Source organism: Bufo gargarizans, unplaced genomic scaffold (assembly GCF_014858855.1).
Source record: "Bufo gargarizans isolate SCDJY-AF-19 unplaced genomic scaffold, ASM1485885v1 original_scaffold_882_pilon, whole genome shotgun sequence".
Taxonomy (NCBI): domain Eukaryota; kingdom Metazoa; phylum Chordata; class Amphibia; order Anura; family Bufonidae; genus Bufo; species Bufo gargarizans.
The window spans coordinates 1-124,389 of record NW_025334741.1 but is presented as its reverse complement, the minus strand read 5'-3'; the positions used below and the strand labels follow the sequence as shown (position 1 = coordinate 124,389).

Here is a 124,389-nt window from a genome sequence, read left to right as displayed (position 1 = left end):
CAGACTCAGTTTTATACTGACTTTAAAACCAGCCTCCAGGGGCAGATTAACTGGACAGGTGTGCTTGACTGCTTGGAGAACGCCACGCCTCCAATACGTACTACAAAGAGAAAATATGGAAAATTCAGCCCGCACAACCCCTAGCAGGTGCAGATTGCTGTGGCGAAATAGAGATATAAATGTAAAACACAAAATGCAATCGCACTCTACAACCAGCACTCTGCCCTGCCTTTATGCTGGATGTTGAATAAGGCATTGGTGTACATTTTGGCCAAAGCGTAATAAGCCACTCACCACGTCAAGTCGCCTTCATGAGTGGTCCCTAACACTAGTTCCTACCTTTTATGGGCCATGACAGCCACATAAAGTCCAGGGAGCGCAGGCACAGCATGCACGCCAAGCACACTCTGCTTTTAACCCCGTCCGGTGCCATTACAGGCTTTCAACGGATCCAGGGATGCAAGTACCCACATGCATGCTGAGCCCACTATATCTTCTCCTGGAGCCTTATGGCTACTGGTAGGTGCTGTATAAGCAGACTCAGTTTTATACTGACTTTAAAACCAGCCTCCAGGGGGCAGATTACTGACAGGTGTGCTTGACTGCTTGGAGAACGCCACGCCTCCAATACGTACTACAAAGAGAAAAATATTTTTCTCTTTGTAGTACGTATTGGAGGCGTGGCGTTCTCCAAGCAGTCAAGCACACCTGTCCAGTTAATCTGCCCCCTGGAGGCTGGTTTTAAAGTCAGTATAAAACTGAGTCTGCTTATACAGCACCTACCAGTAGCCATAAGGCTCCAGGAGAAGTATATAGTGGGCTCAGCATGCATGTGGGTACTTGCATCCCTGGATCCGTTGAAAGCTGTAATGGCACCGGACGGGGGGTTAAAAGCAGAGTGTGCTTGGCGTGCATGCTGTGCCTGCGCTCCCTGGACTTTATGTGGCTGTCATGGCCCATAAAAGGTAGGAACTAGTGTTAGGGACCACTCATGAAGGCGACCTTGACGTGGTGAGTGGCTTATTACGCTTTGGCCAAAATGTACACCAATGCCTTATTCAACATCCAGCATAAAGGCAGGGCAGAGTGCTGGTTGTAGAGGGCGATTGCATTTTGTGTTTTTACATTTATATCTCTATTTCGCACAGCAATCTGCACCTGCTAGGGGTTTTGCGGGCTGATTTCATATTTTTCTCTTTGTAGTACGTATTGGAGGCGTGGCGTTCTCCAAGCAGTCAAGCACACCTGTCCAGTTAATCTGCCCCCTGGAGGCTGGTTTTAAAGTCAGTATAAAACTGAGTCTGCTTATACAGCACCTACCAGTAGCCATAAGGCTCCAGGAGAAGTATATAGTGGGCTCAGCATGCATGTGGGTACTTGCATCCCTGGATCCGTTGAAAGCTGTAATGGCACCGGACGGGTTAAAAGCAGAGTGTGCTTGGCGTGCATGCTGTGCCTGCGCTCCCTGGACTTTATGTGGCTGTCATGGCCCATAAAAGGTAGGAACTAGTGTTAGGGACCACTCATGAAGGCGACCTTGACGTGGTGAGTGGCTTATTACGCTTTGGCCAAAATGTACACCAATGCCTTATTCAACATCCAGCATAAGGCAGGGCAGAGTGCTGGTTGTAGAGTGCGATTGCATTTTGTGTTTTTACATTTATATCTCTATTTCGCCACAGCAATCTGCACCTGCTAGGGGGTTGTGCGGGCTGAATTTTCCATATTTTTCTCTTTGTATACGTATTGGAGGCGTGGCGTTCTCCAAGCAGTCAAGCACACCTGTCCAGTTAATCTGCCCCCTGGAGGCTGGTTTAAAGTCGTATAAAACTGAGTCTGCTTATACAGCACCTACCAGTAGCCATAAGGCTCCAGGAGAAGTATATAGTGGGCTCAGCATGCATGTGGGTACTTGCATCCTGGATCCGTTGAAAGCTGTAATGGCACCGACGGGGTTAAAGCAGAGTGTGCTTGGCGTGGCATGCTGTGCCTGCGCTCCCTGGACTTTATGTGGCTGTCATGGCCATAAAAGGTAGGAACTAGTGTTTAGGGACCACTCATGAAGGCGACCTTGACGTGGTTGAGTGGCTTATTACGCTTTGGCCAAAATGTACAACCAATGCCTTATTCAACATCCAGCATAAAGGCAGGGCAGAGTGCTGGTTGTAGAGTGCGATTGCATTTTGTGTTTTTACATTTATATCTCTATTTCGCCACAGCAATCTGCACCTGCTAGGGGTTGTGCGGGCTGAATTTTCCATAAAATATTAAAAACATCTCAATTTATTCGGTATTGAGAATGAGCACCACGTGCAGAAAAACATGCAGGTACACACTTTTACCTGCTATTAATGAGGTTATTAATAGTTGTCAGAGGAATGTTCTGCCACGCTGAATGCTCTTGGGCTTGCAAATCATCAAGATCTGCTGCTGACAGCTCCCCTTGCAATTGTGGACTAATTACGTCCCAGATGTGCTCGACGTGAGACATGTCCACAGACGCTGCAGGCCATGGTAGCACGTTTAGGCCACGCAGATTACTTACAGTAGCACAAGAAACATGCAGCCTATTGTTGTCCTGTTAAAAAATGACTCCCTGGACACTTTGGAGAAATGGCTGTAACACTGGTTCCACAGCCAAATAAATGTAACGCTGAGATGTTAGTGTATCTGATAAAGAACTAGAGGCATCTGGCTACTGTACATTATGTCATGCCACCCCACACCATAATCCTAGGCAGGGGTGTCGGTAGGTCAAAACATTCGGGGCTGGAGCCCCGGATGTTTTGTCCAGTGCCTCGAATGTTTATGCTGGTGGGATTTTTTTTTTTTTTATTAGGCTATTCCTAGCCATCTGGGCAATCTCACAGATCATCCCCCAACCCCCTTGTACTTGTTCAGCTACTTGTAGGCTGCGCGGGCATGAGTTCAGAACCAATTCTGTTCTGCGGCACGTGATCCTGCGAGACCCACCACGGGAGGTCACGGGTCCTGCGGGATCACACGCTGCAGAACAGAATTGTGGACCGAAGTGACTGAAGTTCTGAACTCATGCCCGCACAGCCTGCAAGTAGTGTAACAAGTACAAGGGGGGTTGATAGGTTCCAACTTTTTGATTAGTTTAAACTGTAGTTTGGGGGTTTGCTTAATTTTAAATTAAGCTGACTATAGGTTAGGATGATCTGTGGGGTTGCCCAGATGGCTAGGCCCTTCACTGTAGTTATTAACCTCTTTCAGCAGTCCACCATTCACTGAAGGGGGGGGACTGCTGAAAGGGGTTAATAACTACTGTGAAGCCCCCCCCCCCCCCCTGGCGATGAGGGCATGGCTTCATGGGGTTGGGGCGTCGCTTCACGTGGGCTCGTGCCCCGGATGTCTTCAGACCCTAGCAACACCCCTGATCCTGGGAGAAGGACCAGTGTGACGTTCCCCTGTGAATGCCTCTTCATAGCATTGCCTATATGGTCTCCAGACCAAACTATGGCTATCATTGCATCCAAATCAAAAGCGGGACTCTTCTCTGAGGTTGAGAGACCATTCCCTACAAATTCCTATCCAATTTCATTTGCAGTACAGAATGGATCACTACATGACATTCTTCAAATCATACTAACCGTCCATGCAGAGGTTCACGTCTGTGCACCTCGCTGTCATTCCAGTTCCTCATTCTGCCAACCACCAGGACATGTAATGTTGAACAGTGATGACTACTCGGCCTAGGCACATCTGTTGCACAGATAAACCAAGGTCTCTCAGTTCAAGGATTCTGTCTCTCTCTGTTTTCAACAAGTGGAAATAACTTGCATGTTGACGAACAGGAGGCATCACACAATCATCCCACATGACTTAATCTAATTTTTTGGGTATCTTGTGGCTAAAAAATTGCTTTCAACCAGAATTTTATGCCTCACACATACTACAGATTGGAATTAGATGCTTTTAAATTTGACACCAGCTACTTCCTCAATTTGCATAACCTTATGGCTTGTCCTTCATGAGGTTGCAATTTCAATGTTGAGAAGTGTATAGGTGCGGGTGTGATATCTGGTATTCTAATCCTGTGATATCTGGCATTCTATTCACTGCAGAAAAGTGACATTTACAGACCAAGAAGTGTGCCTACTGTTAGCTTTTTAAATATAGTGACATGGAAAATTAAAAATAACATTTCTAAATATTGCTTAAAAATAAGTTTGACATAAAATCATGATTTATTAAACAATAGGTCATTTTCTGATTACACATTCCCTTTAGTGTAGTGCTAAGAAACAATGGGGACAGTGACACAGCTACATCCAATGCTATGAACATGGCCAAATATTAGGAGTTGTTACATGTGTATTAGAATAACAAACAATATGAAGTGCTAAAGTACAAGAAGTATCTCCTCTCACCAGGACAACTGGGCAAGTTTACTACCATGAGCAGAATTCTCCAATAACAATTGTACAGGAGAGTCCAGGAAAGGGTTCTCCTTCCTAATTCTTCGCTCTCTGAAATTCCAGCAGCCCAGTTCACTGTCTCTGATTTTTGAAAGTTATGGGAAGAAATAAAAGGAAGTCTTCTTTATGTAAAGTCATCTCCTCTGTCATCTCCTATGTAAAGTCATCTCCCCATCTCATCTGTGCATAATGTTCAGAATGATAGGCAGAGGCGCATAAAGGAGTTCAACACATGGCTTGGTAAATGGTGTCAAGAGCAAGGATTTGGCTTTGTTTCTCATAATAGCTCTACTTGGAATAGAAAGGAACTGTACAAAAAAGATGGTTTGCATCTTCTCTCAAAGGAACAAATGTCTTAGTGAACACTCCAAGAATTTGCGAAAGAGTATTTAAACTAGGAAGGGGGGGCAAAAGAGTGAAAATAAAAGAAGTCCAATTGTCCCCCGAAACAATGCAGAACAGGTCAGAAGCACAGAGGTAAGAAATAAGCTCTGAGTCCTCTCTACAAATGCTCGCAGTTTAGGTAAAAAAATCAATGAACTTGGGTCAATAATGGCATCTGAGAATGTAGATTTAGTGGCTGTTACGGAGACATGGTTTAATGAAAGAAATGACTGGGACATAACCATACCAGGGTACTCTTTATACAGAAGAGACAGAGAAGGCAAGAAAGGAGGAGGAGTGGCCCTGTATGTGAAAGATAGCATTAAATCTAACCTAATACAAGTTGGTGAGGCCAACATAGAGTCAGTTTGGGTTACGTTGCAGTTTGCTAATCATGCAGTAACTCGTGTAGGTGTGATATATAGACCACCTGATCAAGTTAAAGAACTAGATGATCTACTAGTTGAAGAAATAGCTAAAATGACAATGAAAGGAGAAGTTATCATTATGGGTGATTTCAATCTTCCAGATATAAACTGGAAAACCAAAATAGCAAGTTCTACCAGGAGTACAGATATTCTAAATTCCCTACTGGGGTTATCCCTACAACAAATGGTTGAGGAGCCAACCCGGAGGGAGGCCATTTGGATTTGATATTCACAAATGGGGATTCGGTATATGATGTCATTGTCGGCGTAACCTTGGGATCTAGTGATCACCAGTCAGTGTGGTTTAATATAAGAACTGTGAAAGAGTCCCACCACACAAAAACAAAAGTTTTAGATTTTAGAAAAAACAGACTTTTCAAAAATGAAATTAGTCATAAATGAGTCCTTATCAGACTGGAACGGATTACATGGAGTCCAGGAGAAATGGGACTACTTAAAAGGTGCATTATTGAAGGCAACAGAAAATTGCATTAGACTTGTCAGTAAAAGCAAAAAAAGGAAGAGACCACTGTGGTACTCAGCAGAAGTGGCCCAAATCATTAAAAATAAAAAGCTAGCATTTTGTAATTATAAAAAAACCCAGAGCAATGAAGATAAGGAAATCTACAAGATTAGGCAGAAAGAGGCCAAGCAAGTTATAAGAACTTCTAAAGCTCAGGCAGAAGAAAAACTAGCTCAGTCTATGAAAAAAGGGGATAAGACATTCTTCAGATATATAAATGAAAAAAGGAAATTAAAACAAGGAATAACTAAATTAAAAATAAAGGACGGAAGGTATGTAGAAGAGAATAAAGGGCTAGCCGACTGCCTTAATGAATACTTCTGTTCAGTTTTTACAAAAGAAAAAGAAGGAGAAGGACCTCCACTAGAAAGGATGACTATTAAATCGTTTGATGCATGTGTCTTTACAGAGGAAGATGTTCTAAGTTTGCTGTCTAAAGTGAAGACAAATAAGTCACAGGGGCCTGATGAGATACACCCAAAATTATTAAAAGAGCTTAGTGGTGAGCTGGCAAAACCGTTAACAGATTTATTTAACCAATCATTAGTAACAGGAGTCGTCCCGGAAGATTGGAAATTGGCAAATGTCGTGCCCATTCACAAGAAAAGTAGTAAGGAGGAATCGAGCAACTATAGACCAGTGAGTCTGACATCAATAGTAGGCAAATTAATGGAAACCCTATTAAAGGATAGGATTGTGGAACATCTAAAATCCCATGGATTGCAAGATGAAAAACAGCATGGGTTTACTTCAGGGAGATCATGTCAAACAAATCTTATAGATTTTTTGACTGGGTGACTAAAATAATAGACGGTGGAGGTGCAGTAGACATCGCATATCTAGATTTTAGTAAGGCTTTTGACACTGTCCCACATAGAAGACTTATCAATAAACTGCAGTCATTGAGCATGGACTCCCATATTGTTGAGTGGATTAGGCAGTGGCTGAGTGACAGACAACAGAGGGTTGTAGTCAATGGAGAACATTCAAAACAAGGTCATGTTACCAGTGGGATTCCACAGGGATCTGTACTGGGACCAATTTGTTTAATATCTTCATAGTGATATTGCAAAAGGCCTCGATGGTAAGGTTTGTCTTTTTGCTGATGACACAAAGATATGTAACAGGGTTGATGTTCCTGGAGGGAAACGCCAAATGGAAAAGGATTTAGGAAAACTAGAAGAATGGTCAGAACTCTGGCAACTGAAATTTAATGTGGATAAGTGCAAGATAATGCACCTGGGGCGTAAAAACCCAAGGGCAGAATATAGAATATTTGACACAGTCCTGACCTCAGTATCTGAGGAAAGGGATTTAGGAGTAATTATTTCAGAAGACTTAAAGGTGGGAAGACAATGTAATAAAGCAGCACGAAATGCCAGCAGAATGCTTGGATGTATAGGGAGAGGTATAAGCAGTAGAAAGAGTGAAGTGCTTATGCCGCTGTACAGATCACTGGTGAGACCTCACTTGGAGTATTGTGCGCAGTACTGGAGGCCATATCTCCAGAAGGATATAGATACTCTAGAGAGAGTTCAGAGAAGAGCTACTAAACTGGTCCATGGATTGCAGGATAAAACTTACCAGGAAAGGTTAAAAGACCTTAATATGTATAGCTTGGAAGAAAGAAGAGACCGAGGGGATATGATAGAAACTTTTAAATACATAAAGGGAATCAACTCGGTAAAGGAGGAGAGCATATTTAAAAGAAGAAAAACTACCACAAGAGGACACAGTTTTAAATTAGAGGGGCAAAGGTTTAAAAGTAATATAAGGAAGTATTACTTTACTGAGAGAGTAGTGGATGCATGGAATAGCCTTCCTGCAGAAGTGGTAGCTGCAAATACAGTGAAGGAGTTTAAGCATGCATGGGATAGGCATAAGGCCATCCTTCATATAAGATAGGGCCAGGGACTATTAATAGGATTCAGATATATTGGGCAGACTAGATGGGCCAAATGGTTCTTATCTGCCGACACATTCTATGTTTCTATGTTTCCCGTTTCAAAAGATACTCTGATCAAAAGGGCAAATGTACTCCTCAGTTTTTGCCTGGAAACAAAGTCTGTATCTTTTTGAAGAACAATTATCTAAAGACACCCTGCTACAAACTGGCCCACTATTTCTTGAGGCCATATCAGTTTTAAGGCTAATCCCATATTTTACAAGCTTTGCATAAATACAATCCTGTGGATACCAAATTCCATGTCTCCCGATTGAAGTCTCTCATACTTAATCATTATTCCAGAACCCATGCTGCAGACGCTGAGCTTTTAGGTCCTGATTCTGGATTCGAAGTTAAGGAATTTTTTTCTGTTATGTTAAAATATCAAGTAGAATTTTTTTTATTTGGTCCTTGGAACCTGTGCAGAATGCAATTTATTCACGCCTATAAGAAATGGGAGTGTAAGGGGGGACGGTATTGTCACACTCACTGTCATAATGCCATACTTCAAACTGAGCTTTGCTAGCTGGGCTGAATGGCTCTAATATATTACCTGACCACACCCAGTTCAGTAACTAAACAGTCCTTTCACACTTTCAGTACCAAACTCTGTGGCTATTTAAGGACCCTTTTCGCTCTGCTCCTTGCATGAGCACAGATTAGTTTCCGTATTGGTTGGATTGATTTGCATTGCTGCTTGCCTTTTGATCTTGTCTGCTTTGATTATTATGTTGCATGAACTATGCCAGCCCTGGCTTTCTGCTTGTAATATAATATAGTATGAACTTTGCTAACCCTGCCCTTCAGCTTTATCGGCTACGAATTGCTCAACCCAGTGGCGTACACACAATCCATGGGGCCCCGTTGCGAAACTGATCCATGGGGCCCCCTCCCCGTCGACGCCCCCCCAACCTGCCACTGCGTGCGTATATATACACTGTATATTACTATATACAAGAGGATGATATTCGGTATAACCCACATAAAACCAGCTCTGCTACATTATGTAGCAGAACTGGTTGTCATGCATTTCTTTTGCCCTCATATGGTAAAATACTTAATTGGCCTATCAATGGCTTTATAACTAACTCTGCTATATTTCTGTAGCCTACAACCTCTGACTGCCCAGTTGGGCTGAAACTACTACACCCAACATGTTCTGGCAGTAATAGTAAATGGATATTGGTGCAATTCTGAGCTACTAGTCTATATAATAAATATGTAGGCTACATATGTATTATATAGACTAGTAGCTCAGAATTGCACCAATATCCATTTACTATTACTGCCAGAACATGTTGGGTGTAGTAGTTTCAGCCCAACTGGGCAGTCAGAGGTTGTAGGCTACAGAAATATAGCAGAGTTAGTTATAAAGCCATTAGTTAGTTATAAAGGCAAAAGAAATGCATGACAAAACCAGCTCTGCTACATCCAAGCATATACTAGAAGCTCAATAGAAGTGCCTACACAAAAGAGCTGCACCCAACAGAAAAAAAAACATTACTTCATAGCACAAGTCACCAGTCATAACTTTACATACATTGCCCAACGCTCAGCCCCCATCAGACTTCACTCACTCTGAAAGCCGGACCGGCTTCTTTGCGCAGCGCTCTCCCTCTCCCTTTCTTTTCCGGCGCCTTCTCCCTGCATCTCAACGTTATGTCCGGCACGCCGCACCGCCGGCCGGGGAGGAGACTCAAGGGAGGGTAGGGCTGGCAGCAAGGAAACTCAACACTGGGGGGCGGTCCCCCTGGAGTGCCGGGCGCCCTCTGTCGTAAACTGCTATATGGGCACACTGCGGGGTGCAGAGGGAAAGGAGTGCCATATGGAATTTGGAGGACAGATGTCGCTGGGATAATTTTAAGTTGTCATGTCCTATTTGAAGACCCCCTTATGCACCCCTAGAGTAGAAACTCCCAAACAGTGACCCCAGTTTGTAAAGTACGGGATAAGGTGACAGTTTTATTGGTACTATTTTGGGGTACATATGATTTTTTATTGCGCGATATTAAGTTTTTGTGAGAAAAGGACAGTATACTGCTACAGATGGATCTGGATAGATGGGAGGCTTGGGCAGAGAAGAGACAAATGTAAGGTTAAAATAGAAAAAGTGGAAAATGCACTCCACTAAGGGGAGGTGCAGTGGTATACTGGTGTACACGCACTATAGTCAATTTGAATGAAACCAAGCACTCTCAAAATGATATGCAAAGGTAGGTTTAATGTAATGCTACTTTATACCAAACCAGGTATATATCTCAGAATAGAAAAAAAAGGGAAAAGCATTTTTTTAATCAAAAATAAAATCTCAGTTTGTAATTTAAATGAAGCACTCTATATTGCGATGGCTAGGGGAGACCTTTCGGTCCGTTAGACCTTTATCAAAGCATCGCTGTAAAAAAATAGTATAAAAATTAAAATATATTAGTAATAATATTTGGTAAATTATATAGTAAGGAGGAAGATAAAGGTAAACTAAATGATAAACTAAATCAAAGAAATCATATAAATTAGCTATAAACCCAGGAAAATAAGAAACAAGGTCCAATGGGCAATAAGGTTTAGGTAATATATAGCTGGAGGGCTGAAATAATGTCACAGGGCATGAGGTATAGGTGGATCAGGAGTAGAGGTATGAACAGTAAGGTCATAAAGAGCAAAGTTAGTAGTAAGATAGGATACAGGGGTTGTGTATGGTATACCAGGAGTATAAGGGAAAGATAATATGTATAGTAAATGAACTGGAATACTGTCACGAGGGGAGAGAGTTGTAATGAAGACGGAACATCTAGAAAGTAATCAAAGTGCGTATATGGTGCACAGCGTGGAGGGCTGATGGAGTCAGAGGGAGCCGCCTCCCTCTGCAAACCCCGCGGTCAGCGCTGACCGCGGCATTTAAAAGGGTTGATTCACCTGCATCACCTCCTACAGCGATGCCGGCGGATGCAGCAGGGTTATTAGTAACAGCTCCTGCACCCGCCCGATTACATGCACGTGAGGATGTGGCAAGAAGCCGCCTTCCTTCACGTACATGTACGTGAATATGCGTGAAGGGGTTAGTCTACTTCTTTGTTTTGTCTCTCTCCGAAGATCAGGAAAGTGGTCAATTGACTTCGCCCTCTGTGGAGATTGTATTTCCTATAACATCACAACCAGGGCTCCCATGATCCCCTCGGTCAGAATCCCTGCCCGAATGGTTGTGATGTCAGCCCATGTGATCTTGGAACTGGTTAATGCTCTCAATTCTTAAGCAGGATAGGTGGAGTCCTCTGCTTGTCATATCAAAGCTGTGTGGGAGGAAACATCAGGAGAGATAGTAAGTGGGGGATGGAGGGTGTTTTTGGCTCAGGGAGGGGTGTAGTAGTCATTTACATTTCTAGCTCATCTATGCCTACAACCTGGAAGTTCAGGTTATAAACAATGGACTGCAGCGGGAGCATAGAGATTGAGGTGAAGACTAAGGAAAAGTTGACAGGTACACTATTGTGCTCTGTAGGAGACTAGACATGGTTTAGACAATTCAATGACATTTTTTAGTATCCTGCACAACCCCTTTAAGGCCCTTTTCACACGGGCGAGTATTCTGCGCGGATGCGATGCGTGAGTTGAACGCATTGCACCCACACTGAATCCCGACCCATTCATTTCTATGGGGCTGTTCACATGAGCGGTGATTTTCACGCATCACTTGTGCGTTGCGTGAAAATCGCAGCATGCTCTATATTCAGCGTGTTTCACGTAACGCAGGCCCCATAGAAATGAAAGGGGTTGCGGAAAAGTCGCAAGCATCCACAAGCAAGTGCGGTTGCAGTGCGATTTTCACGCGCGGTTGCTAGGAGATGATCGGGATGGAGACCCGATCATTATTATTTTCTCTTAGAACATGGTTCTAAGGGAAAATAATAGCATTCTGAATACAGAATGCATAGTAAAATAGCGCTGGAGGGGTTCAATTTTTTTTTTAACTCACCTTAATCCACTTGCTCGCGCAGCCGACATCTCTTCTGTCTGTCTTCTGTGCTGTGTGGATGAACAGGACCTGTGGTGACATCACTCCGGTCATCACATGATCCATCACCATGGTAAAAGATCATGTGATGGATCATGTGATGACCGGAGTGACGTCACCACAGGTCCTGTTCAGCAAAGGAGACAGACGAGAAGCCGGGCTGCGCGATTAACTGGACTAAGGTGAGTTAAATTATTATTTATTTATTTTTAACCCCTCCAGCGCTATTTTACTATGCATTCTGTATTCAGCATGCTATTATTTTCCCTTATAACCATGTTATAAGGGAAAATAATAATGATCGGGTCTTCTAGCAACCGTGCGTGAAAATCGCACCGCATCTGCACTTGCTTGATTTTCACGCAACCCCATTCATTTCTATGGGGCCTGTGTTACGTGAAAAACGCACAAAGAGGAGCATGCTGCGATTTCCACGCAACGCACAAGTGATGCGTGAAAATAACCGCTCATGTGCACTGCCCCATAGAAATGAATGGGTCGGGATTCAGTGCGGGTGCAATGCGTTTAACTCACGCATCATATCCGCGCGGAATAATCGCCCGTGTGAAAGGGGCCTAAGGAGTAGCAGACAACACTTGAAGGCTAAACAACATGGGCCCAGGGATATGAAGTTGACCAAAACCAACACCCCATAGAAGAAGTGTCTGTAAAGATTTAGCAGGGTATAACACCTTATATTTTACACGCACTGCAGGGTTATAGACAGTAGCAGTCACCATTGGTGAGTATATAATAACCGACTAGCCAAATAATAACGATAGACATGAGGAAGTACAAGTCTCTCCACTTAACCAGCTTTATATTAGGTTATACTCCATTGGCAGAATTTAGTCTGCAATTCCTGTAACAACGCCCACCATCTGAGCAGTCCCTCTAGCAGTAACAGTCTGATGAAGGCCGGATTGTGGCCGAAACGTCACGTATATGATTTACCGCATTTCCGATTAAATGAAATTTGTCACATCACATAAACTGGAGTTTATATTCTTCTTGATACAACGGGGTGGGAACCAGACTTCCAGTAGCGTACCTACAACAGAGTGCCACAAAGTTCTTTCTTCAATACACTTATGAGACTACCAACATATGTTTGCGAAGAAACGAAATATCCAATGAGGAGAGTTATGAAAAAGATATAACTTTAGGTAACAGTTTAATTTTAAGCTTTACCAAAGTAAGAAGGAGTGACATCCATTTCTTAGCCAATTCCTTCACTAACTGTAACTGGGGGGAGTATATTTTCAATATAGATGATAAGTATCCTGACGCTTGCTATCTCCTTTGTATCCTTTAGCTGCAGTGCCGTAGCAGAATCGCACAAACTGCTACCAAATGCAAAAGCTTAAAATCAATATCAGTGACACCGCGCTTGCCTCAACCTTCTACAGTACACTACTACACGATAGGATTGTCACAGACTGATTTACTTAGCGCTGGAGCTGCCGTTACTTACTAAGAAGAAACTGCCGTTACCTGTCTCCTAGCGCTTGTTCCGTGACTGCTTTCTCCTGTGGGCTGTAGTTTGAAGTGGTACTGGCTATTTGGTTGGGGTTGTTTGTTTCACGGTGGCGCAACGCCGTTTCTATAAATTGTACTTAGCGTTCTCACGAGTGGATAGTGAAGTCACTGTTCCAGCTACAGATCGTAGCTAGTACCAAAATTCCTAAACGCGTTTTGGACAGTACGCTGTCCTTTATCAGGTAAAGAGGAATATGGTGAATCTCCAGAGTGCTCAGTACTTATACCCTCTAGCGAACCCACCTTAAAGGGATTCTGTCACCAGGTTTCACCCCTTTAAGATAAAAATATGCTTATGTTCAGGGTGCCTTCACGATTCCTAATGTGGTCTTATAAATGTAATCTGTAGGCTCATTTTGCTAAAAATACCTGTCAGTCATAAAAATAAAGTTCCCAAGGGAATGTAAATGGATCCAAGCTGCCGCCCGCACCCGCTGCCGTTTGTGCCCAGCGCCGCCTTTCCCGACCTCAGCACCGCCTCATAATCCTCTGTGACGCCTCCCGCTCTCCCTCCCTCCCCCCTCCTCCTGCTGTAACATCGCTGTGAAAGCCTCCCGCTCTCCATCCCTCCCCCCTCCTCCTGTTGTAACATTGCGATGTTACAGCAGGAGGAGGGGGGAGGGAGGGAGAGCAGGAGGCTTTCACAGCGATGTTACAGCAGTAGGAGGGGGGAGGGAGGAGGGAGGGAGAGCGGGAGGCTTTCACAGCGATGTTACAGCAGGAGGAGGGGGAGGGAGGCGTCACTGAATATTATGAGGCGGCGCTGGGCACGAACGGCAGCGGGTGTGGGTGGCAGCTTGGATCCATTTACATCCCCTTGGGCACCTTATTTTTATGACTGACAGGTTAGTAATAGCGTATTTTTAGCAAAATGAGCCTACAGATTACATTTATAAGACCACATTAGGAATGGTTAAAGCTCCCTGAACAGAACCATATTTTTATCTGGAGGGGGTGTAATGACCGGCAACACGCACAGGGAGGAAAACAGGGAAAGCCCTGCCCAAGGGAGAGGGAAAGGTGGTGACCCCTAACTCACCTTGCAGCTGGCACCTGCCTGCCCTGACGTCCCTAGACGGGTTCCTCACCCGTGCGGCGATCACGTGCCTAAACCCTGGCTTTCCCTGAAATGAGCCCTAGATAATGAACGGGCCGGTGGGATCGCTAGTCCTCACCACTGCACTAAGAGGGAAACACCAGGGAGAGGACAGACAAACACAGACAAACACAAACACCCAGGTGGACGGCAACAATTGTCTACAAAGGTCCAACAGGGATCCGGAGGGTAGCGTTCTAAGGCAACACTCAGAGAACGCAGCAACACAGCTCCAGTGGGTCAGAATAGATGTCCAGGCAGGAAGCTCTATATCTGGCAACCAGAGAAGTGTGAGAGGGGAACACAAGGAGGATTGGGAGTGCTGGACAAGGAACAGCTGAGAGAAGGAGCTACGGATCCCTGAGTGAGCCAAAAGGGTTTGTAAAGCAAACCCAGAAAGCTACAATAAGGAAACTTCCCTATCTGACATAGAGCGTGCAGCCAACCGCTGCGACCTCCTGACCCCGGGTACAACGGAGTCAGGCGTGGCTCTTGACACCCTCGTGACAGTACCCCCCTCTCTACGAGGGGCCTCCGGACACTCAGGTCTCTCAGGATGAGAGGCATGAAAAATTCGGACTAGCCTGTCGGCGTTTACCTCAGACGCAGGAACCCACATTCTTTCCTCGGGACCGTAACCTCTCCAGTGCACCAGATATTGGAGAGAGTGGCGGACCCGACGAGTATTAACAATTTTGGATATCTGAAATTCCAAACTACCATCCACGACAACAGGAGGGGGTGGCAGCGGTGACGGTTCTAGAGGTGGAACATATTTTTTGAGTAACGACTTATGAAAGACATTATGGATTTTAAAAGTCTGAGGTAACTCCAGGCGAAAAGCCACGGGGTTGATGATGGCTACAATCTTGTAAGGACCAATAAACCTAGGACCCAGTTTCCAAGAGGGAACCTTCAACTTGATATTCCTAGTAGACAACCACACATAGTCATTCACTCCTAGGTCCGGACCTGGCGACCGTCTCTTATCAGCCATGCATTTGTATTTACCTCCCATATTTTTCAAGTTAGCTTGCACCTTCTGCCATACTGATGAAAGAGATGACGAAAACCGTTCCTCTTCGGGAACCCCAGAAGACCCCCCCTCTTTGAAAGTACAGAATTGGGGATGAAAACCATATGCACCAAGAAAAGGTGACTTGCCAGTGGATTCCTGACGGCGATTATTTATGGCAAACTCAGCTAACGGTAAATATGACGACCACAACTCTTGGTTTTCAGACACAAAACATCTTAGATATGTCTCCAGGTTTTGGTTGGTACGCTCAGTCTGTCCATTCGACTGAGGATGGAAAGCTGAGGAAAAGGACAAGTGAACCCCCAAACGGGAACAAAAAGCTTTCCAAAATTTAGAAATAAACTGGGTTCCCCGATCCAAAACAACATCGGAGGGGACCCCGTGAAGCTTCACGATCTCACTGACGAATACCTGAGCAAGAGTTTTAGCATTAGGTAGTGCGGGTAACGCAATAAAGTGTGCCATTTTGCTAAACCTGTCCACTACTACCAAAATCACTGTTTTACCCGCAGACAAAGGTAAGTCAGTGATAAAATCCATAGACAGATGTGTCCATGGTCTATTGGGAATGACGAGTGGTAATAGAGAACCTGCAGGACGTGTATGTGAAACTTTTGCGCGCGCACAGGTAGAACAAGAAGACACAAAATCCAATACATCCTGACGCAACCTTGGCCACCAAAAACGACGAGACAATAGCTCTAAGGTTGCTTTACTACCCGGGTGCCCAGCAAGTGCCGAATTATGATGTTCCTTTAATAATTCGAGACGTAGGTTCAACGGTACAAACAATTTCTCTGAGGGGCAAGAGACCGGGGCGTCCCCCTGGGCCTCTAACACCTTCCCCTCCAAAGCAGAGTGTACCGCAGAGACAACTACTCCTCTTTGTAGAATGGGTACCGGATCACTCACATTACCCCCTCCAGGGAAACAACGAGATAGTGCATCAGCCTTGGTATTCTTTACCCCAGGACGATAGGTAATCACAAAGTTAAACCTGGTAAAAAATAGCGACCACCTAGCCTGTCTAGGGGTGAGACGCTTAGCTGATTCGAGGTACAGCAGATTTTTGTGGTCCGTAAACACAGTGACGGGGTGGACTGCCCCCTCTAAAAAGTGACGCCACTCCTCAAACGCAAGTTTAATAGCTAACAGTTCCCTATTGCCAATATCGTAGTTCTGTTCTGCTGCAGATAGTTTTTTAGAAAAGAAAGCACAAGGACGCCATTTGCCAGGAGACGGACCCTGAGACAGCACAGCCCCCACTCCCACCTCTGATGCATCGACTTCAACAATAAAAGGCTGAGAGACATCAGGTTGGACTAGTACAGGTGCTGAGGTAAACCTCTCTTTTAGAGAGGAAAAAGCAACTTTAGCGGCGTCAGACCATTTAGAAAAATCAGTCCCCTTCCTAGTCATGTCAGTAAGGGGTTTTACGATCACCAAATAATTTTTAATAAATTTCCTATAGAAATTCGCGAAGCCCAAGAACCGTTGTAGTGCTTTGAGGTTCTCAGGAAGATCCCAATCCAAAATTGCCTGGACCTTCCTAGGATCCATACGGAAACCTGACGCAGATAAATAATAACCTAGGAATTGTATCTCCTGAACGGCAAAAACACATTTTTCAATTTTAGCATATAATTCATTCGTCCGTAGGACCTGCAGTACTTGTCTGACATGCTCCTCATGTGTTTTCAGATCAGACGAATAAATTAAGATATCATCTAGGTATATTACCACAAACCTGCCGATTAGATGACTAAAAATGTCATTAACGAAATGTTGAAAGACGGCAGGAGCATTGGTCAGGCCGAAAGGCATGACTAGATTTTCATCATGCCCCTCAGGGGTGTTAAAAGCTGTTTTCCACTCATCCCCCTCTTTAATACGAATCAGATTGTAGGCCCCCCTAAGATCGAGTTTGGAGAACCACCTAGCACCCGCAATCTGGTTAAACAGGTCAGGAATGAGAGGAAGAAGGTATGGGTCTCGGATGGTTATCCGATTTAATTCACGAAAATCTAGGCAAGGACGCAGGCCCCCATCTTTCTTTTTAACAAAGAAAAACCCTGCAGCCACGGGTGAAGAAGAGGGTCTGATGTGTCCCTTAGCCAAACTCTCGGAGATATAATCCTTCATGGCTTGTCTCTCTGGACCCGAAAGATTATATAACCTGGTCTTGGGTAATTTTGCGCCGGGAATAAGGTTAACCGGGCAATCATAAGGACGATGAGGTGGTAACTTCTGACAACCCTTTTCAGAAAAAACGTCCTCAAAGTCCGAAACAAATGTAGGTATGGTAGTTATGGAGGCGACTAAGCAATTGCTATTTAAGCAATTTTCTCTGCACGGCTCACTCCACTCCAATATCTCCCTGGCCTGCCAATCCACCACTGGATTGTGCGCTAGCAACCAGGGAAGGCCCAGCACCACCGGAGTGGGAAGCCCCTCCAGAACATAACATGAGAGCATCTCGTTATGGTGGTCCCCTACCCGAAGGTGTAAATTATGAACGATGTGGGTGAGGTTTCTCTGAGACAGAGGAGCAGAATCTATAGCAAATATGGGAAACCCATAGTGCGGGCAAAATGGGCATCTATCAAATTTACCCCTGCTCCACTGTCTAGAAAGAAAGAAACAGTCTCTGTCTTATCACCAAAAACAATAACCGCTGGCAACACAAATTGCGATGTACGTATGGAGGAAACGTATACCCCCCGGCTGACATCCTCCACACAGCCTGGGGTTAGTAGTTTTCCAACGGTTTTTTTGTTTCTGAGGAAAGAAGGACAGACGTTAATGAAATGACCCCTCTCCCCACAAAAAAAACAACCCCCACGCCTACGGCGAACCTCAGGAGGACGGACCTGACGAGTAGTTCCTCCTAGCTGCATAGGCTCGTCTATGTCCGTACAGACTAACTGCTGCTTGGGAGGGGTTACCAATGGCTCCGGTTTTTTCAACCTGTCCCTAAGGCGTCTATCTATACGGATAGAAAGGGACATAACTGCATCAAGGGAAAAGGGGGTCTCATACAATGCAAGCGCATCCTTAACCCTTTCGGATAACCCAGAGCAGAACTGACTCCTGAGAGCCGGGTCGTTCCATTGGGTATCCGTAGCCCACCTACGGAAGTCAGAGCAATACTCCTCTACCGGCCGCTCTCCTTGTAGGAGTCTCCGTAATTTTGATTCAGCCAGTGCGACTCGGTCAAGGTCGTCATATATGAGACCCAAGGCCCCGAAAAACTCATCCACTGACCGAAGAGCCTGGGAATCAGTAGGTAAAGAGAACGCCCAGGACTGCGGGTCCCCCTGCAGCAGGGAAATAACAACACCCACCCGCTGTTCTTCATTACCAGAGGAGTAAGGACGCAGTTTAAAGTATAGTTTACAGGCCTCACGGAACGTCAAAAACTTGTCCCTTCCCCCAGAAAATCTGTCAGGGAGAGGGACCTTGGGTTCCGCAACAACCTGGTTACCAGTAGCAACCGCTGGGCTTGCGGTCTGTTGTAATTGCTGCTGTTGCTGGAGGACCGACGCCTTCAATCCTGCCACCTCCAAAGACAGGCCATGAAATTGTTCGGACAGAGCAGCAATTGGATCCATACTGGATTCTAAGTAGGTAAAATTTTTTTTTTTTTTTTTTTTACCTACACAAAAATAAGGGCCAGATATAATGTAATGACCGGCAACACGCACAGGGAGGAAAACAGGGAAAGCCCTGCCCAAGGGAGAGGGAAAGGTGGTGACCCCTAACTCACCTTGCAGCTGGCACCTGCCTGCCCTGACGTCCCTAGACGGGTTCCTCACCCGTGCGGCGATCACGTGCCTAAACCCTGGCTTTCCCTGAAATGAGCCCTAGATAATGAACGGGCCGGTGGGATCGCTAGTCCTCACCACTGCACTAAGAGGGAAACACCAGGGAGAGGACAGACAAACACAGACAAACACAAACACCCAGGTGGACGGCAACAATTGTCCACAAAGGTCCAACAGGGATCCGGAGGGTAGCGTTCTAAGGCAACACTCAGAGAACGCAGCAACACAGCTCCAGTGGGTCAGAATAGATGTCCAGGCAGGAAGCTCTATATCTGGCAACCAGAGAAGTGTGAGAGGGGAACACAAGGAGGATTGGGAGTGCTGGACAAGGAACAGCTGAGAGAAGGAGCTACGGATCCCTGAGTGAGCCAAAAGGGTTTGTAAAGCAAACCCAGAAAGCTACAATAAGGAAACTTCCCTATCTGACATAGAGCGTGCAGCCAACCGCTGCGACCTCCTGACCCCGGGTACAACGGAGTCAGGCGTGGCTCTTGACACCCTCGTGACAGGGGGTGAAACCTGGTGACAGAATCCCTTTAACTGTTTCTATCCTGTCTTATGTTCTGATTTGCCTGCAGTGAAATCTACTGCTTATGTGTATTTATCTGCCGCAACGGTGCTTTTCTCATTCAAATGCAAACAACTCTATCTCCGAGTTTAACCCTCCGGGTGCCAAGGTATCCATATTAAAAATCCATTTAGTTTCCACTCGAGACATACTTTTTATCAGATCTCCCCCTCTTTTTGGTAATCTCACTAATTCTATTCCGCAAAAGGTGGACCCATAAAATTTCCCTTCATGCTTTTCCTTGTAATGTCTAGACAGTGGATGTCCTTCAAACTTTCTATTGATGTTATATATATGTTCTCCCACCCATTTTCTTAATTGTCTTTTGGTATGGTCAATATACATCTTATTGCAGGGGCATGTGATGGCATATATTACCCCCCAACTATTGCATGTAATGAACACTTTGATGTCTTTTTCGTGGGTGCTATTTAGGTTTTTTATGTTCATCTGATTTTTATTGGTTTTATTTCTATTTGTATTTTTCAGTTTGGTAATGCAACTATTAGTGGCTGCTAACATATTGCTTAGGTTTTTAGCTTTCTGGTCTCCTTGGGTATCAATTCCCCCACTATTTTGTCTTCCCTCAGAACGTCCCAATGTTTGCTCACAATTTTTTTTAAAGAGGCTCACTTGGCCATTGTACGGTAAAATAAAAGGTGGGATTATTATGTCCTCTTCCTTCTTCGTTTTGGACTTCTCTCTTCTCTCCAGTAAAGCTTGTCTATCTAGCTGTCCCACTTTCTTTTGAGTTATCAGTTTGGCCACGTTGTATCCTTTTCTTTCTCTGTAAGTCTTCAGCTTCCCTTTCATATTCTGCTAGTTCGGTACAATTTCTTTTGATACGTAGAAACTGACTTCTTGGTATGTTATCTAACCACCAGGGCAGGTGGCAACTCTCCTTGGAGATAAAACTGTTGGTGTCAGTAGGTTTATTAAAGTGTTCTAAAGAAGGTCGGCACTGCTCAAGGGATGTAGCGGTGCGCGTGTCTGCGGGCAGGGATCCCAGTAGATAAAATCGTAAATAAAGACCGGCACTCGCTTGATGAATATTCTTGTGGGTTTATTCAGTCACATATTCCATCATAGTGACGCGTTTCAGCAAACGATATGCTTTTATCAGACAGATATGTGTAAATACCTTACCACTAGCTCTGATATATATACAAAGGAAATGACATCACATTGTTACTATTGACTCCTCCCACAATCAGGTGTCTGGGGAGTATATGAATCAACTCGATCTAACAGGTGAAATATATTATCAGAAACATCTAGTTTCATCTCGAAAAAGACAGAACAAAAATATCATACAAATTAAATAGAGTTAATATATGTAGTAAAGACCGCGAGGGACCAAACGTCGCGGCTCCATATGCAAAAAATTTATTTGATAAATCAACGCCAAAAGACACAATGTTGCTGATAAAGGTTTATTAAAGGTCTTTGTATGTATCTTGTTCCCCTTAAAAAAAAAAAAACTGTCAGGTCTAGAAAATTAATCTCTCTATTGCTAAAAGTCAGTGTAAATTCTAAAAGAGCCCTCATTTTTATTAATCTTATTAAAAAATTTCTGTAGTTTTTCTTCTCCTCCCTTCCATATAAAAATAACATCATCGATAAAATGCCGCCAGAGGACAAGGTTCACCCGGAGCCCGCCTTCAGGATGAATGGTCTGATGTTCCCACCATCCCACATATAGATTTGTGAACCCCGTTGCGAACCTCGTCCCCATCACGGTCCCCCACATCTGGAGATAAAAATGATCATAAAAAATAATTCCTCTTTTGCCCTTTACATCCTTTTTGGTTCTTAATTACCGTATACAGGGATTTTACATCTAGTGTTCCTATTATATAGCCCTCTTCCCACTTAATTTCATTCAGGACTTGTAATATATGTTTAGTGTCCTTTAGGTATGTGGGAAGAGATTGTGCATAGGGTTGTAACTGTTCATCCACATACCTAGAAAGGGCGGTGGCGAGACCCTCTATGCCCGATATAGGGATGGTCCTTCCTGGCATTTTTTTTGCATCCTTATGAATTTTGGGATTATGATAAAATGCGGCTATTCTGGGGTGTATTACATTAATAAATAAAGCCTCCTCCTTTTTCAGGAGACCCTGTTTTGTTTCCTTTTTGCACTAATTCTTTTAGCTCCTTTTTATATATATTTCAGTTGGATCTTTTTTTTTTAGCAATTTATATGTTCTGCTGTTCACTATTTCTTGCCTCTTTGTGGTAGTCTTTATTCATTATAACAATTCCCCCACCTTTACCCACGGGGCGGATGATAATATTATTTTCCTGCATAGATACAATTGCTTTTTTTTTTCTGTTCTAGTAATATTACTTAAATATTGGGGATTTTTTTGTTTTCTCACTTTCCTTATTTCCTTTGTTACCTGCGTCATAAAGGTGTTAAATGCCGCTGAATACTCTTGTAATGGATATTTTGATTATTTGCATTTGAGGTCTGTATGCTTGAATATTTGTGTTGTCTCCCCTCCTTCTGCTTTCTTTAAAAATAAAAATAAAAATTTAAATGCTAGTTTTCTCATGAATCTTCTCAAACCTATAAACGCTTCAAACTTATTAAAGAATGCTGTAGGAGCAAATTTGAGGCCTCTCTCTAATATATTCCGCTCCATGTCAGTGAGTTGGTATTTGCTCAAGTTATATATTTTTTGAGACAGGCCTTCCTTCATATATCTATGTGTTAATGATTTTTTCTTTTTGGCGAGTTCCCCCCCGTACATTCCCTTTTTTGTTTGCGCTCTTTCAGACTTGGAAAAAATCCTGTTTTACTGTCTTTTTAATTATAGGTTTTCTTTTTTTATCCTGAGTATTTTTCTGCCATTTTTGTTCTTTTCCTTTATCCTGCTGTGTTTTCTTTTCAGTATTCTCTCTCCTCTCAGTTGGTTCCTTTTTCTTCTCCTCTCTTTCCCCATATCTATCTTAGTTGAACCAGTCATTGAATCATCTGTTTGTTCTGGGGTCTCCTCCTCTATTTCTATTTGGTCATTCGTGACCTGTCTCAGGGGATTATACCAATTATACTCATCCTTATTTCTATTATTAATTACTACCACGGGAGTAAGCGGGACACGCGGATTAGAGTCTATCGTTTCCTCATCCTCACTATACATAGTATATATTAAGCTTCTATATTCTTGATCCTTAGTTACTTCAGGAGTACATTCGTCTATAGTTTCAAATGAGTTTGCAGTCTCCATTAATTCCTTCTCGCTATTTTATATCATATTCACTATTCTATTTCTCATATTCCCGATTGGGAGGGAGTCTCATGAATTTCCTCATTTTTTTCTCCTTTATTTCCTCTTCTTTTATTTGGATCCTTCTTTTTATGTTATTAACCAACGGTTTTATACTTATATTGTCTTTCCATGGTCTTAATATCTCAAATAATTCCTGAATATCTCTATTAATGTTCATTAATCTGGATCTCCTTTTGTTGATGATAAATGTTATCGCTCTCCTAGAAAAAGTATGGAACATTTGATTCCATTCTCTAATAACATCGTTGCTATCCATATCACCTGATATTGTTTCCACCTTTAATCCCTTGGGTATTACATCCCATTCTAGGTATTTCTCCAATGATGTTATTTCCCATAAATCTTTCATTTCAAGTATTAGCAAGTTTTCTAATTGTTGCGATATGTTTTTATTATATGTAAATCGTATGTTATTGTCATCCTGGTTTTCACCCATCTGCGGTATATTTCGTGGTCCAAATATTGTTTGTACTCGCTTAATTCGTTCTTTCCTATCCCATCATATATTTTCAATATAGTAGAGATTAATACTCCGCCTTAGTCGCACTCTAAGATAAACAGTCTGGTCGACCCACAATTTGGAGTAGGGATTGTGATATCCGCCACCTCCGCATCAATAGCTAGAAGATGAGTTTTGTCCGAATTGACCTTAACACCGGAAAATGACCCAAATGGGTTACAGAGAGAAAGTACCTCAGTTAGGGAAGAGAAGACTATCATCTGCATATAAATTTAAAACGTACAACGTTCTGAGTTTTCCAGATCTGTGTCACGGATGGTGTTGCAGAAAGCTGGAACTTATAAATCAACATCTGACTGGCTTGATCCCAAACTAAGGAGCATGTGGGAAAGCCCTATAAAACCCCTAGAGCTCTCCCTGACTGCTATGCCCATGCAAAGGTCTTTATGGTAGACGATTGCATGTCCACGTACCTCATACTATGTGACACCTAAAAACCCTATAATAGTGAGGGGACACGACCACCGGCTCCCTGCACTTAATACGGACGGAGTCAGGGTCACCTAGAATCAAGCCAGCAAGGAAACACAAATGAAGGAAACAGATTTATCTGAGGAATCAGCAGAAGCAGCATCCAGCAGTGAACACAATCCAAGAAGAAGTATAAACCGAAAGTGAGGCAGTATGGGAGGGAATATAAAGGGAGACAATTAGTGTAAATAGGTGACAGCTGGGAGAAGGAAAGGAGATGACAAAGTGAAACCAAAACAAAGAACTTCATGAACATCTAACAGACCTTCTCACAGAAGTGGCGGTGACAATCTGAATGGCTAGGGGTGCTATGGCTATATCAAGTAAAGTGGGGGATAGACTGCTTATGCCTAGAGAAAATTGGTTAAGAAATTTGAGCATTAGCTTTAACACTGGCAACCTATATAGGTTTTACACCTATTTAAGAAATGTTGGATTAAAACTAAAGTGAACCATTACAACCCATAAATATCTCCATTCTATTGAATCAAAAGCATGGCCTGCTCACTAAAAACTAGAAGTGAGTGCATTGTAATTGTCATGAGTGAGGGAGAGATTAGTGTAAAGTCTATGTAAACTAATATATGTACTCCTTCCAGGCGTAAAACCCGATTGATCAGCATGTATAATATCTGGGAGAACTCAAGACGGAAGAGTCACCAGGACCTTAGCGGACCAACCTTATTTCATAGATATGGTAACAGAACCAAGTTTATTGCATAGATAACAGAAACAATATTACTGCATAAAGAGAAAAACAAAATCCAAGTCTTTTGTATATATAAGATAACTGATTTAAGCTCATTACATAGATATGGTACCAAAACCTATGTAGCCACATGAATAGGATTACAGTCCCAGGTTTAAAGAGCTCCTGCTACAGTCAAATGATATGACATAATAGCATTGCATTATAAACAGAAGCCATGCACAAATTTTGGGCATAAAGTTTAATGTTGCCTGCCTTTCCCCGTGATTAGATACAGCATGAGTCAGATATCTAAGGCTAGTTTCACATTAGTGCTAGGGATCCGGCAGGGTGTTCCGCCGGTCCCCATTATAGTTAATTGGGCTGGATGGAGACTTTCAAGCTTCTGGTAATGCCAGAATGCAGAGAGATCCAGCAGGCTGTTTCCTGCCAGAAAAGCCTGCCTGATCCCTAGCGCTAATGTGAAACTAGCCTAAGGCCAATACTCCATGGTGATATTAAGCAAGACCATCATTGCACTTGGTAGTAGATTAGATTGCTATGGGTGTACATTATTACCACTTACTAACCAGTTCCCAACTGCCCATAGCCAGGCATGTCCAAACTGCGGCCCTCCAGCTGTTGCAAAGCTACAACTCCCAGCATGCCTGGATAGCTTACAGCTATTAGGGCATGCTGGGAGTTGTAGTTTTGCAACAGCTGGAGGGCCGCAGTTTGGACATGCCGGCCATAGACTATAAATGTCTGGGAGGTTAGGACATCTTTCTCCACTGCTGTTTTAAAACAAAAGTGCAGAGATGGCAGCTGCACGCTAATCATGCTGCTGGAGTGGGGAGTCCGCTGTCAGTGACAGAAGAGCTCCCCATAGAGAAGGTAGGGGCATTTTTTTGCCTTCCCTATTGCTGTATACACAGCTGTGAACGAGTGATGCGTATGCAGATCAGGATTCACTATGACGCTTCCTGGATCGGGTCATGTAACCGGAGCCAGGAGTCTGCAAGACCCAGATCGGCTCTGCATTGAGGCTGTACAACAACGTATAGAGCTGTACAACCTCTCTGGGGATTGTATCCCCCATGTAACTGGGAATACTATGTTGGTAAATACCCCCCAAAAGGTCTTGTATGACCTTATCAGGGGCATAAAGTGTAAATAAATTAAAAAAAAAATAGTTTCAAGTGTAAAAAAAAAAGCTGCCCTGCCCGCATCAAGCTATTATTGTAAGAAAAATTCGACATATTAGGTTTTGTCTGTAACAACCAGCTCTACAAAAATATCACATTACCTACTTCTTCAGGTGAATGCCATAAAATATAGGTCTCAAAAATGGCAAAAAAAACATGATTTTTTTAATAAAAAATGCTTGTATTGAGAAAAACTAACAAAAAAGACATGTTTGGTATCACCATGTCCTTAATGACCTGCTTTAAAAAAATATATATCACATGATCTACCCGATCAAGTGGAAAAAAAAAAAAAAACTACGCCAGAACAGCCATTTTTGGGATACCTCACGTCCATAAAAAACATAATACCAATAAAAACATCAACTCATCCCACAAAAAACGAGCCCTCACACAAGACCATCTCCAGAGTAATAAAAAAAATATTGCTCTCAGAAAATGGGGATGTAAAAACTATAAAAAAAATGCTTTTATTGTGTAAAAGTAACAAAACTACAAAAAAAAAAAAAAAGATATAAAATTGGTAGTTTTGTAATGGACTGGCAGAATAAAATTAACGTTAATTTTCTTGCGCTGTGCACGCAGCAATAACAAAATCCAAGAAGTAATGGCAAAATTGCTGCCTTCCCAAAAAGGGAAATAAAAAAAGTGATCAAAAAGTTGTATGTACACCAAAATAGAAGAACAGCAACAAAAGAAAAAACCCTCACACAGCTCCAAAAAAGAGAAAAATAAAAGACATATGGCTGTACTGGTCCCCCAGAGGCTGATCAAGAGCAACATGGCAGCCCCAAAAAACAATCTATCAAAATCTGCGCTTCAAAAGCCAGAAGGTGGTCTTTTCCTTCTAAACTTTTCAACATTGCCAAACAGCAGTTTATATTCATATTTATGGCATCAAGTACCATAAGATACAGGGCTCCAAATGAATGGACTCTCGCTACTAGAGCCGCTGCCTACATGCTTCAATAAGACACAGGACTCCTGAAGCACTCTTACTGCTGGAGCCGCTGCTTGCGCTACATTCAAACTTGGGACAGGTGACTTGCTGCCTCGGAAATACAAGTATGCGAGCCGATAGATGTTTCCTTCCTTGGCTGTTAATGCGGGCAACCTACTGCACTCCCGCCAGACTGATTCCTAGTTCCACTGCCTCAACTGTATGCAGGACACCTTATGTGCGTTCGCCAGTAATAATTAAGAGCTGGAGGTGCGACTATGTTTAAAAGCATCGGTCACGCCCGACTGTTTCTCTGCACTTGTCACATGATTATGACATCATCACAGATCCTTCAGACTTCTCCCCTGCACTGCTATGCTCCAGTTTCCTGCATTGGTCACATGATAATGACATAATCAAAGGTCCTTCTTCACATGCCGTCTTCTCATTTGCACTGGTGGCTATATAAGTGTAAGGGCTCGTTCACACAACCGTGTGAAGCCCGAGCACGTGCTCTGGACCGCAAATTGCGGTCCGCAATGCATGGGCAGTGGCTGTGGCCCAGCCACACAGGGATCGTGGACCCATTCACTTGAATGGTCCACGATCCCTCCCATCTGCAAAAAGATAGAGCATGTTCTATCTTTTTGCGGTGTGGAGGCACGGAACGGAACCCCAGAAAGCACTCCGTAGGGTGCCATATCTCTGGATTTACGGACCCATTGAAGTGAATGAGTCCGCATCCAAGATATGGAATGCACACGGAACGGTGCGCGTGTATTGCGGATCCGCAAATGCAACAACGGGCAGCACACGTTCGTGTGAACAAGCAATAAGGGGCGGGCCTTTCATTCAACGCCGGGCCCCCTTCCCCGACAGGCCCCATACCAGCTACATGATCTGCCTCCATCGGTGGTACGCCACTGCTCCATTGCCTTTACAGTTCTTAGCACAAGCTGCATAAATCACCACATTGGGCCTCAACATGTGCATGATGGTTTTACTACTGAGCCCTCTCATACGTTCAAGCAAAAGAATAGGGTAGGGCCACATGTAGGGTGTTTCTAAAAAAAAAACATGGCTTAATAGGAGGGCTTACTTTTCCCACTGGCACTTTGGGCACAACATATTGGGCACTGAAATAGCATATCTGTGGAAAAAGTGCAATTTTCACTTTGCACCATCTGCTGTCCATTAATTTTTGCAAAACACCTGTGTGGTAAAATTCTCACCATACCGCTTTATAAATTCTGTGATGGGAGTGGTTCCAAAAATGAGGTCACATCTTCAGGATTTCACTTTTTTCACTTCATCACATTTGTCAGCCAGTGCTGTATAAATCACCAAACTAGGCCTCAAAAATATACATGGTGCTCTCTCTCTTCTGAACCCTGCAGTGTGCTCAAATAGCAGTTCATGACGACATGTGGTGTAATCCCCATTTAGTATGTGTTGCACAATTGACAACGCAGTCCAGTGCACATCTTGCATGATGTATGCAGTCCTGGAACAGCCGTTCGAGGGTGTATATCTTTGTTCAAGAGGTGAGCAAATTACCCGTTTGGAATCGCAAATCGAGGCTCTAAACGGGCAAGTTGCAACACTGAGAGGCATTGTCAATTTGCTAAAGAGTTTGCTTCTCACCGAGCAAGCACTCTTTGTGGTAGATGAGGGGGAGGGTGACAGAGAGGAGGCTGAGGAAAGTGAGGTAGCTAGCTGGGTAACAGTTAGAAACCAGGGTAGAGGGAAGAGTGCCAGGGAGGCTAGCCCTGATCTAACACACCCCAACAAGTTTGCACGTTTGCCAGATGAGAGGGATGTCAGTTCAGGGAGAGCACTGCAGCAGCCAGACACTTCCTCTGTCAGTCAGGGGAATGTCGGCTCCGGTAAGCAGGGGACCAGAAGACCAAGGCAGGCCAGACAGGTGCTAGTATTGGGAGACTCCATTATTGGGGGAACAGATAGGGCAATCTGTCACAAAGACCGTGATCGCCGAACAGTGTGCTGTCTTCCTGGCGCTAGAGTTCGACACATCACGGATCGGGTTGACAGATTACTGGGAGGGGCTGGAGAAGATCCAGCAGTCATGGTCCATATCGGAACCAATGACAAAGTTAGGGGTAGGTGGAGATTCCTTAAAAAGGATTTCAGGGATTTAGGTCAAAAGCTTAGGGCAAGGACCTCAAAGGTAGTATTTTTCGAAATACTGCCTGTACCACGAGCCACACAAGAAAGGCAACGGGAGATTAACAAGTGGTTCAAAAACTGGTGTAGGAAGGAGGGGTTTGGGTTCCTGGAGAACTGGGATGACTTCTCTATCGGCTACAGGCTCTATCGTAGGGACGGGCTGCACCTCAATGGGGAAGGGGCAGCTGTGTTGGGGAGAAAGATGGCTAGAAGGTTGGAGGAGTGTTTAAACTAGGGACTGGGGGCAGGGTAATTACATTATAGGAGGGGAAGATAGTGCAGATAGAGACCAGGGGCAAGGTAGTGGGACTGGGGGAGGAATGGAAGGAGGGACTAGAACAGTTCAGAAGGAAAGGTGTAGGGTAAAAAATATACATAAACCTCTTAATTGTATGTATACTAATGCCAGAAGCCTGACTAATAAAACTGGTGAACTGGAATTAGTGATGTGTGAGGAGGACTATGACATAGTGGGAATAACTGAGACATGGCTGGATGATAGCTATGACTGGGCAGTTAATGTACAGGGCTACAGTCTGTTTAGAAAGGATCGTCAAAACCGGAGAGGGGGAGGGGTTTGCCTTTATGTAAAGTCCGGTCTAAAGCCCAGACTCCGTGAAGATATAAGTGAGGGACATGAACATGTGGAGTCACTGTGGGTAGAGATACATGGAGCTAAAAAACAATGATAAATTACAATTAGGAGTTTACTATAAACCACCTTATATACCAAAGTCCACAGAAAATCTACTACTAAATGAGATAGACAAGGCGGCAAATCATAATGAGGTGGTTATTATGGGGGACTTCAACTACCCAGATATAGACTGGGAAACTGTCACGGATGTTGTAGGGAAGAACACCAAAAGACAACAAGAAGGAAAGGAAAAGACACTAGGCCTCACCGCTATGGAAGGAAAAGGGTCACCACCTATAAAACCCTGCTCCTGGACCTAACTCCTATCCGTATGGGCACCTCTCGATGGTAGAGATGCCCATACACAGGAACCTAGAAAACCCTGGTGGCCCTCAGATGCCCTAAAAGTATTGACAGGGCAGACACAAAGGTGGGGGGGAATACAAAACACAACAAGAGGAACACCTAACTTCTGAGGCTGATGGATGACGGACAAACAGGACTTCACCACGAACCACACTCCAGCTCTTCCAAAAAAAACGAATGAAGCCATCCAGAGCAAGGAGTAATGGGTAAAGTCAGACTAAATAGGGGGAGGTGAAGGTCACATGATCCACACCTGAACAGGGGGTGTGAACATACCAGCAACACACAAAGTGAAACCAAAAGAGGCTGTCAGATAACTAATGTGCAGATAATCTTTCAGACCTTCTCAAACCTGTCACCGGCATGAGAGAAACTAAAACTTGTATATCTCATAAAGGAAACAGGTTCTTGGCAATAACCATAGACTATTACTTCTCCCAACTGGTTCAGGACCCGATTAGAGGGACGGCCATACTGGACTTAGTATTAGGCTACATGCACACGACCGTATGTGTTTTGCGGTCTGCAAAAAAAAGGATGACGTTCCGTATGGCATCCTTTTTTTTTGCGGATCCGCTAAAAAGTGTGTTTTATAGTCCAAAAAATAGAGCATATACATACATTTCACACACACATACAGTATATAAATACTGATTATATACATTCTAAATGCATATACACATCACACTCATATATGCATATAAGGCTATGTCTCCACTTGTGTCAGAAGCTCTATTTGGCCACGAATTCTGCTCTCGATCAGAAAATCCTTATTGTTCGCCTATAAGTTTGTGATATAAAGCTCAATTGCAACTGGGTTAGGCCTCATGCACACAAACGTATATTCTTTCCGTGTCCGTTCCGTTTTTTTTGCGGACGTATATGGAACCATGCATTTCAATGGGTCCACAAAAAAAAAGGAAGTTACTCCGTGTGCATTCTGTTTCCGTATGTCCGTATTTCCATCCGCATTACGGACAAGGATAGTACTGTTCTGTCAGGTCCAGCTGCTCCGTTCCGCAAAATACGAAATGCACACGGACGCGGACCGCAAAATGCATACGGTCGTGTGCAAGAGGCCTTATGTAGTAGGACAATGATCCAAAGAGTCTAAGCAACTCCAACTCTGAGTAGCTCCAACGAAAAAAGTTAAAGGTTTTGAAGTGGCTGAATCAAAGTCCTCACTTGAATCCCATTGAGATGCACTGGTAAGACCTTAAAGGGGTATTCCCATCTGAGACACAGGAGGCATATTGCTAGGATATGTCCCCATTGTCTCCTAGGGACCCGCACTTATATCGTACCTATATCGAGAGTGGAGCGGGGGAAAGTGGTGTCTGGAGGACAGCAGGTTTCTCCAGTTCCAGCCACCACCAGGCACTCTCCCCATAGAAAAGAATGGGAGCGAATTTGGGGTCCCCACCGATCAGCTGTTTTGAGGGCCGCTGCCTTCTCCATGCTCACCAAGCACAGTGCCGTGCATTGTATAGCGGCTGTGCTTGGTATCGCAACTCAGCCCCATTCAATTTAATGGAGTTGAACTGCTCCTAGGCCACGTGATCGATGAACATGTCGTCACTCAGCCTTGGAAAAGCTGAGAAAAGGCCGCAGCGCTACTGAGAGTGCCAGTACCTTTTCAAACAGCTGATCGGTGGGGGTCACAGGTGTTGGACCCCCACAGATCAGATACTGATGACCTATCCAAAGGCGAGATCATCAATATAAAAATCTCAGAAAACCCATTTAATTTCTCTACAATGGGGCCATCGATGGAAATAGGACCAACACCATTAGAATATATTGACAACTGCACATCTGGCATGTACCATATTATTCAGACTATTAGACACACTTTTTCCCCCCTAAAATTGGGATAAAATGGCAGTGCGTCTTTGGAAGCAGTCATCAGCATGCAGAAGGCATGGGGAGGCGAGGGCAGCACTGTGCTGGCTGTATTCACCCCCCTGGTCTTCTTCCGGGTACACTGTGTCCTGACCGCGCACAGTGTCAGGATGTAGTACAGGTAGGCATGCACTATGACCTGATGCTGTGCAATGTCAGGTCAATGTGCAGCGCGGGCCGGAAGAAGTGGAGAGGTGAGTCCTGGATCTGCAGCGTTGTCATTTATTTAACATCCGATCTGAGGCTGCTGGGGACTGGGGGGTCTGATGGTGAGCTAATGGAGGCTGGGGGTCTGATGTATGGCTGATGGAGGCTGGGGGGTCTGATCTGAGGCTAATGGGCGCTGGAGGGTCTGATCTGAAGCTGATGGATGCTGGGGTGTCTGATGGGAGACTGATCTGAGGCTGATCAAGTTTTTTTTTATTTTTTATCTGAGGCTGATGGACGTTGGGAGGGGTCAGATGTGAGGCTGATGGAACGTAAGAGTCTGATTTTGGGGTCTGCTCTGAGGTCTGATGGAAATTAATTTTTTCCTTATTTTCCTCCTCCAAATGTCACGGAAGGTGTACAGAAAACTAGAAGACACAAAATGAAGATCCGACTGACTGGATCCAAAACTAAGGAACCAAAGGAATAGCCCTGCAACAGACCTGGCTCTCTCCCTAACTGCTCAGCCTATGCAAAAATCTCAATGGTAGATGATCGCATATCCTCGTTCCTCGACTGTATAACACCTGAACACCCTATAATAGTGAGGGGACACGACCACCGGCTCCCTACACTTGATACAGAGGGAGTCAGGGTCACCTGGGATCCAGCAAACAGGAAAATACAAATGAATGAACAAAACTTATCTGTAGAAGACTCAGTAGTAGCATCCAGCATGCACACACTCCAGGAAGTTGTATAAACCGCAAAGTGATGCAGTATGGGAAGGGATTTAAAGGGATGCAATCAGTGCACCTACATGACAGCTGAGAGAGGCTAACGAGATGAGAAAACGAAAGCAAAACAAAAGGAACCTCAAGGAGGAGGTTCTGAGGAACGTCTGTCAGAGCTTCTCAGATGTCTGGTGGTGACAGTACCCCTCCTTCTACGAGTGGACTCCGGACACTCAGAGCCCACCTTCTCAGGATGGGACCTATGAAAAGCCCTGATGAGACGAGTGGCCTTAATGTCCGTCACTGGGACCCACATCCTCTCCTCAGGACCATAACCCTCCCAATGAACGAGGTACTGGAGAGAACCGTGGACAACACGTGAATCCACAATCCTAGAGACCTGAAATTCAAGATTACCATCAACCACAATCGGAGGAGGAGGCAAAGACGAGGGTACAATGGGTTGGACATAAGGTTTTAATAAGGACTTATGAAAAACATTATGGATCTTCCAAGTCTGAGGAAGATCAAGACGGTAGGCAACAGGATTGATGACGGACAAGATTTTGTAAAGCCCAATAAACTTAGGACCCAACTTCCAGGAGGGAACCTTCAATTTGATATTCTTAGTAGACAACCACACCAGATCACCAACATTCAGGTCCGGACCAGGCACACGTCTCTTATCCGCCACACGCTTATATCTCTCACTCATGCTCTTTAGATTATCCTGAATCTTTTGCCAAATAGATGACAAAGAAAAGGAGAATCTGTCCTCAAGGAGGAGGTTCTGAAGAACGTCTGTCAGAGCTTCTCAGATGTCTGGTGGTGACACCAAATCATATAGTCCAGGTCTTATAGTCCAAAAATTGTGGTGACAGATACCATTTCCTTTTCTGACAGCATTTTTTTTTATTTATTCTGTTTTCTGTGCATGATTATGATGGCTGGCATCTTATATAAGCTGTTACCAAAGTTGTAACCATCAGCTATTTTGAATGGAGGGTCCTGTTTTATCTATACACTGGTGATTTCTGTCACTGCAATTCTGCCTGTCATAATAAGGAGATGACAGCAGTAAAGTGATCTGTACAGACCAAGAAGTGATGCCTATTATTAGGCTTAGTGGCCAATGCGAAATCTTCAGGATTTGGGTATCTGTAAAGAATAAATCAAGGCAACTGGACTTACTGTAGATTTCTTAAAAAATGTTCCACTCGTTCTTCCAACGAGCTTTCTCAATTCTCAGAATTCTACAGTAAGTTCAGTTGCCTTGATTTATTCTTTACAGATATACCATGACCTAGATAAATGAGAACCTTCACAGACTTCAGGATTCGGGGATTCTCTTTAAAATATAGATAAAAAATTCTTTAAAAAATGTTTAACATAAAAACTTAAAGGGGTTCTACAGTTTGTTTTAACTGATGATCTATCCTCTGGATAGATCATCAGCATCTGATCGGCGGGGTTCCGACACCCGGGACCCCCGCCGATCAGCTGTTTGAGAAGGCAGCAGCGCTCCAGCAGCGCCGTGGGCTTCTCACTGTTTACCGCTGGCCCAGTGACGTCACGACATGCTGGAGCGCCGCTGCCTTCTCATACAGCTGATCGGCGGGGGTCCTGGGTGTCGGACCCCCGCCAATCAGATGCTGATGATCTATCCAGAGGACAGATCATTAGTTAAAACAAACTGCGGAACCCCTTTAATTTAAACTATAGGTCAATCAACAGTGATGTTAAAAAGTTGCAAACAATGTGTTTGCGACCTTTTAAAAAACTGTTGCATCTCTTGGTTTTAAGGGGAAGTGGGAAACAGCCACCCTGACAAATTTATTTTCACTTTCGCCAGTTTTCTGGCGCAAATGAAGCCAGAAATATATGGCAGCTCTGAGCTGTTGTAGATTTCTGTTTAGGTGCACGGACTGCTAGAGGATGCTCCTAATTTATGACGAGTCCTGCGCCTGGTCATAAATTAGGTATGTCCTCCGGTGGTGCAGGGGATATCAAGACCAATGCAAAAAGCCTTGCTAAATCTCCCTCTATGTGTTTACTTGTGTTGGCTTTATAAGACATCAAGTGTGGGGCACATACATTTTCAGCAATCAGAATTTCTAATAAACCATGCAACAGACCATTTCCCCAGTGTTGATCTCCCGGAAGGGACAAGGATCTGGTGGCAGGAGTGGAGAGAGCGATTGTTGGGGGCTCAAGACCCACCTGTCACGGATGAAGTTAGCAGATAGCTGGAACATATAAATAAACGAGCGACTGGCTTGATCCCAAACTAAGGAGCTTATAGGTGAGCCCTATAAAACCCTAAGAGCTCTCCCTGACTGCTATACACATGCAAGGGTATGTATGGTAGACGATTGCATGCCCACGTACCTATGACTGTGTGACACCTGAAAACCCTATAATAGTGAGGGGACACGACCACCGGCTCCCTGCACTTAATACGGACGGAGTCAGGGTCACCTAGAATCAAGCCAGCAAGGAAACACAATAAAGTAAAAGACTTATCTGAACAAACAGCAGAAACAGCCTCCAGCAGTGAGCACTTCATCCAGGAAGTAGTATAAACAACAAAGTGAGGCAGTATGGGAGGGAACATAAAGGAAGACGATTAGTCGAAATAAGTGACACCTGGCAGAAGGAAAGGAGATGAGGAAGTGAAACCAAAACAAAGAACATCATACAAGAGGTAGAGAAGAACGTCTGCCAGACCTTCTCACAGAACTGGCGGTGACACCACCACAAGCCAACTCTTTCACCATCAGATGGGTTCAATCAGGCACCAGGTGTCAATCCCTTAGGCCTCTTTCATACGAATGTGCGATGGCCGTGCCTGTGCTGCGGACTGCAAATTGCAGTCCACAATGCACGGGCCCTGACCGTGGGCCAGCCGCATGCGGATCGCGGACCCATTCTATCTTTTTGCGGAACGGAACCTCACGAAAGCTCTCCGTAGTGCTTCCGTTCCGTGGTTCCGTTCTGCACTACATCTCCGGATTTGCAGACCCATTCAAGTGAATGGGTCTGCATCCATGATGCGGAATGCACACAGCCTGTGCCCCGTGTATTGCGGACCCGCCATATGCGGGCCGAAATACGGCCACAGGGGACACACGGTCATGTGCAAGAGGCCTTCAAGTTGGGTGTGGAGCAGGCAGAAGGAGTTGTGTCTGAGAACTGAGTGGAGAAGTCTATGAAAAAGGCTGATTTAGTATACTAATTGAAGAAGAAAAAATAACGCACCCAGATAGAAATGTCAGATTTCTGCAAAACTTGTCATGCATATATGTCTCAGGCAGATAGGTAAATAATTACAGGTGTGGTCTGATAAAACACTGGCTCTTGCCACAAGAGGGCGTAAAAGTGCTTCTCCTGCTGCCCTATAAAAATGCTCTCAGGGGCTACTTTTGGGTAGTGTACTTGAATATGACTGAGCTCCACATAGGTCACATGACTGATGAACGTGACATCAATAGCCTAGGAAGAGGCTCATCTGAACACTAGAGCCTCTTCAAACAGCTGATGGGTGGGGATCCTGAGAGTCAGACCCCCATGGATCTGATATCCATGCCCTATTCTGACGAGACCTTTAATTGAGTATATGACCCCTCGTGACCTCCAGGTATAGCATAATTGACATAAATCGTCACACTGAATGTACACACGGACAGACTTGGGATCTGTATCCCACGGATGTATAAACATTAGGGATGAATGCAAGTGGACAAGGGGCCTTAAAATGTCCTAACTCTAGGGCAGGCAGAGTTAGCAGTCACACCCAGGCCCATCAGCCCTCTGCCACATGAGGGAACATCTGGTATCAGGGATTCTGCCATCAAATCTATAAGTATGTGTGGTATTATTATTATTCCATGGAGCTGTACATCTGAGGGGGTATACATGGTATAAAACAAGTACAATGAGTAGATATATATTTTTGTAAGGTAGGTTATTCCATTTCCTTAAGATTTTATAAAATGTAGAAATGTCTAAGCATGTGGCCAGCACACTGCCGGTAATGATGGAGGTTTCATGTCAGTGCGGCATGATGTGTGTAGTAGTTGTCAGGAGCAGTGCGCCTGCGCAGTCCGGGCGCAGCCTCCGCTCCTCTCCAGTGAGCGCCGTGCGGGCTGCTGGCGGCTGCGGTGGGACCAGGTGTTGGATTTAGCCGGAGCGCTGCTGTGAAGGGGCAGTTCTGCCTTCTGTACCTTAATGCCCCCGTCCCCAGCTGCCCTCCTTGCCAGCTCCCATCCTGCTACTAGCACCTAGCCCTATCCCCTCCCCGTCCTCCTGCCTTACCATGCCCCTCACTCCGCTCCACGCCGCTGTACGGCACTAGCTGTCCTCCCTCCACCCCTCCCCGACCGAGCTGCCCCCGTCATGTCCCTCCAGCAAAGGGAGGCGATCTACTCGAGGTCGGGGTAAAGGCCTAGTCTGCAGAGCTCCTTCCGTCCTCCTGCTTCACCCCTCCCCGCTGCCTCACACACTTACACACACCGAGCCCAGCATCAGCAATCATCATGGCAGAGGAGCAACAACAACAACAAGCGGCGAAGAAGCAGCGGCCCGAGCAGCCTCAGCTGCCCTCCTCTTCTCCACTGCCAACCCTGGTGACAGGACTGCAAGGGACAGAGGCCAATGCACTGCAACAGAAGATCAAGAACTCCATCTGGTGAGCACCATTCATTCATCTACCATTTTACTTCTCTGCTCCTCACATTTCTTCATCTGGTACATGCAACTGACTTGTGCAGCAATGTCATCAACAACATACATGTGTGGTGCAGTGATGTCATCGACAACATACCTGTGTGGTGCAGTGATGTCATCAGCTCCAGGTATATGTCATCAACAAAATACCTGTGCGGTGCAGTGATGTCATCAACAAAATACCTGTGCGGTGCAGTGATGTCATCAACAAAATACCTGTGCGGTGCTCTGATGTCATCAGCAACATATCTGTGCGGTGCTCTGATGTCATCAACAACATACCTGTGTGGTGCTCTGATGTCATCAACAACATACCTGTGCGGTGCAGTGATGTCATCAACAACATACATATGTGGTGCTCTGATGTCATCAACTCTCATGTCAATACATGTATAAAATGGTGATACATAGCATGTCATTATATATATGGGTGTGCTTGCTCATGTATGGTGCACCCCCACATGCGTACATATGCATATATGTTTGCTACACACATTTATATACATAATGATGTTCTGTATACATATGATACAAAAACATGATTACTGTATGTATGCCATCACAAATAAGCACCAATGCTCTGCGCATACTTTATCTCATACATGTATCTATAGCAGGTGTGCACAACCTGCGGCCCCGGGGGCCACATGCGGCCCTTGATACCATTCTATGCGGCCCCCAACCAGACATGTATGTCTATGTCTTGTGGCTACTCTCATATAATTTTCATGTTTCTCCCACTAGATGGGAATACTAGAAATGCAATCAGACAATTATAGTATATACTGTATATATGTACATAAATTACAGTATTTCAGTTGTTAATACCCTTTTAAATTTTATTTTCAGCCCTTGTCGTTGTTTCAGTTTGACAACGTGGCCCCCAAGCAGAAAATGTTGTGCAACCCTCATCTATAGTTTCTTACACATAGATATTTCATGTCACTTGTACATACATATGACATGTACTAATGTTCTCTATACATTGGGTCACAACCACCATTGTCCTCTCATACATGTGAACTTTAGGTGGGCCTGCATCAGTTTCCTCATCATACATGTATACATTAGGTAACCTGCACTAGTGCCCTCTCATACACGTGTACATTAGGTGGGCCTGCATCAGTTTCCTCATCATACATGTGAACTTTAGGTGGGCCTGCATCAGTTTCCTCCTGATACATTAGGTAACCTGCACTAGTGCCCTCTCATGCACGTGTAGATTAGGTGGGTCTGCATTCGTTTCCTCATCATACATGTATACATTAGGTAACCTGCACTAGTGCCCTCTCATACACGTGTACATTAGGTGGGTCTGCATCAGTTTCCTCATCATACATGTGAACTTTAGGTGGACCTGCATCAGTTTCCTCATCATACATTAGGTAACCTGCACTAGTGCCCTCTCATACACGTGTACATTAGGTGGGTCTGCATCAGTTTCCTCATCATACATGTATACATTAGGTGGGTCTGCATCAGTTTCCTCATCATACATGTATACATTAGGTGGGTCTGCATCAGTTTCCTCATCATACATGTATACATTAGGTGACTTGAACTGGTGTCCTCATTCATGCATGCATTAAGTGACATGCACCAATGTGCTCTCATACAGTATGTAAATATCATGTGACCTGCATTGGCATCCTTCATACATGCAAAGGACATATGACCTGCATTTATATCCTCTTATACATGTATAGATTAGTTGACCTACATGGTGTTCTCATACATGTGCACATTAGGTGACCTCTACTAGTATCCTCATACATGTATACATTGGGTGACATGCTACAGTGTCTTCTCATACATGTAAATACCATGTGACTTGCATTGCCACCCTCTCAAACATGCAAAGGCCATGTGATCTGTATTTGTATCCTCTCATACATGTACATATTAGGTGACATGCTCCAGTGTCCTCTCCTACATGTATACATTAGGTGACATGTTCCAGTGTCCTCTCATACATGTATACATTAGGTAACATGCTCCAGTGTCCTCTCATACATGTATACATTAGGTGACATGTTTCAGTGTCCTCTCATACATGTATAAATTAGGTAACATGCTCCAGTGTCCTCTCATACATGTATACATTAGGTGACATGTTTCAGTTTCCTCATCATACATGTATAAATTAGGTGACCTGAACTGGTGTCCTCATTCATGCATGCATTAAGTGACATGCACCAATGTGCTCTCATACAGTATGTAAATATCATGTGACCTGCATTGGCATCCTTCATACATGCAAAGGACATATGACTTGCATTTATGTCCTCTTATACCTGTATAGATTAGTTGACCTACATGGTGTTCTCATACATGTGCACATTAGGTGACCTCTACTAGTATCCTCATACATCTATACATTAGGTGACATGCTACAGTGTCTTCTCATACATGTAAATATCATGTGACTTGCATTGGCACCCTCTCAAACATGCAAAGGCCATGTGATCTGTATTTGTGTCCTCTCATACATGTACATACTAGGTGACATGCTCCAGTGTCCTCTCGTACATGTATATATTAGATGACCTGCTCCAGTGTCCTCTCATACATGTACACATTAGGTGACATGCTCCAGTGTCCTCTCATACATGTACACATTAGGTGACATGCTCCAGTGTCCTCTCATACATGTACACATTAGGTGACATGCTCCAGTGTCCTCTCATACATGTACACATTAGGTGACATGCTCCAGTGTCCTCTCATACATGTACACATTAGGTGACATGCTCCAGTGTCCTCTCATACATGTACACATTAGGTGACATGCTCCAGTGTCCTCTCATACATGTACACATTAGGTGACATGCTCCAGTGTCCTCTCATACATGTACACATTAGGTGACATGCTCCAGTGTCCTCTCATACATGTACACATTAGGTGACATGCTCCAGTGTCCTCTCATACATGTACACATTAGGTGACATGCTCCAGTGTCCTCTCATACATGTACACATTAGGTGACATGCTCCAGTGTCCTCTCATACATGTATACATTAGGTGACATGCTCCAGTGTCCTCTCAAACATGTACACATTAGGTGACATGCTCCAGTGTCTTCTCATACATGTATATATTAGGTGACATGCTCCAGTGTCCTTTCATACATGTATACATTAGGTGACATGCTCCAGTGTCCTTTCATACATGTATACATTAGGTGACATGCTCCAGTGTCCTCTCATACATGTACACATTAGGTGACATGCTCCAGTGTCCTCTCATACATGTACACATTAGGTGACATGCTCCAGTGTCTTCTCATACATGTATACATTAGGTGACATGCTCCAGTGTCTTCTCATACATGTATACATTAGGTGACATGCTCCAGTGTCTTCTCATACATGTATACATTAGGTGACATGCTCCAGTGTCTTCTCATACATGTATACATTAGGTGACATGCTCCAGTGTCTTCTCATACATGTATATATTAGGTGACATGCTCCAGTGTCCTCTCATACATGTACACATTAGGTGACATGCTCCAGTGTCCTCTCATACATGTACACATTAGGTGACATGCTCCAGTGTCCTCTCATACATGTACACATTAGGTGACATGCTCCAGTGTCCTCTCATACATGTACACATTAGGTGACATGCTCCAGTGTCCTCTCATACATGTATACATTAGGTGACATGCTCCAGTGTCCTCTCAAACATGTACACATTAGGTGACATGCTCCAGTGTCTTCTCATACATGTATATATTAGGTGACATGCTCCAGTGTCCTTTCATACATGTATACATTAGGTGACATGCTCCAGTGTCCTTTCATACATGTATACATTAGGTGACATGCTCCAGTGTCCTCTCATACATGTACACATTAGGTGACATGCTCCAGTGTCCTCTCATACATGTACACATTAGGTGACATGCTCCAGTGTCTTCTCATACATGTACACATTAGGTGACATGCTCCAGTGTCCTCTCATACATGTACACATTAGGTGACATGCTCCAGTGTCTTCTCATACATGTATACATTAGGTGACATGCTCCAGTGTCTTCTCATACATGTATATATTAGGTGACATGCTCCAGTGTCCTTTCATACATGTATACATTAGGTGACATGCTCCAGTGTCCTTTCATACATGTATACATTAGGTGACATGCTCCAGTGTCCTCTCATACATGTACACATTAGGTGACATGCTCCAGTGTCCTCTCATACATGTACACATTAGGTGACATGCTCCAGTGTCTTCTCATACATGTATACATTAGGTGACATGCTCCAGTGTCTTCTCATACATGTATACATTAGGTGACATGCTCCAGTGTCTTCTCATACATGTATACATTAGGTGACATGCTCCAGTGTCTTCTCATACATGTATACATTAGGTGACATGCTCCAGTGTCTTCTCATACATGTATATATTAGGTGACATGCTCCAGTGTCCTCTCATACATGTACACATTAGGTGACATGCTCCAGTGTCCTCTCATACATGTACACATTAGGTGACATGCTCCAGTGTCCTCTCATACATGTACACATTAGGTGACATGCTCCAGTGTCCTCTCATACATGTACACATTAGGTGACATGCTCCAGTGTCCTCTCAAACATGTACACATTAGGTGACATGCTCCAGTGTCTTCTCATACATGTATATATTAGGTGACATGCTCCAGTGTCCTTTCATACATGTATACATTAGGTGACATGCTCCAGTGTCCTTTCATACATGTATACATTAGGTGACATGCTCCAGTGTCCTCTCATACATGTACACATTAGGTGACATGCTCCAGTGTCCTCTCATACATGTACACATTAGGTGACATGCTCCAGTGTCTTCTCATACATGTACACATTAGGTGACATGCTCCAGTGTCCTCTCATACATGTACACATTAGGTGACATGCTCCAGTGTCTTCTCATACATGTATACATTAGGTGACATGCTCCAGTGTCTTCTCATACATGTATACATTAGGTGACATGCTCCAGTGTCTTCTCATACATGTATACATTAGGTGACATGCTCCAGTGTCTTCTCATACATGTATATATTAGGTGACATGCTCCAGTGTCTTCTCATACATGTACATATCATGTGACCTGCATTGGCGTCCTCTGATACATGTAAGGGTCACGTGACCTTCCTTTGAGCCCTCTCATACATGTACACGTCACGTGATGGCGCTTGCTTGTCCCTGAGCAGACATTGTCGGTGTGCAGCCTGGTGCAGTGTAAAAATAGAGGTTGGTAGTGGCAGCTCTGGATGTTTTATATGAGGAGGGGGGAGGGGCGGGCAGGGGAGATCTTTATTTTGTAGCTGGGAGGGTGCCTGGTCTCCTCCATGCACACAGTGTGTACAATGCCCTCTCCCTGCTAGAATGGTTGTGCCCATGCCTCTCCTCGAGGATGAGCTATTTCTACAAGAATAAAAGGTGGTCAGATGTGGTCTCCTCCGCTGAATGGCTGGCTGCTGTTTTTTTCCAGTATCAGGTCACTAGACTGATGCATTGTGGGAGTGTCTGATACTGACGGATAAAAATCCCACCTGTTTAGATGGGATTGGCACGATCTGCACCCGTGCCCTGCACATCATGTTTCTTCATGATGAATGGGGCTCATGAAGCCGGAATATAGAGATGTGGTTGTTTTTTCCCCTCCGCTGCACTGGGTTGGGGAGAAATGGTGGACACTGGCTTCTTACATTCCCCTGCAGCTGGTATCATGTCATATTCCCGACAAAATGGCTACGGCGTGCAGCCCTTGACTTAATACATCCCTGCATCCTAGCAGGTTTTCCAAGCTGTCCGCTGATCCAGGACCATTGTGTGTAATGGAAACATGCTAGATTTCTTGCAGGCACTCACTATTGTGCCAGTAACAGACCTATGCATTGTGTGCGGTGCCAGCCGTGCGGCACGGGGCAGTCACTGCAGATCTGCTCCCACCAGCTTTTCATGATGGAGGTGTTTGTATGCGAAGAATAAATTCGTAGCCTGCATTTTTAGTAGGCTGGAAATAAGGAGGGGGGGGGGCTCTGTTCATGGAAGCGAACGGGTTAAACCCATGTTGACAAGATTAGTGGTGATGGGAGGACTTGATCCCGTGACCTTGTAGATTCAAGTGCAACGGCTCTTAACACCAGATCACACGCCCGCACCCATTTAATAATTAATAACCATAATCTGGCCGGGCTGCGTAGCTCTTGTCGCTCGCCGTGGTGTGATGTGCAGTCTGCAGCCTTCTAACGTAATAAAGGCACATTCACTTGGATGTCACCAAATTGGCGTGACAAATAGCAATTGTTGTACTCTGTGTTTTGGTAGCTCGCCTCCGCACCACTGTGACTGATTCCAGCTATGTCAAGGTCATATAAGGTGCATGCAATGAAGAACACATGTTGTCCTGAGAGGTTCCCACCAAGAGCTGGCTTCTGGAGAGCATGCTGTGTGTGCGCGCACTTTAGGATATTCCACCAAACCTTCTATTTTTAAGCTTGGAGGTGTCAGATTGTTGGGGTTTGTCTTCATTTTTGCAGTCTTTTGGTCTGTTTCCACAGGTAGTCGGCTGAATATTGATGGTGGTGCTATAAGTGCTTATAAGACGAGCATCACACACAATGATTTTGATTACTTATGTGATTCCAGCCTAAGGTGCTCATGCACACTGCTATATTTTCTATCTGTGTCCGTTCCGTTTTTTATTGCAGCCCGTATGCGGAACCAGTCACTTCAATGGGTCCGCAAAAAAAACAAAATGCTCTGTGTGCATTGTGTTTCTGTTGGTCCGCAAAACTGTTCCGCAAAAAAATAAAACATGTCCTATTCTTGTCCGTTTTGTAGACCAGGAAATGCATTGTTACAATGAATCCGCAAAATAAAACGGATGCAGCATGGATGTGACACGGATGTTATTATTATTATTTTTTTTTTTGATTTGTGTTTTGTGAACCGCAAAATACATACGGTCATGTGCATGAGCCCTAAGGCTACTTACGGGTCACACAGCGCACATATCCATTGACTGGATATCTGCAGACCATATATATTGATGACCTATCATCGGGACAACAGGCAGTGTAATGAGCAGGAAGCAGCGCTCGCCTGAAGCGCTGCCTCCTCTTAAAACAGCTGATCGGCGGGGCCAAACAGATATTGATGACCAATCCCGACGACAGGTCATCAGCTTATTAGCGGGGTTGTCAGACCCCCGCCAACCAGATATTGATGACCTATCCTGACGACAGGTCATCAGTAGGGATGAGTGAATCAGCTTTGTTTTTTTTACAGTAATAATTTAGTAATAATTCACTAAGTTATTACACAAAGTCTTCACAACCCCTTTTAGGGTCCATTCACACGTCCGCAAGTGTTTTGCAGTCCGCAAAACGGACACCAGCGGACCGCACATGTCAGAGGCTGTGGAGTCAGAGTCGAGGAGTCGGAGGCAATTTTGGGTACCTGGAGTCGGCAAAAAATGAACCGATTCCGACTCCTACTAGATTTAAATTGGAATAAAATAAAAAAAGCAAGTTTAAATGTCCCAATTCACAAAAAGTTATAATTAATTACCGTATTTTTCGCCCTATAAGACGCACCTAGGTTTTTGAGGAGGAAAATAAGAAAAAATATATTTTGAACCAAAAGGTGTGCTTTTGGTGGGTTTTGAACTAATGGGGGCATCTGTGGATGGCACTGTTATGGGGGCATCTGTGGATGGCACTGTTATGGGGGCATCTGTGGATGGCACATATATAGCATCTTATCTTATGTGTCATCCACAGATCCCCCCCCCCCATAAGTGTCCCTGTGTAGTGAATGGGGGCCGACATCTGTTTCTGTAATGGCAGCGGGCCGGGTCCTTGCTTCATTCCTAAAGTGGGCGGAGCAGGCGCGTGACGTAGTGAGCTACACTACGAGGGCCCACCCGGCCTCCTGACTGCCAATAAGTTAGTAGTAAGTAGTACAGCGCTAGATTTAAAGGGCTTCTGTCACCCCATTAAACCGTTTTTTTTTTCTTTACTAATAATCCCTACACTGCGATCTCAACATACATAAGCTAATTAATGATTTTCGTTCAGTAGAATTCTTTAAAAATCGATTTTTGAAATATGTAAATTACCTTGCTACCAGCAAGTAGGGCGGCTACTTGCTGGTAGCAGCCGCATCCTCCGATGGTAATGACCCCCCCTCTGCTTGTTGATTGACAGGGCCAGCGGACGGGATCTTTCTCTGCTGGCCCTGCCTGTTTTGATTCAATATCTTGCGCCTGCGCCGCGGCCGTACCTCTCTTCAATCTGCGCAGGCGCACTGAGAGGCGGCCACTCGCTTGGCCGCTCGCTCCTCAATGCGCCTGCACCGGGTGTAGATGTGACGTCATCGGCGCAGGCGCATTGAGGATGGAGCGGCCGAGCGAGTGGCCGCCTCTCAGTGCGCCTGCGCAGATTGAAGAGAGGTACGGCTGCGGCGCAGGCGCCAGATATTGAATCAAAACAGGCAGGGCCAGCAGAGAAAGATCCCGTCCGCTGGCCCTGTCAATCAACAAGCAGAGGGGGCGTCATTACCATCGGAGGATGCGGCTGCTACCAGCAAGTAGCCGCCCTACTTGCTGGTAGCAAGGTAATTTACATATTTCAAAAATCGATTTTTAACAAATTCTACTGAACGAAAATCATTAATTAGCTTATGTATGATGAGATCGCAGTGTAGGGATTATTACTAAAGAAAAAAAAAAAAAAAACGGTTTAATGGGGTGACAGAAGCCCTTTAAGATTGGAATACTTTAACAATACCCACAAGTTAGATATGATTACCGTATACTACAGTGAGCGGGGCCCGGTGTAGTAGAATACAATGACAACTACATTACAGAAACAGATGCTGTCCCCCAGCCCCTCCTTCCTCTCAGCCTATTCACCGGACGGTCGCAGCATTCGCCCCATAAGACGCACTGCTATTTTTCCCCCACTTTAGCGAAAAATACGGTACTTCTCTACTGTAAGAATAAAGGCCAATGCATGCAGTGCTTCACGTTACCGCAAAACGAACACATTAAGTGACCGTGAAGAAGCATGCTTTTCATATGCTTTACTATATAAAACGCAACACTCAGATGAGGAGTGGCAATACTTATACTTTCCATTGTGTTGTGTTCCGCTGTTACAGGGAACGCAACGCCCATGGTTAACCTAGCCTCTCACTGATAACCGATTAAGTAAATATGTTTTTTGCCGGACTAGACACTTGTATAAGTGAAGGGAATGGATAGTCAATAGCTCAAGACTGAAGCTGTAAACCATTTGAAAAACTGCTGTCATTCAGCTAAGGTTACGTCTACACGACGACATTTGTCGCGCGACAGATAGGGCACAACTACACTGCAACATTTGTAGCGCAACGTTTTGTTGCACCAATGTCGCGCGACAATTTTTATAATGGCAGTCTATGGTGTCGCACTTCAACACGCAACATACTGCAACGCAACAATTGCAGAAAAATCCATCTCGAATTGATTTTCTGCAACTGTTGCGTCGCAGTCGCAGTATGTTGCAGTGCGACACCATAGACTGCCATTATAAAAATTGTCGCGCAACATTAGTGCAACATAATGTCGCGCGACAAATGTCGTCCTGTAGACGTAGCCTAAGACTATAAAAACTTGTAAACTCAGATCGTTAGCTTAAACTTTAAACATGACTATGGGATTCTTCTAGGGAAATCATGTTTTAAAATAAATGCCCCTTCCTGGATCCCCCCACTGCCCTGTCTTCAGCAGAAGATCAGCACACAAAGGAGAAGGCAGCTGCTTCCTAGCCAGTAGTTCTGTGGTAATGACATGTATGTTGCCTTTCTTTCCTTCAAGGAATGTATAAAATGCATTTGCATATTAAATACAGAGGAGTCGGAGTCGGAAGTACCAAAAACGGAGGAGTTGGAGTCGGAGCATTTATCTACCGACTCCACAGTCCTGCATCTCAGGAACAAGAATAGGACATGTTCTATTTTTTTGCGGAACAGAAGTGCAGATGCGGATAGCACACTCTGTGCTTTCAGCATCTTTTCCGGCCACATTGAAAATGAATGGGTCCGTACCCGTTCCGCAAAATTCGGCGTTTCGCTGACCCATTCATGCAGACGTGTAAATGGACCCTTAATGAGTGCTCACAGATCAGTGGTTTTCTACAACACCACAGAAGTACGCCCTATGTTTGTCTGATTACAGATCCCTCACGCATATTTAAATCTATGGGTCCATGAAAACCACAGACACAACATTGATGCTAGAATATGCCCTGGAAATTAATTTTCAGCCTATCATTGTCTTTGGAATACAAACGACATACAGAGCAAAAAAACGGAGACTCAGATTCTTCACGAACATTTTCATGGATGAACTACTTGATCACACGGTCAGTATTTGGTCAGTTTTTTGCAGTCAGTGTCCATTCACTTTAATGGGGCTGCTCTGTGTCTAGGCCATGTGACCGAGGAAAGTGACGTCACACGGCCTCCCTAGGGAAAGCTGAGAGAACTACTACGAGCGCCCCTGGCTTCTCAAACAACTGATTGGTGGGGGTCCCAGGTGTCAGAACCTCACCAATCAGATATTGAGATCCAGAGCATAGGTCATCAGTAGGGATGAGCGAATCGACTTCAGATGAAACAAGTAGATTCGCATAATACTTAGTTTAAGTACTGTACGGAGCGAGTGCTCCATACACTATTAGAATTTATTGGCTCAGATGAGGCGAAGTCTCCTGAGACTTCCCATAATAACTTCATAAATTAATTTCTACTGTAAAACACCATTTCCCGAACTCGGGTTTGGTTCTTTGGTACCACTTTTTAAAAATGTTTTGCCCAGTTTCCCCCAAATGAAACTAAAAAAAATAATTATAAAGTCCTAAGTGTCAGGTAAAAAATGTTGCAAAAATTATTTTGGAAGTGCAACAAATATAAAAGTGACAACCGTATGAACCACCACTTGCGCTAAATCACAAAAAGTTGTTTGATCATTAAAGGGTTTCTGTCATGGGAAAAATCATTATGTAGCTGACTGACATTTAGCGATGTGCTAACGTCCGCAGTACATAACAGTATGACTTATAACTCCCTGCCTGCCGCCGTTCTCTTAAAATATGCTAATGAGCCTTTAGGTGCTATTAGGGCATTGCTCCAGCACCTAGAGGTTCGGTCTACTCGCCTTTTGGCATGCCCACGTCCACTTGATTGACGTCCTTCTTCTCTGCATCGTCCTCATAATCCCGTGCCTGCGCCGTCCCGTTTAGTATTCGGCGCAGTGAGTAAAGGATGCTCAGCTGCTGCCAGGGAGGACTGTGACGAAGCTGGCAGCAGCCAAGTGTCCTTTACTCACTGCGCCTGCGCTGAATACTAAACAGGATGGCGCAGGCGCAAAAGGCGAGTAGACCGAGCCTCTAGGTGCTGCAGCAACGCCCTCATAGCACCTAGAGGCTCATTAGCATATTTTAAGAGAACGGCGGCAGGCAGGGAGTTATAAGTCATACTGTTATGTACTGCTGACAGTAGCACATCGCTAATGTCAGTCAGCTACATAATGATTTTTCCCATGACAGAAACCCTTTAAGGTCTTTTCAGGCCTGGTCAATAAAGTGTTAACCAAAGAGTGCTTTCCACGCTAGTAAGGTAGAGTGCTTACTGGTTGTTGCATGGCGCTTGTAACTGGATTGGCAGGAGGTGGTAATAACCAGTGAGCTCCGTCCTCTGCAGTGAAGGAAAGTGCTGATTTATGAATAGGCAGCAGCCTGGAAGGAAATTTTGCTGTTTTTCTGGTTAAAAAATAATTTTTACAAGTTCTTGCAGCATCGCCCCTGAAACAGAAGATTCACACTTACCTGCTCCCCTCTGCTCCAGTCCTCTGCACTGCCCCTGCTGCCTCCATCTTCCGGTTCCTGCGCTGTGTACACCTGGCAGTACATGGGCATGGTCACATACACCGCTCCAGCCAATAACCGGCTTCAGCAGTGATGTGGCCACAAGCCGTGTGTCACAGATGAAGCCAGTTATTGGCTAGAGCGGTGTATGTGACCATGCCCATGTACTGCCAGGTGTACACAGCGCAGGAACCGGAAGATGGAGACATCAGGGGCAGTGCAGAGGACCGGAGCGGCTGGGAGCAGGTAAGTATAACTCTTCGGTTTCAGGAGCCATGCTGCAGCAAGTTGTTAAAGGGATTTCCTGCTGAAAATATTTTTTAAGCCCATTTTACACTGCACAATATTAGACCAACTAGTGGAAACAATAACAGGAATGCTTATTCCTTATATCTGGCCGGTATAAGGGTCCATTCACACGTCCGTATGTGTTTTGTCGATCCGCAAATTGCAGATCTGCAAAACACGGACACTGGCAATGTGCATTCTGCATTTTGCGGACCGCACATCGCCGACAGTCTTATAGAAAATGTATTTTCTTGTCCACAATTGCGGACAAGAAAGGTTGAAAGGTTGTGCGCCCCTGTGTAAAAGTAGCCTTATGATATATGCACACGGTGGACATACTGTACATGTAGGAGAAATGGAACGTGTGTTTTTTTTTTCTGTGGAACCCATGGCAGGTATCTGGGGCTGACCTTTGGATTTATTCTGCCGTTTGCAACAATATGAAATCATTCAATGGAGCGATCTACTTGTGGTTTCTGCACATAAATCTTAAGAATGAACATGCTTAACCTTAAAGGGGTTATCCCACTTAGCGTTTCTATACTTACCTGCTGCCACCGCGCGTTCACTTCCTGGATTCTGGCTGGGGGCGGGCTTCATCTTGATTGAAGTCTTCTCCCGGCCGTGCCGCGCGCTGGAATGAATGCGCACGCCGCCGCGCATGCGCAATAGTGACTTATTCCTACAGAGCCGGCGTGCGCATTCGCAGCTCTGTACTATTCTGTCCGGGAAGAAGTCACTGTCGCGCATGCGCGGCAGCGTGCGCGTTCAGAACAGCGAGCGGACCGGCCGGGAGAAAAGGAGTCGTCTTCTGGGCAAGCGCGACCTTCCGGCTTTTCAAGAAGAACAGTGGTCGTAACCAGGGGAGACCGAGTCACAACAATCAGGTAAGTGGGTATGAATTTTATCCTAATCGGTGGGGATTTGTTAATAAAGTATATTTACAAAAATGATCACTGTCAAATCATTAACAGATTTAACAGTGATCATTATGATAGGATAGCCCCTTTAAAGGGGTTCTCTCTCTTCAGTAAGTGGCATTTATCATGTAGAAAAAGTTAATCCAAACAACATACTAATGTATTGTTATTATCCATATTGCTTCCTTTGCTGGCTTGATTCATTTTCCCATCACATTATACACTGCTCATTTCCATGGTTCTGACCAACCTGCAATCCATCAGTGGTGGTCGTGCTTGCACACTATAGGAAAAAGCACTGGCCTCTCTGGGGCCTAGGACTGTGGGAGCTCACATAGGCTGGTGCCTTTTCCTATAGTGTACAAGCACGACCACCGCTGTGGTATTGCAGGGTGATCGTAACCATGGAAAAGAGCAGTGTATAATGTGATGGAAATAGCAAATGCTATTTGCTGAAGTGAGACAACCCCTATAAAAAGGCTCTGAACCTGGACATATGCCCTTCTTCCCCCACACAGCCCCTCTGAGATGAACATCAGAGCATTATATGCTCCGATGCTCTCCCTTGCCCTCTGCTGAATCGCACAGGGCAAGGGCTTTTTCATTACATCCTGTGAAGTATCGGCTCTCTGCTAGGTGGAGGCTTCTGTCTAGCAGTGTTCCTGGTGACGTCATCAGCAGTAATGTGCGGGCTTTAGCGCTGCCCTAGCCTTTAAAACATCCAGGGCAGCGCTAAAGCCCGCCCATTAGTGCCAGTGACATCACCGGCATCTCTGCTAGGTTGAAGCCTCCACCTAGTACTGTAAGTATGTAAACAAAAAAGCCTTTGCCCTGCGCAATGTAGCATGCCTCTGGGATTTTCGTGAGGTTTTGGTGCGGAAATCCAATGTAAGTGTTACTTGTGGCTTTTGGTGTGGATTTTGAGGATTTTCCGCAGATCTCGCACTTGCATTGGAAAAGTCGAAACCACTGTGGATTTCCAAATCTACACAGTGGGTCAACTTCTGTATGGAAAAAAAAGCTAAGTGTACATGAGATTTGTCTAAACCCATTTACTTTGCCGGTGCTGTGTTATGCGCCGTTTTTTCTGATTGAGAATCCATGTGGAAAAACTGTGTATAATCCGCAGCCTGTTCAGGTAATCTAAAAGTACTTTCACACTAGCTATTTTCTTTTCCTGGAATTAGTTCCGTCAAAAGGGCTCAATGCCGGAAAAGAACTGATCAGGTATATCCTCATGCATTCTGAATGGAGAGTAATCCGTTCAGAATGCATCAGGATGTCTTGAGTTCAGTCATTTTGACTGATCAGGCAAAAGATAAAACCGCAGCATGCTACGGTTTTATCTCCGGCCCAAAAAACTGAAGACTTGCCTGAATGCCTGATCCGGTATTTTTTTCCATAGGAATGTATTAATGCTGGATCCGGCATTCAAAATACCGGAATGCTGGATCTGTCCTTCCGGTCTGCACATGCGCAGACTGAAAGAAAAAAAAAAGGCGAAAAAAATAAATGCTGGATCCGTTTTGCCGGTTGACACCGGAAAGACGGATCTGGCATTTTAATGCATTCTTTTGACTGATCAGGCATTTTTAAGACTGATCAGGATCCTGATCAGTCTTACAAATGCCATTAGGCCTCTTTCACACTTGCGTTGTCCGGATCCGGCATGTACTCCACTTGCCGGAATTACACGCCGGATCCGGAAAAACGCAAGTGAACTGAAAGCATTTGAAGACGGATCCGTCTTCAAAATGCTTTCAGTGTTACTATGGCAGCCAGGACGCTATTAAAGTCCTGGTTGCCATAGTAGGAGGGGGGAGCGGTATACTTACAGTCCGTGCGGCTCCCGGGGCGCTCCAGAATGACCTCAGAGCGCCCCATGCGCATGGATGACGTGCCATGCGATCACGTCATCCATGCGCTTGGGGCGCCCTGACGTCACTCTGGAGCGCCCCGGGAGCCGCACGGACGTAAGTATACTGCTCCCCCGCTCCCCACTACACTTTACCATGGCTGCCAGGACTTTAGCGTCCCGGCAGCCATGGTAACCATTCAGAAAAAGCTAAACGTCGGATCCGGCAATGCGCCGAAACGACGTTTAGCTTAAGGCTGGATCCGGATCAATGCCTTTCAATGGGCATTCATTCCGGATCCGGCCTTGCGGCAAGTGTTCAGGATTTTTGGCCGGAGCAAAAAGCGCAGCATGCTGCTGTATTTTCTCCGGCCAAAAAATGTTCCGGTCCGGAACTGAAGACATCCTGATGCATCCTGAACGGATATCTCTCCATTCAGAATGCATTAGGATAAAACTGATCAGGATTCTTCCGGCATAGAGCCCCGACGACGGAACTCTATGCCGGAAGAAAAGAACGCAAGTGTGAAAGAGCCCTTAGTTTGACTTTCCATGGAATACTTTGAAACCCATAAAACTGCGGCGAAATTGTGTGTACAACTTGTCCTGCAAAAAACAACCTCTCATATGGTTATGTGAATGGAAAAATAAAAAAAGTTATTGCTTCCGGAAGGCCGGAAATAAAAAATAATAATCACCCGCTAAGGAAGTGGTTAAACAGCGGGGGCCCCCCACCAATTTAAAATTGCTGACGTATCCTGACCGGAGAGACGAACGTGCAAACACCATGCAGATGTTGCCCTACTTGGATTTAAACCAAGGCACTAGTCCTAACCACTTCGCCACCAGTTTTGCAGTGCAGTGGCCGCTGCATACAAAATTCAAGTTAGGCTGCTTTCACACTAGCGTTCGGCTGTCCGCTCGTGAGCTCCGTTTGAAGGAGCTCACGAGCGGACCCGAACGCAGCCGTCCAGCCCTGATGCAGTCTGAATGGAGCGGATCCGCTCAGACTGCATCAGTCTGGCGGCGTTCAGCCTCCGCTCCGTTCGCCTCCGCACGGACAGGCGGACAGCTGAACGCTGCTTGCAGCGTTCGGGTGTCCGCCTGGCCGTGCGGAGGCGTGCGGATCCGTCCAGACTTACAATGTAAGTCAATGGGGACGGATCCGTTTGAAGATGCCACAATATGGCTCAATCTTCAAGCGGATCCGTCCCCCATTGACTTTACATTGAAAGTCTGGACGGATCCGTCCGAGGCTATTTTCACACTTAGCTTTTTTTTGCCATTTTAATGCAGACGGATCCGTTCTGAACGGAGCCTCCGTCTGCATTAATATGATCGGATCCGTTCAGAACGGATCCGATCGAACGCTAGTGTGAAAGTAGCCTTATTGGTTTTATTGCACAGAAATTGGTCAGATAATCTGTTGGTGTAATACAGCACTTACCCTAGTTTTTTGGCATAAAAAAAGCGTCCATGCCAAGAAGCGGACAAGAATAGGACATGCTCTATTTTCTTGCGGAGCTGCGGACCGGAAGATCGGGGGCGCGCTCCGGAAATGTAGATGCATCTCATCTAGAATTTTATCAACAGTCATAAGGTGAATAATTTAGGAGTTGCCGCCTATTTGAGCACATGGCATGATACATTTAGAACAAGATCTTAGGCACATCTCTTTGCCATATGCTGCAGTGTAATTACAAGAAAGATGGCATGCAGGTAAACAATGAAGAGGACTCAGCACTTGCGTTATAGCCCCGTCGGACAGCTTGTTCGGCTGGGGTGCCAGAGTTGGAGTCCACAGATCTGATATTGATGCCTGTCCTAAAGATAGTTTATCACTTTCTGGAGCCCAAACAACCTCTTTAAAGGGGTTGTGCGCCCATTTCCAGACCCTTCAGACTGGTAGAACCCACGTTGGTTATCATGCTTATCTGATCCCCAGCACTCGCTCCCAGACCTCTGCTCCTTATATCGGGTCCTTCCATGTAAACTTCTGTTTTGACGCTGCTGCAGCCAATCACTGGCCTCAGCGGTGAGCTGCTCCCCTTTCATCATGTGACCATTTTATAATGGCCAATGATTGGCTGCAGCAGTTTCAAACAGGAAGTTTACATGGAGGGATTCGAGACAAGCAGAGGAGACTGGGGAGTGAGCGAGACAGGACCCAGGGCTGGGGATCAGGTAAGTATAATCACCAACACGGGTCCACCATTCTGAGAGGTCTGGAAGTTAGAGCACAACCCTTTTAAGGGGCATTTCTTATTTTAGATTTTTATGGCATATTCATGTGATTTGTCTTAAAAGTCTTATTTAAAAGTGGGTTCCACCTCTGCTCTGAGAGCGCCTTGTTTTTCTGTTCTGGTTCCTAATCGATCTTACTGCTGCTAGATGGAAAACTTGCTCATGTTAAATTACCCTAAGGCCTCATTCATGCATCCATGTCTGTGGTATGTCCTCAACAGCAACCTCCATGTTTTATCCGTTTGACTGTGTGTGCTCCACTAGTCTGTGATTTCCAGTCCATGTATCATCCATGTTTCACTGACACTGCTAGGCTAAAAATTGGTTTCCAGAGCTTCTTCTAGCAATGATCCATGAAAACCATGGACCAATCACATGCCCATGTATTATAATGTGTGTAATGCTGAATGTGGTATCACCTGAATGGATATGTGAGCCGTCCGAGACTACAGACCGCACACATACAGGTCCTTCTAAAAAAATTTGCATATTGTGATAAAGTTCATAATTTTCTGTAATGTACTGATAAACATTAGACTTTCATATATTTTAGATTCATTACACACCAACTGAAGTAGTTCAAGCCTTTTATTGTTTTAATATTGATGATTTTGGCATACAGCTCATGAAAACCCCAAATTCCTATCTAAAAAAATTAGCATATCATGAAAAGGTTCTCTAAACGAGCTATTAACCTAATTATCTGAATCAACTAATTAACTCTAAACACCTGCAAAAGATTCCTGAGGCTTTTAAAAACTCCCAGCCTGGTTCATTACTCAAAACCGCAATCATGGGTAAGACTGCCGACCTGACTGCTGTCCAGAAGGCCATCATTGACACCCTCAAGCAAGAGGGTAAGACACAGAAAGAAATTTCTGAACGAATAGGCTGTTCCCAGAGTGCTGTATCAAGGCACCTCAGTGGGAAGTCTGTGGGAAGGAAAAAGTGTGGCAGAAAACGCTGCACAACGAGAAGAGGTGACCGGACCCTGAGGAAGATTGTGGAGAAGGACCGATTCCAGACCTTGGGGGACCTGCGGAAGCAGTGGACTGAGTCTGGAGTAGAAACATCCAGAGCCACCGTGTACAGGCGTGTGCAGGAAATGGGCTACAGGTGCCGCATTCCCCAGGTCAAGCCACTTTTGAACCAGAAACAGCGGCAGAAGCGCCTGACCTGGGCTACAGAGAAGCAGCACTGGACTGTTGCTCAGTGGTCCAAAGTACTTTTTTCGGATGAAAGCAAATTTTGCATGTCATTCAGAAATCAAGGTGCCAGAGTCTGGAGGAAGACTGGGGAGAGGGAAATGCCAAAATGCCTGAAGTCCAGTGTCAAGTACCCACAGTCAGTGATGGTCTGGGGTGCCATGTCAGCTGCTGGTGTTGGTCCACTGTGTTTTATCAAGGGCAGGGTCAATGCAGCTAGCTATCAGGAGATTTTGGAGCACTTCATGCTTCCATCTGCTGAAAAGCTTTATGGAGATGAAGATTTCATTTTTCAGCACGACCTGGCACCTGCTCACAGTGCCAAAACCACTGGTAAATGGTTTAGAGAAAGTTGAGAGACGCAAGACCCAACACTCTGGATGAGCTTAAGGCCGCTATCAAAGCATCCTGGGCCTCCATAACACCTCAGCAGTGCCACAGGCTGATTGCCTCCATGCCACGCCGCATTGAAGCAGTAATTTCTGCAAAAGGATTCCCGACCAAGTATTGAGTGCATAACTGAACATAATTATTTGAAGGTTTACTTTTTTTTGTATTAAAAACACTTTTCTTTTATTGGTCGGATTAAATATGCTAATTTTTTGAGATAGGAAATTTGGGTTTTCATGAGCTGTATGCCAAAATCATCAATATTAAAACAATAAAAGGCTTGAACTACTTCAGTTGGTGTGTAATGAATCTAAAATATATGAAAGTCTAATGTTTATCAGTACATTACAGAAAATAATGAACTTTATCACAATATGCTAATTTTTTTTTGAAGGACCTGTACATGAATCACTGACGTGTGAAGGAGACAGAACAGTATTTTTTGCTACACTAGTAGGGATGAGCAAACTTGCATTTTTCAAGTTCGGGTTTGGCATTTGGGTATTTTTGCAATTCCGTTATCACAGAATATATAGGGAATGCATCTGGAAGCCAATGGGCAGCATAGCGGATCTGGACAGTTTTCGTTATGCAGGAGTCAGCAATTCACTTTTAATACGCTGGGTCTCTCTGAAGAGACCCAGCTTATTAGAACTGCAATTATTATATTGGCCAGCAGGTGGTGGGCCAACATAAGAAATCAGCAATTCACATATTACTATGCTCCTGTATGGAGTGTGGTAATATTGACTACAAAAAAAAACTAGTGAATGTTGTAGTCTTCTACACTGGCTACAAAAACTAAAAAAATAAATAAAATGTAACCCACTTTCCTTAAAAAATAATAAATAACAAAATTACATGAAGAATAAAAAAAATATATAAACATTGTGGGCATCTCCACGTCCCCACAAAAGCCCATAGTATTAAAATATAAAAATACTTTTTTCCTTAACGCCATTCGCCGTATTGGAAAAGTATCAAAATGGCTGCTTCACCAATTTTTTCATTGCTTCTGTTACGCAAGAAAATTACGGTAAATAAAATGGCATCAAAAAGTTACACACTCCAAAATGGTATTTAGTAAAAACTACAGATCATCCCTCAAAAAATGAGCCCCCCCACACAGCTCAGTAGACATAACTATGAAAAAGTTTGGTGATTGAATAACTTTTTTTTTTTTTTTTTTTTTTTTTTACAAGTTTTCATTTATTTTTACAGTAGACATTTGAAACCTGTACATATGTGGTATTGTTGTAATTGTACTGACCCAGGGAATGAAGGGCACAGGTCAGTTTTGCCGCAAAGTGAACTCCGTAGGGACAAAACCTGGAAAACGGTGGAGAAATTGTTTTGTTTTTTTCAATTGCACTCCATTTGGAATTTTTTTTCCATTGTATGCCATTCTAAATAATGGCTGTAGAAAGTACAACTTGCCCTGCAAAAAAACAAAACAGGCCCATATATGGATATGTGAACATAAAAATCCAAAAGTTAGTTAAAGGTGGTGTTCCACTAATATAAATCTATCCCTCCCAACATTCCCCAAATATCACCATTTATCAAAGTTAGGCCTCATGCACACGGACGTTTTTTTTCACAGTCCGCAAAACGGGGTTCCGTTGGTCCGTGATCCGTGACCGTTTTTCCGTCCGTGGGTCTTCCTTGATTTTTGGAGGATCCACGGACATGAAAAAAAAGTCATTTTGGTGTCCGCCTGGCCGTGCGGAGCCAAACGGATCCGTCCTGAATTACAATGCAAGTCAATGGGGATGGATCCGTTTGATGTTGACACAATATGGTGCCATTTCAAACGGATCCGTCCCCATTGACTTTCAATGTAAAGTCTGGAGTTCTGTTATACCATCGGATTGGAGTTTTCTCCAATCCGATGGTATATTTTAACTTGTAGCGTCCCCATCACCATGGGAACGCCTCTATGTTAGAATATACTGTCGGATATGAGCTACATCGTGAAACTCATTTCCGACAGTATATTCTAACACAGAGGCGTTCCCATGGTGATGGAGACGCTTCAGGTTAGAATATACAAAAAAACTGTGTACATGACTGCCCCCTGCTGCCTGGCAGGTGCTGCCAGGCAGCAGGGGGCAGACCCCCCCCCCCTGTTTTTAACTCATTGGTGGCCAGTGGGCCCCCCCTCCCCTGTTGTTAACTCGTTGGTGGCCAGTGTGCGCACCCCCCTCCCTCCCTCCCTCTCTTGTTTTAATACATTGGGGCCAGTGTGCGCGCGCCCCCCAACCCCCCCTCCCTCCCTCTCTTGTTTTAATACATTGGGGCCAGTGTGCGCGCGCCCCCCAACCCCCCCTCCCTCCCTCTATTGTTTTAATACATTGGGGCCAGTGTGCGCGCGCCCCCCCAACCCCCCCTCCCTCCCTCTATTGTTTTAATACATTGGGGCCAGTGTGCGCACCCCCCCACCCCCCTCCCTCCCCCCATTGTAATCATCATCGGTGGCAGCGGAGTAGAAGATTTTCATACTTACCTGGCTGCTGGCTGCTGCGATGTCTGCGTCCGGCCGGGAGCTCCTCCTACTGGTAAGTGACAGCAATGCGCCGCACAGACCTGTCACTTACCAGTAGGAGGAGCTCCCGGCCGGACGCAGACATCGCAGCAGCCAGCAGCCAGGTAAGTATGAAAATCTTCTACTCCGCTGCCACCGATGATGATTACAATAGAGGGAGGGAGGGGGGGGGGGGGGTTGGGGGGGGTGCGCACACTGGCCCCAATGTATTAAAACAATAGAGGGAGGGAGGGGGGGTTGGGGGGGCGCGCGCACACTGGCCCCAATGTATTAAAACAATAGAGGGAGGGAGGGGGGGTTGGGGGGCGCGCGCACACTGGCCCCAATGTATTAAAACAATAGAGGGAGGGAGGGAGGGGGGTGCGCACACTGGCCACCAACAGTTAACAACAGGGGAGGGGGGGGCCGCACAATGATATTCAAACTGGGGAGGGGGGGGTCTGCCACCTGCTGCCTGGCAGCCCTGATCTCTTACAGGGGGATATGATGGGGTTAATTGTACTATCATATCCCCCTGTAAGAGATCGGGTGCTGCCAGGCAGCAGGGGGCAGTCTTGTACACAGTTTGTAGTGTATTCTAACTAGAAGCGTCCCATCACCATGGGAACGCCTCTGTGTTAGAATATACTGTCGGATCTGAGTTTTCACGAAGTGAAAACTCAGCTCTGAAAAAGCTTTTATGCAGACGGATCTTCGGATCCGTCTGTATGAAACTAACCTACGGCCACGGATCACGGACACGGATGCCAATCTTGTGTGCATCCGTGTTCTTTCACGGACCCATTGACTTGAATGGGTCCGTGAACCGTTGGCCGTGAAAAAAATAGGACAGGTCATATTTTTTTCACGGCCAGGAAACACGGCTCACGGATGCGGCTGCCAAACGGTGCATTTTCCGATTTTTCCACGGACCCATTGAAAGTCAATGGGTCCGTGAAAAAAAACGGAAAACGGCACAACGGCCACGGATGCACACAACGGTCGTGTGCATGAGGCCTTATTGGCCTACTATTGCACCCTGTGGCAAATCTGTTTTCATTTGCTGTTGCTTGTCCTAGGAAGCGTCATTGGTAAGAACAAGTGGTGCGGTTAGTGTCACATGATCTGCTGATGTCAGGACACATGCTCTAAGGCATGATGAGACCACAGTCTCATAACAACATGGGGGATAAGAGAAAACTGAAAATTTGATAAATTTGAAAAAAAAATCCAAGGAGAAATGGGGGCTAGAGTATTTGATGATGATATACTTTACAGTGAAAAGCAGTTTATAGCACAAACCCTTTAGTGCACTGAATGGCCGTGCACCCTAGCTCCTCGCTCTTTCACCAAACTTATAAAAATAAGTGCACAAAATAGTACTTGGGGATCCGTTTTCTTTTGTGTCAGAGAAAACTGATTCGTCCTCAATGACTTATATTGTGTGTCATGATGGATCTGTCTTGTCCACCACATCGTGGACAGAAAAACACTGCTTGCAGCGTTTTTCTGTCCGCGATGGGGACGCAACCAAACGTAACGGAATGCATTTTGGGAGTTCAGTTTCGTTCAGTTTAGAAGTGTTTTCCCCCGCTATTGAGATCCTATGACGGATCTAAATAGCTGAACTGCCGATTGGTAGCGTATCCTAGCTTTATGTCAGCCAGAGCAGTCATTTTCCAGTGCCTGAAAGCTGATACCATCTGGAGTGATACTTCAGGTCTTTGGGCAAGAAGCACCATGGGATTGTCCCCCTGCATATAACCTCACAAAGTGTGCCTGATACATTTTTCTATTAGGTTGACCAGTGCTTTAGTGTTATGTGTCTGTATGTGATGGAATATCCAGTTTGCATGACAGACATCTAGATTGTTCCCATGTTTTTCAGTAAATTGGGAACTGCATCTAATCTGGGCTTTTTATTGCCAGCTCTGAGCTGTTTATTTGTCTAGTCCAAATATATCTTGCTTGACACTTGGATGTGATCCCCAGCCTTGATAGGAAAAAAATATACAGGAATAACATCAGGCGTCTTTACCCATGGATGAAGTAGCAGTCTAGACTTGGAAGAGCACATCACTGTGCTACTAACACCCTCTTACGGACTTTATCCAGGTCTTTTTATTCCTCTTCTTAATTTACCCCGGAGATATTCAGTTTTTTTTTTTTTTTGTTTTTTTTTTACTTCCTGCCTTCTAGGAGCCTTTACGTTCACATAGACATATGAGGGTGTGTTTTATTTGCGGGGCAAGTTATACTTTCTAATGACACCATTTTATACCTGACCTGTTAGGCCTGTTTCACATTTGTGTTTAAGAGCCTGCTGGATCCCTGTGCATCTGGCCCCATTCACTATAATTGGAACTGGCGGCAATGCGGCCGCTGCCCGGCAAAAATGCCGAGGTGCGGCCAGACAAATGCCACTGCGTGCAGCGGTTTTCGTCAGGCGGTAGCGATCCTGATCCATCTCCGGCAAGCTGTTCTAGCAGGGGAGATAAACGCAAATGTGAAACAAGCATTACCTTACCCTGTTTTAATGCTTAAAAATATTATACAAGCTTAAACTTTTTTTTTTGTTGTTGTTTTTTTTTTCATGTTCTGAAGTTCACCATACAAGATAAATACATACCAGTTCGGGAGTTTTGGGATGTGATGATGCGATTGATTTTTATTGTTTATCTTTATTTTGGTAGAAGTGATCACAATTTTTTTTTTAACCCTTAGGCCTCTTTGATACGGGCGTCATGGATTTGGGCCGGATAAGATGCAGGTGCGTCGTGGGAAAATGCGTGATTTTTCAGCGCGAGTGCAAAACATTTTAATGCGTTTTGCACATGCGTGAGAAAAATCGGCATGTTTGGTACCCAGACCCGAACCCGGACTTCTTTACAGAAGTTCGGGTTCGGGTTTGGGTTAGGTGCTCTGTAAATTGTATTATTTTCCCTTATAACATGGTTATAAGGGAAAATAATAGCATTCTTAATACAGAATGCTTAGTAAAATAGGGCTGGAGGGGTTAAAATAAATGAATAAATAATTTAACTCCCCTTAATCCACTTGTTCGCGCAGCCCGGCTTCTCTTCTTTCTTCTTCTTTGCTGTGCAGGAGGAAAAGGACCTTTGATGACGTCACTGCGCTCATCACATGGTCCATCACATGATCTTTTACCATCCTGATCATCTCCTAGCAACCATGCATGAAAATCGCACTGCATCCGCACTTGCTTGTGGATGCTTGCTATTTTCACGCAGCCCCATTCACTTCTATGGGGCCTGTGTTGTGTGAAGAACATACACTATAGAGCTTGCTGCGATTTTCACGCAATGCGCAAGTGATGCGTGACAATCACCGCTCATGTACACAGCCCCATTGGAATGGGTCCGGATTCAGTACGGGTGCAATGCGTTCACCTCACGCATTGCACCCGCGTGGAAATCTCGCCCGTGTGAAAGAGGCGTTAGGATACCGGAGGTTTTTGTTTTTTTATTTTTGTTCCCTATCTTCTTTGAGCCATAACTTTTTTTTTTACTTTTCCCGTTCACATAGCTGTATGAGGGCTTATTTTTTGTGGGACAAGTTGTACTTTCTAATGCCACCATTTTAATATGGCATATAGTGTAGTGTGAAGCAGGGGAAAAAAAATATATTCTGACCCCTATTACTGAGCTGTATGGGGGATAATTTTTTGTGAGACAGTCTGTTTTTAGTGATACCATTTTGGAGTGTGCGTGACTTTTTGGTCACATTTTATTATATTTCTTTGGGTAAGAAAATCAATGAAAAAATTGCAAATTGGCCATTTTGACCCATTTTTCTATTAGACCATTCACCGTATTGGAAAAATATTTTTATATTTTAATAGTACTGGCGTTTTTGGTCCAGGTGATACCCATGGTATTTATATTTTTTGTAATTTATGAGGTATTTAAACTTTTTTTAAATGATTTTGAAGCTCGTATTTGAGCCTACAAAATCCACATTGTTTTTAAAATTTGGAACAATCATGGATTTTTTAGATGCATTAGTTGTTCAGAATTGCTAATTTCTTATGTTGGCCTGCCATCTGCTGGCCGAAATAAGAATTGCAGCTTAAATGGCCTGGGTCTCTTCAGCGAGACTCAGCACATTAAAATCAATTACCAGCATCCTCATTGGTCTCGAGGGTGCTAGTAAGAAACCCGGAAGCACAAGCTTCCTGTTTTTCTAACCTTTAGATGGCGTGATCTCACTTGATTACGGCATCTAAAGGCTGTAATGACCGCGATCGGCATTATTGCCGGTCGTGGTCATTAGCCACTGGTCCCTGTTGTTGGAAACAGCCGAGACCCGCCGGCCATGACGCTGTGTTTGTACTTCTCTTCAACGCCGTACATGTACGGAGCTGGTAGCGAATGGGTTTTCTGGGATTTTAATATTGATGACCTACCCTCAGAATAGGTCATCAGTATAAGATCAGTGGGAGTCTGACACCTGGCACCCCCGCCGATTAGCTGTTTGAAGAGAACTCCGTGCAGATGCAACCGTCCCTTCATTGTTTACCTGCTAGCTGTCAACATTGCAGCAGTACGCAGATGTAATTACAAGAAGCTGTCCCACTCACTTCTGTGGGACGGCTCGTTCCTATACACTTGAGTAGAAAGTAGCCGTCCCATAAAAGTGAATGAGGTGGCTTCTTGTAATTACTCCCGCTCGACGCTGCAATGTCGACGGTGAGCAGGTAAAGAATTAAAGGGAAGACTCCTCTCGCACGGAGTGTGGCCTTTTCTTCAATCAGTTGATCGGCGATACTGCTGATCACTGTCATTGCCTTTGGGTGTCTGCTTTGTAAAACAGTAGAAACCCAGTGGCCATGGCTCCAACTTGGCTTCTAAGAAGGCGCCAAGTTTAAACTCTGCACCTCTGCCATATTTCTCCGGCGGATGTCCTTGAGAAGTTGATACTGGTCGTGAAAAACATCTCAACTCAAATGTAAGTGTATTCTGTGTTTAACAAGAGCGGTCAAGGGATAATTTTTCTTCTTTGGCCAAATTGTAACACTTGGAAGCCAGTAAATCCCAAGAGAATTGTCTAGCTCAAGTAATGAAACACTTTTTGCAGGTTATACCTGGGTGATTATTGTTTACTGGGGTAATTTCTCAGCTTTTGCCTTTATTAAGTTATTGTTTGACAGTATTTTACTTTATTGTATCTAACACAAGTTGGTTTCTATCTGGCAAAGATTTTTTCCATTTCATCCACCATGACGGCCCACATTGAGATTGACCCTTGACCTCTGTAGGGGCAGGAACACATAGAGAGTTTAAGAACCCCCCACCCCTCCACCTCCTCAGTGCTTTCCTGCCCCTACAGGGGCCTACACGTGGAGAGGATCCTCCTTAAGGAGGATAACCTCTTTATTCCTTTGCAGGTTTCTCCAGCTGGCCTCCCGCGGCATGGGCTAAGGCTGGCCAGCTTGGAGCATCAAGGACCCTCGTCTTGGCCTATGCCGAGGCCTGCGGTCCTCCCCATACCTCTTGTACTTCCTTCCCTTCTTGGGGAAGCAGTCGGGGGTGCCGGCTTCACTGGCGCGCGCTGCGCTCGGCGTCCCTTCCTTCTGGAGACGTGCCGAGCGCTTGTGCCGGGCGTCGCACGGATCCTCTAATAGGCTGGTGCGACGCCGTCTCTTGCCGTCACCAGGGCGCAGCTAGATGACGTCAGACGCCGGGATCTTTAAAAAAGACCGCGGTTCCCACCGGCCCTTCGCCTGCTGCACCGTGATGTCTGAGACACCTGCTCCTCGCCAGGAAGGCCCTGATCCTACTGCCGCCAGTACCGTGAGTCCCCTTCTGGGGGGTGTATATTTCAGATTCTTGTCTTGAAATACTAATTGTGGCATATCTGGTTGCTTCCTCACTCCAGGGCAGCAAGGAGTCAGAGTCAAAGTCAAAAACTAAGCTCTTAAAATGCTGCGCTTGTTACAAGCGTCTCCCTGAGAACTACAAAAAAAGGTTGTGCAAATCTTGCACAATGGAAATATGGAAGGAAGAACAACCAGATATACTCTCTGAGATGAAGTCTTTTATTGCGGACGAAATTAAGTCTTCTTTAGCTACCTTGTCTGCCCCCGCTAATAACCCTAACCCCTCTAAGAAACGCAAATTGTCCGCTATCTCCTCTTCTGATGGTGAAGACGTTAAAGTGGCCTCCGCCTCATCCATACAATTTCCTAATGAGGAACCCTTGTCTGACGGGGAAATTCTGGATGAGGATAAAAAATATTTTTTCTCCGCTGACGAAATGGAGGAGCTGCTGAGAGCAGTCAGATCCACAATGGGTATCGAGGATACCCCTAAACCCCGTACGGTACAGGATGAGATGTTTGGGGGTCTTAGATCTAAATCCTCTATAGTTTTTCCCATCAATGAGAATATAAAAGAGATGATAATGGAAGAGTGGTCAGACCCGGAGAAAAGATTAGGCGTTCCCAAAGAGTTCAGAAACAGACTCTGCTTTGACCCGGCTGTAAGCAAACTATACAATCAGACCCCTAAAGTCGATTTACAGGTGGCCAAGGTAGTAAAGAAGACCGCCCTACCCTTTGAAGACTCCTCACAGTTGGGCGATCCCATGGATAGAAAGGCAGATGGGCTCCTAAAAAAATCCTGGGAATCCGCTATGTTCGGGGTCAAAACTAACATTGCTGCTACCTCCGTTGCCAGAGCGATGTATATATGGCTAGGAGAGTTGGACGAACATCTAAAAAATAAGACTCCAAGAGAGGAGATCAGGGATTCGCTCCCTCTTCTCCGCTCCGCCACAGCATTTTTGGCCGATGCTTCAGCAGAGTCCATTCGTTTCTCAGCCAAAGATGCTGCTCTTTCTAATGCAGCCCGACGGGCGTTATGGATGAAGGCCTGGTCTGGGGACAAGGCATCCAAGGCCAAACTTTGTTCCATCCCCTTTTCGGGGGAATTTGTCTTCGTTCCCACTCTGGATAAGATCCTAGAAGGGGCAGCAGACAAGAAGAAGGGGTTCCCAGAGGACAAAGAATCAAAAAAGAAGCCCTTTCGTCAATTCCAGCCTCAGCAGAGATCCTACAGGGGGAAAGGGAAGACCGGCTGATAGAGCTATCCAAAAGGGGGGAGTGGAAGAGGCTTCATCCTCAATCCCCAGAATAGACAAAATAAACAGCAGTGACGCCAGAGTAGGGGGGCGACTGATGGGTTTTCTATCTTCCTGGAAACAGGTAACCTCAAATCCCTGGGTTCTAAATGTAATCTCTCAGGGCTACAAGATAGAATTCACATCAGTCCCCCCAAGAAGATTCTGCATCTCACCCCAGCGCAGATCAGAACTTCCGCAAATTTGGCAGGGCATCCAGGACCTCTTAGATCTAGGAGTGATTCAAAAGGTCCCTGTCCCAGAGGAAAGGAGAGGGTTTTATTCCAGCCTCTTTTTAGTAAAAAAAACCAGACCAATCCTTTCGCACTATAATAAACCTAAAACCCCTAAACAGGTCTATTCTATACAGGAGGTTCAGGATGGAAACCATCCCATCCACAATCCCCCTGATCCAGAAAGGGGCGTTCATGTCTTCAATCGATCTAAAGGACGCTTACTACCATGTCCCTATTCATCATCTCTCCCAGAAATATCTAAGATTCGCTCTAAGGGGGCCAGACAGATCGATCCATCACTTTCAATATGTGGCCCTTCCCTTTGGTATCTCCTCGGCCCCCAGGGTCTTCACAAAAGTCGTAGTAGAGATGGTGGCCTACCTTCGTCAGGAAGGAGTTACAATCATCCCATATCTCGACAGACTTCTTAATTCGGGGCAAGACAGAATCCGAAAACCTTCTGGCAACCCAAAGATTCTCGGAATTCTTAAAAAATCTCGGCTGGATCATAAATCTAAAAAAATCCACCCTAATCCCATCCAGGAGAATAAGGTTCCTGGGTGTGGAACTGGACTCATCCCTGTTGAAAACTTTCCTCCCTCAGGACAAGGCTACTGCACTGACAGAGAAGATCCGAGCGTTCCAGAGGACTCGCAGTTGCTCCATCCGAAAGGCCATGAGTCTCCTGGGAAGCCTAACCGCCTGCATTCCCTCGGTTGCATGGTGCCAAAGCCACACAAGGGTGATCCAGAGTTGGATCTTAGGTATATGGGACAGGAAGCAAGTAAGTCTAGACAGGACTTTCCGGATTCCGCATGCCGTAAAAACAGATCTAGATTGGTGCAAAGAAAGAAGAAGACTGCTTGGAGGCCTACAGTGGCAGAACCATCCGGCCGTTCAGGTAATCACGGACGCAAGCCTCGGAGGCTGGGGAGCAAAGATAGGAGATCATCTTCTGCAGGGTACCTGGCCAGCCGAGATAAGAGTCAGATCCTCAAACTACAGAGAGCTGTACGCGGTCCTGGAGGCGTTATTAAGGGGAGAGAGTCTTTTAAAAGGGCGACACCTAAGAATAATGTCCGACAATACCACAACGGTGCCTTATCTGCGACACCAAGGAGGGACAAGGTCACGGCCTCTGGGTTCGATAGCAAGAAGAATCTTCTCCTGGGCAGAAGAGAACGTTTTATGATATCTCTCTCCGCCATCCACCTAAGGGGCTGTGAAAACACGATAGCAGACTTCCTGAGCAGAGAGACAATAGATCCAGGGGAATGGTCTCTGAACAGGGATATCTTCCAGAAGATCTCGGAAAGATGGGGCCGTCCGGAGGTAGACTTATTCGCCTCCAGAAAAAATACGCTGGTGGAATGCTTCTGCTCCCTAAACCTAGAGGACAGACCCTGGGCAATCGATGCCCTGTCAATACATTGGAATTGGAAACTAGCCTACGCCTTTCCCCCAATACCTCTTTTACCCCGGGTTATCCAGAAGCTCCTAGGAGAACCAACTACTCTTATCCTAATAGCCCCTCTATGGCCAAAGAGGAGTTGGTTCTCCACTCTAAAACAGCTATCGCTGGAAGATCCGTGGGAGATCCCTTTCCAGAGGGACATTCTAGTCCAGGGCCCCCATTCTTCATCCAGACCCGGGGATATTCAAGCTGTCAGCCTGGATCCTGAGAGCGAGACGTTGAGAAGCAGGGGTCTTTCGGAAAAGGTGATACTTACCCTAAGGGCTAGTAGGAAAAAGGTGACTTCCTCCATCTACCTAAAGATCTGGAAGAGATACTGTTCTTGGTTAGGAGTTGAGCGCCCAGACACCTCCTCTCCTTCCATCAATAGGATCTTGGACTTTCTACAGTGCGGCTTGGAATTAGGCCTAAGACCTAGTACTCTGAAAGTCCAAGTTTCTGCTCTCAGCTCTTTCTACGACTGCAGCCTAGCTAATCACAGATGGATCAGGAGGTTCTTTAGAGCGGTTTCAAGATTGAGACCCTCTCTGAGATCCAGAGCTCCTACTTGGGACCTTAACATCGTCCTAGAAGGCCTAACAAAACCTCCCTTTGTACCATTGTCAGAAATCTCTTTAAAACACCTTTCCCTGAAGACTGCCTTTCTGATTGCAATCACCTCAGCCAGACGTATTGGAGAGATCCAGGCCCTTTCTTGTAGAGAACTCTACCTCCAGATCAGCAAAGATCACATCCGTCTAACTCTCGATCCAGGTTTTCTCCCTAAAGTAGTCTCCTCTTTTTATCGAGAACAGGAGATCTTCCTACCCTCTATCCCTAAATCCGAGTATTCAGGGTCTAGGGATAATTTTTACATCTCTTAGATGTCAGGGATACAGTTATCCAAATAAGGGAAAGAAATTAGCTAGGTCTTCCATAGCCAGATGGATCAGATCCACCATTGAATGCTGTTACAGGATTCAGAACAAGCCCAGTCCTGATAATGTTAAGGCCCACTCTACTAGGGCCACTGCCTCCTCTTGGGCTGAGAAAGGAGGAGTCTCGCTGGACCAGATCTGTAAAGCCGCAACCTGGTCAAGCGCTAATACCTTTGTAAAACATTATCGTCTTAATCTTCCGGATTCGAATGAAGCTCTTTTCGGCCGGAGGGTTTTACAGGTGATATCCCCACCCTCTTAGTTATCTGATATATCTCAATGTGGGCCGTCATGGTGGATGAAATGGAAAAACCGCAATTAGACTTACCGGTAATTCCATTTCCTTGAATCCACCATGACGGCCCATACTATTCCCCTTCCCCCCCAAAAAATAAAAATAAAAAATAAGAATATATATATATATATATATATATATATATATATATATATTTATTTATACATAAGATAAATAGGAGTTTAAGGGTATGAGTCAATATTGATATTTGTGGCTATCTTTATGGTTATTTAAAAGTACTCTTGGCAGGATTGCAGGATTCCCTTTTTTTTAGACATGCTGTGAACTTTACCAAAAAATAATTATCCTATTATCCTTGTGTGTAATTTCTGCCATACCTTTTACTTTTCTTGTTTCTGTTTTTTTTTTTTTTATGAAACTGCAATCAAAAAGATGTTTAAAAAAAAAATCCTGGAAAACCCTTTAATACTAGTTCTGATGGACTTGCTATACTGTTGATTGGCACTTGTTTTTGGGAAGTTCATCCACCCATTTAAAAGCACCCTTAGGGCCCATGCACACGACCGTATATATTATGGTTCGCAAAAACAGATCCGCAAAAAAAACGGATGAAGTCTGTGTACGTATTTTGCGGAATAGAACAGTCCTATCCTTGTCCATAATGCGGACAATAATAGAACATGTTCCATTTTTTTGTGGAATGGACATACGGAAACGGAACACACACGGAGTAACTTCTGTTTTTTTTTTTTTTTTTTGTGGACCCATTGAAATTTATGGTTCCCCATACGGTCTGCAAGTCCGCAAAAAAAAAAAAAAGAAATGGACACGGTAAGAAAATACATTCACGCGCATGAGCCCTTAGACTGGGTTTACACAATGGCCTGCAGTCAATAGCTATCAGCCAAATGAGCATTCGGCACACAGCTACAAATGTCTCCTGACTCACTCATACACATACATTTTCTGTTCAGCCAAGCATATACACTCACCTAAAGAATTATTAGGAACACCTGTTCTATTTCTCATTAATGCGATTATCTAGTCAACCAATCACATGGCAGTTGCTTCAATGCATGTAGGGTTGTGGTCCTGGTCAAGACAATCTCCTGAACTCCAAACTGAATGTCAGAATGGGAAAGAAAGGTGGGCTACAACAGCAGAAGACCCCACTGGGTACCACTCATCTCCAATAGAAATAGGAAAAAGAGGCTACAATTTGCACAAGCTCACCAAAATTGGACTGGAAAAATGTTGCCTGGTCTGATGAGTCTCGATTTCTGTTGAGACATTCAAATGGTAGAGTCCGAATTTGGCGTAAACAGAATGAGAACATGTATCCATCATGCCTTGTTACCACTGTGCAGGCTGGTGGTGTAATGGTGTGGGGGATGTTTTCTGGGCACACTTTAGGCCCCTTAGTGCCAATTGGCCATCGTTTAAATGCTACGGGCTACCTGAGCATTGTTTCTGACCATGTCCATCTTTTCATGACCACCATGTACCCTTCCTCTGATGGCTACTTCCAGCAGGATAATGCACCATGTCACAAAGCTCGAATCATTTCAAATTGGTTTCTTGAACATGACAATGAGTTCACTGTACTAAAATATAAGAAAGGAATCCCAGCAGTCGTGTCTTGATGCAAATCGGATATCTTTTATTCGATAAACGAAAATAGTCCTATAACCAGGACGCATTTCGGCAATGTGTTCATCAAGTTGATGAAGGCACATCGCCGAAACTCGTCCTGGTTATAGGACTATTTTAGTTTATGGAATAAAGGATATCTGATTTGCATCAAGACACGACTGCTGGGATTCCTTTCTTATATTGCTGTGGAGTGATGTCCTCTCCCGGGCAGCGTGCACCTGAGTGAGTGCTGGTTTTTCCATATCCACTGTACTAAAATGCCCCCCACAGTCACCAGATCTCAACCCAATAGAGCATCTTTGGGATGTGGTGGAACGGGAGCTTCGTGCCCTGGATGTGCATCCCTCAAATCTCCATCAACTGCAAGATGCTATCCTATCAATATGGGCCAACATTTCTAAAGAATGCTATCAGCACCTTGTTGAATCAATGCCACGTAGAATTAAGGCAGTTCTGAAGGCAAAAGGGGGTCCAACACCGTATTAGTATGGTGTTCCTAATAATTCTTTAGGTGAGTGTATGTGAGTTGGGATCTCCCCATTCACATTAGAACCTGCCTTTTTAGTGTAAAGGGGGCTTAATAAAACAATGTAAAGTCTGAAACTCCACCAGATTTATCCCAGCGGCTAATTCTGGGTGATAAATGTGGTGCACTGATAGACTGTCTCGTCTAACTTTACACCAACTGTTGGCTTAGTTTAACCAGTTCCTGACGACCCATAAACTATAAACTTCCTGGTGGTCAGGACAGAACAGATGTTCTGAAACGTCCATTCAGAGATTGCAGCTGAGCTGGGGGCCACAATGTCAGCCCCAGTTACAGGAGAAATCAACAGCTAAAAAAAAAGTGATGTTAAATGTCCCTTAAATGACCTTATGGGGGACGCAAAGTGTAAAATATTTGGTATCGATTTTTAAATGATCTACCCCATTTGGTAAACACAGTAAAAAAGTTTATCAAAATTACGCCAAAAGATCAATTTTTTTTGTCACCTCTCCTCCACCAAAACATTATATCAAAAATGTTATCAGTTAGAATATGGAGATGCAAAATTTAACAGATTTTTAAGAAAAAGTAATAAAACATGAAAAAAACTATATAAATTTGGTATCGACATAATTGTATTAACTTGTAGAATAAACTTCTATCATATATACCACATGGTGAACACCATAAAAAAAATAAAAAATAACACTGACAGAATTTTTGCCCATCTCACTTCTCAAACAAAAGAGATAAAAAGAGGTCAGAAAGCCAAATGTACCCCAAAATGGTGCCAATAAAAACTATAGCTTGTGCTGCAAAAAATTAGCCCTCACACAGCTCAGTGAACAAAAAAAAAATAGTTATGACTCTTAAAATTCATTTTGACAAATTCCATGTTACAAAATCTAGATGCCACTCCTTCCCTTCCGAGCCCTGGCGTTTCCCCATACAGCAGTTTACCACAACAAATGGGGTGTTTCTGTATTCGGGAGAAAATGGGTAAGAAATTGTGGGGTGGTATTCTCCTTTTATCCCCTGTGAAAAAGAAAGCACCTTTTTCTTGTTAAAAAAAAGAAAATTTTGTAATGTTTCATTTTCACACCCAAGTGTTATTCTATGAAACCCTTTTTGGGTGCTCACTGCATGCGTTAAAAATTCTTTAGGTTGGAGTAGTTTCCAAAATGTGGGCACTTTTTGGGGGTTTTCACTGTAGGGGTGGCTCGGGGTCTCTTCAAATGCAGCATGTCTCCTAAAGACCATTCCAGCAAAATCGACCCTCCAAAAACCATATGACGCTCCTTACTTTATAAACCCGGTGGAGATTCAAATTTAGAAACTAGTGAATTTTTTTTTTTGTAAATTTGGGATTTTTTTTATAAATATAAAACGTATCTCAAATTTACTACTAACATTAAGTACAACGTGTCACGAGAAAACCGCCTCGGAATGGCTTGGATAAGTAAAAGCATTCCAAAGTTATTACCACATAAAGTGACACGTTAGATTCACAAAATTAGGCCTGGTCATGGAGGGTTAAAATAGTCTTTGTATTTGATGAGCTTCAAGAGGTAGTCACCTGAAATGGTTTTCACTTCACAGGTGTGCCCTGTCAGGTTTAATAAGTGGGATTTCTTGCCTTATAAATGGGGTTGGGACTATCAGTTGCGTTGAGGAGAAGTCAGGTGGATACACAGCTGATAGTCCTACTGAATAGACTGTTAGAATTTGTATTATGGCAAGAAAAAAGCAGCTAAGTAAAGAAAAACGAGTGGCCATCATTACTTTAAGAAATGAAGGTCAGTCAGTCAGCCGAAAAATTGGGAAAACTTTGAAAGTAAGGGCTATTTGACCATGAAGGAGAGTGATGGGGTGCTGCGCCAGATGACCTGGCCTCCACAGTCACCGGACCTGAACCCAATCGAGATGGTTTGGGGTGAGCTGGACCGCAGAGTGAAGGCAAAAGGGCCAACAAGTGCTAAGCATCTCTGGGAACTCCTTCAAGACTGTTGGAAGACCATTTCAGGTGACTACCTCTTGAAGCTCATCAAGAGAATGCCAAGAGTGTGCAAAGCAGTAATCAAAGCAAAAGGTGGCTACTTTGAAGAACCTAGAATATGACATATTTTCAGTTGTTTCACACTTTTTTGTTATGTATATAATTCCACATGTGTTAATTCATAGTTTTGATGCCTTCAGTGTGAATCTACAATTTTCATAGTCATGAAAATAAAGAAAACTCTTTGAATGAGAAGGTGTGTCTAAACTTTTGGACTGTACTGTACATCTGTGGTATTGTTTGCCACATAGGGAACGCTGTAGGAACAAAACCCGTAAAAAAGTGGTGGAATTGTTTTTTTTCCTTCCTATTCCACCCCATTTGGAATTTTTTCCTGCTTTCCCACTACATTCTATGCCATATTAAATGGTGGCATTAGAAAATACAACTTGGCCCGCAGAAAACAAGCCCTCATATGGCTAATGTAAATGAAAAAATAAAAAGTTAAAGCTCTGTGAAGACCAGAAGAAAAATCCAAGGGGTTAGAAATGTTTTTATGTTAAACATTTTTAAATAACTATTATGTTATTATTTCCCATGTCAATCTCTATATTTAAACAAAATTCATAAAATCCTACAGTCTTCACTTTGGCCAGTAAGCTCAATAATAAGCACTGCTTCTTGGTCTGTACAGATCATTTTACTGCAGTTATCTGCTTATCATTACAAAGAGGATTAGAATGACAGATACAGTGGGATGCGAAAGTCATGATTTTCCTGTATAAATCGTTGGTTGTTACGATAAAAAATGTCAGTTAAATATATCATATAAGAGACACACGGTGATATTTGAGAAGTCAAATAAAGTTTATTGGATTTACAGAAAGTGTGCTATAATTGTTTAACCCCTTAGTGACCAAGCCTGTTTGGGCCTTAATGACCAAGCCAAATTTTGGAAATCTGACATGTGTCATTTTAGCTTAGAATAACTTTGTAACGGTTTTGCACATCAAAGTAATTCTGACATTGTTTTCTCGTCACATATTGTACTTTACTTAGGTGGTAAAATTCTACCGATAAAATATGCGTATCCTTATTAAAAAAGTGAAATTTTATGAAAATTTGTAAAAAACTGCACATTTTCCTATTTTCAACTGCAATATTTCATATACATACATAAATACTATTCAATATTTTTTTATCAGAAATTTATTTCCACATCTTTACTTTATTTTGGCTGCACTCACAAAAATTTTTACTTTTTATTTTTTTTTATTTAGGAGACTTTACATTTTAACATAAATGTTAAAATTTTTTAAGTACATATTTTTTCCTGAAACAAGCCAAGTTTACAGAGGTTTATAAGTGTCAGAATAATAGAAACCCCCCAAAAGTGAACCCATTTTAAAAACTAGGCCCCTTAACGTATTTATCTATGGGTGTAATGAGTTTTTTGACCCACTAGTTTTTTGTAGAAATTAATGCTAAGAAGGTGAAAAAAAATGTAATTTTCATTTTTTACACAAAAGTGTCAATTTAAAGACAGATTTTTTTCTACAGAGCACATGAAAATGAAGATGTACACTCCAAAATGTATCACCCCATTTCTCCTGTCTTCAGAAATACCCCCATTGTGGCCCTAATCTTATGTCTTGACAAACGGCAGGGCCCAAACATAAAGGAACACCCAGTTGTTTTCAGAACACAAAATTTGCTTGAAAATGGTTTAGGCCCCATTGCACACTTGTAATGGCGTTGAGCTGCCAAAACAATAGAAAACCCCCACAATGGACCCCATTTTGAAAACTAGACCCCCTAAGGTATTCATCTAGGGGTGTAGTGAGCATTTAGACCCCCTAGTTTTTTGTTGAAATTAATGCTAAGAAGGTGAAAAAAATGTAATTTTCATTTTTTACACAAAAGTGTCAATTTAAAGACAGATTTTTTTCTACAGAGCACATGAAAATGAAGATGTACACTCCAAAATGTATCACCCTGTTTCTCCTGTCTTCAGAAATACCCCCATTGTGGCCCTAATCTTATGTCTTGACAAACGGCAGGGCCCAAACATAAAGGAGCACCCAGTTGTTTTCAGAACACAAAATTTGCTTGAAAATGGTTTAGGCCCCATTGCACACTTGTAATGGCGTTGAGCTGCCAAAACAATAGAAAACCCCCACAATGGACCCCATTTTGAAAACTAGACCCCCTAAGGTATTCATCTAGGGGTGTAGTGAGCATTTAGACCCCCTAGTTTTTTGTTGAAATTAATGCTAAGAAGGTGAAAAAAATGTAATTTTCATTTTTTACACAAAAGTGTCAATTTAAAGACAGATTTTTTTCTACAGAGCACATGAAAATGAAGATGTACACTCCAAAATGTATCACCCTGTTTCTCCTGTCTTCTGAAATACCCCCATTGTGGCCCTAATCTTATGTCTTGACAAACGGCAGGGCCCAAACATAAAGGAGCACCCAGTTGTTTTCAGAACACAAAATTTGCTTGAAAATGGTTTAGGCCCCATTGCACACTTGTAATGGCTTTGAGCTGCCAAAACAATAGAAAACCCCCACAATGGACCCCATTTTGAAAACTAGACCCCCTAAGGTATTCATCTAGGGGTGTAGTGAGCATTTAGACCCCCTAGTTTTTTGTTGAAATTAATGCTAAGAAGGTGAAAAAAATGTAATTTTCATTTTTTACACAAAAGTGTCAATTTAAAGACAGATTTTTTTCTACAGAGCACATGAAAATGAAGATGTACACTCCAAAATGTATCACCCTGTTTCTCCTGTCTTCAGAAATACCCCCATTGTGGCCCTAATCTTATGTCTCGACAAACGGCAGGGCCCAAACATAAAGGAGCACCCAGTTGTTTTCAGAACACAAAATTTGCTTGAAAATGGTTTAGGCCCCATTGCACACTTGTAATGGCTTTGAGCTGCCAAAACAATAGAAAACCCCCACAATGGACCCCATTTTGAAAACTAGACCCCCTAAGGTATTCATCTAGGGGTGTAGTGAGCATTTAGACCCCCTAGTTTTTTGTAGAAATTAATGCTAAGAAGGTGAAAAAAAATAAAAATAGCTCCACGAACCATCCCAAAGGGATCCCTCCCTCCCTGGAAAGCCCACAAACTAAACAGAAAATGAGAATAAATTGAATTCCTGACCCCCCCCCCCCCTGTTCTTTTTGGTATTAAATAAAATTAATAATTTGCAACCGTATGGTACGTTTCAAAGCAGGGGTAATTACAGAGCCCTGGTTGTGATGGGCAGCTGGGGCAGTAAATCCGGGTGTCCCTCCTCCTTCCATGTTTGCTACACACCCGGCATCTTTTCTGTGGATACGTTTTGCTGGTAGTGGCAGGGACGGGGTGAGGGAAATGGCGTTCTAAAAGCCTTCGAACGTCCTCCGATTCGAAGGCTTGCCTAGGTGCGGGGGACTCAAACAGGAGACTCTCAATCACCTTCTCCTGGTACTCGAGGAAGTTAAGGTTTCCCTGGGACTTTTTGAATAAAATAAAACTATTATAGGTAGCAATCTGGATGAGGTAGATTGCTACCTTTTTATACCAGGCCCTGTTTTTTCGCTTCACCAGGTAGGGGTGAAGCGCTTGGTCCGAGAGGTCTACACCTCCCATAAATTTATTGTAGTCTGTCACACAGACCGGTTTGTGCTTGTCCGCCGTAGCCCCCCTCTCCCTAACTGTCACTGTGGTGTCTGCATGCAAGGTGGTCAGCATGTAGACATCCTTCCTGTCCTTCCACTTCACGGCAAGCAGCTGGTCACTTGCGAGGGCGAAGGATGTTCCTTTCTCCAAACGTTTGGAGACCAGCGGTTGTGGGTATCCAACTCTATTTTTGCGGACTGTCCCACAAGCCCCTGTGTTTGCAGCATGGAGGGATTTATAAAGGGGTATACTAGTGTAAAAATTATCGGTGTACACGTGGTACCCTTTGTGCAGGAATGGTGCCAATAAATCCCACACAATTTTTCCCGATGTGCCAATATTTTCGGGGCAGCCTGGGGGGTTAAGTTGGGAGTCTCTGCCCTCATAAATAGACAGGCCACAGGTGTAGCCGGTTGTGCTCTCGCACACCTTATACAACTTTACCCCATATCTGGCACGCTTGGAAGGAATATATTGACGGAAGGAAAGGCGGCCTTTAAAACTAAAAAGGGACTCGTCAACTGATAATTTTTTCTCAGGGGTATATAATTTCAAAAATAAATCTGTAAGGAGGGAAATAAGGGGTCTCAATTTATTTAGGCGGTCGAAGGCTGGGTCAGTTCTGGGGGGGACTTGGGAATTGTCTGAAAAATGCATGAACCGCATTATGACTTCATAGCGGTTACGGGACATAACTGCTGCAAACACAGGGGTTGAGTGGACAGTACTCGCAGCCCAATAGGATCGGACAGAGGGTTTTTTTACAATGCCCATGTCCAGGGTAAGCCCCAAAAATTTTTTTATTTCAGGGACACTTGTGGGGGTCCACCGTCTTACATAAATAGACGTGGGCTTTTGTACAGCAAACTGTGTGGCGTACAAATTAGTTTGCTGCACAATTAACTCCAGGACTTTATCATCTACAAATAAATGAAAAAAATCATAAGGGGTAAAATTGCCGACATCCACATTAATTTGGGGAGTGGGTAAAAATTGGGGTACTTGGGGGGAAAATGAAGTGGCAGGAACCCACGTAGCAGAAGGGACGGGACCGCTGGGTGGAGAATGAGGGGAGGTGGTGACTTCTACCACCATAGGGCTATGGGGTCTGGGGATGGAATCAGAGTCCCCGCTATCTGAAAATATTTCCGCCTCTGAAGCGGTGCCAGATTCAGAGTGGTCAGAGCAGAGAAATTCGTATGCCTGCTCCGCACTTAACAATCTCCGAGCCATTTTTTTTTTTCTGTACAGCTCAGAAAAATTCAAATAACTGACCGTCCCTAAAAATGACTGACACCCACCGACTGACGGAGTGACACCCACCGACTGACGGAGTGACACCCACCGACTGACGGAGTGACACCCACCGACTGACGGAGTGACACCCACCGACTGACGGAGTGACACCCACCGACTGACGGAGTGACACCCAACAACTCACTGACTGACACCCACTGACCGCCAGTAACAGACGAACAGGGTCCCTAATAAAGATAAATGACTGTAACTAATAGACGTCTAATGACGGACGCCTAATCACGGACATCCACTGACCGCCAGTTACTGACGGACAGTTTATAATTTGATTTTTTTTCTTTTTTTTTTCACAGTATGTAATCACAGAGCCAGGACAGAAGTCTGATCTCTCTCTCCTCACAGAACAACTGCGCTGAGGGGAGAGAGAAGCACAGCCCCTGTCCTGGCCATGTTTTGTAAATATAATGGATGTGATCTCCATGATAGGTTTATCATGGAGACCACATGATCAGGGACCATTATTATTGGTCCCTGATGGTTACTGTGCTGAAGGCAGATCTTCAGCACAGTAACCAGTGCGCATGTCTGTGCCATTTTTTTTTTTTTTATTAGATGGGGGGGGGGGGGGGCCCTAATAACTTTATTAAAATATATCTAAGGACCCTATTGCCCCGATCGGGGTGCTGGGGGACCCGATCGGGGTGCTGGGGACCCGATCGGGGCATAACTTGAACTTCTCTCTCCTCTCCTGAGGAGAGAGACCTTACAGTAAGCGGCGGCGGCCGGCTTTCAGTCTGCGCATGCGCCGGCCGCCGCCGCCATCTTCCTTGAGGGTAAGGGGGGTGGGGGGGTGAGGATCGGGACCCAGCTTAGGGATAGAAGTGCTGGGGGACCCGATCCTAGCACCGGAGACTTTCTCCCTCCTCTCTCACATGAGAGGAGGGAGAAAGTTTTAGTTCAGGCTTCATTTTCGGTGATCGCCGTGATAAAGTGTATCACGGCGATCACGTGATCAGAGACCGCTTGTCACGGTCTCTGATCACTGCCCCGAGCCCTCAGCTACCTCCGGTAGCTGCGGGCACGGAGCTACTACGCTTGATTTTAGCGTTAACTCGGGCTGAAGTGCCGCCGTAAAAAGGCGGCGCTCCAGCCCAAGGCCCCTTAGTGACCGCCGTAAAAACACGTATGGGTGGTCACTAAGGGGTTAAACAAAATTAGGCAGGTGCATAAATTTGGGCACTGTTGTCATTTTATTGATTCCAAAACCTTTAGAACTAATTATTGGAACTCAAATTGGCTTGGTAAGCTCAGTGACCCCTGACCTACATACACAGGTGAATCCAATTATGAGAGAGAGTATTTAAGGGGGTCAATTGTAAGTTTCCCTCCTCTTTTTAATTTTCTTTGAAGAGTAGCCACATGGGGGTCTCAAAACAACTCTCAAATGACCTGAAGACAAAGATTGTCCACCATCATGGCTTAGGGGGAGGATACAGAAAGCTGTGTCAGAGATTTCAGCTGTCTGTTTCCACAGTTAGGAACATATTGAGGAAATGGAAGACCACAGGCTCAGTTCAAGTTAAGGCTCGAAGTGGCAGACAAAGAAAAATCTCGGATAGACAGAAGCGACGAATAGAGAGAACAGTCAGAGTTGACCCACACTGCTCAAAATCCACGAATGCATTTATGCAGAGGAACAAGTACAACGTTCTGGAATGGCTGTCTCAGTCCCCAGACCTGAATATAATTGAAAATCTGTGGTGTGACTTAGGGCTTTTTCACACTTGCGTTCTTTTCTTCCGGCATAGAGTTCCGTCGTCGGGGCTCTATGCCGGAAGAATCCTGATCAGTTTTATCCTAATGCATTCTGAATGGAGAGAAATCCGTTCAGGATGCATCAGGATGTCTTCAGTTCCGGACCGGAAAGTTTTTTGGCCGGAGAGAATACCGCAGCATGCTGCGCTTTTTGCTCCGGCCAAAAATCCTGAACACTTGCCGCAAGGCCGGATCCGGAATTAATGCCCATTGAAAGGCATTAATCCGGATCCGGCCTTAAGCTGTCGTTTTCGGCGCATTGCCGGATCCGACGTTTAGCTTTTTCTGAATGGTTACCATGGCTGCCGGGACGCTAAAGCCCTGGCAGCCATGGTAAAGTGTAGTGGGGAGCGGGGGAGCAGTATACTTACCGTCCGTGCAGCTCCCGGGGCGCTCCAGAGTGACGTCATGGCCCCCCACGCGCATGGATGACGTGATCGCATGGCACGTCATCCATGCGCATGGGGCGCTCTGACGTCATTCTGGGGAGCCGCACGGACGGTAAGTATACTGCTCCCCCGCTCCCCGCTCCTACTATGGCAACCAGGACTTTAATAGCGTCCTGGCTGCCATAGTAACACTGAATGCATTTTGAAGACTGATCCGTCTTCAAATGCTTTAAGTTCACATGGGTTTTATTCCGGATCCTGCGTGTAATTCCGGCAAATGGAGTACACGCCGGATCCGGACAACGCAAGTGTGAAAGAGGCCTTATAGAGAGCTGTCCATGCTCGGAAGCCATCAAACCTGAATGAACTAAAGATGTTTTGTAAAGAGGAATGGTCCAAAATACCTTCAACCAGAATCCAGGCTCTCATTGGAACCTACAGGAAGCGTTTAGAGGCTGTAATTTCTGCAAAAGGAGGATCTACTAAATATTGATTTCTTTTTTGTGGTGCCCAAATTTATGCACCTGCCTAATTTTGTTTAAACAATTATAGCACACTTTCTGTAAATCCAATAAACTTCATTTCACTTCTCAAATATCACTGTGTGGGTCTCCTATATGATATATATGTAACTGACATTTTTTATCGTAACGACCAACGATTTATACAGGAAAATCATGACGATTAACAAGGTTGCCCAAACTTTCGCATCCCACTGTATGTAGAAATATAGAAACATAGAATGTGTCGGCAGATAAGAACCATTTGGCCCAACTGTGTCTATAGTCCATGTGACTGTTGTAAGTCAATTCAATAAATGCTGTTAAGAACGGCTCTATGGCAGCCCCCATAATCATGTTCTGGAAACCAAATAAGAAAAATCTACAATCGGGAAAAAAAAAAAAATTTGAATAAAGGATAGATGTCACTTTCTTGTTTTAACAGGCAAATAAAAATTGGTGACACATTCCTTTTAAAGGGGTATTCTGTTTGTAGAAAGTTATCTCCTATCCGCAAAATGGGGTTTAACTATCAGATTGGTGGGAGTTCAACCGCTGACACTCCCACCATAATACCATCATGAGAACGGGCGCCCTGTACGCCGCGGAGCCCCCTGAAATGGACGGAGCGGCTGGTTGCAAAAGAACACCTCTCTATTCATTTCTGTGGAAGCATCAGAGATAGCCAAGTACAGGGCTAAGATCCCCACGGATCTTATAGTGATCCCTAATCTAGGGATAACTTTTTGTACCCCTTTAAGTAAGGCTATATGCCAAAGCATGGGAACTATGCTTTCTTTGCTCCCTGTTGGACTCTTATCATTTTGGATTAATAAAGTGCAATGTTTTTGTATATTGGCAACAGTGCTGGAATTCTTCCTAATTTAAAGAAAAAAATGAGTGTGTGGTAGAGGGAAGGTCTAACAATGCGATATACTATTACTGTTGGCCCAACGTGGATTCTATGCTACTGCGTACATATATCATTGTATAAAGCCAGAATGGAAATGGCATGCAGTATTGGTGCTGCCACACCTAGCGTGTGGGCTTTTTTGTGGGCTTTTTTAGCCACAAATTATTTTTCAGATTTTTTTTTTTTTCCTGTAGAGAAGTACTTGGTAAAGTGCCACACCTAGAGCATGGTGTGATTTGAAAAAAAATGGCAAGGGATTTAGAAAAAAAAAGCTAATGTTTTGGACTATTTTTAAACGCACCTACAAAAAGCAGCGTTATAGAGGGGTTAATGGGGATCTCTAGACTTCAAAGAATTACCGTACCTGGAGTGTTCTGAGCCTGTGGAGGAAAAATAGTTTTGTCAGTACTTACCCCTCTGTTGTGCTCCAGATGCCACTGTACCCAATCCAGCTGCGGGGTCTTCCAGTCCCAAACAGAGGTGTTCTCTGGTCAGCCCGTTCAGCTGCATATAGTGACGAAACAATCTTTCCTCCACAGGGTCACAGCACAAAGCCCTTAGAACCACTTAAAGGGTAACTGTCATTTTTTTATTTTTTTTATTTGCTACTTTATTAGAGCTAGGCATGTATACCTGAGTTAGTCTGTCAATGATTTCCAAAAGATCTGTAATTACCTTATAATAACAGCTTTCATTAATGACTCCTTTCCCTTTCCACTGCTCCCTTAAAAGACCGTTGCTAGGGCTCATCTGTCTCCGGCTAGGAGGACAGAGGGGCGGTCCTTCACACTGCATGCCTGCATTAGGGTACTTTCACACTAGCGGTTTTCTTTTCCGGCACTGAGTTCCGTCAAAAAGAGCTGAATGCCGGAAAAGAACTGATCAGTTTCATCCCCATGCATTCTGAATGGAGAGTAATCCGTCCAGGATGCATCAGGATGTCTTCAGTTCAGTCGTTTTGACTTATCAGACAAAAGATAAAACCGCAGCATGCTACGGTTTTGTTTCCGGGGCGTGTCCCTACACATTGACACTGTTAGCACATAACTGAGCGTGTGACAGAGTAACGCTGAGTTTTCAGTTTATTTGCGCAATTCCTGGAGGTAGAGGAACAGCACAGAGCAGAGTTGGATCTCTTGCACACGAACGTGTTTTTTTTCCATTTCCGTTCCGTTTTTTGCGTTCCGTATACGTAATGATTAATTTCAATGGATCCGCAAAATAAACGGAAGGTACTCCATATGCCTTTCATTTCCATTTTTTTGTTCCGTTCAAAGATAGAACATGTCCTATTATTGTCTGCATAATGGACAAGGATAGTACTGTTCTATCAGGGGCCAGCTGTTCCGTTCTGCAAAAAACAGAATGCACATGGACGTCATTCGTATTTTTTGCGGATCCATTTTTTGTGGACTGCAGAATACTGAAAAAGCCATACGGTCGTGTGCAAGAGGCCTTACTCAGGGTTGTTCTTTCCTGGGGGAATACAAGTATTGACTAAAACAGACCTGTCAGGAGACGCTGCCTGCGGTATAATTTTATATTGAAGACTGACGTCCTGCCACTTGTTGTTTTTCTCAGATGTCAGTGGCTAGTATTGAGTTGCCTCGTTTTGCAGCCATAAGTACACGGCAGTGCTCTAGATTACCAAATCCTAGCACTTATTTGGTTACAGATGGTACTGAAAAAATGATCCTGTGTTACTGGCTTGTTTATAACTGTACATGGGAATACAGCTCAAAATACCCCCTGCGGGGCTTCAGAATAGAGGGTCAGGTTGTTTTATTACACACCCTGTCCAAGGCGTATTTCAGGAGCTGAGCCCACTCCATAGACTGCACAGCTGCCACCGTCTGCTGCGTTTAATCCCTCTGTTACCGATCGCCTCCCTTCTTACTTCTGGCAGTGTGTTTTGGAGTGTTATTTTTTTTTATAGTACAAAAATTAGAAAAAAAATTTCCCATTTACTATTTAAAAAAAAAAGTTAAGGAAAAAATTGATATAATCTGTATTCCTGGGTCTGAAAATGTCCAGACTATTAAACTTTTAAAAAATGGCTATAGAAATTAGAATACTGTTCTCATGTAATTTTTACTGCCTAGTGAAGGCCATGAACATGGTTTATACGCTAAAACCTTCAAATCTGCATCCGCTCCACTGAGTAATCCAGGGCTACTTTTTTTCCTCTGTCGCCTCCACTTGCCAAATTACCAGGGACGGTATTTTCTGGTGCACAATTATGCAGATGTGGCAGTGTATAGCCAAGGGAGCAGCCCCTGGCATTCACTGCTCAAGGGGGAGTAATCGTTACTGCTGTGATGGAGAGCGTCATCAGAGCAGTCAAGATCACTCCCGTTTGAGCACTAAGCGCCATGGACCGACACTACTGGGATAATAATTTAGGAACTGTGAGGAGAGGGGACAACAGAGATAGAAATAGCACTGGATTACTCAGTGGAACGGCGCACATTTAAAGTTTTAGCAGGTGACAGGTCCTTCTTGGATTAAAGGGGTTTTCTGGGACTACAATATTGATTACCTATCTTTCATATCTGATTGTTAGTCAGAATCCTGGCACCCCCACAGTTAGCTCCTTGAAGAGTCTGTGGTGCTCTGCTGAGTGCTGCAGCCTCTTTCTAGGACATTGACTTCACATTCATCGGTCACATGGCCTATGTGCTACTCAGTCCCATTCAAGTCAATGAGGCTGCAATACCAAGCACAGCCACTATACAATGTACAGCGCTGTGCTGGAAAGAATGTGAGGAGGCCACAATGTTCTCTGGAGCTCCATGACCTCTTCAACCAGCAGATATTGATGGCCTATCCTGAGAATAGGTCATTAATGTTATACTCCTGGAAAACCCCGTTTCCACATCGCTGTTTGAAAATGTGAAAGCTCAAACAAAAAGTCTCAAAATTTTCCTCCTTTGTAAACCGGAACACATTCCCCACTATAAGTACACGATAACCTAAAGCAAGAACAAGATTTTTTGTGTGTGCTAGGAGCAGGCTTTTTATTTTATGGATTATGTAGCATCTGATTTCAGGACCCTGTATTTTTTCATGTTTAGGAGAAATATTTTTTGTTTTCTGGCCTGGGTATCTACTCTGTGTCTGCTTCTACTTGTCACTGTATAAGGCTAGTCTCACATATGCCGCAGAGCCTCCGGCAGGCTGTTCCAGTAGAGAACGCAGAGGTTGTTGTCTGCCACAATACCCGGCCCCATATGTGAAACTAGGCTAAGATAGTATAGAAGGGTATAGTAGTAACCTATCACAGCAATCAGCTCTATAGTAAAATGTAACCTTTAATGTATTTATCAAAAATGAGTCCCCCACACAAGTAATGATAATATCAGTGTATAAATCCCAATAAAATCCTGCTCAGTATGCCAAAAAAAATTAAACCATACTGGCACCAGACATCGGAGGCGCCAGTATCTTTTGACCCATTCATCTACCTGTCTTTGGTCCCCTGAAGAACTGGAATATTTACTACTGGTAAAATGTGTCAGAAGTGTAGAGCTTGGTGCTTATTGCAGGGATCTTCAGGGCTTAGCCACCTAGACATGGAGTCATCTTCTTTGAGGTGGGTGCTCCGCTTGTAGACAAAGCTAGACCAAAATTTGCCATCTTATCATTCTTATGGCTGAACTGTGGGTAGTGACCAACTGTGTGCTTTTGATGGCTTTCCTAGTCCCATCGTGAAAGCCATGCGTACCCCTATCTTGATCCAATTAACTGACGCATTTATCTGAATTTAGGATTTTTTGCATACTGAGCCAGTGGCGGATCCAGAGACTGTCACTGGCACCGTCGCAGTTGTCCGCAACCCGTGAGATGAGGCCCGGTCCCTGTCCCAACTCCCGCGCGGCGCTTCTCTGTTTGGGACTTCCAGTTCCCGGGCCCGGAACTTGGTGGGCGGGCCTAATGATTCTAGCTGGCTGGCAGTAAGACGCACGGGGGGAAGGGACAGGGAGGGCCACTAATGTATTAAAGAGGACCTTTCATGGGTTCAAACATTGTAAGATAACTATCTGTGGCGCTATATGTAGCGCAGCGCCCCGGGATCTCACTGCACTTACTATTATCCCTGGGAGCCGCTCCGTTCGCCTGCTGTGGCCCCGTTACCTTCTCCCGTGCTGTATGGTAATTGCTACTATCGGGACACCAGGGAGGAGTCTGCCCTGTTTTTCCCTGGGCATTCCTTCTCCCTGGCTGTGACGCTCTGCGCTGCGATTGGACAGCGCTACAGCCAGGGAGAAGGAACGCCCAGGGAGAAACAGGGCAGACTCCTCCCTGGTGTCCCGATAGTAGCAATTGCCATAAAGCGCGGGCGAATGGAGCGGTTCTCACTTTCTCACTATATTGTGAGATCCGTTGCCCCCCCTGGATCCGCCAGTGTATTGAGCAGACTTTTATTGGGATTTATGTTTATATTCTTATTTCTTTTTTTTTTTTTGTGTGAATATATTAAAGGTGTTTTACTATAGAGTTTGTTTGCTGTGATATGTTCTATGTATGCTTTTGTATCATGAAATGCAGTGCCTTCAATACCGGTCTGCACATTGTCATGCTATATTCATGCCGTAGGAGAGCTTCACTCCATCATATGGGGCTTTCTGCTCTTTCTTCTCGCCCTCAATGTTCTTTCGCCTCACTTGACACCAGCTGAAAAGGCAGCAACACAAAGACTTATAGAGAAGACACATTGAGACGCGAGACATTGGCATTGCAAATCAACCTTAAATCAGTATTAAGCAGGCATCCAATTTGATATTACCATCCCACTGAGAAGAATGCCTTTGTGTCATAAAATACTAGTCATAAGCACTCGCTGACAGCGGTCATAAAGGGCCTTTTGTTTCATACATTGAGGACAAAAGATGGATTAATAACCTTTGGGAGTTATTCCAACTGATGACCCCTAGCTTTCACTCTTCTGACCCCTCTCAGGGGAATGATGGAGTGATATCTTCTGAATGGAAAGTGTGCAAGACCTCTTGACTCCGTATGCATTGAGTTGTGAGACATGAAGGCCTGTTTTAAGTAAACACATTGAAAAATTGCAGATTTGTGAAGTAGAATGGAGAATACTAAGTCATACAGTGTGCGTACAAACTCCTTCATAAGTAACTGCAGCTTACAGAGGACATCAGGGCTAAAATATTACTTAAATAAATGGTCCCCAACCTTTTTTGCACCAGGGACCAGTTTCATGCAAAACATTTTTTCCACAGACCTGGGGGGGAGAGAAGTTAATCATGTACATAATAAAACACAATAAAGTACATTGCTACAACAGGACCCAGTCATTAATAGTCCCGTTTAGACCCCCACTCAATGACTTACAGGTGATATCTCTTCTGGCTGGAGTCATTCTCTTTCCTTTTTCTCATTCCTGCACAGATCACCATGATGACATAATCTGACCAGTGGGGGGAGGTGGCCGCAGTTTGAACAATGTGGGGAGGCGGCCGCAGCTGGACCAGGGGGGTGGGAGGCGGCTGGAGCAGTGGGGGGAGGCGGCTGGAGCAGTGGGGGAAGGCGGCCGCAGCTGGAGCAGTGGGGGGAGGCGGCCGCAGCTGGAGCAGTGGGGGGGGAGGCGGCCGCAGCTGGAGCAGTGGGGAGGAGGCGGCCGCAGCTGGAGCAGTGGGGGGGGAGGCGGCCGCAGCTGGAGCAGTGGGGGGGGAGGCGGCCGCAGCTGGAGCAGTGGGGGGGGAGGCGGCCGCAGCTGGAGCAGTGGGGGGGAGGCGGCCGCAGCTGGAGCAGTGGGGGGGAGGCGGCCGCACCTGGAGCAGTGGGGGGAAGGCGGCCGCAGCTGGAGCATTGGGGGGGGAGGCGGCCGCAGCTGGAGCAGTGGGGAGAGGCGGCCGCAGCTGGAGCAGTGGAGGGAGGCGGCCGCAGCTGGAGCAGTGGGGGGGGGGGGAAGCGCCCGCAGCTGGAGCAGTGGGGAGAGGCGTCCGCAGCTGGAGCAGTGGAGGGAGGCGGCCGCAGCTGGAGCAGTGGGGGGGGGAAGCGGCCGCAGCTGGAGCAGTGGGGGGAGGCGGCCACAGCTGGAGCAGTGGGGGGAGACTGCCACAGCTGGAGCAGTGGGGGGAGACGGCCGCAGCTGGAGCAGTGGGGGGAAGCGGCCGCAGCTGGTGCAGTGGGGGGAGGCGGCCGCAGCTGGTGCAGTGGGGGGAGGCGGCCGCAGCTGGAGTAGGGGGGAGGCGGCCGCAGCTGAAGCAGTGGGGGGGGGGCAGCCGCAGCTGGAGCAGTGGGGGCGGATGGCGGCCGCAGCTGGAGCAGTGGGGGGGGGGAGCGTGGGGGGGAGGCGGCTGCAGCTGGAGCAGTGGGGGGAGGCGGGACACAGTTGAATTGAGTGGAGGAGCCTGACACAGGGGGAGGGGAGACTCAAGGTAGATAAATACCAGTGTAACCAGAATTTTTTGAATAGTCAAGATGGACAAGTCGCATGCTAAGAGAGAGGCTTCAATGCACGACCGAGCGGCATAGCCCCTTCCAGCAGTTGATCGCTGGAGCTGCTGGGAGTCAGCCCCCCACACCAGTCAGATTTTGAAGGCCTATCCTGTGAATAAGGCCTCATGCACATGACAGTGTCTGTTTTGCTGTCTGCAAACAACATGTCCATAAAACACAGATGAGGTCAGTGTGCATGCTGAATTTTGTTGCGGATGCATTGATCTCAATGTGTCTGTGATCCACACTTTGCGGACAAGTATAGGACATGTTCTATCTCTTGCGGAACAGACACATGGGTGCAGAAAGCACACGGATGACTTCTATGCTCAGCATGGATCCCGAGATACCAGCACTCCCGGGTCTTCACTGAGTTTTGTGCTCTGTGGTAGCTACAAGTGCTTATTCCCAGATAGACAGTCAAAAGTAATCCTGCACCAAACATGAATAGCATTGAAAACTACTTGTGAAGCTTGTGGTGTAGACCAGGTACCACAAAAATCCTACAAGTACTGTAATACATAGGGGAGTAGTAATTTTCTTTCATACAGATGACTGAAACATACGTGAAGACATCAGCACACGACACACTGCCAGATACACATAAATCGGGTATAAATGAGATCTAATTCTTGCCAAATTGGCAAGAATTTTGAATATACAGTATAGTTCTGTTAGACAGAATTTGCACATACATAGTAGAATGTCAGTCTCCTGGGGGTCCAGATTGCCAGGTATTACTGTGCCAGAACGGATCTTTACTACATTATCGGACAAGAACTAGCATAGCCTAGTTCATAAACAGCAGATGGGAGTGGAACTACCAAGGACCTATCGGGATAGGTCATCAATATCGGATCGGGGGGGGGGGGGGGGGGGGCGGGAGTTGGACGCCCGCCAATCTTCTATTGATGACCTATCCTGTAGGCACGTCATCAATATAAAGAAATATTTCAACTGTAAAATCCTGCAACTGCATGAAAAAGGCAACAAAATCGCATGCTTTTTTATGCATTTTTAACAGCCCGTTCACAAAGGAGGTTTTACAGTGTAATTTTGACATGGACAGCCTTTCTGCTTATAGCCGTGGCCGAGAAGGAACATTTCCGTTCTGGGCGCGGCTATGACTTTAAAAGGGTTTTCCAGGATTTTTATACTGATGACCTATCATAGGTCATCAATATCTGATTGGTGGGGGTCTGACACCCGGGACCCCCGCTGATCAACTGTTAGCCTTCTCCGTGCTCACCAAGCACAGCGCCGTACATTGTATAGCAGCTGTATTTGGTATCGCACTCGGGGTACCTCCTAGGCCAATGATGGCGAACCTATGGCATGGGTGCCAGAGGTGGCATTCAGAGCCCTCTCTGTGGGCACCCAAAGCCTGGAAAAAAATTATGGTGTACCAATATCCCTTAGACTTTTGCTGCCATTCATTAGCTCATAGTGAACTATGAATAGCACAGGCAACGTATTGAATGTAGGCAGGCTATTATAGCTAAATGATAAAGTACATTGAAGATATAGTATACTGGTATTCAGGTTATATTGCCATGCTGGCACTTTTTCGAAAAATAAGTGGGTTTTGGGATGCAGTTTGGGCACTCGGTCTCTAAATGGTTTGTCATCACTGTCCTAGGCCATGTGTCTGAATATGACATCACTGGCCCAGGAAAAGTTGTGAGAAGGCTGGGGGGCTCCCAGGACAACACCAGGGACCCCCACTGATCAGATACTGATGACCTACCCTTCGGAAAACCCTTTTAAGCCACCACTCCGCGATCCTCAGCCCTGCGTTCTATTTAAATAAATGGGAGGCAGAAAAGATGCGGTTGCTGGTGACATTTTGGCGTGGCTGGCTAAAGTTACGCTGTAAAACCTGCCGTGTGAATGGGCCCTTAGGGTGGTGATACACTGGTGTCACCGTTTTTGATGCAGTTTTTTGAGCCAAAGTCTGTATTGTGTCGGAAGAGAAATATAAAGGAAGGACTTCACCTTCCTGCATGATTCACTGGCTTTGGCCAGCTACGCAACAGATTTTTCGGTATAGAAAATTCGCGATGGACTCGTCCCATGTAGCTTTTCCTCTACATGCTTATAGAATTTGAATGATTCGACTAATTTTAGTTGCCTAAAAGTGTAAATTCTAGTAAACGCTCTTCTTAAGTAGTCAAGCGCAAATCTTCATGGGCAATAAAAAATCTTCCGTATAGACCCATGTATATAGGCTATCAAAAATGAATGTTGATGCTAACTGGCGCTTGGAAAGGTGTCACAGGTTACCCAACAAATGAGCAAACGGAATGTTTGTTGAGTGATCGTCTGTGCCGCACCAATATTGTCATTTGTCAGCAGCACACCACCCTGGGGGACGAGTTATAGTAACAGTTGTTTTTCCCCTTTCACTGAAAAACTGCAATGTAATATATTTTGTACCAGCAAAGTGATTGAAATTTACAAGATTTCATGTACACTTTGCATATTATATTATGTGTGGAAATTAACCTTCCATGTGGATGTTAAAATCCACAGCATGTCAATTGTGCGATTCCGCATTAATATATATAATTTTTTTTATATATAATATATTTTTATTTTTTTATTTATAGTGGCTTTCCCCATAGAAGTCAATGGGGTTGTTAGCATAAGCGCAAAGTACACAACAAAAACGCTTAAAAAACACACAAAAAAACACCACAGCCATGATAAATAGTGTGGATTTATGTGTGTTTTTTTTAATGCACTTTTGGTGCTGATTTCATTTGCATTTCCTGCATACCAATCTGCACCATGTACAGGTAGCCTAAGGTGACTCTTAATAAATGTAAGATCTGCTGATTGTTAGAGCGACTGTGCTTGCTTGATAGTCTGACAATTTAAAGTTCTCTCCCGAAAACAGCGCCACACCTGTCCATAGGTTGTCCGGTATTGCATCTTAGCTTCCGTGAAGTGAATGGGGCTGATCTGTAATACCACACGCAACATGCGGACAGGTGTGATGCTGTTTTGGAAAGAACACAGCCATCTTTTTGTAGTCCTGGAGAACCCCTTTAAAACAATCATGTACATTTTGGTCCCCCACCTCTTTAACAGGTGACTACAATATCCGTTTCATTGCAATATCTAGCAATGTACAAATCATTAAAACAAAAGGCCAGTTACAAATTATTGCAAGAGTAAGAAAACCAGTACATGGGATTCCCAAAGTTGCTGAACTAGTTATGCTGATGAATTCTATATGAATTGTGCTCCTCAGATGTAGCTCACTGTAGTACCCGTCTCTAACCAGCAGGTGTCATTGCTTCAGCATCTTTTGGTTTGGTAGCCTTGTGTGGGGTTGGGTGGTGCAGCATCGTACTGTTTGTTGTGACTAGATTTTTACTGACCGGCTCCTTACATACAAGGTATGGATCCATGCATACAGTATTCCTGGGGAAGCCCATGTAAGGAGTTGAGGGATCATATTGTATTGTAAAGATGTTTATCTATGAATATGACATTTCTGGTTTCAGGATCCCGCGCTCTGCCGTCTGTGCTCTGTTTTTAGCTGCAGCCGTGGGGGCAGATGTGGGAGCAGCAGCTGTTGCAGTAGAAAGAGATGGGGGGGCGGCACTAATATTTATTTGCTCCTGATTTGTACATAGAAATTCTAGTCCCAGCAGTCTAGTCACTTGATATAGTTAATTCAGCAGTGAATATCTGTTCCCAAGGCAGATGAAATCAAAGCAGATAAGTAGACGTTGCCTTGTGATTGGCTTGTGTGGACTTGGCGTTTTTTTGAATTGGCAGCGTCTCGGTCATCCTCAGGCGATTTTTGCAGTAAAAAGGAGGTCAGCAAGTCTGGAGGAAACCAGTTATATACCCGAGGCAAAAAATAATTCGAAGAGCCAGATATCCCTTTGGTTTGTTTGTAGGTGAAGCATAGAATCTCCAAATGTTGTGTGGTCTGCACGTATAGCCCATGCCTGCACGTATAGTAGCTGGTTGTAATAGAGGTCTCCAAAGGGCACGCCGCGAGCTGTCTTAGTAATATGCTAATGACGTGTCTCACGCAGGAACGCTGTGGGCGGATGAATTTCCCACCAGATATAGTGGCTCCTTCTGCTCTGCTCTGATGTCTATAATGTCTAAAATGATGTTAACCCCTTTATAACCTGCCTTTTCTATCCACTCGTTGGAGTGATTTTGAAATGTGTGGTGTAGTTTCACGTAAGAACAGATTTCTTGTTGATGTTTGCAGCCATTACTATGAGTGTAACTATTGTTTTTTTTTCCCCTCTCTCGTAGTAAATCCATACAGTCAAAAGTGGACTGCATTTTGGTAAGATAATTTGTATGTACTGTATGTATTTATTTATTTTACACACCGACAAAAAAATTATTCAGACCCATTTCAAGCTGCAGTTCGTCCCCAAACAAGTCAACAGAGGAATGGGACTGCAATAAAGTTAGGGTAGAACTGCATGGATTTAAGCTTGTCCTTAAAGGTGTTGTCTCAGATAATTTGTCTCTACCAAAAAGAATATATGGATACTTACTAAATCATATGAAATAATATACCAACACAAGATATAATCAAACCATACAAAATTGTATAATTTATTATAATCCCTGTAATACACATGCTTGACAAAACACAGGGTTAAAAACCAAATAAAAAAACACTATGGCTGGTGGTGCATGATTGGTGAACTAAAAAAATTAATAAAGTGCAAGTGCAAATGCGCAGTCAGCAACAAGAATAAATTAAATACTGTAGGTTAATAAATGGCTACTGGCACCAACAGCAACTGGCTACAAAATTGATAGACCAAGAAGAGTTCGTACATCAAACAAAATATCACCAGCGCCACCGTTATGGCACACACGGAGCATGAAGGCGTACAGTATCAGATAGGTGAAGAGCCAATACAGTTTAAGGGTCCATTAACACGTCTGTGTGTGGATCCGCAAAACACGGTCATCAGCGATGTGCGTTCTGCATTTTGCGGACCGCACATCGCCGACACTTAATAGAAAATGCCTATTCTTGTCCGCAATTGCGGACAAGAATAGGACATGTTCTATTTTTTTCGGGATCGGAATTGCGGACCCGGAAGTGCGGATTCGCAATTCCGGATCCGGGCAGCACATCCTGCTGCCCCATAGAATGAATAGTTCCGGAATTCCATTCCGCCCAAAAAAGATTTAATACATATGCAAATTAACCTGAGATGAGTCCTGTCCCTTACTCATCTCACGTACAGAACTCATCGCAGGTTAATTTGCATATGTATCAAATTGTTGGGTTTTTTTCACAATAAAAGCACACAGAGCTATGGGGACTGGGTAGTGCGGATGTGCTAGTGGCCATCTAGCAACCCATGTCCTTAGCTCTATACACAAAATCCAGGTGACAGGTTCCCTTTAATATTAATCACCAAAAGTTAGTGACATCTCCCAAAAAAAGGGAGGGGGACAACGTTACAATTTATACTGACCACAATATAGTCCACAGCAAAATACAAGCACCACCAGTCCACTCCCCAACCCTAGTGTTTTTTAATTTAGTTTTTATCTCTGTGTTTTGTCAATCGTGTGTATTAGAGTGATTATAATACAATTTTGTATGGTTTGATTATATCTTGTGTTGGTATAAGATAATTAAAGGGATTCTGTCACCTCCCCTAAGCCCAAAAACGATTTTAAAGTCAAAGTTTATAATACTTTTGATTCAACACGTGGAACCCTTGAAATGTCATATAATTGGCTATTCACCTAGATCAGTGATGGGCAAACTGCAGCTCTCCAGCTGTTGCAGAACTGCAACGACTGCCTACAGCAGGGCATGGTGGGAGTTGTAGTTTTGCAACAGCTGGAGAGCCGCAGTTTCACTGACCTAGATCTTATCATGAAAAGTATTTTTATATATTATATATTTTTTAATAATGTATGTAAATTTTAGCTGTTCTGGTGCTACACCCAACCCAAACCAGATGGGCTGTCAATTAGGTCTTAACAGGCATTGATCGTACAAGACCCTAGAAACATATCTAACCCCAACACTTTGTGCGTTATTGGACAAATTCTGAATATTATTACGTACAGACATATTTTTTACACTGCCTATTGTCTACTTTCTAATTTCTCTAGCACTGGCATTAACCATCATAATCTCAGTCTAGACAGCGATTAAGCTATCCTACATGTATGCCGGATTATCCAGTTACGTTATAAACCCTCTATTTTATAGCATTTAAGTGCCTGTAAATCGTCATATGCTGAGCAGTCTAATTGTAGATTCTTAGCAGATGAGATCTAATTGGATGGAATAAAGTACCTACAGGAATCACTTTATATAGATGTTTAAAGAAGACAGTCTGTAAGGCCTCACTGAAACAGTCAGTGCTTGTGAGCCAACTCTCAGGGCAACGATTGCAATGGAGCGTTCCTTGGAATGATTGACAGCTATCTCTGTATACACAGTCATAGCGGGAAGGCTGTCATCACTGATGGGGCCATCTCCTGGACTTCACAGCCCAGAATGAGCAGGAATTTAAATTAATAAAATACAAGTTTAATGAATCTTTTCCCAAAAAACTGTATATCAATCTTCTCGGCTCCACCTGCTCTGTACCATGCTGCCTGCAGATTACCACATTACACTTCACTTCCCTTTAAAACACAGAACAGGAACACATCTTTGCATTCTATCTTATTTCTCTGTAGTCTCCACACTTGATTTGGATCACAATCACTGTTTGAAATCACTGACCAAACAGTGACTGTGTGAATAAGGCCTTTTGTTGTTTTCATGTGCTTTTTGCTAGTTAACCCCTAGACTCTACTGACATGTCTTTTTTTTTTATTACATACTTCTATTTTTCATAAAATAACAATTCTCGGGGGCTCCCATTTACCAAGTTATAGGGCTGTGTACCCTATAAGCACCGACTGGACCAGGCAAAGTACGTAGGGTCGCCCCCTCAGCTGGTAACGACACTGATTGGTCAGAGTGCAGGAAGAGGGGTAGATGGCTGGTCTTGAACTGGTTAAAGGGGTTGTTGGGAATTAGATTTAGGTTTTCTCCTTTTCCCGTGCCACTCTGGTTCATGGGCTGTGTCTTGCATGGCAGCTTATCTTTATTCAAGTCAATGGGGCAGCAATGCAAAACCAATGGACAAGAATAAGGCAGACTCTTGAGAAATAGAGATTTATTTATTTTATTCTTCTATCTGCAGTTTACAAGTTTATACCCTCCTTAAAAACATATACCCTCATTACAAACATATTTTACTTACAGTATGCCCCTCAGAAAAAAAAGTATTTTTAAAAGGCTTGGTGTATTTAGAGCCGCATTTAATTTTGGAGAGCGTAATCAGATTAAGAGAGAGTCAATGACTTGTTTTCAGCGGTTTGGGGAAATACAGCCTGCGCTGGAGGGTGGACCTGATGCTTTGTCTTACTAGATTCATTGGATTTGGATCACATTTGATGTCTTCCTGCCAAATACATAAACAGTCAAAATATAATAAATCTGTTACCAGATAGTTTACGAGAGCTGAGAACACACTAGAGAAGAGAAATACTACAGAATGGAAACATGACATAGAACTAGTGATACCAGAGATTTAGCTTCTTCTTATGTTAGAAATATTCCTGCACATTAGGTAAAGAATGTATACTAGGGCTCGGTATCTGACATAGTTCGAGGAATTTATCATGGAGGGTCTTTTTTAAATCCGTTTTTCCAGGGTCTGCTTTGCCATAGTTTGCACCACATTGATCAAATGTTGCATGTTGTTTGATGTCGCCTCTAGGGGTACATGCACACATTTAGGATTCATGTGCGGAGAATCCACACTGAAATCTGCAGGTGTTCGCAGGCAAATCCGTGCGGTCAATCCACATCAATTGGTGCAGATTTGCATGCAGATTTTCCGCATGCAGATTTTACTAAGTGAATGGAGAAAATACGGTCAGGAAAAATAAAATGAATTGACATGCTGCGAATTTTAAAATCCGCACCGCAGGTCAAAATCTGCATCGTGTGCAATGAAAATTTCAAATTTTCATAGAATACAATGTACATGACCTACGGTGCGGATTTTCCACACTCAAATCCGCACACAATCCTGATCGTGTGCATTTAGCCTAATTTATCTAGAATTGTTACTTCATTTTTTTATGCCACCCCCTACTAGAGTGAGATGACACTTTTCTAAATGATGGTGTTTTAAGGGTGGCTGCAAACAATGCGGATTAGGCATCGTTTTTCTCAGCGGGTTTCGTGTAGAAAAACCATGGCGTAATACAGTACTAGCAAAGTGAATTTGACAAATCTCATGTACACTTTACGTTTTTTCTTAGAGGTTCTCGGGGCTTTTTCATAATAGTGACCTATCCTCAGGATAGGTCATCAATATCAGATCGTCAAGGGTCCAACACCCAGCACCCCGCCATTCAGCTGTATGAGGAGACGGCGCACAGTGTGTACGTGCCATCTCTCTTCCTGCATGTCTATGTGACAGCGTCGCTGAACAGGAAGAGAAAAGGGAGACAGCATGTGCGCACTGCGCGCGCCGTCTCCTCGTACAGCTGATTGGCGGGGGTGTCGGACCCTCGCCCATAGGTCATTAATATTAAAAGCCCGGAGAACCCCTTTAAGATTTTAAAAGCTGCACCATGTCAATTGTCCATGAATGTTTTTCCCCATAGAATTCCATAGGGTTGTTAACATAGACCGTAAAACCGCACAAAAAAGTACAGCAAAACCGCAATAAATAGTGCAGTTTTATGTGCAGAGTTTTTTTTTACAGTTTTTGTGCAAATTTCACTCAGATTTTCTGCACATAAATCTGCACCATTTGCAGGAACCCTAAGGTCTCTTTCACACGAGCGATACGGATTGTGTCGCACCATTTCGCAAGCAAGTTCAGTCAGTTTTGTCTACAATTACATTCAGTGTTTCAGTTTTTTCTGCACGGGTGCAATCAGTTTTGATGTTTGTTTTTCACGCGCATGGAAAAAAAAAACGGAAGCTTTACAAACAACATCTCTGAGCAACCATCAGTGAAAAATGCTTTGCATCCGGATGCAATACATTTTTCACTGAAGCCCCATTCACTTCTGTGGGGCCAGGGCTGCGTGAAAAACGCAGAATATAGAACACGCTGAGATTCTCGCACAACGCAGAAATGATGCGTGAAAAACAATCCTCATATGCGCAGACTCATTGAAATAAATAGGTCAGGATTCAGTGCGGGTGCTATGTGTTCGCTTCATGCATTGCACGCCTGTCGAAAACTTGCTCGTGTGAAAGGTCCCTAAAGGTGGCATGGTGCCATAAAATGCGCACATTTTTCACCAGAATTTGTTCTTTTTCAGAATTCTGATGCAAATGGAATGATAATTTCCCCTCAGTGCTGTAATCTCTGCATCCATTTCCTTACAAATTTTGATGGATCTATAAATCTATTATGATATTTACTCCTTTTTTTTTAAAGATTCGATCCTATTTCCATATCTAAACTGCACAAAAATAATAATAAATTGAGTGAAGTCAGCCATCCTCAGGTGGCCGTACACTAGAGATTTGGTCAAAAAGGCTGATTTAGACCATTTTCTGCCATCTCTGTCTTCCCGTGACGCAAATGATTGTAGCTATTGTTGACCGATGGGACATATCTATCGGAAGGTTGCTCTGCAGCCCATGAATGGAAGCCAAGACTAGGCAGAGATAGGTCAGACTACAACTGTCAGACCAAGCATGAGCCCCACACAGCAGCTCTTGAAATATCGACACAAAATTGTGGCGCTTATAAACATCAAAAATTATATTTTAGTATCTATGTTTATTTGGTTAAAAATCAAGGGTATGTTTACCTGTGCTAACATTTTACATACAGCTACAATGTTTCTAAAAAGAAAATGAATTAAATATATAGCTCTCCTACACATTGGACTCCTTTTAAAGGGAACGGGTCATCAACTTTATGTTGACCGCACTGAGGGCAGTATAAAGTAGTTGTAAAAGTAGAGGGGCACTCAAATATCAAGGAGCCTATGGTAGCAGGTGAGCAGACAGTACTATTTATTGTACACTAATAAAACATCAAATATAATAAAAAATGACATAAAAAATTGGCATATAAAAAGACGTCTAAACTGTGGCTGACATAAAACGATATATATGACACATCCAAAATGCTGACTTAAACACAAAAGGATATCAAAACGTCACCTGTATAGGAGACAATGATCTGATTAACATGCACTGTCCCATGTGGGTGAGCAGGGGCGTGCCGCTGCAGTGATAAGTAAGATGGATGAGTATCGGTCCGTATCTATTAGGCCAAATGGGTGACCATATATTACATCGCCAGACAGTCGATTGGCACTTCCCTTAGAACACCGTAATTGAAAGATCTTACCACCGGATGGTGTATCGGATGTCTCCTGTCTTACGTGTACCTGCTACCGGCGTCCTGTGTAGTCTCGCGGTACCAACGTGGCGTCCCACGTGACTTGTAACGTCCCACATGACTTGCGGCGATGCCTCGTAATACAGTCCACGTGATCAGGAAGTTGTAGGTGGAATGATGTGCACCTATCAGTCCAGCGTCTTCCAGTGGATATTTCTATGCGGTGTATATTAGATACCGCTGATGGCCTTGACCATAATCATTGGTTGCTGGCTCCAGTATAAAGTAGTGACAGAAATGCTGATACCAAGCAGTGTGTCACTCATGAGCTATAGTAAGTGGTTGCCGAGAACCAGCATCATAATCATTGCAGCCCAGGCCTGGAAAAGAGTCAAATCTGCCTGAGAAGAGTCCTGGTTATACATAATCTCCTGCTCCCCCTGCCCACCTGCTGATGTTTGGCAGTTCTCTCCTAGAGAGAAAGGGAGACAACTAGGTAGAAGACTGTCAGCCATCAGCAGGTGGGCAGGAGAGCAGGAATTCATGAATAACCAGGACTCTTCTCCAGTGGCCATGACTCTTTTTCCAGGCCCAGTCTGCAATGATTGTGATGTTGGTTCTCGGCAACCACTTACTTTTAACTTATAAATGACAGACAGAGCGCTGAAATCAGCATTTCTGTCACTACTTTATACTGCCCTCAGTACGGTCAAGCATAAAGTTGATGACAGGTTCCCTTTAACATTTGGATTAAAAGTTCTCTTTTTCTGCTCTATGATACTAGCAGAAAAGCACCATTGGTGCCACAACAGACCCTATTCACTTATGGGTGTCCATTGTATCAGATGGAAGAATAAAACAGACTGTGATGGAAGTACGAACAGAGCCTAACCCATGGTGCTATGTGTTTCCATGGTTACAGTTGGCAAACAAATCCGGCAGACATCTGCTGTCACTGCAAACAAGGACTTACTGTGGTTATGTTGTATTTCAACATACCCAGCTCTTTATTCTCTTCAGAAATGATCTGCTGCAAGGAGTCCTAGGGTAAGTTCACATGTAGTAGATACGCTGCAGATTTTCTGCATGCAGAAAATCCCCCTACCATACCAGCAAAGTGAGTGCGGAAAAAATCTGCTGCGGAAATTTACCTGAGGTGCAGATTTTAACGCTGCAGCCTGTTCATTTGTGTTATGGATTTTTGTTACAGATATCACCCTTTGCAATGCAGAGAGTGAAATCTGCATTGAATCAGACCATTTCTGAAAGAAATCTATGCCAAAAATGCACCGTTTGGTTCGTTTTCTCCTGCAGATAATCTGCAGCGTTTCAGCAGTGTGTGATTGTACTCTCAGGGCTCCTTTGCAGGGGCCCATGCATGGGCAGTGATGGGAAACTATCTGTTCGTTCTTGATCATTACCTGATCGCTGAGCAGAGATGATAGTTGCATTTACATGCAGCAATCATCTCTTTATAGGTACAAGCAATTGTTCATCCCCATACATCCCCAAACCAAGTTGCTTCTTTACCAGATTTGTCCAGGACTTGTTTTCACAAACTTCAGAAGACCGTTTAGTGTTTGCCCTCTCATTTGGTTTGTCAGTTTAGTGTTTTAGCCTTTACAATTTGAATTTTTATAGTTAATGTACATACATTTTAATGTTTATATATTTGTAATGTTTGGGTTTTAAACTTTTGCTTTTTACATTTTTATTTGCGTAGCAAGAAGTTGAGAAGTTTACAGATCTTGAGAAACTCTACCTCTACCTCCAACTGCCTTCTGGTCCTAGCAATGTGGAGAAAAGGTATGTGTACATTTAAAGGGATTCTGTCAGCCCGATTTTTCGATACTGAGATTTTGGTATCCTCATATTAGTCTCCATTATCTCATTAAAAATATACTAGTTTTACCCCCACCGGTCGTTTCAGTTTTGATAAAAAATTGTTTTTTTTGTATATGGTAATTACCGTCTTAACCTGCCCAAGGGGCTGTCCCTCCGGTCGTTTGTGCCCAGCCGCACCCCTGATCTCTGAGCCCGGCGCCGCCCGCTGTTATTTCTTCACTCCTCTCCCGCCTTATTTTTTTTCTCTCAGTGCGGCGTAATCCCGCGCATGCGCTGATCACACTCGATGAGGCTGCTGCCAAGACATTGCACGGGCCCGGACATCAGCGCATGTACGGGATTACGGCGCACTGAGAAGAAAACAAAACGGCCGGAGAGGAGGGAACAAATTAACAGCGGGGGGACCCTGGGTTTAGAGATCAGGGGCGCGGCTGGGCACACACGGCCAGAGGGACAGCCCCTTGGGCAGGTTAAGAAGGTAATTACCATATACAAAAAACCTATTTTTATCAAAAATGAAATGACAGGTAAGGGTAAAACTAGTATATTTTTAATGATATAATGGAGACTAATATGAGGATACCAAAATCTCAGTATCGAAAATCGGGCTGACAGAATCCCTTTAAATATGTATTTTGTCGCAACATGACACAAATGTTCACTTAGGTAGGCAATGGTGAGAAATCATCATGAATAGAGCCCTGGATGACAGCATTGGTTGTGTGAGTTTAAAGCTTTGTTCCCAGAATGACCGCTTACCACCTATCCACAGAACAGGTAATAAGCCTGTGATAGGTGAGTGGTCTGACTACTGGGACTCCAGTCAAGAGAACAGGGGTTTTGTGCCCTCCATCTGGATGGTGCAGCCATTAAACATGTTCACTGCTGCTCCATTCAGAGTCTTGGGGACACAGGGCTGCTGTTCTTGTGATTGGTATGGGACCAGTGGATAGATTTTAAGTGGTCTTTGTGGGAATACTCCTTTAGGCCTAATGCAAACGACTGTATCTGTTTTGTTGTTCTCAAATTGCGGATCCGGTAAATTGACTTCAGTGGACCCGTGGTCTGCATTTTGTGGACTTATGGATACAGAAAACACACAGACTATCAGTGTGCTTTCTTTATCTGTATGTCCACTTCACAAATAGATTATGTCCTATAATTTCCTGAAAACTGCAGACCACAGACCCAGCGGGTTGGCAAAAAATGTGACATGTACAGTATCCATATTTTGCAGATCCACAATTTGTGGACCCCAAAATACATAAGGTGTCGTGCATGAGGCATTAACATAAGGGTTCATGCACATGACCATATGTATTTTGCAGTATGCAAAAAACAGATCCGCAAAAAATATGTATGAAGTCCATGTGCAATTCCGTATTTTGCGGAACAGCCGGCCCATAATAGAACAGTCTTATCCTTGTCCCTAATGCGGACAATAATAGGATATGTTCTACCCTTTTGCGGAACGGACATACTGAAACTGAATGCACATCGAGCAACCTTTTGCGGACCCATTAAAATGAACGGTTCTGCATACAGCCCGAAAAACGTATATGGAAACGTATATAGAAAATACGTTTGTGCGCATGAGCCCTAATTCTCAGAATACTGCTGTATAATGTAGCTGGCAGGTTCCCATAAAGTATTTGACATGCAGTTTTACTTTATTATTAAACCTCCTCGTAAAAAGACCGTAATAAACTGGTGCATGGTCTTGACAGGCCTCAGTTATCTGCAGATAGCTAACCAGAGAGTTATTTATCAGAGAGCCGGAAGGACTCCTCATGAATAATGACTCTGGCTGCGTAAAACTGGATGCTATAAAGTTGCATATGTCTGCCATTGATTCCGATTATAAAAAAAAAAAAAAAGGTATACTGCACAACATATGGGAGATTTGTGTCTTCTCTTTTCGATGCCCTTGTATTGGAAAGTATACAGCTGAATAGAAAAAAAAAGGCATTAGGCGCGCAAATAGGGAGATGCTTCTGAACGGCAGACGTGTTGTGAATTGAGCTTAATACTGGGTTCATGACTGCCTTGAAGGTTTCATTAGGAGCCTCCATTGTAGTTTCTGTTAAAAAGCTGGACACAGTAGTGCAGCATACAGCGTTATTTTGCCCGATAAAATGACAGAAACTAGACAGACACGGAATAGGTTTGTCTGGTGGCGTTGGCGACCTTTATGCTGCTCTTACCTTTTTCTTTGCCCTAGATAAAAAAATCATAGATTTCAGAAAAAAAAGTGGTGCAGTACCTTCCTAAAGATGAAGAGGTTTCATTATGTTGGTAAATCTCCCCTCATATGTTTCATGCTAGAAAATAGAAAGTTATGGCGTGTAAGCTGTGCAGAGATCTTATAGGTGCTGACATCCTGAACTAGAACCTACATTTTACACTGTTGCCGACAGACCACAAAGTTTCACTTTATGTTCTGAACCAATAGGCTTCCCATCTTACCCCTTTACTAATGTGGTTTTCATGTGGCATGTTCCCATAAAGCAGACGGGTGTGTTCTTAAACTTTTTAAATATCCGGCCAGTCAACTTGGTTAAACTTAATGCTTGCATGCCAAAAATGGGTTTATTTTTGAAAAAAATAATAATGTTATTGATGGATGTGAAACAGCCGTCCAGATCACCTGCATTACATGTAAGAAGCACATCTGAGAGTCTTTATTATTTTAAAGTCACTGGCAGACTTACTGAGAATGATATCTTGGCAGCAGTCAACTACAATCTAACTACCCGCATTTTAATAAGCAAGTCCTAGGACCAGCGGGACTGGTGGGGGTTACATTATTTGTCATACTGATTATTAGTTTTGCTCAGGTAGTTTTACCTGTTTACATTAAATAATATTGGGCTACCTCTGGTAGTCTGTTCCAGCAGAGGAGCAGAATACTGGAATTGGAAGCATAGCCGGACACTCAAGATCCCTATTCACTATAATGGGATCAGTCATGTGTCCAGCAAGAATGGCTGCTTTCTGGATGCAGCATTTTTTCCCAGCAGAAAGTCAGCATTCTTGATGGACGCCCTACGAATCCTACTACAATGAATATGGATCCGGTGGTCCTGACGTGTGTCTGGCTATGCCGGATACAGCAATTCCGGTATTCTGCTTCTCTGCCAGGACAGAGCACCGGAACACTAAAAACACAGATGTGGACGTAGCCTTAGCTGGCCGTAATGGGTATATCACTCACTGGAATGCACACATTTTTTTTTCTATGTTAACAAATATCTCATGATCACATCGTTTGATTTTTTCTTTTTTTTTCTTTTTGTCTATTCTCAGTGATCAGAGCTCATTGTCATCTAGCCGAGCTCAGCAAACTCATGCATTCTCCTGGATTCGGAATACCTTAGAGGAGCACCCAGAGACTTCTCTGCCAAAGCAGGAGGTTTACGATGAGTATAAGTAAGTACAGTGTACACATCTTACTGTCCTGTGGCTCTGACTTTATTTTACCATAGGCTCTGACTTTATTTTACCATAGGTATGTCATTTGGAACAACTGAGCTTCATGACACAATGGGTTACCTGCGTTCTATTCCTACTGTGGACTGCGGTTTTCTAATCCTTATACAGAAACTGTTAAATCACACAGTAAATACATTTATTCACATTTGTCTGTGAGCCATGAAGTTCATAACAATTTAAAGTAAAGCCATTTGACTTAAAGCAGTTGTCTCACTTCAGCCAATGACATTTACCATGTTGAGAAAGTTACTACAAGCCACTTACTAATGTATTGTGATTGTTCATATTGCCTCCTTTGCTGTCTGGATCCATTTTTCCATCACATTTTACACTGCTTGTTTACAGAGGTTATAGCCTCCGATGCAGCTCAGATATGAGGTGGGTGGGATGGGAACTGCTGTGCATGCGTTCCTATGTGCGCTCCCACCAGAGTGTGCAGTGATTTTTCCTATAGTGTGCAGGCATGGTCATCGCTGCTGGATTGTAGGTTTGTAACCCCTGGAAATTAGCAACGTATAATGTGATGTGGAAAAATGAATCCAGCCAGCAAATAAGGCAATATGGATAATAACAATACATTAGTAAGTGCCGTGTGTTAACGTTGCCTATAGGATAAGTGTTACCTCCTGAACTGAGACAACCCCTTTAATTGGGAATGTATGGCCTAATTGTTTTTTACAAATTAAAACCACATAGTGAAAAATATTTTTTTCTTCTACTCTACAAGTAACTGAATAAAACAGAGTGCATTCTGACATGTATGTTACATAATATACATGTCAGGAAAAGACCACACATGTAAGCATAACGATAGCACATACATTATATATAATACAATTTAACTTAAAAAAAAAAAAAAAAAAAAAAAAAAAAAAAAAGCTGGTCAAGGGCAAAAAATATTTTCATAAGCAACCGTCAAAGGGACTGATCCTGAAAAGATTCAAATCCCCACAGGAGAGCTTCGCTATAAAGCCAACATGCAATTCACCCCAAAATAATCCCCAATAAACATATGCACAACAGAATTATCCCCAAAAGGCAATATAGGTAAATATAGACAGTATTGGGAGAAAACCCAATTTTGCCAGAACTCCTGGCAAAAAAAAAAATTAAAAAAAAACGTAAAAAGTGTGCAGTAGAACAAAAAGCTTGTTAAACCCTGTAATGCGCTGGTTTTTGCAAAGGCATTGCAACCAGGTGGGCGTCAGGTCTTCTACTTTCAACCTTGCATTGCCACGGTTGAAAGCCATGGGTAAAACCCGCAGCATAAATTGACTTGCTGCGGATTGAAAACACACAATGTAAGCCAGTTTACACTCCGTTTTTTCCTGTAGCGTGTGGATGAGATTTCTAAATCACATCTACTCTATGATCGTCAGGGGAGGGGCTGAAAGCTGGGGGGTTAAACTACCAGGGTTGTAGTGGTCTCCAATAACAGCAGTTGCAACAGCAGCAGGGCCGTGTAATATGTACAACCCATGGCATACATTTACATCATTGGTCAAAAAGAGGGTAAACATACTTTTTAAGTTTTTTTTTGTTTTAATTTTTTATGTCACTATTTAAAACAGATCCTGAAATCTTGCTGTTTTTACCCTGGCCACTGAACCTCATAACAGATTGACGCTTCCAGTTCTGCAGAGATCACGTTTCAGCAGTCTTCCTATTGTCTGTCCTGCATTAAAAAGAAAGAGAACACCTACATATAGATTACACTGGAAACGCCACTGACAGTAGATGATGGTCACCGCTCACCTCCGGCCCCTCCCTGCACAATTATCTCTGCACAGATCATAGAGCATGCCTAAAACCTCTCCCATAGTTAGTGAGTAATCTCCAGTGTACAGGTTTGTAAGGTCCATGTGGCTGCTGTAAAGCTTATTTCTGAATATTGTCAACAGCAGCGTAAGTAAGTTGGCAGTTTCCATGATCATGTACAGAAAATAGAATAAAAAAAGAAATAAATTGACATTCAAAAAATAAAAGCAGATCAGAATAAAAATAAATTAGAAAAGAATATCAGTATGTGGTTTTCATAATTAAAAAAAATACTTCCTAAAGGGTTATTTCCATCTGGGACATTTATGGCATATTGAGTAGGGTATGGCCTAAATGTGTGATAGGTGCGGGTCACACCTCTGGGACATGCTCCTGTCTCTAGAATGGGTCCTAATGAATAGTGGAGGCCGTTCATTTTCCTATTTTGATATCACTAGCAGTCGCTAAAGGAAAATTTTCATGATGAAAGACCCTTTTGGAGGCTCCTAAATACTGCATGTATGCTACGTTGTGATTGTGGCCATACTTAGAGCATCTTACACAGGCACCAAATTAAAAGCATATCAACAGATACCCTTTAATTCAAACCTCTATCAGAAGATTACCGTAACTTCACACGGAAATTTGCTCACTTGGTAGGTTGAATGTAGTATGCATTGATACTTTAAAGATGAAACTTGCGTTCACTGGAGATTATTTCTTCCTTGCACAATACCTTAATATACAGTATAGCTATATCCAGCATTAATTCTCTAATCTCGAGTTTCTTAGTTGTTTAATAGCGTTGTCAAGTTCATTTGTATTTATTAAAAAAAAAAGGGGGGGGCAAGTAAGGTGAAAATGTATACTCACTGTTGTGAACCCCCTCCATTTCAGCCCTGCATTTGATATCCTCCCTGCTGCTGTATCCAGGACGTCCTTTTGTTTTGCTGCATCATTGAAATGCCTGTATACTGCACGTAACCGCTGCAGCCAATCGCTGACCTCAGCGTTATATAGAACAGGAACCTTGAGGCCAGTGATTGGCTGCAGAGATCATCTGCTGTGTACAGCCATGTCACTGCTGCAGTCAGGAAAACAAAGCCCAGTGGGGAGGACACTGGTGGCACTGTAATGGAGGGATTCAGGACAGTAAGTATAACTATTATACTAATAGTGTCCATGCCTTTAAGCTGAAGTGTCTACCTGCTTCTGATTCTTGTATCAATATCATCCTTCTGTCTTTCAGGAGCTATTGTGACAATCTTGGCTATCACCCACTAAGTGCTGCTGACTTTGGAAAGATTATGAAAAATGTATTTCCAAACATGAAGGCACGACGCCTGGGCACAAGAGGGAAATCAAAATATCCTTTACTTCAAGTGTGTCTAAATCTGCGCAGGCTCCTTCACAAAATATCTGCTGTAAATTAGCTTGCCACTAAAATGAGAGCATTTTATTTGCAGGTGGAAGATAGTTTACCGTATAGTGCACTTCTACAATAAGTAGTATACTAAAAAGAAAGCCTCTCTGGGGGCTGTATTTCCCCCTGTAACTAGAACTACTTTGTCCGCCCCAGTTACTGGAAGAATCAGCAATACATTTAAAGAAATGTAATGTTAAATGTCCCTCAAAGATTTTGTACCACCTTATATAAAAATAAAGACGTAAATTTTTTCATTACCGTATTTTTCGCCTCATAAGACGCACCTAGGTTTAATAAGTGGCATGTATTCTGTAACTCACATTAACCCCACGTTGCCCATTATTTGAGAAGGTACGTTGACTTACTATTAATGTAAGGCACATGGGGCCTACTCCAAAAGCATGTGCCCAGCCTGACATTAAAAATAAGTGACCCCCCATTCATGTTTAAAACATGACAGTGGCAAGATTAGGGTTAATGAGTCACATTAACCCCAATCTTGCTGGCTGCCTGGTACATACCATATGTTTTTGCCTGCCTTTATTTTCAGGCAGGCTAATTACTTTTGTACTGGGGGGATACCTGCTATGCTGCTGAGTGCAAACAATATAGAATATAAGAGCCCTGCATCACAGAAAGAGAATCGTGTTTGTGCTATCGCGAAACCTCAGATCCAACACTACATTCTAGCAAAACCTCAAATCCGACGCAATAGGGCTTTCCCATAGAGATAGGTGCAGTCTGGTGTGCATGTACGCAGCTCCGGGAGGCTGGGACAGGTCCTAGGAGGATCGTAGTTGTTGATGTCCCGCCATAGAAGTGCCAGGCTCTTCCCTCTTCCTCAGTAGGTACTGTACATGCCAGGATCAATTTCAAGTACATTAGAGGCTGATATCCTTATGCAGTACAGCCTGCGATGTATTGGCAACATGCAAAGCACCGGCCATTCAACCCCCCAATCCCTGTATTCGTCCTATAAGACGCATTATAATTTTCTCACTTTAGGGGGAGAAAATGCGTCTTATAGGGCGAAAAATACGGTAATAACTAATGTATATGAAGCCACCACACAATAACTTGTAGCACCACCCCTGGCAACCACAACCTATATATCAATATGACCATTATGGAAATTAGACATAATTAAAAAAAATACTTTAGTACCACGCTGTGCTATTGACAGATATAAGTTTAACGGGTTGTCCGGTTTTCCCATATTGATGACCTGCTGCTTTCTCTTCACTGTTTACATGCACTATTTACATTCACTGCAATTTCTATGGCGTGCAGGGAAGCAGTGAAGAGAACACAGCGCTCGCACAAGCAGGATAATCTCTTCAAAGAGCAAGTTGGTGGGGAAGCTGGGAGTCTTGAGGATAGGTCGTTTAAAAACGAATGTGAAAAACAGATTTCCCCCCTTTTTTTTTTTTGTTTTACATTTTCCTGGTTATAAAAAATGAAAACAAAAAAATACTAAAACAAAAGTGACATGAAAAATAAAGCCTCATGTATGACTGGAAAAAGTGCAAAAATTATTGACATAACTGAATAGTAAAAAAAATTTTTTACGTACGGCTTTCAGAGAGTTCTAAAAAAAACAATCACTGAGTACAAGGATATTACAGTAGACAATTGCTATTTCAAAACATATATCACTGAGGGCAACTTCTAAAACTTAACCTTTATAATATATATATATATATATATATATATATATTATATATTTAAAATACTTGGTCTAAACAGGACCCTGATAACCATAGTACAAAAAGCTGTCAAAACAATGGACGATTAGCAAAAATACAGACAATATTATGTGAGTAAGGACAGAAGAGTAGGGTATACCTATCCCTGTTCTTGCCCTTAAAGACACTGCTCAGCCCAGAGATGCACCTTATTGGTAGATGCACTCTGTCCACGTTCCTGGGCTAACCTGTCCTTATATAGCCCTATCACTTTCTGACACGACATACAATGTTCCAACGCGTTTCCCCTTACAGATAATCAAAGGATCATCAGGGGACCAAAAGCATCAGTATGGTAATAGGTTCTTACAATATACAGAGTAAACATAAATAGCCGATAAATCAAAACATTACTGGAGCACCCCAGACCAGAAAAACATTGTGACAAGGTAGGAGGCAATAAGCCCCTAAAATAGAGTACCTATTCACAGTGTGTGGACATTTAAATACACTTGATATCAGTCCACCACATATTAGATAGTATTGAGAACACTTTTTGACAATGCAACGCAACTTAGCTGATACAGAAAAATAGCGTGTTGGTCCAGTCCTCTCACAGAGGCAGGATACATGGCTGGGGGGCTCCAGGGGGCAAAAAAACAGCTCCATTTTGCCAAGGGAATGGACTCTCATTTAAATGATGGGATCCCGGGTGGGCTTAAACCAGATTCGTCAGCTTCACATATGGATCTCCCCCTTTTGTCACATGATCGCAAATTGCCACTCTCATTGGGTGGCAGTCTAAAACTGACCTCCCCTATTTTCCCTAACCTATTATCCAGAGGCGCTATGCATCCCAGGCCTCACCTGTAAGAGCGTCTCCCCGCCCCAACTGTCTTCCACGCCTCTCTCTGAGCCGCCAGGGAGGAAATCAAGATCGTGGGGCAAACCAAGATGGCGGCGCGTTCCACATACAGCGATCGTGGAAAGCATAGGTCCGATGCCGGCTGGAAACAAGGCGCGCTAGATAATACAATCTAGTCGCTCTGCCCGCATCTCCGAAGGCATGAATAGCAGATTCACTTGTGTCCTCCCTAAAGGCTTCACCCCCTAACACTGTATACAGGGGGGAAATAGTAAAGATAAAGGGGATGTGATAATCAAATCTATTTATAACAAGATAAAACTTGAGCACACTAATTACATAGATGACAATATATCTACCAGTACAAATGCTAGTTATATACTACATTACTGAATACAGCCAAGTGTGCAGCTACAAAAGAGGGCGGGGGAATAGTATCCGTTTTATTACCATTCTTTACAGTTGGCATGAATCAGGACATAATATATGGGGTTAGAAATAGCAAACAAGATGCTGTTGGTCCAATAGAGACATATGAGAGAACTCTCCCTTGGCAAAAACCCTTCACTACACAATTATAATAAATATGATACTTCATTAACAGTCACATAGAAGTCCGTTTTTATATAATGAAAAAAATGACACTTCCTGCGTCGATGTCCATTTCTGTCAGAAAAAAGAGGTGAATCTATTAAATACAGAAAAGGAGCAATCCATCAGATATAACAAGAGAAGGTAAGTCTCTCATTCAAACCCCCAGGTGACCGAGACCAGAACCTATAAATCCACGGTCCCAGTCATCTTTCCTGGGGGAGGGTTTTATCAGTTCCAATGCCGAGAAAGATAACGACCCAAGGTCTCCATCATGACATTCCCACATGTGATTTGCCACAGGAGTGTTATTCTTTTTCTTGATATCATTAATTAGAATCCTCCAAAAAGAAACCAAGTGGATTTATAGGTTCCGGTCCCGGTCACCTGGGGGTTTGAATGAGAGACTTACCTTCTCTTGTTATATCTGATGGATTGCTCATTTTCTGTATTTAATAGATTCCCCTCTCTTTTCTGATAGAAATGGACATCGCCGCAGGAAGCATCATTTTTTCATTATATAAAAACGGACTTCTATCTGACGGTTAATGAAGTATCATATTTATTATAATTGTGTAGTGAAGGGTTTTGCCAAGGGAGAGTTCTCTCGTATTATGTATTTTTGCTATTTCTAACCCCATATATTATGTCCTGATTCATGCCAACTGTAATGAATGGTAATAAAACGGATACTATTCCCCCGCCCTCTTTTGTAGCTGCACACTGTATTCAGTAATGTAGAATATAATTAGCATTTATACTGGTATATATATTGTCATCTATGCAATTAGTCTGCTTAAGTTTTATCTTGTTATAAATAGATTTGATTATCGTGTCCCCTTTATCTTTACTATTTCCCCCCTATATACAGTGTTAGGGGGTGAAGCCTTTAGGGAGGACACAAGTGAATCTGCTATTCATGCCTTCGGAGATGCGGGCAGCGCGCCTAGATTGTATTATCTAGAGCGCCTTGTTTCCAGCCGGCCTCGGACCTATGCTTTCCACGATCGCTGTACGTGGAACGCGCTGCCGTCTTGGTTTGCCCCACATGACTATGCCTTCCACGGTGGAAATAGGTGGAACGCACCGCCAACTTGATTTCATCCTTGGCGGCTCAGAGAGAGGCGTGGAGGGAGACGCGCTTACAGGTGAGGCTGTGAGCTGTTATTTTGCCCCCTGGAGCCCCCCAGCCATGTATCCTGCATCTGTAAGAGGATTGGACCAACACGCTATTCTTCTGTGTCGGCTAAGTTGCTTTGCATTGTCAAAAAGTGGTTCCCTGATGAACCTTTGATTATCTGTAAGGGGAAACGCGTTGGACATTGTATGTCGTGTCAGAAATTGATAGGGCTATATAAGGACAGGTTAGCCCAGGAACGTGGACAGAGTGCATCTACCATTAAGGTGCATCTCTGGGCTGAGCAGTCTCTTTAAGGGCAAGAATAGGGACAGATATATTCTAATTCTCTGTCCTTATCCGCGTAATATTGTCTGTATTTCTGCTAACCGCCCACTGTTATGATGATGATTTTTTGGACATTGTATGTCGTGTCAGAAAGTGATAGGGCTATATAAGGACAGGCTAGCCCAGGAACATGGATAGAGTGCACCTACCCTCAATGTGCATCTCTGGGCTGACCAGGGATAGCTATACCCTACTCTTCTGTCCTTACTCACATAATATTGTCTGTATTTTTGCTAACCGTCTATTGTTTTGACAGCTTTTTGTACTACAGTTATCAGGGTCCTGTTTGGACCAAGTATTTTTATTTTATATATATATATATATATATATATATATATATATATATATATATATATATATGTATGTAGAAAACGGGACAGCACTCCAAGGCTTGAAGAGGATAGATATCTTTATTCACCCATGTGAAAAATAATAGCAACGTTTCAGCTCACAACTGAGCCTTTCTCTCGCTTGAGAAAGGCTCAGTTGTGAGCTGAAACGTTGCTATTATTTTTCACATGGGTGAATAAAGATATCTATCCTCTTCAAGCCTTGGAGTGCTGTCCCGTTTTCTACATATATAAGAAGGTTGAAGCTCATTCCCTTGGACATAGCACCTGAGCCAGCGTACTGGTGCCGCCGAATCTTCTTTTTTGTTATATATATGATGGGCTGGTTTAACTTTAGGCTATATTTCACTGGCCGAGGGTCGGGCAGATCATCGTTAATGAACGTTCACAGAAACTCTCATTATCAATGACCTGGCTGTGTAATAGTGCCACTAGTTACCTGATGAATGAGCAAACGCTCGTTCATTAGACAATCAAGAGTCACTAAAGCAGTTGTCCTGGTTCATAGTGTTGGGACTCCTCCCCTGCATAACGGAAACGTGACGGATCCGCTTTGCAGCCCATAGACTTCTATTATGACGGAATGCCTCTAAAGGCATTCCGTTGTGCATTCCGTCATAGAATTGTGTTATGGTCCGTGGTAACGGAATCCATAACGCAATTCACCTTTTACCAACAAACGATCTGTGAACAAATTTCATAAGCGGAAATTCACTCATCTCTAATGGTGACAGGTTCCCTTTAAGCCAAACCTTTTAAAGGATTGTCCAGGTTCTAGCTATTGACCTAACCTAAGGATATGTCATCAATATCCGATCATGGCGGCCTAACACCTGTCACCGCCAACAGTCATCTGTTCTCAAATGTATAGGAGCCTAGCTGCAGTAACCTAGAGTGACCACTACACAGTGAATGGTGCTGTCTGCTTCTGGCTCGCTCCACTGTGTTATTTCCAGTGCCAGCAGCTGCTGAGGACAGTTGACGAGTGGGGCTGTCAGACTGCCACCAATCTCATGATAATGACCTTTCCTGGGCATAGGTCATCATTAACAGTGGGTAATAAGCAGATGGCTCACTCCGAATTGCCACAGTTGGTGCACAGGTTCGAAAAGACACACCCCTAGTTCTGTGCTATAAATAATGTATAAAGTGGAACCGGCACTCAAACAGTCGGGGTACACGTGGGATTGTTTTGAATTTATAAAACTTTTATTAAATAATAACTATTTGTGTACTTCTTAAATAAATATAAAAGCATAAAAATGGTACACACATTCAGTTCGAGACTTACAATAATCAAAAAGCAATCGCTATTATGCTGTCCTGATAGTTCGCTGCACCATATATCACTGCATCCGTATCCCACTTGTTTAGTGTGGCTGATGAATCGCAGTCACCTATGGACAAGTGGCTTGTTTATAGGGCTATTTGTTTAGCTCCTTGTAGATTGACAATTTGAAACCAATAGTTAAATAAAAAATCACTGCAACAGGTGCACAATATGGTTTTCAAGCAATAGTTCGTGCTAAACAGTGTATCGGTCCTCTGCCATGATTCCCTTAAGGCTCCAAGTGTGCCACCCAAGCAAGATCAATAGTCCGATATGATTTTTAAAGTCCCACCTGTGTTGGTATCGTCACAGGGGTATGGCGTAGCTCCACATGTATTTCTATCGATTGTAAGTTTTACTCACTGTGTCCCGTATGGTCTCACTATGTGTATCCCGTAATTGGTTGCTGCCGTGGCGTCCCACGCTTCCACCTTTCTCCGGTATGTTTGTCTTACTTCCGGCTCTGTCGGGATCTCGCCTTTGATCTCGCGAGAATCTTGTTTCGGATAGTTGTTTCGTGAGTCCCAATACGTGTGTGTGAGTTGACTAGCGTTCTTCCCGTCTCTGTTAGGATTATCGGGTCTCGGTCCTTTAGTACATGGCCATGCACCGTCTCACAGGTAACACCCAGACGCGTTTCGAGATGCTATCTCTTCATCAGTGGGTGATCATTAAGTTTGGGTGCACATATTACATTGTGGTGCAGCACTAGACTGAAAGCTGCATTACTACTGCATATGATAAACCATGGCAAAAACCTTTTGTATTCAGATATAGTGTTTTATGTGATTTTTCCGTGTTTAAAAAAAAAAAAATTTTTAAAGAGGAGAAAGTTAATACAAGGCACTTACTGCGCCTGAGCAGTAAGGAAGTCCTTTGCCAGCAACCATATCAAGCAGGATGAGGAGGGAGGACGGAGCTTCTAGGTGTAGGGGCAACACCCCCATTGCTCCTAGAGGTTCATTTGCATAAAATAAAGTTCCTAAAAGTTACATTTTCTCTAAAACAGAGGCACCTATAAAAAATAGAATAAATAAAAAAGCTAACTGTTAGATTTAGCTGACATTAGCTCATGTCTAATGTCAACCAGTTTACTAAGCTTGTTTCTGATGACAGAAACCCAAAGTATGTATTATTGGGACATAACATGAGCTCCATGAAAGACGCCTTAATGTTTTTGTTTTCTATTTTGCAGCTGTCCATTGGGGCATCAAAAAGAGGCCTGTCACCAGTCACTGGCAGAGCTGATCTAGCTTTACTATGCCAGGGGCATCCAGCGATCCCCTGATATCTAGGTCCAATAGAGGCAGCATTGGGCGCTATGTCTGCTGACAAATAGAAGGCATATACTGCCTCTGTCTTCTCCTTGGTGTCCCCAGCTGTCTCTAACAGCCATTTATCCAAACGGCTCCTGCTAGATTGCGGGAGCTTTAAACCTTCAGTGGCACAGGTTTAAAGCCCAGGACCTTGTGCCCTACATGTGCAGTATTTGCAAATCTTTGTGGACAATTCCAGCGATGTTTTAAAGTAATGTACTCTTTCATATCCAACTGATCTTAAAGGGAACCTGTCACCTGGATTTTGTGTATATAGCTAAGGACATGGGTTGCTAGATGGCCACTAGCACATCCGCAATATCCAGTCCCCATAGCTCTGTGTGCTTTTATTGTGTAAAAAAACGATTTGATACATATGCAAATTACCTGAGATGAGTCCTGTATGTGAGATGAGTCAGGGACAGGACTCATCTCAGGTTAATTTACATATGTATCAAATCGTTTTTTTTACACAATTAAAGCGCAGAGAGCTATGGGGACTGGATATTGCAGATGTGCTAGCGGCCATCTAGCAACCCATGTCCTCAGCTCTATACACAAAATCCCGGTGACAGGTTCCCTTTAAACCTTGTGAATTTTTGATTGTTCTGCTGCTTTTGGAAGTTAACTTTAACTAAACTTACATATTGCTACAGTGGATTGAGGAAGAAAGCTTTCGTGCACATGCCATCACTGCCTAATCTGGATTTTAACAAGACAGGAGATGGGGTAATTGTCAGATTCTTTATTTTATATTCTTGTAGATAATGTTTTGTGCCATTTGGACCTGTAGCTGTAATATGTGGACAGATCTTTAATCTATGTTTCTTTGTCATAAAAAAAAAAAAAAAAAAACTTTGCATGTCATTATCTATATTTATTTATTTAGTTTCACTATGTGGTTTGAATTAGTATAGGAAAATACTTGGAGGAACACTCCCTTTTATGGGGTTTTCCCACTTTGGGAATTGGAATTTATTGCATATCTCCTAGCGTTTGGCTATAACGTTCTTGGGCTGCTTTCCCATGGTCGTGTGTGGTCTGTGAAATGCGATTTGTGTGTGTCTCCCACATTTCCCGGACTGATCGTGGCTCAGGTGAGCTGAGCTCACTACATGATAGTGATCTATGATGCTCCAGCCTTAATGCAGGTCTAATGTCTCGTACTCACAGCATAAGTACAGCACATTAGACCTGCGGTTGGGCTGAAAGTAGTGATCTATGATGCACTCAGTTTGGCACAAATGAGCCGCATTCAGTCCAGCAAATGTGGCCGTCAAATGTTCACATTTCATGGACCACACATCGCCATGTGAAAGCAGCCTAAGATGGGAATACCCCTGTCAGTCTTTGGCCTTAAAGGGTTTTTCCAGGATTTGATCCTTTTTAATTGGCCCCGCCAATGTGTTGTATCTAATGAAAGAACAATACATGCTCCCCGGCATCTTGGCTACGTTCAGTAATCTTCAGGTCCCTGGCTTGTTTCACTTCCAGCTGGTCAGGTGCGCCGATGCAGTCAGTGACCGGTCTTAGCGGTGACGTGTCCCCAAGCGGCATGTGACCCAGACACCTCACTGCTGAGGCCGGTCTTTGACTGCAGTAGAACATGTAACCTGGGCTGAAAGTAAAAAAAAAAAAAAAAAAACAGGTAATGGAAGATTGTCAAATGGAGCCAGGGCACCGGACTGAAGAAGTGAGGAGCCGGTGAGTATAATTCGTTCCTTAAGTACCTCACACTTGTTATAAGGAACCCAAACCTTTACGCTAACTGTAGACCCCAGACATTTTTTTTTTAGCTAAAATGAATGATATAAAACACTTTTATGTGCCTAAAATAGTAAAACATCAACCTCTGCCACATCATGACGCATATTGATTTGTATTCTGTGAAGTGTAGTCAGTGGACAGTGATCTGATAGCTACTCTATAGTATAGTACAGGGATGGCCAACCTGAGGCTCTCCAGCTGTTGCAAAACTACAACTCCCAGCATGCCCAGACTGCCTACAGGTATCAGCCTACAGCAAAGCATGGTGGGAGTTGTAGTTTTACAACAGCTGGAGAGCCACAGGTTGGCCAGCCCTGGTATAGTAGGTCAGCTAAGGCAAGGTTTACATAGCCATTTTAAATTCCAGTATAGGAACAGAAAAGGCTGGGTTCACATCTGCTGTTAGGGTTGTGTCTGAAAATAAGGCCACATTGACACTACCGTATGTGTTTTGCGGTCCGCAAATTGCGGATCCGCAAAAAAAAAAAGGATGACGTCCCTATGGCATCCATTTATTTATTAATTTTTTTTATTTATTATTTTTTTGCTGATCCATGGTAACAATGCCTAAAACTGACAAGAATAGGACATGTTCTATCTTTTTTGCTGGGCTACGGAACGGATATATACGGATGCAGATAACACACGGTGTGCTGTCCGCATTTTTTGCGGACCCATTGAAATAAATCGGTCTACGTCATATCTGCAAAAAATATAAAAAAACGGTCACAGAAACAAAATACGTTCATGTGAATGTAGCCTAAGGCTGTTGACTGTTCTCAGTGTCAACCAGAAGAATTGTGATTGCAGCTCTGGCTATAATGCAAACTATAACTATATCGTAGCAAGATGAGCAATGCAATATGTACATAGTTAGTAAAATGTATGTATGTAAAAGTATAATTTTTTTTTGTTTTACAGGTGGACATGCCCTTTAAAGTGCCACTATGTATAGCTTTCTTCTAAGCTGCTACTGTTCTCATGCATTTTTCTTGATTTTCAGCTGGATGGAATGGAAGTATCGGCTCAGCTGCAGAATGCGGATGAGGAGGTTGTGTCCGCAGCCTGTCGCCTTGTTTGTGAGTGGGCTCAGAAGGTCCTAAGTCAGCCATTTGATTCTGTTTTGGACTTAGCTCGTTTTCTGGTGAAAAGCCATTACATTGGTACTAAATCTATGGCAGCATTAACTGTAATGGCGGGAGATTCTGCAGGTAATCCTATTACTCTTACACTCTATCAAATTATTCCAAGAATTACCAGTATCTTTTATATAATTAAGTGGTTCTCCGTTGTTCCCCACCATTACTATGAACTGTTTTGTCTATCTGCCTCTTTTTGCTATTTTAGTGTTGTGTCCAATAGCACATGCCTGCCAGGTATTGTCCCCAATTTTTGACCATAGACTGCACTGTAGGCATTTTATTCCATCAAAGCAGGCAACGTATATGATGGAGTTAATATTTGCGTACATGCTGTGGGGTTACAGTGGATATATAGGCATGCAAAATTTAATTCCTCTTTTTAGTTTTTATTAGGTATCCATAAGGAGTTCCACACACTTTTTGTAAAACATTGTTGAATTTGCTAACATTACTGATTTGAAATTAGCTTAAGAGTATGTTCAGACGAAGGATTTTTTCCACGATAAAATACTCTGCAGATCCCACAGCAGAAACCTCTGTGCTGTGGTTTTTGCCATGGGTTTTAGCTCTATTGAATAGAGGTGGGTTCAGCTGAGATGCAGCCTGGTTTTCAGCACCCAATCTGCACTAAAACCTGCACCCAAAATCTTCCCTCCGAACTTACCCTAAGTTATATGATAATCCTTTGTAAAATATGTATTCAACTGCTACGTAAGCTGGCTGTATACAGTCTCTAAATCTGGACAAAATGGCAATCAGAAGACCTCGGCAGATTGTCCACTGTGCTGTAAGCTACTTGCATTTCTCATAGAGCCCCAACTGTACACATGCGGTAAAACTTTCTGTGACTGTCCCATTCATCTGAATCCTGCAGGAAATCCATTACATGCCGCCCAAACACAACCCCATTCAGGCGCATGAAATGGAGTTTTCATAAATTTCTGCAACAAATCTGACATGTCTGAACATGCCCTAAATGGTGTCCACATGGTGGAGTTTTGTTACCTGTGGATCCAAAAAGGGAGAAGTGTCAGTGTCCAAGTGGTTAAATAAAAGCAAAATTCCATCACAAGCTGCAGTAATCTATATGGTGTAAACATGTACTAATAAAATGTGATGGCACATACCTCTACTTCTAATAGGCCACCTGAATGTAATTGCTTATGCTGCAAAAAACATTTTCCGTTAACACCCAATTAGAGAGATTATTCAAGAGATACAAAAGCACACCCCTCTCACCGATCCTCCACTTGACTCTTCTCCGGTCCCCCCGGTCTGCCTGCTCAGCCATTCTCTGGCGGCTGAGGTTAGTCAGCCCTGTGTGTGCATGTCTAAAGGCACCAGAAGTAGAGATGAGTGGGTGAACATGAATGCATCAGAACAGGATCAGAGGTGGATTGGTGTGTTTTTTTTATACACTATTATCAAATTTTGCATTGCCCAGACAACACCTGTAACATGCTTAGTGCGGGCAGCATTATCTAGATGCTGAAGACATAGGGGTGTTTCTAGTGTAGTAACAGTGTCCATACTTTCTTGCAGGATTGAAAGGAATAACGCAGACATCTGCTTTTGTGCCTATGTCTGAAAGCAATGCTTTCCACCCTCAAGTGAAGACCCTTGCTTCTCCTGTCGATGCCAAGCAACAATTGCAGAGGAAAATCCAGAAAAAGCAGCAAGAACAAAAGCTCCAGTCACCTTTACCAGGAGAACTGCAGATGAAGAAACAAGATGGGCCTGCACCCAATGGAATAACGAGTATTTGTAATGGAAGCCCTGCAATCCTTTCTCCTCAGCCTATTGGAATTGTTGTGGCTGCTGTTCCCAGTCCAATTCCGGTAATTTCCATGAAAGGCTAATATTTTATAACCAGTTTTATTGCCTAGTGTTTTGCAGATGTAAAGTGTATGGTTTGTGAAGTATAGCATGTCTTACAGTCAATCTTACATCAATATTCAATCTTAGTTCTCCACCGACCATGTTAAATTACATTCAGGGAATTGTCGTTTTTATACCAGGACCTGTGCAATGGTGTGACTTTCTCCCAAAACACAGTGCTGGCCGGAACTTTATAAGAGCTTGGCTAGGCTGTAAGGGGTGTGGTTGTCACCAGATAGTTTCAGTAGCCTTCAGCAGTTGTGTTGCTCTCACGTTAGTGTTTTTGCATATAGAGGGTTCACTATCCACTGAACTACCCACTGCCAGTGTATAATAGTAGTAAATATGTCAGGTATATGATAGGCACTCCTCTCTCTGGATTGTATGTCAATCAACAGATATTTATTAAAACACAATATGTCAGCACGCAATAAAAAACAACAATGGTACAATGCATAGATAACCAATAAATCATGATTAGTTGCTGTGTATGTCCATATAACATAATAAAAATAATGAATGTATGTAAATCAATATTGCATAATAAAATGATATAATTTATGTCATTGATATTACACCTATTTCATAATCCTGGGCCCCCAAAAAATGTCACAATGTTTTGGTGTGCCGCCGTATCCAGTGATGGTATTTCAGCAGCCTATCAAAACATTATATCCAATTATATAGATGAGTAACCGTACTTGATGTACATACATCACAGATCTAAAAGTCCTATATAAAAAATGCCGCTTTCTTATATTATTTTGGTGACATACAATGCAATTTTCCAAAGTTCTTTCTTATAGTATGGTAGCATAAAGAGCAAGCATATAAATGATTGTCCAAGGTTATGTCACCAATAATAATACTAAAAATAGATGCAAGTAGTGAGTAAGGCTACTTTCACACTGGCGTTTTGGCTTTCCGTTTGTGAGATCTGTCATGGGCTCTCACAAGCGGTCCAAAACTGATCAGTTTTGCGCTAATGCATTCTGAATGGAAAAGAATCCGCTCATAATACATCAGTTTGCCTCATGTCATGGCTATATAGAAGACATAATACAACCGTATCCGTTCATGACGGATGCATGCGGTTGCATTATTGTAACAGAAGCGTTTTTGCAGATCCATGACTGATCTGCTAAAACGCTAGTATGAAAGGAGCCTAATTTTGTACTCAGTAGTATCGTATTTAGTAATATCGAGAAGTTTGTAATAAATATACCTGAAATATTTTACGTAGTTATGCAGGCCATATACATTGGAATTTTCACTTTGCACCAAATACTGTAAATTAATTTTTGAAAACATTTGTGGGGTCAAAATGCTATACCCATTGTTCAATTCTGTGAGGAGTGTGGTTTCTAAAATGGGGTCACTTCTTGGGAGTTTATTTTTTTTACTTCACCTTAGAGCCTCTACAGTTGTTAGCCAGTGCTGTATAAATCGCCAAACTAGGCCTTAAAAGGGTTTTTCTTAAATTTTTGAACTGATGACTTCTCTTCCAGATAGGACATCAGTAGCTGATCGTGGGGGGCCTGCCACCCGGGACCTCTGGCGATCAGCTGTTTGAGAAGGCACATTGTACAGCAGTTGTGCTTGGTATCGCAACTCAGCCCCATTCACTTCAACAGGGCTGAGCTGCAGCTAAGCCATGTGACCGATAAACGTGACTTCCAATGACCTGGTCAAAGCTGTGAGAAGGCCGCTGCTCTACTGCGAGCGCTGGTGCCTTTTCACGCAGCTGATCGGCGGGGTGCAGGGAGTTGAACCCCATCAATCAGATACTAATGACCTATCCCGAGGATATATGAAAATTAGAAATCTGGTGCAAAAGCAACATTTTATTGGTAAAAATGTAAATGTTCATTTTCACAGCCAAGTGTTTCTAAATTCTATGAAACGTCTACGGGGTTAAAGCACTCAGTACACCCCTCTATAAATTCCTTGAGTGGTGTAGCTTCCACTCCAGGGGTTCCTCAGGGTCTCTTCAAATGTGACATGGCACCCAAAAAACATTTCTGCAAAATCTGCCGACCAAAAAAACATATTGTACTCTTTCCCTTTAGAACCCTGCTGTGTGCCCATACACCAGTTTACAACCACATAAAATTGGGTCATTTATAGGTAGTTTTTATTATGTAAGCCCATCAAAGTAACTTCAGAACTGATTTGGACCTTTTAAAGTTAGTTTTAGAGATTTTCTGTAAATATTTGACTTTATGTTTTACCTTTATTTATAAAAAAAATAAAAATTTGCTCAGATTTACCATTGACTGTGTAAAAAATAATTTTTAAAAACATTTGTGGGGTCAAAATGCTATACCCCTTGTTAAATTCTGTGAGGAGTGTGGTTTCTAAAATGGGGTCATTTCTTGGGAGTTTATTTTTTTTAACTTCACCTCAGAGCCTCTACAGGGTCAGATTTACCATTAACATCAAGTACGTTGTGTACTGAAATGGTATATCTGTGTAAAAAATTGAAATTTTCACTTTGCACCAAATACTGTGAATTAATTAAACATTTAATTAATTAAACATTAAGTACGATGTGTCAGGAGAACACATTCTCGGAATCATTCGGATAACAAAAAGCATTCCATTTTTAAAGGGGTTCTGCACTTTGTTTTAACTGATGATCTATCCCAGGGGTGGCAAACCTGTGGCTCTTGAGCCGCATGTGGGTCTTTGCTTCTTCAAGTGCAGCTCTAGCTGTGGAGATGGGAAGCAGTCAGGCCGGCTCACTCTCCACCCCATGCTCAGATCTCTTTTCCTGATCGGGCACTGTTGCTACTTTGCAGCTCCATCTCACTCTCATGTCCTCATGCACACAGTGTGAGAACGTAGTACGTGGAGACACGCACTATGACCTGATGTTGTCCTCATCAGATCACAGTGGAGAGCGTGTCAGACCTGCAGAGTAGCAGGTGCCCGAGCAGGAGCCCAGTGCCTGATTAAGAGAGGGAAGATATTTTTTTAAATGATAGAACTGAGCATGGGGGGGTCCTGATCTGGGCAATCGGGGTCTGATCTGAGCATGGGGGGGGGCAGAGCTGAGCAGGGGGGCAGAGCTGATCTGGGGGGTCAGATCTGAGGCATGAGGGGGGTGCAGATTCGAGCATGAGGGGGGGCAGTATTCTGAGCATGAGGGGGGCAGATCTGAGCATGAGGGTGGCAGATCTGAGGCTGAGGGGGGGCAGATCTGAGCCTGAGTGGGGGCAGACTGAGCATGATTGGGGGCAGATCTGAGCATGAGGGGGGCAGAATCCTGAGGCATGAGGGGGCAGATCTGAGCACTGAGGGGGCAGATCTGAGCATGGGGGCGCAGATCTGAGCATGGGGGCGCAGATCTGAGCATGAGGGGTCTTGTTTGAGCATGGGTTGGTCAGGTCTGAGCATGGGTGGGGGGAGATCTGAGCACTGAGGGGTATGACTGGCAGTCTCATTTGTGTTGTCTGTTCCGAACATTGGGGGTCTGATTTGAAGGTCTGATGAGGTTTGGGGATCCTATTTTAGGTCAGATGAGGATTAAGGATCTGAATTAGGAGTCTGATCTGAGGTCTGATGAAAAATATATTTTTATCTTTTTTTCTCTGCTTATGAAAAAATAAATTTTTATCAGACCTCAGATCAGATGACAAATATTTTTTTTCTCTTATTTTTCTTTGTTAAAACCTAGGTGCATCATGTAGGCTCTTTGTGTCTGTAAGGTTGGCCACCCCTGATCTATCCTCTGGATACATCATCAGCATCTGATCGGCGGGGGTCCGACCCCCGGGACCCCTGCCGATCAGCTGTTTGAGAAGGCAGTGGTGCTCCAGGAGCGCTGCGGCCTTCTCACTGTTTACCGCTGGCCCAGTTACGTCACGACAAGTATCAACTAGCGTGGGCGGGGCTAAGCTCTGTTCACTTGAATTAAGCTTAGCCCCGCCCATGCTAGTTGATACTAGTCGTGACGTCACTGGGCCGGTGGTAAACAGTGAGAAGGCTGAAGCGCTGCTGCCTTCTCAAACAGCTGATTGGCGGGGATCCTGGGTGTCAGACCCCCGCCGATCAGACGCTGATTATCTATCCAGAGGATAGATCATCAGTTAAAACAAAGTGCAGAACCCCTTTAATACCACATAGTGACACATGTCACATTTGCAAAAATAGACTCGGTCTTGAAAGGGTTAAAGGGATTTTCCCATGACAAGTCCTCCCACACTTCCACCCCTTCCATTGTTTTTGTTTTTTCTTCTGACACGGGCCATAAAAGTATTATGGGTGGGGGTCCACTGGGTGATCAAACCTTTCTTTCCTTGCTGGAGAGTTACACCCATGTGTGCAGGCACATTCAACAGAAGTTAATGAATAATATAATTATTCTAATATAATTATAATTAATATAAATTAGTATTCCGAAACAGAAAAATAAGAGCAATATGAGCTATATGTTTATTATAGCTTCTTTATACTAAACTATTACATTTCTTTGTAACAGGTACAAAGAACACGGCCACTTGTGACCTCGCCTAGTCCCATCGGATCTGAGGGGAAGGTCCTACCGCTAAATGTTCAAGTAGTCACTCAGCACATGCAGTCTGTAAAGCAGTCACCAAAGACTCCCCAAAATGTTCCAGCAAGTCCAGTTGGTGATCGATCTGCTAGACATCGCTACGCTCAGATTTTGCCTAAGCCAGCCAGTTCTAATCCTTTGACGATCCGTTCACCCACCACTGTGGTTATCACCAGTAGCCCAATTAAAAATGTGGTGCCAGCATCACATGTCAGTGCTCTGAATGTTGTGAAAATGATCTCTCTCGCTCCCAGTACTGCTAGTACTTCTGTAAAACAAACAACACCTGTCAGCAGCATTGGATGTTCAGTAGATGACAGCAGGACTGTGCCACAAATCAAGAATGGCTCTGTCATTTCTTTGCAATCTCCTGTACCTCGGATGGG

At 43.8% G+C, this 124,389-nt stretch overlaps 1 protein-coding gene across 1 annotated transcript; it reads left to right on the top strand.

The window, feature by feature from the left end:
• Nucleotides 1-37,007: 37,007 nt before the first annotated feature.
• LOC122924165 (DNA-binding protein RFX7-like) lies at nt 37,008-124,384 on the top strand (the record flags this gene model as incomplete). Its single annotated transcript, XM_044275103.1, has 9 exons — nt 37,008-37,580; nt 92,420-92,453; nt 100,259-100,341; nt 103,687-103,809; nt 106,880-106,996; nt 115,303-115,387; nt 117,429-117,636; nt 119,110-119,405; nt 123,929-124,384. Coding segments are annotated over exons 1-9 (1,554 nt in total), but the record flags the coding sequence as incomplete, so codon positions are not given.
• Nucleotides 124,385-124,389: the final 5 nt, after the last annotated feature.